The sequence below is a fragment of the Thermobia domestica genome, chromosome 13 (genome assembly GCF_964235325.1).
Source record: "Thermobia domestica chromosome 13, izTheDome1.hap1.1, whole genome shotgun sequence".
In the NCBI taxonomy this organism is placed as follows: domain Eukaryota; kingdom Metazoa; phylum Arthropoda; class Insecta; order Zygentoma; family Lepismatidae; genus Thermobia; species Thermobia domestica.
The window spans coordinates 141,257,100-141,401,278 of record NC_137466.1 but is presented as its reverse complement, the minus strand read 5'-3'; the positions used below and the strand labels follow the sequence as shown (position 1 = coordinate 141,401,278).

Genomic DNA, 144,179 nt, shown 5'->3' with positions numbered 1-144,179 from the left:
ATATAGTACACAAATTTAGATATTTACGCAGAAAGCAAATCACTTCCTATAATTCCTCGAGCTTATTAAACTAAATTCCATAGTCATCAAGTTAAGACTTTACGTAAATTCATATTTGGGATTTTCAGTAGTTTATAGCTCCGAAAGATAATATTTTCCAATCCATGAATACTAGAACTTTCCTCTTTGTTTCATTTGCTATAAGGATTCACTTTGTGAGGTTTTGTGCTGATGTTTCTCGCCAGTCAGTAGACCCAAAAACATCGAACAGCATAGTGAATTAAAGATTTTCAGTAGATTAGAACAAACTTTGAGGATTAATTCTGTTGTAATTCTTAGTGAGAATTTTTTAGATACGCAACTTTAGACCAGCAAACACAAAGTATGGAGCTATTCAGAATGTTCTAAAAAAAATAAACTATTTCATTTATTTGGAAAAGTTTAAGCACTTGGTTTGGTTTCAGAGCGAGAAATTTTCAAACGAAATTATTGCTGATCTTACATTTGTATAATGTAAAAAATATATTTTTATGTTACCTATTACCTATCAGATCTAGAACACAGATTTCACAAATGGTTTTCTTTCCTAAGACAAAACATTTACCTAGGTAGCAAATGGTCTGGTTTCCATTTAAGAAATTTATAAATTTCTGAAATGTCGAATGTTTAATTCAGACACGTTTAGGAACCTAAATTGTAAATTGTGTTGAATAATCAAACAAACAAAAGTAGATTTTCAGTGCAAGGTAAAATCGAAAATTGAGTGTTTTTACTAAATTTACCAGACATCCAGATTTAGTCCGGACATATCTTTCTTTTTGATTCTACATAAGACTTTTTTTTTTAATTGAAAATGTCCCTATTTTTCATAAACAGGCAGTTATTTGGAAGAAGTGCAGATTTCGGGTTTAGACATGAAAATGTTATCAGACATGCATGATATCATGGTATTCGCCTTAAAGAGTTGATTGTATTCCAAATATTTTAGAACATGTCCGAATTACAAACACGCTTGACTTAAGGTATGAAAACGTTATCACACATACATGAAATACATACATATCACTGTACCCATCTAGAAGAGGTGAATCCATTGCTGTCACCACCGAATATGTTACAGACACACACGAGTGCAGAATGTGAGTCTCACTCTTACGAAAATAATGAATTATAATATACGAGATATAATTCATTTTATTATTATGCTGAATTCGCTTCAAGACAAAACCTAGATAGATAGATATAGATGGAGCATTTCCCTTGAAACGCCATTGTAACTTTCACTTTTAAACTAATGGACAAAAAATTATTGAACTTAAAATATTATTTTTCCAAGTAGCACCACATTAGATTAGTACATATTTCAAATATATATGTTAAAGAAAACTTAACAATATCCGAATAACGAATTTTTCTCAGTATAGCTATCGTCTGGACTCTAGAACAATTCTTTCTCGTCTCATTTCGATTCTCGAGAAGCTTCTCCCGTCTTGAACGATTTTCTCTCGTATCATTTTGTATATTTGTTTTTCAAAATGTATGTTCTGATGTATTTCTTAACTTCCATCTAGTATGAGAATCCTTACACATCATAAGAGGTAACGAAGATTGTGATCTAACAACATTAAAACAATATTTATTATACGAGTAGTCCGTTTTGTGTGACGCCTTGAGAATGTTTAAACGTTTACTAGTATTGAAATGCTCTTCATTGTATTCGTATGATCATTATCAAGTCATATTTCTTTCTTATGCTATGCATCATGTAATATACTATGCATCATGTTGTCCACTAGGTTCATAGAATTTTCTAGTCTCGTCTTGAAAACGACACGAGAACTATTGTTTCAGGTCTGGTCTCGAATTTAAAACTGTACTTATTGTCTAATGGTCAACACTAATTATTTTCAGTTATTCAAAAAATGTTTTTCCCCCCAGCTTGGGCCCCTTTCCCACAAGAAACCAAAGCTGATGTCGTCACTAGTCCAACGTATTTTTCAACTTTATTTATGAATGACGTCCATTATCCTAATCCTACGTACGGCCTACCAAATGTGATGCTAGGTTTAATAAGAGGTCGTGGTGGCTCAGTGGTAGAGCGTTCACCTCTGGTGCATCAGGGCCTTGGTTGGATGCCAGCTCACGCCAAGTGAGCTTTGTGGTGGACAAACACCGCGTGGGTTTTCCCGTTCCTTCTACTTTCTTCCTTCCACCATTTAATTCGATTCTCATCATCATTGTCTCCTTTAGTTTAGCCGGCATAAACGTGGGATGTAAAACTTAAAATATATCTTTTTCTGCTAGGTTTAGGAATGAACTAACATACGTGTTGTGACAGGTAACAATGCTACAAGGGGTAAGTGGGAGGCATCACCGGTGACATCGTGTGCCCCAGAGTTGTATTGTCATGTAAGTCAAGTAATATAAATCATTATTTTCAGTAAACATAAAAAAGCTGCCCCTCCCTTTCCCCCGTCCAAGAATTTAAAATTGGAGTTGACACTAGTTATGCACAGCAGAAAGGCAGAACAAAAAGGCGGTAAATTTTATCATCATATGAAACGTTTAGAGAAAATTTGGAATATGGTACTTTTTTTTTAGCTTCAGAAAATACTAATACACTATTCACTTGGACGAATTAAATATGAAAGTCACACAATGCTGGTTGAACTGTACTTTAACGTTCCTTTAGACATCGGGGCTACATGTGACTTGAAAATACAGTTTAATAGGATCTAAACCGTATGGCCTTCGACCGGCAATCAAAACCTATCTCCCACTCTCGATGTGCGTTTGATACCTATAATAGCCAGGAGGGAATATGCAAGAAAGAGGATGAACAAAAAAGGAGACAAATATCGTCCGTGTTAACACCGGAGGCATCTGTTAGTGGAGCAATAGTTTGGATTGAAAACGCATCCAAGGCTGTTTCTTGTTTTGGATTCATATAATATAGTATATAGCTCAAATACTAATACCTTTGTTCAGTATACACATAACTTGTGGAACAACTTCTCCTACAGAATAAAAATTAAAGGAAGAAAAGAGAAGCTTAAAAAACCGGAACTAATATATATGTATGCATTCTTCTACAAAACTCATACTGAAGGTCGAAGAAAACGAAAGGAGTAGCGTGGTGTTGTTTCTTTCTTTTACAGGAATTACCAGAATGTTTATCAGAAATACCATTCACACACATCAAGACCATTCACATCAAGTAAGTTTTTGTGTCTTCTTGAATACATTATCTACTACAGTAAGTATCACTTTTATTTCTCTTTTTCTTTTTTTTATAAGGAAGCATGTAATACATTAACTATACATAATCTAGTTTGTTTTGTTTTACTTATACAAATCGTGTTTGGTTCTAGTCAATCCTATTGAAGAATGCAAAATTTGACTTTAGTTCCTTGTGAAAATGCTGAACAAGTTCTAAACCATCGTTTGATCTTGTGATAATTATGATTATGATGCATACTATACAAATTTCAAAGGTGTTTCAATGTTTGGCACAATCGCCTTTTGGTTACAATTCCCCTATTTCGGCTTGCATTTTTCAGGAGAGTGAACAATAGATATTAAGATAATATTTTATAGTTTCGAACGATTATAAGAATGAAGAATGTGTTTTTGTTTGTAAAAATAATGTAATTCGAGGTTTTAACGGATCTACTCTCCGGCTGAAAAAGTGAGTTTTAGAATTAATAACTCTGTCCGACTCGTTCGTCCGTTCATCTCCGAAATTATTTGTTCCAAGTTTAGATGCCACATTATTCAGAATATTGTTCGGAATTTTTAAATTTGAAGCTTTTACGAATTCGAATTTCTCCTTCGATTGGAGTAACTAAATTCCTGGCCGTAATTGACTAGGTTTGTTACGGTATATTGAAGTGCCTGCGGAAAATGCTATCGTTGTACTATTTGTTCAGGTGTTTTGAGCTCACCTCATGCCCGTTTTGCAAAATGTTTAGTGTTTGAAGATATTTTAACACTTTTGTCTCTCAAAACACTGTCAGAAACTCTGATTGATTATCACAAAGCAAATCATACAATTTTATTTCTCCTCTTGTCTTGATTTGTTGCTCTTCCTTAGTTTTTCCCTTCTTTTAACTATATTTTATTGCACATTTTATAATTGGTCGATTAATGGGAGTTTAGCATCTTGTTTAGCAGCGAGGTTATATGAAACTTGGACCTACAGTTTGTTTCGTGGGATCTGAACAACATGAGCTCCCATTGGGACTCAAACGTGGATCTCTCGTATCGAAGGCGGGTAGGCTAATCATATATTTACGAGGCAGTTCTGTTCAGTTTAATGTTTGTTAGTAATTATGGAATAGTATTCATAGTTTTCTGTATGAAGTTTCAGTGGACAGATGAGACAAGCAGGCTGGGAATTGATACTTTATCTTCACTATTTCAGGATTTGCTTAAGACGATAAAATCACTATTCTGGTTCCTTATGATTATTATTGAGCCTTAAGAAAACGATAACTCCTCTGCTGCAATTCATCCATTTATTTACATCATCATTCTGGTTGTTGCCCCTGAAAACAACATATCCAAAGTCATATTATTTAAAACATATACAAACATTTAAACATCTTTCTTTTTTTATCGATCTTATATAATTATATTTAACATTTTTCTTTTTCTTCTTCGAATGGCATAATCAGTCTAGTACATATATAAAAATACTCTGCGCCCCAAAAATTTACAAGTAGTAAATATACAACGTATACAATGTATCGTTGTATGTTATAGAGCCCGACGGACTTCCCTTTTCATTCATTTAGTTAATAAAAAGAAAAAGAATTCTGGATCGTTTACTTTTTACATATCAATCATTCGAGTTTTCGAATGCATCTCGTATGCTTGAAAATTACAATTCATATAATTATACATACATATATATCATATTTAATTTTATAACAATATTATTATCATATTTGTCATCATATTTATTATAAACTTTATCATCATTTTCATTTATTTATACATTTCAACGACGATAAGGTACATTCGATATTTAATTTGCCAGTTATTTGATTTTAGGTCCTTTTTCGGGTCCATTAACCCTTATCCGGGCAACCGGGGCCTTCCAGGCCCAGTAGCTTCATTTTTCTAAAATTTCTCAATAACCATACATATTTCGAAAACATAAAATACTGAATTCTTCTATCTTTCGTCGAAGTTAAAATCATGAACATATCGAGTTTGTAAAGCTTTTTTTAAATTTGAAAATCTTTTCCCGACGTAACCGGGCAACCGGATCCTAGGAGGCCCCGTATAACTTTAGTGAAATTCCTGTCAAATATTAGATCAAATTGTCACATAATTATATATTGAACACGTGACTATTGTAATCTTTAGTCGGAACAGTATGCGGCAACAGACATTGAATTTTGAGTGTTCTGAACTTAAAATATATACTGGGCCTGACAGGCCCCGGTTGCCCGTTTACGTTACAAAAATGTCTGGACCGGATTTGCTATTCTGCTTGGTCGGCTTACAAAAGCGTGACACGAAGTTTCGCTACTTGACAAAATATATACCGGTACATTCTAGACTAGTCTGAACAGTAAGTGACAATAGGCATTGATTTTGTGTATTCTGCACTTAAAATATATACTGGGCCTCACAGGCCCCGGTTGCCCGTTTACGTTACAAAAATGTCTTGCCCGGATAAGGGTTAAATGCTTGTTACAAAATAATAATTATTTACTTAGGCCTCATGAAGAAGGTTTTGGAAAAGATGAATGTGATATTCATATAGTTGTTCTTTGAACACAACATGATCGAATATAAGATGTAGTGAAACAAAATATAAATGAAGATTGAAATATCGATAATAATCAGGACATAGCATCAGAATTAATGTCTTATTAACATTATAACATGAATAATGTGATTGATATAGCATTTTGGCAATCATATAAAAACACATAAATAGTATAAAACACAAATATTAAGTAATACACATAACATTAAGGCATTTGTAGACATAATTTGAGAAATTACTCTTATAGATATAAACTCAAAGATTAAACAACATAAAGTAAAATACAATAAACCGACTCACATATCCATAAAATATTTTCACTTTTCTCAACGAATTCAATCCATTTCACATCAACACAATCTATCCCAAGTCATGGTGTATCATAGCTTCAGTTAGATTACATTGTATTCCACATTCTTGGGTACTTTCTTGTCGATTATGCATTGTTACAGCACTCGGATTTCTATGTGTGTAATTATTGCCATCTGTAAAATCCTATCAATGTAATTTCTGCCATCTGTACCTCGATTTTGTATAAATAAGCGACGATTGTTGTTCCTGCTTAAATTCCGGTTATTATTTCTAAAATTCCTGTTTACGTTTCCACGATTCGGTTGTGCCTGATTACCGGTAGCTTTGTACTCGTTTGTTCTGCTATTAAAAGTGTTTTCTGGTTGTATACTTAAGTTGCGAACTGGAGCATATTGTATATGATTACGGCCAGAATTGCCTTGACCTCTGTCTTGTTCTCTATTACAGTTTTATACTACAAGTTGACTTTCATAATTCTGGACGAGCATAATCAGATGGTTAAAGTTAATACATTGTGCAGACATTAGCAGCTTTGTACTCTAAAAGGTAATAAAATCAGGATAGAAGCAATAATTCGTGATTCTGGATGACCCGTATTTAACGCTTTTAGTTCGTTAAACGTCGAAACTACAAATTCTGTAATGCTTCTCTGTAACTTGGGATTGAAAGTCTTTGTTCTTAGCAATGCATCTTTATTTGCTATCATAAAGTCATTTTCGTAGTTAGCTAACAATGCATTTTTAAAGTTGGCATAAGTACGAAGATTACTCCTAATGGCCTTGAACCACGTTAGACACGGTGGCAATAATATATGGGGTAGTAGCTTTAAATATTGAGATTCGTCTACGCCCATTACTTCGCACTCATCCTCGAACTTTTCGAGAAATCCCCTCGCTGTTATATCTCCTGGAATACCACTAAATTTCGTAAGTGATTTCACTTCATTAAACCGTAATGATTTACCTGGATCAACCTTTAAATACCTATGATGGGCTCGCTTCTGATGAGATGATCGCCTCACTCTTGTTTCTCCTTCTGTACTATCTTCATTACAACTCGAGGATTGGTTATCTTCAAGAATTGTTCTGGGATGATGTGTAGATTCACAACCGATAGATGTGGGATGTACAGGATTCATGTGCCCACCATTTCGCACTGCACCTTCTTGAATACGCTTTTCTTTAATGAAGTTCAATTCATCCTGCAATCGTTTAATTCGGTTGTCGTGTTCTTCTAAGACAGTCTCGATAGCCTCCACAGAGTCTTGAATCTCAGTGCACCTCTGTACTATCTTGCCCATTTCCTCATCATAATGTTCAAATTTAACCCTGCTGTAGTCGCGCCCATTTTATGACATGAGTAGTCGCTGCGTACTGACATTCCGCAGGTATATTAAAGTTTTTAATTGCATACTAAATAAACGATATTACAATAATCGCAAAGAATATTAACTATTTTATTGAAAAAATATTCACTTTCACGAAAACACTTGTTATAAAACTATTATTATTTCATCACTTGATTTAGTGATTGTATTTATCGCTAGCGTAATTCTGTTTGTTTAATTTTCTTGTAGTAAATCGTTGCTTTAGAATGAGTTACAAAACATGTTTTACGTGATAAAATTTAATTAAAATCACAATTGTTTAGCATTATTGTAACTCAGAGCTTATACAATATAAACGAGATAGTATGCATATTGTTGTATTATGGTGTCATTCGCAAAAATAAAAAAATCATTTTCCGTCAACACTGATTATTTTATGAAGGCCTTTCAATACAAACTACGCATGTTCTAGATACAATTACTTTCAGTAATATTTTCCCAATCACTTAGTTTTCCCACGAGGAGAAATCGAAATCTGGATAGAGACATAGTGAGTCTGAAAATTTCTACGCCCGTACCATCCGTTCGCCACAGGTCATCAGCGTTAAGCCTACTACATTTCAAAACTCCTGCTAAATATATCAGGCCAATGAGGGCCTGAATTTCAGCAACATCTGTTTCTTTTGCATCTCGGTCACTCGTATAGTTTTGTCTTACAAGTGCAATTTTTTGTTTGTATTTTCTACAATAGTGTTCATTATTTCTTCCGGAAAAAAATATTTCCAAATTTGGAGTGATTCTTTCAAATCCTTCGTGGCTTGTTTTACACCAGGTAAATGCGTCACTATGTTCACTGATCTTGTTCTTACGTTTTTCGGGGGTACGTGCACACTCCACTTTGTCTTCTGATCTTTCCCCAGATAAAATGGACTAACTTGCTTGCTATGTGGCACTTCCTCTTCATCAGATATTTCCTGTTCGGTGTCCGTGTCCATGATTTCAGTAGTCAAATTGTCGTCTTCTCTGTCATCTTCATCATCTTCATACACGGTAACATTTCCATCGACTGAGCACTCATCCAACAAACGCTGGATAGGCTTTTTCTCTTCGTCATATTCATATTTATTTCTCACTGAGCTTTCCCACATCTTTCTGGTCACCACTATATTTAGCTAGTTAATGGTCGCTGCGGACTCACGCTCCGCATTAGCTAATATCTCCAACACTAGTGCACGCTTCGAAGTGCAACTCTGTACTGATAAGCAGAAGCCGATTGTTAGGAGGTATGAAAAACAGGAAGGGGGAGGGGTGATTTGCGCGGGAGAAAAATTCAACCATTGTTGACTGCGGACTGAGAGTCCGCAAGCGACCACTGCAGGGTTAACTACAATTTGTTGAATCATTTGTTGCAATTGCTGTTGTAAGCCATCATTACGATATTGCAATTGCTCTAATCGCTCATCAAAATGTTGTCCTGGCTGATTCACCTTTTGATCCAACTTTTCCAATTGCTGGTTCACCCTAGCAAACTGTTCAGCTTGGTCCTGAGCTTGGTCCTTGATTTGTCGGGATAGTTCCTCGCTACACCGATCTTGGTCCTGAGCCTGTTCCTTGATCTGTCGGGATATTTCTTTTAAGAATTCCAACATGTTATCTGAAGAATTTCTTACTTGATTTTCGATCGTTTCACTGTCAGTAGTACTCATAATGTTTTTACATATAATCCGGCCACTTCGTAAAATAGTATAATTAATATCGTGCTCAATACTGATCGCTTTTTACTGTACTTTTAAAACGATACTAATTACTTTTTCACTCCCGGGTATCCGGCACCATATAAGATGATAAAATTACTATTCTGGTTCTTTATATTCTTATTGAGCCTTAAGAAAACGATAACTCCTCTGCTGCAATTCATCCATTTATTTACGTCATCATTCTGGTTGCTCCTGACAACAACATATCCAAAGTCATATTATTTAAAACATATACAAACATTTAAACATCTTTCTTTTTTATCGATCTTATATAATTATATTTAACATATTTCTTTTTCTTCTTCGAATGGCATAATCAGTCTAGTACATATATAAAAATACTCTGCGCCCCAAAAATTTACAAGTAGTAAATATACAACGTATCGTTGTATGCTCAGCTATAGTATGGACTCTGTATCCTTTATCACTACATTATAAACGCATGTGAAATTATGAAAAAGATAAGAAACTCAGGAAAATATTCTTGACTCTCAGCATCATGAACTTACTCTCCTGTTCCTTCTTCTTTGATTTGATTTTGATTTTTAGTTTAGCGTCTCTTTCAGCAACGATACTATATGAGACGTGGACCTACTAATTAACGTGGAATCCTAACTACATGAGGTCCCACCAAGAATCGAACCCGGGTCTTCCACGCCAAAGGCGCGTACGGTAACCGTTTAGCCACGATGAAGCTCTGCCCCTTCTTCTTTACGTTATGTTGAAGTAATTGGTAATTTTCTAATAGGTTGGATCTATTTTCCTGGCGATAAATATTGTTACTTATAATGTGTTCTTAGTCTGGTCAAACTTGTTTCATGAAGGAGTGTAATCATTTTGAGAATTGTGAGGAGTGTTCTCGATTTCCGTTTCATGATTTTTGTCACCCAACTTTCGCTCCAAAATAGGAACAGTTTTTCGGGGATTAAAATAAAAAGCTTCGGTTAAGCTAAGTTCCTTTTGCACTCTTCGTTTCCAGTTTCGCGATTGCAAATAAATTTGAATCACTACTTTAGTGCTTTGTGTGTAATATCCACCACATGAAAACTTGCTATAATAATCCCGTATCTCTCATTACTAATTTATCCCAAGATTTACGGCCAATAAATAGTATTTAAATTCATGACCAACAGTTGATTACTTCAATTACAAAACTAGCATGATAGATTAATGATGGTCAGAGCCACTCTTCATCTTAAGATTGTATATCTTACTGAGATTGCAGTTTGAGTGAAAATAAGGGCTAAAAGATAGTACAAGATTGAGAAGTCAGAAGCGATATAAGGTTAGGAATAGTTGCTTGACATAAGGAAGGTTTGGAAATCCCCAGTATCTAATGTTCTTTTATTTGACTACTGTTTACCGTAAGACGCATCGTAAACAATATATGGACAAAACTATCGTGAGTATTTTCTTACTTTTGTCATGACAGGATATCTCTTTTTAAAAAAAAAAAAAAATACATTGAATTATTCCTTGAGTCGCGTAAATACCATTCCTTACTGTGTTATTGTCCTGCAACACTTAAACTGACGTCAACGTGAACAAAAACAAATGCAACAAAAACTTATTTTGTTATGCTGTTTCTTCCCAGGACTCATTAATGTGTTGAGCCTCAAATAAAAAGAGTATAAAAGATATTAACTTGCACGCAAGTTACCAAAAGCTTTTCATTTACTTGAGACTCTGGTACATTATATGGTTGTACGTCCCTTTCAGTGATGTGTGTGTGTCTTTTCTGTGGTTCCTGGACGTAGACTCTGCGGTCTGTGCTAGAATTTTGCATTAGTTATCATATATGTATTGCAGGGTAAGATATTATTATTATTATTATTATTATTATTATTATTATTATTATTATCCCAAGTTCGATTCTTGGCTATAGTTTATGTGCAAAACCATAATCTCCTTTAGACAGAGGAGACGGATAATTAACATAAGTGAATGATTATGTAAATAATTGGTGAAGTCGCAGTATGAGAAGAATTGGATAAGACGGATAAAACCCATAGATACAACATTGACCACCAGAAACTTCCATGGCCTGGAATTGATCCAAAGACTCACACCACAAGAGGTGAGAGTTGTACCGCTGCTACCTATGCTAATTTTGAATCGTGTTACGACATAAACATTTTCATGAAAATCGCATATAATAGCTATTTCAAAGTTGGTATATAAGAATAATGTTTATTTTCTTCACCCGGATCCCTAAGGAATTCGGCACTAGGCCCTGTCGGAAATATTTATTTAATGATCCTTTTAAAGACTTCTAGACACTTACATATTCCTAGCTGAAGTGAAGGATTAATGTGGTAAAGAGAGCTCAATTTTTGGCGAGATGAAATCTCACGAATAAAAATGTTGTAGGCATGATCCACTTTACGATTAATGATGATCTTACGCTCTAAAAAATAACGGTCGATTTTACGGAACGTTTCCGATAGTAGTGCCCGAAGGGACTTCTCTGTGTATTTCAGTGAAATATCGTTTTATTTGTTTATTTATTACTTTTAAATTGAGAGTTCCCAAATCTACACAAAAAGCAAGTATACACTCCGTTTAAAAGTACAATTTTACTCATGCATACAAGAGAAGCATTGACATCATTGCTAAAGAACACACCATAACATCAACCTTTATTTATTTATTTATTTATTTTTTAAAAAGTGGATCAAATCTTCTAATACCTGTGTATAGGGAGAAAGCACCTGTAAGCGATAGCGTCAATACCCTAGGACTCCTTGACAGACCATATTAATAGAGTATGCAAGAAAGCTTACGGCTCCCTCCATTCTCTTCAGCGTTTAAAAAACCTTCTTCCGGAATCCATTAAATCGTCCCTGGTTCAGTCATTGGTAATCTCTCATTTAGATTATTGTGATGCAGCATATGTTGATTTAACCGAAGATCTGGCAAAACGTTTACAGCGCATTCAGAATGCCTGCGTTCGATTCATATTTAATAAAAAGCGCTTCGACCACATCTCCCATTGTTATCAGCAACTAGGATGGTGCAATCTAAGCACCCGCCGCCGCATTCATTCTCTAACACTTTTATATAAAATAATTAATTTTAAAAAGCCTACTTATCTATCTTCTAAATTTAAATTTCTCGGCGATACTCACCCACTAAATACCCGGCCTAAAGGAAATACAACACTCGCCGTTCAAACGCACAAATCTAATTTCTTTTCCAAATCTTTCACACTATTTGCCGCCAAAGCTTGGAATGACACCCCTGAAAGCATCAGAAAATTTGGTTCAGTGTTGACTTTTAAACGTCGGCTTAAAGAATATCTTTCTAATGAAGGTCTTCAGTAAGTTTAAAAAAAAAAAAGAAAAAAAGTTGTTACACACGAAACTATTCCTGGCGTTACCATGCAGTCGTTCGTTTTTTATTCTTTCTATTTCTTCTTGTTTTCTTTTCTATTCCCTTCTGATACATGTGTATAAACGTATACATTATACACAATCACTTAAGTAGTTGCATCATTTTATCTATAGATAGTGAATCATAGGAATGTATTTTATGTTATATATAATCAAGATTGATATCTTTGTTTCTCCTTGTATAGTTTAACATGTCTTTAGCATTGTCTCTTGTTTGTTTTAATGTTTATTTTATACGTAATAAGTTTCATTTTCATTTTTCATGTTTTATTTTCTGTATTGTTCTGTATGTCGGTAACTCTTTAACGTGCCTAACTGTATATCATTTTTATTCTCGTCATAAAAAAAAAATGAGATCCGACTGTAAAAGAAAAGTGTAAATGGTTGAGTAATCCGGCAGCTAGGAAAGTCCTGTTGGGAGTTTGAGAGCCAGAAGGTTTGTTTGTTTTACCGAGTTCTACTATCTTTAGTGTTTTAAAAAAAATTGGTCACATGTTCTGAATCGTGGTCATTATTGCGCAATGGCCGCCATCTTGAATATTCCTTTCGTATTCACTACATTTTTCTTAAATACATCTAGCTCAAGCTATAATTGTCGCAAAGTTATCAGTTATACCTCGTTCGATTTGCAATAGTATAGGCTTTTAGGTGACGTTATTCACTTGTCAGTAATACACACAAGAGGGAAGTAAAGGAGAGAAATTTTCAAAATTTCCCTCAAAATTTTCCCTTTTACCGATTTTTTGCTATTCTTATATGGCAACGCTGGGTTCTAGGCGAGAAAGAAAAATTATATACATTTCCTGTAACGTGATAAATATATGCTGAAAGTTTTGTCTTGATTGGTTCACTAGCAGAGAAGTAATAAAATATTTTGTATTTTATGATTTTGGTCGCTCTAACAATCTTTGGATTTAATGGAAGTACTTTTGTCACATAGAAAGACCTCCAGCTGAGACTGTAATTGCCGCAGAGATACAAATAATATCAAGATCTACTTTTAATGATATAGGCCTTTAGGTGGCTTCCCAGAAGTGCGTATGGGAAGGATCAAAAAATGTGGAAAATACGATTAAAAGTTTCTATTTTTCTCTGTAGCACGGTAAATACAAGAGGAAATTTCTTGGTGCGTAGGTTGGCAGCACTGTTCGAGTCTAGACTATGACCAAAAGTCGAGGTTAACGTCTAAGCCGTCAATAAAGCGAAGATTAATGATTTAAAGGTAAGTGATTTCAGATTTTCTTCCTTATAAATTACTGGTTGTTACTCTTAATCTATAGAATAAGTCACGGCCAAAGCAATGGAAAAAGTTCCTTTACGAATTAGTACCCTCATTCTGTAAATCATCAAGTACTCAACGTAGACGTGATACCTTATTTCAGATAAACTATTTCTTAATACACAATGGCTTAAAAAAAACACCGTTACATGTCGCTAATACTCAAGCAATACACCATTTAAGTAGATCCAAAATTCTCATCACCATGTTGAACCATCAAGGGCTATGCTGCAGTTATGATGATCTACTACGTTAAGATCAAATGCTAGCAAACAGGACTATTATTAGGGCTAAAGGACACCGTGTTCCCATACCTCCATCAATAAAACCCAACATTCCTGTTCGAGGTGCTATGGACAATTTTGACAGAGAAGAAGCTACATTTTCAGGAATGCATTGAACACACGACACAGTACTTGTCTTGTTTCAAGACCATCATCTGAGTGATAAACTTAACGTCTCGTTAGAAGAACCTGATAGTCCAGAGAGATACCTGGGAACGTTTGGCATTGATATCACTTCACGGACTCTCACTAAAGATATAGATGCCCAAAAGCTATTATACTACACAAAGCCAAAAACAAGGTGCAGTATCCTCAGTACTTTCGTTCCTCGCAGTGGCCTAATTACAGCAAATGAAATAAAACAGCCAGGCAGGTGGTTTCTTTTAAGTTTCTCATATGGTTTCTTTCAAGATTTCTTAAAAAATCCAAAGTACCTCAATTAGATTTCCCTCAGGAAGTTAAGATTCCCTCTAGAAACTCTTTTATGAGTGCACTGTCTGAACATCCATCTCACAGGATCATTACGGGATATACTCCAACACTACCCTATCCTGCAACTCGGTATGACTCTATTTATACAACAATGTGTAATTTCCAAGATATCTTGCACCAGTTAAATGTCGAAGAGAGTTCACTGTGGTGTGGCGAAGGCGTATATAATATAGCTAAAGAAATTCAGCTTCTTCAACCCGAAAAGTTTTCCACCATATTTCTTAGCCTCGGAGGATTTCATCTTCAGAAAGTCGTGCTTGCATGTATTGGTCTATACCTCAAGAGCAGTGGAGCTTTGGAAATTCTTGTTCAGACTGAAACCATGGGTCCACACACTGCTAAAAGCGCTTTAAAAGGAAACCACTATAGCAGGGGAGTTAGAGCAATAGGAATGCTTTGTGAAATAATGAAAACACTGGAGTGGAAGGCGTTCATGGAACAGGTTAACATAACTAAATGCTCCGAATTGTTCTCAATAGTAAAACGCATACATTTATCAGTGTATGAAGAACAAAGTTTAACTAAAGAAGCTAAATGTGCTATCGAAAACCTAAGTGATATCAGAATGGACTTTGAGGAATTTAGAGAAAGTGGAGCACAAAAAGTGATATGTTTGCTTATTGGGAACAGTTTGTCTCCACACTTGCTCCTCTTATCCGAGACAATTCAAGCAGACAGAGAAAATAACTGGGACTTGCATGTGTGCAGCCAAGAGAGTGTTTGCCACTCTTCTTCTCATTTGACAGAACAAATTATGCATGATGGTGTACTCTATATTACCACGATTGGTTAAAACTAGAACAAGAACATCCTCTGATCTATAATGAGTTTAAGAACGGTCATTCCACAGTTCAACATCGTAACAATAGATTTAGCAGCGTTGCATTGGCTCAAGCACTAGAGCAACACTACAATAAGCCAGCTAAGGGATCTGGAGGCATAATCGGAGTAACCAGACGAAAAGAAGCCGTGACAAAACATGATCTTATCAAACATTAGAAAGAAAATATAACATACTTTTTGAGGTGGTTTTGTGGCCTTAATGAAGATGATGAATATGCTCTTCATCATGAGTTTTCGAAGTCTTTAACAATTCAAGAGCAGCAAAATACTTCAGAGATGATAACTCTTGTACTTAAGAAAGGAAATCCCTTTTCGAAAGTTGATAGTTGTGGAATTTCTAACATTATAAGTGGAACAAAAATTGGTCAAGTAATAGCTAAGTACTTACTCTCTATACAAGGAAAAGGAGATACTAGCTACAAAAACTTCGTTCAAGAAAGGTTTATTGACAAATCCAAAGGTATTCTAGATCCCATACATAAACAATTTCCAAAGATAAAGAAACACATATCTGCAACCGAGACGGCACTCCAAGAAACAAATAATGCTATTCGGTTCATAGAAGTAGCATGTTCAAGAAATTTCGATATTGAGACAGTACTAAAATACGAGCTTACATCTACATCGTATTATCTAACAGATGATGAGTTCTTAAAGAAAGCAGATAAAGTACAACTCAGCAAAGAACTTGAAAAACACTTTTTTAAATAAGAATTATGTAGTTAGTCATCTACCAACGCAGGAAACGAGAGCGGCAATGGTGATTGACTTTATGGTGTACGCTCGAAAAGTCTATGTCAAACGACTTATGTGTAACACGTTTGGAGACTACTTTGACTATTTGTGGAAAATATTTTTAAAACTCTCCGAAGGTTGTTTGCGCACTGACATAGTGTTTGACTTGTATCAAGATAAAAGTATCAAAAACTGGGAGCGACTGAGGTGACAAAAAAATGTTGATCCTATTGATGTGATTCCTAGTAACCCAAATGCACCCCTTCCTGTCAACATGGATACTTTTTGGGCTTCAAGCCAGAACAAAGCATGTTTGCGAGAACTCTTCATTGAGTGGATTGTCGATCAAGGAAATCCTAAAAAATCTTTGTATTTGGGAGGAGGTCACAAACATAACCCAAAGCTATGCCTGAAATTAACCGAAGAATCTGTTAGTTTGGTACCAGATCTTTACTCTGAATGTGAGGAAGCTGATAATAGAATCATGAAACACATCCAACACATGGTCGAAACTGATTCCATTGAAAGAGTTATGATTGCCTCAGTAGATACAGATGTTATGACTTCGGCACTATATCATTTCAAAAAGAGTTATAAAAAATGTGGCCTGAAAGAACTGTGGGTTGTCAAAGACACACGACCATCTATGAGGTACATACCACTTCACAAAATGACGGAGAACATGGACGACACACTTTTATATGTTCTTCCTGCTGTTCACAGTTTAACTGGTTGCGATACCACAAGTAAGGTTGGGAGAAAACTTATGGCACTTAAAACAGCAATGACATCAGGAACCCTGTTGAACAATTTTGGGGTTGCTCCCTTGAATGAAGGAATGATACAAAATGCCGAGCTTTTTATAGCAAAAGTACTTGGTTAATTAAAAACAAACTGTGGTATGGTACGATTTTAACAATACCACAAAGCAAAAGCTATCAACTTTTCTCAACTATGTCCACCATCATCAACGATAGTCTTTCATATACAGCGTGCATATCTTCAGTGCTACATATGGATGACTGTGCTGGATGAAGCCCAACCACTGAATCCATTAGAGTATGGTTACATAGAAGGAGCAGGATATCTTAAGCCAATAATAACGACTGGATATTTCAGACCTCCTGAATTTGTCTCTCCTTGTATGTGCAAGACATGTGCAAAAGTTAATGTTTGTCCTTGCAGAGTGAAACAAATGCCGTGTTGTCCATTCTATAAATGTAAAGTGAAGAATATGTGTGTAAATGTGGGATGAAAGTGTCAGTTTATCAGACATTTGTGGACTATTTCTTAATTACGAAACATGAAATGTTATGATTTTTAAAAAATCTATGCCTTCACTTGTGAATTAAATATTGGGTATTAATGTTTAGTGAATTTCTAGTAGTTCCACTTCTATCTTTTAGTGTTTCCACATCATTAAAGGAAAATATTTCGTGTGAATTTTATATTTATTTCCCTTATAATTCCTTGTCATAAGTTATAATGGCATATATGTAAGATTAATCCGCACCATTTATTACTCTAATCAAACAAATTATAAAACGAAATATTATTTGTACCTCTGCGGCAATTACAGTCTCAGCTGGAGGTCTTTCCATATGACAAAAGTACTTTCATTAAATCCAAAGATTGTAGAGCGACCAAAATCATAAAATACAAAATATTTTATTACTCCTCTGCTAGTGAACCAATCAAGACAAAACTTTCAGCATGTATTTATCACATTACAGGAAATGTATGTAATTTTTCTTTCTCGCCTAGAACCCAGCGTTGCCATATAAGAATAGCAAAAAATCGGTAAAAGGGAAAATTTTGAGGGAAATTTTCAAAATTTCCCTCATTTACTTCCCTCTTGTGTGTATTACTGACAAGTAAATAACGTCATCTAAAAGCCTATACTATTGCAAATCGAACGAGGTATAACTGATAACTTTGCGATAATTACAGCTTGAGCTAGATGTATTTAAGAAAAATGTAGTGAATACGAAAGGAATATTCAAGATGGCGGCCATTGCGCAATAATGACCACGATTCAGAACATGTGACCAATTTTTTTTAAAACACTAAAGATAGTAGAACTCGGTAAAACAAACAAACCTTCTGGCTCTCAAACTCCCAACAGGACTCTCTTAGCTGCTAGACTATGAGTGGAAGAAAAGGTTATGCCTTAACTCCGCCATTTTAAATAATAAATAAATAAATAAATAAATAAATAAATTCTTAGGCTTGTCTTTATCTGGGAGATCCTTTAATGCAGCGTTTCCCAACCGGTGTGCCGCGAGGAATCGAAACAAAATTATTAATTTTATAGCAATCAAAATGCAAAAGGTAGGGGAAAATGTATATTTGTATTTCACATTACTATGAACCTCTACTATGAATCTACAATTTTAAGTTTTATACCAGGTTACTGTTCTGTACATTTCTAATGTTGAAAAAATAGTTATCATTGTTATGGCCATTATTGCTTCTTTATTATTGCAGACTATTTCGTAACTTGAAAATTATAAATATCATTCAATCCTTTCGACAAATTACCTACATTTGTGTTTTAAAAGTAAAAGAAATTTGTTCGTTCGTTATTTAGTGATCTTCCTTCTTAGTAAAAGGTTGGATACAGTTTTTAAAAAGAAAGCGTATTTTTAAAAACCTGAGTCCAATATTTTATTGCAATTATTTTCTATTTTTAAATTAGAATGTAAAATAAGCATAATGATTTACCACGGGGAAAAACTAATGATAGAGCTTTCTTCTCTGTAAGAAGAAGATCAATAATCACAGAAAAATACCACTGTGTTTTATATTTACAAATAATATCTATAAGTGTGCCGCGAGAATCCAAGTAACACCCGTAGTGTGCCGCAAGTTGAAAAAGGTTGGGAAACGCTGCTTTAATGTAACGCGGATTCTCTCTCCGATTCTATCTATTTATTAAGTGTAAGTGGTGAGTATAGTTATATAGTTTTACTAGAGAGATAAGCTGAATTAATTTTGTTTCTGCATAGTTTTTCACTTAAAGTTGATTTTACTAATAAAACTTTAAGAGAAATGAAAGGGAAACCGCATACAACAAGAGTAAATTACTACGAGTTTCAAGATGATTCTGACTTAGAGATGTACTGGATACAAGCTTGAGAAGGAGTTATTTGTGCCCAATAATTACGTTATTAATAACCATTCATTATCCAAACTAGATTAGTATTGTAATGACTTGCTCATAGGCCCGACTGCCTTGCTATTAAATGATTACTGTTGTCACTTTCTGTTTCAGAGATCTGGATCGATTACAGTATCCTATGTTGTTTGGATTCGAAGCTAAGCAATAATTTAATTTGCTTTACAGCTTTGATGATTAAAAAATGCAGTACAATACATTAACTTGCAATACAACATTAGAAAGAAAAAATGAATAAAGTTTATTCCAAGCTTTGTGACCTTGTATTGGAAAACGTCGTGTTATTGTGTTTTCCCTAGTTTCTCATGTTTATTTACATTTTGTTTCTTTCCCACCACTATTTACTTGCGTACAATGCACTTTTGAAGTAATATTAAGATAATATTTTACTGATATAGGTTGTTCTTTGTACACTAGTTTATTAATACATTTTGTCAATTAAATATTATCAAACACTAGAATCGAGCTACAAAAGTAATATAGACTCTTTATGCCAAATTATACGTGGATGTTAATGCACACAGTATTCATATATATATATATATATATATATATATATATATATATATATATATATATATATATATATATATATATATATATATATATATATATATATGTGTGTGTGTGTGTGTGTGTGTGTGTCTGTGCGTGTGTTGTCTATGACAGCATAACTGGAACCCCTGGAGAACTTTAAAAAAAAAACTTGGTACACATATTACTTACAGGCTGGAAAATAATACTGTGGGGGTAAGACCCCTGGCCCACCTTGGAGGAGAGCAGGACAAGTGACATATAAACCGATACACACGCATACTAGGCTAAAGCCTAACTGAAATGCCCGTTCTTCGCACGGAAAGGATAGGTTTATGGAAAATATTTGTAGACTGACTATAAAATCCGTGCTAAGTGCCAAAATGAAAATCTCTAGTTAAAAAAAACAGATCTTACTTCAAATTGGTGGAACCTATACCAACGCTCTTTCCTCTGGCGATTATTTGAACCACTTCCACAGCGAATACTAGATAGTCCGTTGTTCACTGAACAGTGTTAGACACATAGGCTACATCTTGACACTAAACCGGCATTTCCATTTTTGACACTTAGCACAGATTTTATTTTCAGTCTACATTTAAATCCCTTTTCCTGTTAGGATACGTATTTTAGTGAAAGTGGAAGGATAAAAATACGGGAAGTGGCGACATTTTAAGATAAACGAAAACGACCGATCTCCTGATATCGTTAAAAGTACAAATTCAACTGGCTCGGGAATTTACAGGGACAGTGTTGAAGACGTTGTTCGTACATCTCTTTTTCTCTCTCTCTCCATATATATATACAGTGGCGTATTTAGGGGGGTGGCTTCCGGGCTTAAGCCCCCCACGAAATCTTACTTAGTATAGTAAAGTAAATGAAATATCTTGCACAATTTTCACATTTCCAGGCAAAGCCCCCCCCCGAAAGTTCGCAAAGCCCCTCCCGAAACAAAATCGTAAATACGCCACTGGCATATATATATATATATATATATATATATATATATATATATATATATATATATATTAACGTTGGAGTAAGATAATTCAAGTAGGAAGGAGATGACATGTAATAATAACCCAGAACGTCCGATATTACTGTGCAATCCATGCTTTTTTCGGAGTTACTGAAATATATAGTGATGCTTCCAGTGCATTTTAGTCCATTTCGAGCCCCATTGCCAGTGGGGGGGGGGGAGATAACAAGAAAATGACCATTATTAGTATGAAATCAATAGTTTTCAGGATCGAAAGTTGTTTCAGTCTTGATGCCTTTTCTATCCAAGTTCTCTCTCCATTCGGATGAGGCTCCCTAGCGCCCCAAGGGAATCTGATCGTAGTAGTGTCGAATCCATATTTTTTGGGGGTCGCTGACACGAATAGTGACACTCTCGATTCCCATTAGCACCCCTGAGGAAAATGGTGACATAAAAATAATCAAAAACGATCGATGAGTATCGAATCCATATTTTTCGGGGTTCCTAAGTTAGTTGGTGACAGTTCCGATGGGCTTTAAGTCCAGATTCAGAGTTCAGTGGCAGTAATTAAGACTACTTGACACACGTAAGGAAGTGTTGGTAGTATGACATGAAAAAATAATTAAAAATGACCTATAATAGTATCCATTCCATAGTTTTCGGAGGTCCTGAGGTAAATAGTGGTATTCCAAATGCCATTCAAGTCCATATATATATCAGCAACTATTAAATGCTAGAATGCAGAAAACACGCTAGTTCCGTATAAGGACTGTGCCCTTTTTCTCGGGGAAAGAGGGACTGAAAATTTTTGGTGTAGAAATTCTGAGTAGTCTAAGTAAAAAGGAAAGTAATTGGGAAGCTATTTCTAACGTACAATTAACAGATAACTTTTCGGAAACAGAATACATTCTTACTTTTTCCATTAATTTTGGTACTAGGGAAAACGAAACAAAACAAAATAGAAACATACGTTGGTGAAATGGATGCCCGGTAAGGGACTAGGCATCAGAAAATGAAGTGATTAGGAGACGTAACCATCAATATAAAATTTATTGCAGCTGATTACTTAAATGTATGTTTCCGTGAAGACTTTTATTGGAAATCTCTTTAGTAAAAATTGCCTTCACTTACTTTCTTCCAAGGGAGTTTATTTCGGCAGAAAGAATTTCCTAGTTTGAAGAAAATAATTGTAGGTTTATTACCTTATTTGTAAAAAGTGCCTCCTGGTCATTCCGTAAAACAAGATTCGAGAGAAAGTGAGACTTATCACAAAATATATAAAAAGTTATTCTGTGCATACTCTTTTAGAAGTTGTCGTTTATGAAGTCCAATTAAATGTTACTTTGTGCATTATGCTGAAAATAAGTTTAGATTTTAGATTTAAGGTCTTTTGAATGTCGTTTCTCAGCTTACATTATTTCTGTTTCTTGCAGATCAGTGCGAAAATCAGAAACTAAAATGTTACTAACAACTACGATAGTTATTCTTCTGTTTATTCTGTTCATTTGGGGTGTAAAGAAAAATGATTATTTCAGAAAACGAGGAATGCCATATATTCAACCAATCCCATTGTTCGGAAACGCACTAAACATTGCATTTTTAAGACTCAGTGTTGCTGAATTCTTTGCTGATATGTACACAAAGCTTCGTGATAAAGGATTTGGTGGAGTGTTTCTTGGACCTAATCCAGCATTATTGATCTGCGACCCGTATTTAATCAAAGACATTTTGGAAAGAGACTTTGAGTATTTTACAGATCGAGCGTTTCAACCAGACATGGAAGTGGATCCTATTCCAGCTAAGTTATTATTCTTCCTAAATGGTAATAAATACATCAGTCTGGCTAAAAGGCTAAGACCGGTGGCAGGTTTAAGCAGATTAAAGAAATTGTTTGTGCCAGTACATTACGCTGCAAGTGAACTGTCAAAATCCTTACATAAATATGCCAAACAGGAACAAGCACTGGACATTTTTCAAGTATTGAATGTGTTTTCTTTAGAACTAACGTTGCTAGTTGGTGCTGGGATACAGGTAGATACTGGTTCTGATACAATTATTAAAAATTTTAAAAAGATTGTGGAACCATCATTACGTCGAATTGTTGGATTCTTCATTGCAGCGGAGTTTCCATGGCTAGTTCGCTATATTCGTATTCCAATTGTGGAAGATGATGTTATAAATTTTGCTAGGAAGACTGTAACGGAAATTTACTACGCGAGGAAACGAAGCAACATAGTGAAAAATGATATTATGGAGTTCGTTATAGATGGGAAGGAAAGTACAGATTTGACCAGTAGTGTAAAGTCCGATAAGATGGACATTAGAGATGGAGAAGATGAATTACAAGAAGGTGCTGCTCATGACATGAAGGATGAAGGTATGTTATTTTCAAATTTTCGCATATTGTATGTAGTATGTAGATGTAATTAGATTGTTTTATTATTATTATTATTATTATTATTATTATTATTATTATTATTATTATTATTATTATTATTATTAAATTTAAAGAATTTTGGTTACCAACAACTCTTTTATATATGATGTTTACCCTGTGTTTCCATGAAGCAAATTCATCGGGAGTACCGATACTTCTAATGGATATACAGATAAAGAATTCTTCAGTTAATCATAATATAGTTTTGAAATATTCACAGTTTTCTTTCAATGTCCTTTGCAAATCGTATTGAAAAGTAATGAAAAATACAATCACGGACAGAAACTTTAATTAATGAGTTTAACGTAGTCCTTGACAAATACTAACACTACCGATTTCAATAATAATTGAGAAAATATTAAACCGTACAAACCAAACTCCTTCATGTATATACACGTGACACTGCTACTTCTTTTAATTTACTTATACTTAATTCACACTTATCACTACTTTAGCACCACCTGCGTGGTAGTCATGACATAGACGAATAGTCAGTATGGTTGGGTATTGGTAAATATTTTCAAAAAAGTTCAAAATTTTGCTCATCTAATGTAGTTTAATGTCTATGTTGGCTAATTAACAATCATCCGTCATTTATTCGACGGTTTCCATCTCTCAATTTTAATTCTTTCGTAGGGGTTACGTTGGCAAAATCTCGGCAAAGCGGCCAATTGCAACGTAGGACCAACATTGGTCCTTAGCTAGTCTACTGTTTTCCGCTATTGGGCCTAATATTTATGATTTTAGGGTAGTGTCCTGGACTAAATATCTAGACAAATACAAATACGGTACTACAAATACAATATTATTATAGTACATTGAAATTATAGCATTAACTCCATGTAGCCTAGTAGATAGTAAAACTTTTTTATATACGTGTTCTCTTGGTTCAATTATTGGTGAATGCTCAGAATATTTGGTGCTGACTCAATATATGAAATTATTGTGGGACTTTTCTGTCAAAAAATTAGCGAAGCTTAGTTTTAAGACGAAGGAAAAGGTAGTAAGAGCAGGATTTTCTTTTTAAGAATATAGCATCTAGCTAACATCGTATAGTTACACATCTTCAAACCTCAGAGATATTATTGTGGAATTTGTACTCATTAAACTAAATTGGGATACATGAAAAGCACATTCGCTTGCTATGTTTCTCTCTAACATTGGTCCTGGCTATACATGCAGTAGTCAGTCAGACTATTTAATTACTGTTGCCAAGAGAGTTGTTCCTTGGTGCTGACGTCCCCATTAAATTGAAGCGTAATCAATTAACCATATTTCATTGCACATACGTTAGTAATTAAAGTATTAATACCTGATGTTTGTTTTCAACATTTCGAGAAAAAGTACCAAAACTTCAAAACATTAAAAATTATTTTCTAAATAAGGCAGAATACCAGTGATTACTGCTAATGATGCTGATGCTGTCCACCATTGAAGCGAGCTTTTCTCTCTCTTCAATCTCACTAATTTTAACACCAAACTGTAGGATTTAGTCTCTAGTCTCCAACAAAATACATTATACCGTATATGTTTTTAATAAATTTTTACTGAAAGTATGTTATAGGTGATCGAGGAAAATGCTTTCCCTCATTACTGACTCGTTACAATTTCTAGCAATTGAGGCAATCAGTAATCCTCACATAGTGTGATATAAGTTGCCATAGAACTTTTCTTTATAATTACAGAGGGTTAACTGAATCTCATATTTGACTGACTTCAACTTCAAGCAGGGAGGATTATGTGGAAACCTCAATAAACACATATATTGTGATAAAATCTAATAATTTTTACAAAACACAACATAGAATACGATTTTCTTAATCTCAGAAAGGGAGATAATCGTACTCTATCATTCTCGATTGATTTTAAATCCAAGAAATTCGAATGATTGTAAAGCCTCAAAAGTATGTGTTATATTTATGATAATCTAATATTTTTACGAAAGGTATCTTCGATCATATTTTTTAATCGATGGGTGGAGTAATCGATCTCACATTAGAGGACTAAATTCACGGCAAATTCTTGACTGAATTTAATCTTACGCACTGGGGATTACGAAAAAGGGCCGAAGACAATTTACATAATATGAAATCAAAATCGAATGAGTTTTCCGAAAGTTATAGTGTTACTATAACAAAAATCGGGAAAACTCATTATATTAATCCTTAAAATAATTTTACCTTTTTGCAGGATGCACAATTGGATAGTCTCAAAGAAAATGTTCAACATATTACCACAAATCCACATTTTTGAAGAAAATGTCTTTTAACACTAGAGATAAAATAACCTTTTCGTTCTTGGCACATTTTAACCTCATAATTGTGGGGATAATCAGAATGCTGTAGGAAAACCATGTATTAAATTTAATAATAATCAAGCAATTTTTACTTGGTTTATATTTGTAAATTGTTTTGCATATATATGTACAAACTCACAACATGGGATTGGTTTTACCCCATTTACACCTTACTTAAACCATAAAGAACAGAGGTATTTCTGTAAGTTAAGGGAAAGCACATACCAAGAGTATTATTAAAATAAGGTGTGTTTTACGAGAGTTGTCGTGGAATAGATGGACGGATATGCCGTAGCCCAAGTACTAATCGAATCAAATGATTAGAAGCTTTACTACTTGCTTCAATTAGGATATAATGTCAAGGAGATGAATGGAATGTTACAATTAATTTTATCCTATTAGATAGAGATCAGTCATAATCTCAAATTTTTCTAACTTGGTTTCAGACTCACAACTGAAAGAATAACCTACTATACAAGATTTTAAGGATGAATATTTCAAAGAAGCTACATAATGTAAAATATATTATTTTTGCTTCAAGTAACACAAAAGATAATTCTTCTACATTGACTATGTTTTTATTGCTTATAATAAGCATAACACTCGATATGCATTATGTTCAGGAACATTCCAATTCTGACTTAAATAGATATGATATAATTACCTTTCGATTTTAAAAATATGCACATTTCTGTCAATCACTTACATGAATTCAATGTGTGTGGAGTAGACGGATTAAGTGGAGTGACGGTGCTTCTTCTTTCAACCGCCAAGAACTTTTAATCTGTATACGAAATGTGGTATCGGAGGTTCTTTTGTTTCAGATAATGCGAATTTGTGTTTTATTTAATGAAGGCAGTATGACAGTTGCAAGAGTAAGGAAAATGTGACAGACTAGTAAAATCAGGACACACTGACTTGTTATTTTCCATAATAGTTTTCATAGTATACATGTAAGTCTAGCCTTTTCGGGAGAGGTGGATTTCGAGAAAATCACTTAAGGGCGATTTTGTTGAAATACATTTCGGAAGAACTAGCAACCTTGCTCAGGGATTTCCATCATATAGAGAGTAATTCAATTTATGTGTCAATTATGATATACACGAGATATATAACGAGATTTTCGTTATATTTTATATCACCCAGTTCGAAGATTAAAATAAATAACACACTACCATTGGCACATTTAGTTTTTATATATATTTTTGCAAGAACCATCTCTTATCACACATTAAAATTATATACAGTACAACTTACTTTTATTCTCAAATCTCCATGAAAAACTTTCTGTTGTCTTAGCAACACGAAACTATATCTATCATTATATAAATATCTATCTATCTCAACATATATTCTACATTTTTCTTCTTCTTCTTCTTCTTCTTCTTCACAACAGATTGTGCACTTTTAAGCACCGTTGCCTAAAGTATCTACAATTAAAAATGGAAGTAATTCACAGATATCAGATATGCAATATTGTTGTAAATGGAAGTACAGCTAAAATTGGATTGTAACTTAGTATGCTAGTAAGTAGTCATCATTTGTCTGCACATATAAGGAAATGAAAATAAAACTGTACACTCCCATTCACCGATGTTTGTATTCTTCCCCGCTAATGGAAGTACACAATCGCAATTTAATTGTTTACGCTTCAATATTCCCATTCTTTAGGCATCAAAAACTAATATTTACCATAAATTTCTGAATTCAAGACGAGGATTTTAAGTGCAATTTCATGACCAAAATATGGGGTCGCCTTGCTTGTGCGACACAAGATGCGTTTTTTATGGAACAGGATTTCAAAACTTTCACCAAGCTCTAACTTTGACCCCTTCTTTGCCTACGGCTTTAGCCTTGAATGTTCGTAGATTCAGTTGATCGACAATTCCAATCCGATCTGTACCTGATTTAATTTTTAGTGCAGTTTTATAGTTAAGTTTCGAAAATATACCCAGTATATATAGTAAATGCAAAACGGGAAGTCTTCTTGCGTTCGGGGTCGTCTTGGATTTAGAACCCGATAATTAGGAGAATCATTTCTGTCACTGACACGTACTAAGGGATCAACAACCTACTTTTAATAATAATTTGGTGCATGTAGACTCAGTATATTACAAGTATTATGTGAGTAAAGGAGCATTTAGGAAAAACAAACAACAAATAATGTATTTTGCCAGATAAATAAATAACATTTTTCCATCGAAATAAAAAAAAAAACTGTCAGCTGCTAATGGATACAAACGACATACTTCTTAACGCCACATAAGCTAGGTTTCTTCAGTTTTCTCGAAAGTTATAAATGAGTTTTTACACTTATACATATAATTTTGTTCATCTTAATGAGATATATTGATTCGTATATGTCTCTTCGTTGCTAATTTTTTTAGTTAAATGCTAATAAAGTTTTCCTAGAAATTCACAATTATAAAGGATTACTAATTACAAATGATTAACTTAGATAATGCGAGCAATTATTTCGGAGTGCAGGAATATTCCATTGTATTTGCAGATTGCAGGAGACTGTTACAGGGCGGTATGCAATTTGTAGAAACTATATTGAGTACTGAAATGTAAGTTTGCACATAGGTTAAAGACAGTGTATAGTATGTAATCTTCAGTTTCCCTAGAAAATATTGCTTGCTTGGGAAGTTAATAAAAGTAATGAATATGAGGCAACAATAAATCCTACTACTCGTATATACATTTGTTAAACCTAGCCACTGTAATTTATCTGATTGTAGCAGGCACATTCCAGCAAAGAGTATTCATATAATGTGGAAAAATAAAAAGTAGACATTGTTGAAATTTCAACTTGCTCAAAAAGAATATATGATTCACAAAAGTACTCAATTAGGGTAATCTAAAATGCAGGGAACATCGAATTTAACTTTTGAATATTAAGTTAAAATGTCTCGGGGACGTGGAGAGAAAATAAGACATTATTCGCTAAATTCAGTTTATCCAGGTTAGATCCAATGAGTTTCTATCTGTTAATATTCTATAACGGTGAATATCCTGGTATTTGAAACGACCCCTACATATGCATTAATAATGAATTTACTTGATTTAATTTTAGATCTACTTAAAAGAAACAAATATCTATTCTAATAAGAAAGAAATAATATAAATATGGTTCAAATGGTAAAACAAAAGTTAGAGCAGATGTGCTAGTTTTCCTAGTTTTAAAATAAAAGTGAGAAATATCGACTATCAAAATTTGAAAATCATATCAATGTGTCTAAAACCATTAATCATTGCTTTTCAGAAATTGTCGTTTCTTCCAATCTTTAGATATGATATTATAATGGTTCCATAGATAAATAATAATTCTTACAAGTTGGTCAGTTTATTTTATTTTCTAAGTTTTATTCAATTATGTTTATTTTCTTTTTATTTCATTCTACTCAGTTTGATTTTAAAAGCTAAAATCTTAAAGTTCATGCAATAAATGGTAGAAACTACACTAGATAGGTAGTAATGTCTTCAATAGAATATGTAGAATAAATACGATTTTTCTAATGATTTTTGTAATATATTTGTGTAACACTATATATACACTGATATAATGATTTCAGATCTTCTTGATGATGATCTAATAGCCTTGATTATAACCTTCTTGATTGGAAGCGGGGAAACAAATGCGAGAGCATCATCATTTACCTGTTATGAGTTAGCCATCAATCCAGAGATCCAGCGGAAACTTCATGAAGAAATAGACACATTCCTAGAAAAACACAAAGGAGAGCTCACCTACGAAAATCTCCATGAATTGGAATATTTAGACAGGGTAGTGTCAGGTAAGATACATATATATGACTAGGGTTAGTGTTAGTGAGCCTTTAGTTTAAGCACCTTATTTTTTATCTTTGTAGGAGACAACACCGGTTGCGTGGATTTTCTCGCGGTTCTCCTGTTTTGTCACACTGTTCATTCCACCATTTCGTTCATTAGTATTCCTTGTCTCCTTTAGCACTGGAGCATAATCATGGGACGTATGTCTGTTTTGAGAGATATTAGCTTTGCTAATATCTTTTCATACGTGTTGGTTATTAACTCTTCCAAATATCACTGAGCCAATGATAATAAGGCTTAACACTTGTAGCCTAAGAATTGGAACTTTACTGTTTACTTGGCTCAAATTTGAAAATCTTAATAATATTCAATTTCATGAACTATAAGGATTTGTTTTGTAAATTTGCAAGTTCTTAAGCTGGAAAACTAGTGTTAAACCTTATACGGTGTGATCAACTGCTGGTTAGAGTATGAACATTATAACCAGTAGTGCAGGGGTTAAGAAGCAGTAACGATCTTGGGATTTTCTAAGTAGTGCTAGACTGGTTCCTACACCGCAACAACCACGCAGTTAGTATTGAAATGTTAATAATCAAGTAATCGTACCAAAAGTTCAGAATTAATTTTCAAGCTAGACGAACAAAAGCAAGTGAAATGAAATGAAATTTCTGTGTCTACTTACCATACTTATGTACATTAGATTAAATGTAACGGATGATTGATGAAGGAGAGTAATAATGAAAATAACTGATGGAATGATAGAAGAAAACAGAAGAATCTCGGAAGAAGTCATGGTCTTTATAGTGTCCCTCACGAACTCACTTGGCGAAACAGGGACCTCGAGCACCAGACGTGAACTCTCTATGATTTTCTTTCTTTCTTTTTCTTTTTCTTTTCTTGTTTTTTTTTGTTTTTTTGTTTTTTTTTTTAGAAAATTAGGCCGATTAACAGCGATCTCGGTAACTGTATCTCCTAATTATCACATTCTCGTTAATTTAACTTTTTTACTATCAACCTTAATGATAGGGACATAAACACACAGAAATATTGAGGACAATTAAAATTCTGACCACGCTCTTCAGAGATACTCGAATCTCCAATGGTTTGTGCCTCACTTTCTAGATATGAAAGAGTATATTTTATACTTTACAAAAGTTCATCGCGAGTAGACTTTTGTATATTTACCTATACATAGTTGTACTCTTCCTTTGAATTTGAAATTTCGTAATTCTAAGTTCCGTAACAACATAAATAACTACAGCGAAGCTTATTTATGTAGTGAAGATTATGACACAAGAAACAGAGCTCCACGAACTGAAGTACAAATGTGTTGAAAATTTATAAATATACGTTATTCAAATTTTGCATCTTATGAGTTATGGCTACTGATGTATAGTTTATTTTTTTAATGTAACTAAAGTCATCAATCTTAAATTTACTCCTCCTAAGACGTCTAACAATAGTTACTATTTTATCCAGTGTCTAATTTGAATTAATTATGCAATGACATAGATGTATCTAGTGATATTTTGTTGGGTACCTATGAGAATTAAGTCACCCTGGCAGAGGAGCTGCCTGTGTATTCTAAGTGTGCTTAATATTCTTCCTGAGGTAGTGTGAGATTGGAGTGGTAGGATCATGGCATTATTTGTTATGGTTATGTATTCGTATGTAAGCTATATGAGGAACCTTGTAAGGGCAAAGTTATTCAATGTTGTTAGTTTATGACCTTTATTATGTTAATTGCAGTGTAAAAGTGTGTAAGTAGGTGACTTTTGGGAGTTTTGGTATGCTGAATTGTTAAAGTTCTTCTTTTGTATATCTTTGGTTGAGAGAGGTGTGTTGTGTAAAAGTATAGAAAGTTGTGTTGGAAAGATTGTTTTGAAAAACTTCTGCATCACTTGTATAAGAGTGTATTGATTGTAGTAAAAGCAGCAGCTACAGAATAAGTGCATATCTATATAGTAATTTTATTCTTAGAGCAGTTAAAACATACCTGTACCAAATATCCATGCCCATAATTACTCATTTATCGATATAGTAACTTCTTATGAAATCGTTTAATTGAATCCGTATCAATGTCAGTTTGCTTTATGAACTTAGTATAACATTAATTTGCTTGAACGTTACTTGATCTGCAAGTGACAATATTTATGTATTTTGTATTTCTGTATTGGATAATGAAATGTCAACAGAAGGTTTAAATCTTAGAAGAAGTATTAATTTAAAACCTGCAATTTTTGGCGTGGGAGACCCGGGTTCGATTCCCGGCAGGAGTTCATGTGGTTCAGATTCCACATTAAGCTGTAAGTCCATGTCTCATATAGCCTCGCTGTTGAAACAGAAAGTAAACCAAAAAACAAATCAAATCAAAACCTGCAACTTTTATGAATTTATACTCCGAATTGATCATTTACTTCATTTTTTTCAGCAGCCTGTCATGGGCATACCAACATTTAGTACATCACCATTATTTTATAGTAACTTCTAGAACAAATTTAATTATTTTCAATAAATAGGCTTAAGAGTAATAGAGCATCCTTGTCTCATATTAGTCCCTGTAGAAAACCTTGAATTCCGCTTGCTGAAATATCTTCCAGACATGATGTAAATTGTTTTACTGAATAGAATCTGTGTATGTAATTCCCTTTATCACCCTTCAAATGAAATATTTGAATACAAGAATGTAAAATCAATTTCTGATTCTCGCAGTTTTGAACTATCTTCAATTTGCTTTATTGCTTTATTTGTTGTTGTAATGACTTTCTGCGGCTGATTGACGGTCTTCTTGTTCCTTATCGTCATGATCGGTTGACAGTATATATGTTTAAGTGTTTTGGAACTGTTTAGTGACGCTGTTAGTAACCCTGTAATAAAGACGGTATTTTTTTCCTTCTGATTGTGCTTGAAATGTGAGGTTCTCTGCAGAAGCTTAGCTACATGTTATGCCTCCCAGAAGAAAATACCTAAGGACCCATCATTTTCCTTGGTAGAATGCAAGATAAGATGTTATAACGAGACTTCAGTATATTTGTGAGTAATGTGTTAGATGCATGCAACCACTATCATGTGAATGAAAATGAATGATAAGGAAGTAGTACAGTCCATATCAAATCTAATCACCGAAGTCTAAAAGTTAGAATAGCAAAAGTTATTTCTTATTTCATATGAACCATGTAAATTTTACTGAAGGAACGATAACCAGCTCAAACAGCTCAAAGTAGTGGTGGCTGCAATATACAGTTATATTTTCGTTTGATGAGATGGTCTTGGGAATTATCATTTATTGTCAATGTAGGGTGTATGGAAGAAAGATTGTTTGGTAGTAGGCTGTGTGAAATGTTGAGTAGTTTTATGTTCATGTTTGTAAAATTGCTAATTCGAATATTGTTACGATTAGTTCGCATATATTTTTCCTACATGGATAAAAGAAATTATAGCTTGATTTTGAGAGAGAGAATAACATGTGGTCATATAATAATAAGAATCTGATTATACTTTTGTAAATGTAGACTTAATTTTACAAAACGATGATCAGGTCCATTCTATTCTACGGTATTTATTATTCTTTACCAGAAACTTTCACAATGTATCAAAAATATGTAAGATAGATGCATTTCAGATCGTATGTTTGTTTCCAAAATTATATTTTTTTCATCATTTTTCATTACTTTTTTTTAAATTACTCGAAAAATTTTAAATAACTTTACGGAAAAGAACATCAGAAACTATCCATACTATTCAACACATGAAAAATAACACATCTTCAACGGAGTCTTCATTAAACCTCCAACTAGATGTGCTGCATATAGTGGCAATATTTAGACTTACTTGACACAAATTTCAGAAGTCATCACACAACTGTTTTAAATGTGATGTATGTAGGTAAAACATTAGAAGTAACCATCTATTAAAAATTTATCATTTGTGGTAATCCATATAAAGGTTTGTGTTTTGTAATGTGGGTGTTTAAATAAAAATAGAGTAATAATAATGTATCATGACTGGTTAGGGCTACTAAACGCCATCCCCAATTAATAATAGTGAGAGAGTAAATCAGCATATATATATATATATTGTGTATTTAAACAGGTATAAGTAACTAATTTTTAATAAATGCAGTAACATGTAATTGCGGTTTAAATAATGGCATCCAGCTCTCAATCCCATACACGAGATACTGTAACATTCACAAATATCTAACATTCTAATTTCGTAAGGTTGAATAACAAGTTGCGCAAATATAAATTTAAATAGTTATTATTTTCGAAGATAATTATAGAACACTACAACAAAGTACAAGAAAATTTACAATCTAATTAATTGAACTGAGTAATCGACTACCCTATGAGCTTTAAGCTGTATTCTTTTTAATTTAAGAATAATTAATTTTAACAATTCTAGTACTGCTTTATATCTCTGGAAATTATATACTATCATAATATCTAAATTTTAGACAAAAGCTGGAAAATGAATGGACCCTAATCACACTAAAACATGCAGCATACATTTGACCAGTTAAATTAAATTGCGACCTATTTTGACAGTATAAACAGATTTAATTACAGTTTAATAATCAAAATCATAGAACAGACTCACCAAATTTCGATGACATATAACACTGAGTACATTTCTCGATATCACAATAATTTTATCCAACTGATGATCAAGATGATCCAACATTATTAAAGATACTTTAACATTTACAACACTTGGTCACGAAGGATTCGACTAGTTCCAATTTTTCCTGAAATCTGAGGCAATTCGTATGAACAGAATTTCACGCAGAAGCTTTTACTTTCAGTCGTAAGATGGCACTGTTACTAACTTTTCAGTGTTATCAAATCATGTTCCACTCAAACATTTAATATATGATTTTTTAAAAATTATTTAAAATCCAACAGCTTACTAATATAGTTTTGTTCATCTCAGTAACACCTATCGATTGATATCTGTCTTATACTTAGATTTTATTTTCCGTCTATACGCTAATAGTATTTTCGATGTTATTAGCTCAACTATTTAGACAACGTTTATTTCTGCAACATATGTATTATATCTCTTTTTATTTATTTACTTGTCTAGTAACAATATTATTTTTGATAAGTGTGTTGCTATTATCTGATACCTTAATAATTTATTTGTTCAATTATTTGTTCAATAGTGTTGCCACTTGGTGTTTATTATTTTCTTTTTCTTTTTCTATTTGTTCAATTAGTTAAAATATAATATTTCGTCTACATATGCATACTATCTACGTTTTATTTATTTATATCTTTAAGTGCTTAAGTGCTTGTCTTCGCTATATGCATTATCACTTTTTATTTACAAGTAGCACGTACATCACTGTTACGAATATGTGTGCCAGCATTAGGAGTATACAAACAATAATACCCGTAATCTGCTGCTTAAAAATGTATTTTATGACATACAGAGTAAACAATCTAATAAACGATCTGTTCCAGTAGAATCATAACTTTCAAAATGATTATTGGTAGCAATGACAAACTTTTAAGTGCCATTAAAAATTGTTTTCTTCGAAAAAGAATTCACGACAATTTATTCTGAAGCATCTTATTTTGTTGAGCTCAATATACTCCATAGATTGATAATTTATATGTATTATCTTTGAGCAACACAATAGTTAAAGAAAAGAAAAGAAAATTTAAGAGTTAATATTTAATGATTTTGCTCTATTTCTCATTAACCATACAGTATATTGTCATCTTACAAGTGTCATCACAAAAAGCCTTAATATGAGAATATACTTCAGTATCGGCTTCGTCTTAATTGGTAATGTGATTGTAAATTATCGGTTTCATCTTAATTGATAAAGTGGTTGTGAATTACTGGCTTCATTTTAATTGCTAAAGTGGTTGTGAATTATCAGCTTCATCTTAATTGGTAAAGTGGGGTGTGAATCACTGGCTTTAGTGTCGGCTTCATCTTAATTGGTAAATTGGTTATGAATTATCGACTTCATCTTAATTGGTAAAATGGTTATGAATTATTGTCTTCATCTTAATTGATAAAGTGGCTGTGAATCATTGGCTTCATCTTAATTTGTAGAGTGGTGCTTAATTATTGGCTTCATATTAATTGGTAAAATGGTTGTGAATTATCGGCTTCACCCCTATCGGCTCTATCTTAATTGGTAAAGTGGTTGTAAATGATTGGATTAATCTTAACTGGTAAATTGGTAAAGTAGTTGCGAATTGTCAACTTTAATATTGGCTTCTACTTAGTTCGTAAAGGGGTTGTCAATTATCGGCTTCATTTTAATTGGTAAAATGGTTGTGAGTTATCGGTTTCTTCTTTATTGGTAACGTAGTGCATCATTATTTTTTTTTAGGTTTACAAAGTATACCTCGTCTTTCTCGACACAACACACGAAGATTTATGAGCATTTTGTTATGCTCGATTAGATTTATTGATTGATATATATGTCTTACCTTTCTACATTTTTCAATTAAAAGCTAATAATATTGTAGAATTTACTTCTTAAATTATTAGTGAATATTATTTTCTCTGTGAGTGTATTAACTGCGTTTTATTTATTTATTTATTTATTTATTTATTTATTCGTATTTTCATAATGTTACTCCCATCACAGAAGTGTTACCTGAGTTTTATTTATTTATTTATTTTTATTAGTTATTTAAATAATATTTATTCCTGTCAGTTATTACTTTAATGATTTAAACAAATTTTGTCCATTTTTCAGAGGGATTGAGGAAACACACACCATTTCCAGTGACAAATCGTGCTTGTGTTAAGGACTACAAAATCTCAGGAACAAAATTCATAATCGAAAAAGGAATGCATGTTTATATTCCTATTAGGGGACTACATTATGATCCTCAATACTACCCAGATCCAGAGAAATTTGATCCTGAAAGATTTACTGAAGAAAATAAACGAAAGAGGCCTCCACGTTCATATCTTCCATTTGGTGCTGGGCCTAGAGTGTGTAGCGGTAAGTCTTAAACATATTCAGCTCTAAGAATTTCGTTATCAAAAATATGTTTTACGTACACTTTTTCCTAGCTAAAAAGATTTTCAACTAGTAATGTACACTTTTGTTTACAAAACATTGGCCACCCACCTCTGTTTTCACAAGGTCTTATTATTACAATAACCGACGCAAAATCAAAACATACTACACAATCCATCTGCGCATAACTTGACGAAAACTGTTATATTTTGACTTGGAATACTAAGTTTTAAAGAATGAATATTTTTTCTGGCTTCAAATAAAAAGCTTAATAGAAAGATATTTTATTTCAGCTTGAAACAAAAGTTTGAAAGAAAAGTATTTTATTTTGACTTGAAATAAACTGTTTAAACAAAAGTGTTTTATTTTGAATTCAAATTTTAATTTTATAGGAAAAACATATTATTTTAGCTGGAAATAAAAGAAATAATAAAGAGAAAAGTATTTTATTTTGGGTAGAAATAAATATTTTCAAGAAAATAATATTTTGTTTTGGCTTGAAATAAGAAACGTTTAAGGTAAAAGTACGTCATTTTGGATTTAAATAAAACTTTCAATGGAAAAATATTTTATTATGCCTTTTTTATGATTTTATTAATATGATTATGACTTTATGACTTTATTATTATGATGGCCATTATTATTATGGATTTTTTCCGATTTTATTATTATGATTTTATTATTACAAAGAATTTTCAAGAAAAATATTTTATTTTGAATGAAAATGAAAAGTGTGAGGAAAAAGTATTTTATTTGGCTTGAAATAAGAATTTTCAAGGAAATATTATTTTATTCTGAATTTAAATAAAAAAAATTGGAGGAAAAGTTTTTTTTTTTTAATTTTGGATTAAAATAAAAGTTTTAAATAAAAATACTTTATTTTGGCTTGAAATAAAAGAAATAAAAGACAAACATTTTATTTTGGTTTGAAATAGAAAAAACTAAATAAGTAGCCACTTAAAATTTCCAGTACTTTGATATTTTTCAGATTATTGATAACATTACATGGATCTCTAAATAGAGATGTGTGGCCAGTATTTTTGATAACTGGTTCCGTATACACGCAGAAACATAGATGTAATACAAGAAGATTTGAATTTATTATTAACAAACTATGATAGACTTCTGGAACTTGTTGAGACGCTCAATTTATATCAAAATGGTTCATTGCTATTCCTCATAATTTTTAGTTCCTGATATCAACATTGAACTTGGAAGTTGTAAATTTTTACCACTTCTGATTTAAACAGAAATAGAAGAACTGAGATAGAATCTATTCTTTTAATCCTAGATTCATATAAAGGGTGGATCATTTTTCTTAAAGCAACCTTATGTATTAAAATAAACACTGATATTTTGTACCATGCAATTTTGAACCATGGATATTGCTTGAAATATTCATTAATACCATCAGACTAACAAAGTGACAATCCAACAAAAAGGTGTATTTTTCAAATGGCATTACGTCTGGTGATTATACATTTCAATTTAGGTAATAAACGGAAACATGCAATACCACAATTATTAGTTAGTGATGGAAACTTAGAACGCTTCAGTGTTACACGATGCAAGAAAACGAAGAAATTTTGGTAGTCCCCACAATAGTACCAACACAAGTGAGACAAACTGGGCAATAGACTTCTATAGTACCTCAATGTCGAATACTGTGATCATGGTATGAGGCATTTTAAGTAAATAGGAACATAGTTACAAAAGGATATAAAATTGTACTGTTATCAAAAGACTTTATTTCAAAAAAGTACTTAAATAAATATTACATCCGATCATATGCATGATTTTTGAAATATTTTAGTCTTTCAAAAGCCATCTATATGATCGGATGTAATATTAAAAATTAATTTAAAATTCCTCATGCCTTTTACAGTAATTTGATATCTTAAAACAGTTTTGGGGAAATTATTAACATGAGTAAAGTTTGCAACATTGTTTGAAAGCACATGATTAAGAGAACTTTTGTAATTATAACTAATAAAAACTGTCGCCAAAATGTCAAAGGAACAAACAAAGGATATAATCATTTTAATAAATTTCCCACAAATACGTCATTTCGAGAAGCATACCAATCTCCAGAGCCGTAGCTAAGGGGGGGGGGGGCAGCGGGGCGTCCGCCCCGGGCGCTGATAACAAGGGGGCGCCGAACGAGCAAGAAGAAAGAAAAAGTGGTGTTGGACATGAGTAAAAGATGAGTCGCTCCCAGAAAGTATTGGCGCCCTATTAGATCAGTATTGCTGTCGGTTATCAATGAAATATGTAGATTTCTGAAAAAATTTTCTTGCTTGCTTCGCTCGCAATCCAAAAGTCACAATAAGTTTTTACTTGTTACTTAAAGGGTTATTATAGATGATTTCTTAATGACATGTGGTATACAAGGTGCCGAGTAATGACTTATAGTGTACGGAGGAGCATTTTCAAAATCACAAACGAGCAAAGTCGTGTTCGGCGTTTAGACAGTGATGAGTTTGCTTAGTTCAAACCGTTTTTCTACCCAATCGGATTGATCACGATGCACAGTGGGGCCAAAGCACTGAATTCTCGGTAAAAATTAGGAATTCGCAATATGAAGCAGAAAGTTGAAAGAAAACCAATTAGTTCGGTATGTGCAGTGGTTACAATCATGTATTCAATATGTAGAAGAAAGATTTGGAGATAAAATAAATTTCAATCAAACAACAACAAACAATACAGTTTTGTAGGTGGCACGCACCAAGATGCACTATATGAACATGTCTTTGAAAGTGTAAAAGAAGATCCGTGGACAGAAATGTTTATGTTATTTCGACATTATTTAATCAAAAACATAGTTTTACATCACAAAAGAAAATATTCCTTATAATCGCGCCTAAATTATATAACAGATTATATGATTGGCATAAACACACGCGTGGGCAATATGCTTTGATTTGGCAATTTACGATTAGCTTACCTTCTTACGCATGAAAGGAAAAAGTGTAATTATTCATTTTACAACTGAAGAGTAATAAAATTGAAGAAAAGTTCTTGCTTCTCAAAATTATTTCAAAGTTGTGGAGGATTCGTTATTGCAATGAAGATGCAAGGACGCTTCAATACATAGAAATTATCTCATCACAAGTTCCCGTTATGAATATATTATCGGATATATTAAACATATTATGATTTACACGCATCGATAATCTGTTCAGGTTGTTTCATATATTGCATTGTGCATTATGTTAGCTCATTTCATGGCTTGATTGGAATACTCTGAGCTGGAACAAGTGGAGGCTCATTACAGTTGATCCCAATGTCATTTCTGTGCACGCTTCACGAAAAAACACAATACAGAATTGGTCTACTAAATTTTTAATATGGTTCTACCTTATGGTCCGTAGGTTGTTTAGCCGCCATTAATCAAATAGCTGCCATTAACCAATTTGTTTAGCGTTTCAAAATGTCGCCACCATTAATCAAATATGTTTATCTAGAGTTTAGTTCTGCTGGTGAATGCCAGAAAAGTATGATGGAGTCTAGGGTCTAGGGTCTTGGCTTCCTCTTTGCATACAATAAGAACAATGTTTCCGCTACAACATATTAAAAAATCACAGATGTCGTATTTTCTACTAAAATGCCATTCTATCGTTTGACCATTGTTTATATGCTTTCAGTACCACAGCATTTTCCAAATATGATATTAAATAGGGGATTATCATAGGGATATGATAATGATATTAGCGTCATTCCAAATATGATTATTGATTACACATCACATCAACATTCTAAATATACAAAACGATACATACATGTCGCTCGTGTCACCATGTTTACCAGCCACTGAATATCTACACACAATGTAGGAATAGTCGCATTCAAAGTCAATTTCCTATCTTTTGTCACTAAGCAGCGCCTCTCCGGCTTCGGCGGATAACCAAATTTAGACGTCTCATGAGTTCATTGTAAACTGCTATCACTTCTTTTCCTGCACCTATGTTATGTATACACTATTAAGGTTTTATTATAACAAATTATATCGAGTCAATCTTTTACTTCATTTTTCGAGATTTTGCCTGGTTTGGTCTCACTGTGCGACGGTGAGAATGAAGGTATGAAAGTGAGAAGAGTGAAGAGACACATTCAAGCTGCTGTTTGCGCGGGAATATTAAAAATGAAGGTAAACAAAGGAAATAGTAACATTTTCGAACTTCAAGCAGTTGTAGAATAGGGGCTTAAGGGATCAGAACTTAGTCCAACGAAGTTCGACTTTTTCAGACACTACTCACTACCAATGATTTATTTGTAAATTCCATTGACATATCAAATTCTTCCAATTTGAAGGAATTTATTGGATTCATTTTTTATCAACTTTTTTTTTGTATCGCCAGCATATTATTTTGTGCATACGTGTCTAGTTGTGTAATATTTTTATCTATCTACATACATACAAAACTTAAGTACACATTCTTTATATATGTATGTATTAGTATATTTTAATATGTTAATTAATAATAAGTACCTTAAATTCGGAACTTTCATTCATTAAGAAATTAAGTAATTACTATAATTTCATACATTTGTAGTAACCAAAATATATTTTAGATCTTAAGTACAAACATCGAACATATTCTTCCCCTCCATCGATAAATATTTAGAAATTCGCAAAGAAGGCTCCTTCTGAATTTCCACTAGATTTCACATATTTTTTACCGTAAAAAGATCGAAATTAAAATGCTATTGATGTGGTCACATACAGAATAAAATTAAAAAGTTTACAATTATTACTGAAAATTAATGCTGTCACTCATTTCGAACAATTTAAAAGCACATAGTTCCTAATGTATTGAAATTTCATTTCTTATCGATAATATAAAACGTTGTAAATAGTAGTAAATTTCCTTCCATGTGGATTTGTATACAACCAAAGGTAGTTTTGTCAAGTTTAACAAAAAGTCCAAAATAAGACTCTTGAAAACAGCTCTTATTTGAAAAAGCATACATAATGATCGTTTTTGGTTATTGCAATGGTCTTTCCAAGAAGATTAATAAAAAATCAGCGTAGCACAACAACCAAAGCTGCTTTTCTTATAATATATATATATTGGTAAGACGAGTGCAGGGGGCGCCGAATTCTACTTCACCCCGGGCGCCGAAATCTCTAGCTACGGCTCTGCCAATCTCTACTGGGCTTTAAACTATACATTCATTTTACGAATTTAAAACTATTCTACCGATTTATTGCATCTTAAAATGTGTATTATTTCAATTTGATAACTTTAAAGTGTGACGATGTAAAATGATATTCTTTCTATCTAATTATTTCAAAGCAGGACAAAAACATTACCATATTTAGATTTGAAGGTTAATATTTGTATGTTTAGCCACCCAATAACTTTCTTGTATATAATTGGTATAGTCTAGATGTGGTTTAGTTGCTACAAACACTCTAATTTTGTTTATGGATGCATGACAAGAGTAATATTTAATTTGTTCGTTGGAATCGAACCTATTTTGTTATATTCTCTTTAATGATGCAACAGGCCGAATGATTGCGCGAAACTACTAGTTAATTAAAATACTGAACTAAGTATGCATTCATTACAATGTAACTTAAATTGTAAATCGAAAACAAATTCGTTAACAGGAGTAGCTGAAATTGCATTTGTACATTTGAAAACAGTCTTAGTCTCACATAGCTGTTTTATAGTGCCCTCTGAGAACATACTTTCTTCATCATGTTATTCTACACTCCAACTGTGAATGTGACTTTTATAATAATGTGTAGTAAGAATATGGAATGTAATACTTTATCTTATTTTATAATGCAGGAAAATCTGTTTGATATTAAAATATTACTAATTAAACACTTTGAAAAAACCTTTATTTGAGCATATGTTCAATTCATAAAAATTAAAATTCGCATGTTGCGGTTGTAGGAAACGATTGGCTGCAAGCTTAAAAATGTAAGGGAAGAGGTTATTGGAAGCTAGGAGGAAGTAATGTGTAATTTAGCATATGATATTTTCAATTATTGTGGAAAATTTAGGAAGGCTAAGAGAAAACCGGGAATGTGGGTCTCAGCTCTCCTGGTTTATTGGTGTGAGGAAGCGACTGTAAATATATAGTCATATGTGTCAAGGTTTACCTCTTTGTGTAGAGGATATTGAAGAAGTCGCCGGATTTCATAGCACATCTTCAGAACAACACATCGAACTAAAATAGTCGAGACAGGAGCGAGACATTAACAGATAGAAGCAAGTTGCTAGAGTGGCTTCGTGCTCACCACTCTTTTTCAAGAAAGCTTCAACTTAAGCTGTATCCAGCAGAATTATTGGTGATAACTGCGTAAAATGCGATCAAGCTAACGAAATTGGACTTGCTTCTCTCAAGAATAATGTTGGTAAGCTCTTCAACGAAGTTCATTTCGGGCGGAAGAATATGATCATCTCGTTTACTACAACGAACAAGGTTGTCCAAATAAACACCGAAGATATTATTCAAATCAGCTTTTTCACAGAATTTTGTGCATTTTGCGCAGTAAAAAAGATCTGCAAAACTTTTTGCCTTATGAATTGGCAGCACAACCACCATCACTGTTTGACTATACCTCGATGAGAAAGGGCAATAAATCATTTCTCCTTCAAATTGTGAATACAATGTCTAGCGATTTTTCTATCTCGTGCAATGGAACGTATACAATAGACGGTGGTTATTTGTTGCATAGAGTTATTTGGCAGCGCCCAGCAACTTACAGAAATATATGCACGCAAATATGACATACATTATGGAGTATGACGAAAGTTGCTGCATAGTGTTTGATGGCTATGAAGGAGGACCCAGCATAAAAGATGTGACCCACTCACGAAGAACGAAGTTACGTACTTTTGTTGAGATGAATCTCAAAAATGATGTTGAGATTTCAAGATGTCTCAAGAGAATTTCCTCTCAAATCACATCAACAAAGCAAGCCTCATAAATATTTTAAAGCACCATCTGACAGACGCTGGGTGCCATAAGTATCAAGCAGTTGCTGACGCAGATACACTTATTGTAGCAAATACCATGGAAGTAGTTGTTACAGGTCCATTTGTACTTATTGGAGAAGATACAGATCTCCTTGTATTGTTAATTGCGCATGTGACAGATTAAGTATTTATGGTAATGCCCGGAAGGACTGGGAAAGAAGATAGCATTGCAACATTCGACAGATACAGATTCAAGTAGGTCCTATGAAAGAGTAAATGCTTTTCCTTCATGCATTCACCGGGTGTGATTTTACGTCTGTTCCTTTCAGAAAAGGGAAAAAGAGGGTTTACAATCTGTTTTCAACAGATAAGGAGCTTCATGATCAAATGGATGTCTTCAATTCTTCATCTTCCCCAGATGCGATTAGTGTTACGGGTGAAAAATTCTTCCTAGCTATGTATGCGGTAAAGAAAGAAACAAACTTTTTTACAGCAATATATCATATTTATTTGGAGACTGTTGTCAAGGAGAGAATCGATGTGGACTTCAACCTTGCAGTGCTTCCTCCGACCTCAGGTGCAGCACATCAGTATTCCTTGTGTGTTTATTTACAAGTACAACAGTGGAGATATGTTGATCTGCCTCCTACAGAATGGGATTGGAAAGTGCAAAACAACAAACTTATACCAGTTACAATACTTGAACCTGCTGTTCCTGAAAGCATTCTGAAGCTAGTTATGTACAACTGTAAAATTTCATATGATAGAAATTGTGAGTGTAAAAGTAACAGCTTGGACTGGCCATCTATGTACGGTTAGTGTCAGGGTTATGGTTGTAATAACAGCCAAATGGCGATTGAAGAATGTGAGTATGACGAGACAAACATAATAAATTCAACACGTGCTAATGAAAATGGCATTGAGATTAGCAACGAGTTAAGCTCTCCACCAGCACAATGTAAGGGTCCGAACTTAATGTGAAACAACAGGTGGTGTATGTACTGTAATCTTCTATATATTTAAAGTATTATCTTGTCTACGCTACTTTACATTATCATCATTTTTAGGCTGTTTTTTTATTATTAAACACCTTTTTCATTCACTTAACTGTAAGTGTTAATATAAGGATTTTAATCTTCAATAGTATTTCGTACGCTATTCATAACGGTAGTTTAAATATTTAAATAGTGCAAAACCTTGTTTCAAAAATTTATTGAAACCTCATATGATAGAATTCAAAATAGCTGTCATAGCAGGTACGTAATTTCCCTATCCACTCTAACCAAGTAGCTGGTAAAAGAAATCTACAATACTTCTGACCATTTGCTATGAAACTGTAAATACAATAAGACTTTATGCTCATCCAGCACACGTTGCGGATCGCATGCTCAACAACTTAAATTCATGTAGCTCCCTTACTTTTTACGATAGAGAAATAAAGCCGGTGTCGTTTTAAAGCTAATAAAATGACATACAATATTATACAAAAACATGTATTAATAGTCCATAGTCAGGGTGATATTTACATGCAATCTTCAAAACAAATATTCAGGAAAGTGAATTTTTGCTGTTTATGTGGAAATATTTCAAAGGAAACCTTCGATTTAACTACTGTAGTTTATTCTGCAAATTTTTCAATCAGTTCTCAATTTGTCAGAAAAATAAACATTTTGGCTTTATTACGTGAAAAGTTATACGCGTTCAAAGATTTCACTATGAATTTTGACGGCAGCCATATTGACGACCTCATAGCTCCTAAACCCGTCACAGGATTCTAGGGAACTTTTGTCAGAAGTACAACATAACTAGTGATACATATTACAGCAAGTTTCGTTTTGTTATTTTAAATATCTGGGTTAAAGCCTAACTTGATTTGACTTATATTAATGAAGTCAGGAAACATTAAAGAAATCTTGTTACAAATCAACAGTATCCCTCTTATGAGAATCTATACATTTCTCTGTTTTTAAGGGAATTTTACGTAGATATTTAAAACCGAAACAAGTTCAAAGTTTAACAGATAAACTAACGTTTGCAGGATTAAGATTAAATGCATTTTATTCCTTACTTTTCTTAAGGTTTGTTATTTGTATTCCAAGCCACCACAGCGAGGTGACCTCCAAGACTTCGGACACACACACATAACACGCGATAATGCACATTCCATATTCAACAGAAATATTTATCAACTCTTTCGACATTGCTATTTATAATGCGCTAATTCCAAATTATTTTATGCGTTACTTCATTAGTAGAATTTCTGCATTGAGATGTCTAATATCTGCCGCGTTACTCGTATTAAGTAATTTCTTATTTTAAATGACATTATTTCGTTTGTGTTTGTTAACTTTCCGATTAATGGTAAAAGAAATGAAACTAAGGGAAGAAAATTTACTTAATCTAGTAATCTAAATGTAAACAAGAAATAAAACATTAGATAGTTTCCTTCCCTTAGTTTGAAACGATAAAATAATTTTGTCCGATGTGAGTTCCCTCAAGAGCCGCCACTAGCAGCATTGAAATTTCCATACAAACATGTGTGTGTGTGTGTGTGTGTGTGTACATGAAATCCTTTGAAAAAAACATCCAATCATATCACTAATAAAAAGTGCTCATGCTTGGATAAATTTCTAATTTTACTTTTTATTCTAATTTGACGACATTGAATAATAATAATAAAAAAACTCGTATTTCTAAACTTATCCGTCCATCGTGTCACGAAACAAATTATCTCAAATCTGGAGACTTTGAAACACCTCATATGTCAATAGTAAAGGTGGGCACGCTTGAATACGCGTATAATTACACTTTTCGTACTATTTTAATACTTTTTTTTTTTTAAAAAAAGAGAAAGTGTCTGTGTATGATTAAGTAATGATACTACTTATTTAATGGATTAAAACCTTCTCCATGATGAATAAAGCAACAATGTATACAGCAATTTTGAGGTAATTTTTTGCGTAACCCCATGGATTTATATTTTGAAAATATTCTTCTTCCATTGGATTTAGGATCGTGAAACTAGACTAAAAAGTGAATTTAAAAACACCCAAAAGTAGGCACTTTTTACTAAAGATGGCCATTTCCGAAAAAAAAAAAGTTTTCTTGTTCCATCATATTTTCCGTTTTCCATTTTTCTGGAAAATTTTCCGTCTTTCGTTTTCAGGAAAAATATTTTCCGTTTTACATTTTTTAATTAACATGTAGCCATTCCTACTGTTTACTAATGATATTATCAGATATTCGTTATTTCATATGTAAAACAAGAATCAAGAGTAAAGATTTACAGGTAGTACTGACTTTTAATACTGAGTGGCGCTGACTACACTACCTGCTTACATTCTGTTCATGAATACGGTCGATAGATGTCACCTACTGTATATTTAGTACTATTTCTTTTGCCAGCAAGATTGTCGTGCCGTTTTCACTTTCCAGCAACGAAAGGGGAGGAAAAAAGAGTATGGTAATCGTGAAAAAAGTTGAATTCGAGATTTTAACGAATTTGGTCCATGGCCCATAGATACCGAAAACATGACTTTTCGACGTTTGTTCGTCCGTTCTCGTGTTCGTCCTGATCTACATCACTTAGAGGTCATACCGTTAAATGTATCTAAGCCAAAATTTAAACTTAAAGGTTTTTATATGATCTTACAGGGTTTATTTTTCGAATTTTGTTCCTACCCCTAAAAATAAAGGAGTTTACTTAAGGGTAAAAATTTAAAAAAATAAATGCTATTTTCTCGAAAACGGCTCTAACGGGTTTATTCATATTTCATAACACAATTTTCCATAAAGAACACCATCATTTCTCTAGGAAAAATAGGGGTTATGGTGGCACAATGGCAGAGCGGTTTCCTCTGGAGCGTGGGATCCCTGATTCGATACCCGCCCAAGGAAGTTTGTGGTGGACAACATCGTGTCCGTGAGTTTCCTGGTGGTACTCCTGTTTCCTCCCACTTTCTCATTTTACCTATTCTCCCATCATCGTTCACTTCCGTTAATCGTTATCGCTCTTAGCCTAAAGGACATAACTGTCAGACGATAAATTGAAATATTTCATTTCATTTATTTTTCTCTGGGGAAAATCGAGGAGTAGTAGTTTATTCTTACAATCAGTTTTCTTTCGTTGATTTTTTTTCTGAAACAGCCTTATAATTTTGTTGGTATTTCACAAGAAAATATTCCATTAATAACTGCGGTACAATATGATTTAGTTTAAGGTGCTAGTATGGGACAGTTTAGCTCGGTAGCCCGTACCTTTTTTTAGTTCCAAACTAGCATATGCTGTGCAAAAGTGTCGAAAGTCTTATACAACGATTTTGTTCCGCCTGTCCGACTGTCAACTAGGATAGCCAGAAAATTTCGGATCCGGTCTATCCAAAATGCCTATTACCGGATCCAATGAAAATCACTGAGAGTCGGGTTCCGGTAAAAAAAGGACTGCATGTCGCAAAAAGCGTCCAAACTCCAAAGAAGAAATACAAATTTGAAAATGTATCTGTTTAACTGGCAGTGCTTTTCTTTCGCTAAAATTCACATTGCAAGGTAAAGGATACAGAATAAAACCCTGTTCAAAACAATATTGGGAGCTAATCATAGATATTGACCATGGTTTCTGATAACCACTGGTGTTGGAGTGAAGTGCTCTGTCGTATTTCGTATAAGAAGAGAGATACATAATAATGAGGCCGTTTATGGCATTTATATTTAATCATTTTTTTCTCCCAGAAACTGCCACACAGCTTTCTTTATCTTCTTCTATCATCTTTTCTTTTCGCACTGTACCCAGCTGTTTGCCACCCACACATGTCCTATCTCATGTATTGTCAGCTCAATGTTTAAGCGCTAGCAAAAAAAAAAAAAAAAAAAAAAAACTCATCTCCAGAGGAATAATGGTTGGTCAACGCAACACAAGCATGCAGGATATTAGTATTGAATTCAGACATTCTTGTGAGGGTGCACCAAGAAAGGTTAAGGGATTTGAGCGCACAAAGTGTGCACTCACGAAAATAAATATGAATAAAATTGTAATTTTTCTCAGAAGGAAAAATCGAACAAAGCCAAGCCAGTACTATCAAATTTATTATGTGAGTGTAAAAGAAACCATCTATTCGACTTTAGATCATTGTCACACGAACAATCGACAAATGCTTAATTAGACCACTTTCACTATTAACATTTCCAAGAATTGCTTTTGCTAATCACTTTTACGTAAATTACATAAGAATTTATCTGGCCCAGAAACAAAGAACATATGGTTATCGGACCCGATGGGCTTTCCTCGCTTCACCTTTCTGCATGGGCGTAACCCTTCTAGGATGTAGTTCCACTAAGGCTGGGATGTAGGCAGGGGGTGGAACGTTGGGGTGCGGCCCCTTATTTCCGAAATTCTGACTTTTCTGCAAATGTAGTCTAATTTTAGTAGTAATTTTACACATTTTAATATAATTTATCCTCATATTGAATTTGAACCCCCCCCAAAAGCATTAAACCCCTCACCAAATAAATTTTTGCATACCTGCCTGTGCTGAGGTACTTAAAGGCATGGAATCCATGGGCAACTGCCTCTGACAAAGTAACGTTTCTTTTATTCAGTTGGTGTATTACAACATCGAATATTCGGTAGTAAATGTTTTAGTATCACATAACTTCGCGATACACAGAACTTTTTCCATTGACAAACTAGTTTCAGAATGAAGATAACCTATACAAGGAAGTTTACGTTTATTCATTTGTCAAGAAACAACGAGTTTTTCCCCCTAGAAACGTTTGAATAGATTTGAACGTGTTTAGGATCATGTACTTTCATTACTACACTACATATTTTTTTCTGGAAATTTAGTCGGTCGTAAACAAAACTAACAAGGTTTTGCCTCCTCTTGGAGGTGCCTGAATTCAACACTGCAGGAGATAGAGCAGGAAGCCAGAACTTGTGCATGTATCGGGAAAATGTTGCAATCGTAAGTTAAAAGAGAGATCGATAGCATAATGTTGAAAATTCAGATGTGATTCTCAGTTGACACAGAAAATCCGGCTGTTTAAATTCAACCCACATAATCAGGTATTTTTCTGTATCTTAAATTTAATACAGTATTCTATACTGTAAGTGATTTATTTTTCCACGACAGCTCTGGTATTAACTATAAATATGTCATCTGAACTGCAGAAACCGAAAGTCAGACTTTTTCTATTTTGTTATTTGATTATAAAAGATTCTTATGCACAGAATGCTACTTTGTGTAATCGTATTATTTGTGGGTTCGCGTATAAACAAAACTAGTATACATTTTAAACGTTAGATGATGAACATTTCCTAATTATCGGTTTTGGTTAACTTTCACCAGTATCGAAAACTGTAGGTAAAATTAAATTCATTTAACATGTTTCTGGTTACAGTATGATACATGAACAAAGTACATTTCGAAAGGTGATTCTACTTGCAAAAATAAGATTAAAACATTCTTTGGTATTTTCTCCACACAAGGTTGGTTTACAATATCCCATTGGAGAGTTTTCCACGAGACTTTTAACACCCTGTACCTTTAAAACCTCAAAAGATAGAAGCACATAAGCACAAAATTTTGAAGACTGAATGCTTTGGAAAGTAATAACAAATCAAAAAGTACTTCACATACTTACTCTGTTCGTGTGTCCAACCTGGAGACATAAAATCCCAAAAACTACTTGGTGGACCACCTTCGGCCAGAATGTAAGAGGGTCAGAACATAGACATCGAGTTTGTTGATGGAGTAGATTCATTATGTTGATCTCAAGATATGCACAATAAAAAATCAGTCTTCCATATTTTCTTGTGGGAGTTATTAAAGATATCAATCTTGCTTGAGAATAGCAGGTTAGTATAATTCTCAGAATACAAAATACTAGCCTCTCCGTGCGAAAATGAAACTAAATGACTTTCAACTAAAACTCCTTCCTGTTGTAGAAATAAAAGGAAATCGTTTAGATTTATATCGCACGGCTAAAGGAGACGGTGATGATGAGGTTGAATGAAATGGTGGAATGGAGACAGAAGGAGGAAACAAGATAACTCCGAGGATACACACGCACACAGTATTTGTCCACCACAAAGCCTACTTAGTGCGATGGGATCGAACGAGGGACCCTACGCACCAGAGATAAACGCTCTACTACTACACAGCGTCCTCGCTTGACTTGATGTACTTGTTTATTATTACTATTTTCATCTTTACTAGCATTGAAACAATTTTCGTCGGCGCGTTTTAAGATCTTGAGTTGATCACTGAAAATTATATATTTTTCAGTTTTTTTTTAATTGTATCAATAAATTAGAGAGCGTAGAAATATCGCTAAAGGACATTTGTAGTTTCTAGGTTTACTCTAATGTTTTCCGTACAACTTGTCTCAGTAGAATCAGATTTTCGCATTCCATTATCGTAATCTAATAAACAGATGTTATTGATGTACACTCATATTTCGTAGATGTTTGTGCTATTCAAATCAAATTCTAATATTTACTGGCGTCAAGAGGTTTCTGTGAATGAAATTATACTTTTATGCTGTTCTATCTTAAGAAGAAATCTTGCAAATGTCTCTAATTTAATTAGACATTCCATCTAATGATAATTACAGCACGTTCAATAAACATGAGTTAAGTTGTCTTTTAAGAATAGATTTTTAGTTAAATGCTTCTCTGGGTAGAGAAGTATAGACTCGCAAACCTTGCATCTGTGCAAAAAAGTGTAATGTGATTGTGGTACTACTGATAGTTATGGGTAAGAGCGTTGTTCGTAGTTCCATCTCTGATATTAAAACTGTCTTTGTTAATTTTTTGAATAACTTATCATTGATTTTGGTTTGTTTCTAATTTCAGCTGTTAAATATTCTATGATGGTGTTAAAAATTACGTTGGTGCATATTCTGAGTCGATATGAGATCTATGCGTGCAGTGAGACTCCTGTAAATCTTCATTTGGACCCGAAAGTGCTCTTTGTCCATCCAAAGGAAAAGCTTGTGGTGAAGATACGTGAAAGACATCCTGCTACAAATCTAAAATAAAATATTTTTTCTATTTATATCAATTTCGTTTTAATTCGCTTACTATTTACACTTCCTGAAACTATTTGTATCAGTGTTTGCTGGAAGTTCCTGGTATCAAATACACAATGATAATAATAATTGTGACCCACAGGGAGATTAACCTGAGAATAAAAACAACGCGTTAAATGTATGCATACTCAACCTTAATTTTGCTAGTACGACCTACCTTGACATCTGAGTCCTTTATTCTCCCAGCACTGCTTCCATAGATAGTTGCTCTAATAAGTTTCCTTCGTGTCACTTGGTTGTTTGTGGCATCTCGTCTCCTGAAAGCTATAGTTTCCTCAAAACTTAGTACATCGATTTTACGCATGGTTAGTATTTGCAGAAAAAAAAATATTATACGCAAAGTATATGTATGTTTAGCATATACATAGGGCCTGTTATTACAAACTGATGCAACATATATATGCATGTAGTTATAATCGTTGGCTTCAATAAATAGTCTTTCTTTTCTTGAGGATAACTCATGATTATTTGTGAGAAAGAACAGAAAATCAGTATGCTTGATTAAATAGAAATCTTAGCGTAGTTGCAGCTGAATTAATTAGTAAGAGAAGGGCTTTTGATAGAAAATTTCTTTCAATTCAAATTCTAATAGAAAAACAGCAAGTAAAAATATTCATTGTTGTCCAGGACATACTAGAAAAAAATCATTCCGTTCTCGCAAGAATGTTCTAATTTATTTTTCATAAATGGTCTTGATGAGTTAATGAGCAGAAGGAATAAAGAAATTGACCGAAAAAAAATACAATGTTTACGCCATTTATATTCACTTGTTCGTTTGAACGCCAACGAAGGAAATAATAAATCCTATATCAAGAGTGAATTACATAATAAATTTAGAACAAGAAACTCATGGTAGGCCTAATATGGCAAGAGAGTCTACGTTCTATGCCAACAGTGGGCAAAGAGCTGAAAAAGTACAATAAACAAGTTGTGAAGGGTCTCTGAGGAACAAGAACCAGTGCCGTCGACTGGATAAGAATTAGGGTGGGCCGAAAAAATTCGAAAGTGTTTCTTCAAGTCGTAATACCGAGGGAAAGTTGCCAATTGGGGAGACTAAAAAGAAATAAAGTCAGTTTATATCCTCCTGTCGCGCATATGCTCTAAAATTGGCCGATATGTTGAAAAATTCACATTTTTTCGTTTATTAGAGTTTATCTTTGGTGCTTTAAGTTCTTGGTTCCATCTCCGGGCAAGTAAATTTGTGGTGGACAATATTGGGTCCGAGGGATTTCTCGTTTCCTCTCACTTTTTTATTCCATCATTCTTCCATCATCACTCACTTGCTTTAATCATACGTATCCCTTAGCCTAAAGGACATAATCGTAGAATGTTAAATTGAAAGACTTCAGACTTTATTTTATTTTTATTCAGATTGATATAATCTTTCGATTGATAATTGTCTTATATTTAGACAACATTACTATAAAATTTAATTGTAAATTATAATTTTGGGGGCCAGTGACGACGCCAATTTCACTTACTCAAGGCAGTAAGGACCTCAGAAACTTTATACACCTAATCCATTAAACAGCTTTTTTCTTCAACAGTTATCGTGGAAAAATATTTTTAAATCGTTGGTAGAGGTAAATTTAGTCATCATTCTTTGCTAACTTAAAAACCAAATAGATTCTCCTCATCCTTAATTATGTATTGGGGATGATTAGGAAGCCGGACAATATGCACATAATTGGATATAAACTTAATATTTTTCTTACGAAAGCCTTCGTGAAACACACTTTCCAAAGCAAGAAAGTAATTCACCCCTCATTAATGGTAGCAATTTCACTCAATATTAGCTGATTTTAAGCCCAAGTAGTGGAGATCATTGAAAAGTTTCAAAGAAAATATGCACAATATTCTAGCACAATATTCTGTGAAAGTCACCGCGGAAGTAAAAAGAAAAATACATGTGAAGTCAAATTCATGTGAAGAAAAGCGCTACACCTGAACTGTACACATTTAAAAAGAAATAAAATAAATTATGAGATTTTTGACAAATGCTGCTTTCCATCATACAAGGAGTCTGTAGTCCCCAAAGCAGAATAGCATAAACGTCATTGTTTGATCGAAAAGTCTCGAACCAAGATGGAAGACTTATTTGTTCAAATAACTTCTCACATTCAACAAACTACGTTTTCCATTTTTGGATCAAAGGATCCAATATCTTTCGGTCAAAAATTTTCTTGTAAGCCTTATATCTGTAGAACAACATATACTGTAGCAAAACCCAAACCATCACTTAATTCAGTATGATGTGCTTATTCCGTAAAAAATACGAAAACTCAATTTAGGGGTAGTTCAAAAATTTTCTGTGGCCCCTTATCCAAACACTAATTATTGGCCAAGATCGCAATCTTTAGATGCATTTTTATCATTCCTAAAATTCTTGACCAAGATTGGAATCTTTTGACCAATTATTTGGAACATTCCTAAAATTCTTGTTGGATATTCTTTAAGTAAAAGTAGCTCAGGCTAAAAGTTTCTTTTTTCTTCTGCCAGAAGAACTTAATTAATGTTTATTTTGACTTGACTTCAGTGATTCAATGTTCGTGCAGTTTGAATCATTGGAAAATTTCAAAGGAAATGTGCTCCGTATTGATAAATAAAAAATATATATAATTTTTTCATAGAACATGCATATATAAGCAGAAAGGGACGTATTCAACTTTTGATCGCCAAAGTACTTCCTTTCTTAACACTTATACCATGGAATCATATTAACCATTATTATCACAGCATGATTTACTGAATATAAATTCGAAAATTAGTCTTCATATGACTAATGAGGCATTTCGAATCTCTGTCGCCTTAAGATTAGGTGCAGATATTTGTGAGCCACATCGCTGTCCAGCTTGCGGGGATCAAGTTAACCAACGTGCCCTGCATGGCCTGTCATGCATGAAGAGCATGGGTAGACACGCTAGACACTCCTCTGTGAATGATATCATTTTACGAGCCCTTACCACAGCTGGAATTCCTTCAATACGTGAACCTTCAGGATGTTGTCGTTCAGATGGTAAACGACCTGATGGCATGACATTAGTTCCTTGGTTGAAAGGCAAATCACTAGTTTGGGACTTTACGTGTTCAGATACATTTGCCCATTCAAGTCTCCCTTTAGCTGTTATGAATGCTGGGGCTGTTGCTAGTCGTAGAGAAGTAGAAAGGCAAAGGAAATATAACAGCCTCCTTGATAAATTTATTTTTGCTCCAATTGCCATCGAGACTAGTGGTGCTTGGGGATCTGCAAGCCTTGATTTTATTAGAGAAGTAGGCAGACGCATTTCTATCGTTACTGAAGATATTCGTTCAACATCTTTCTTAATACAACGCATATCAATTGCTATCCAACGTGGCAACGTGTCGTCGGTTCTTGGCACCTTACCACATGGAAAAGAACATTTGTACAACTGGACGACGTGCTATGCAAGTAGGGTGTGGTGTCATTGGATGGCGTGGAAAGGCAGGCAGTGGCACTGGATGTGATGTCGTTGATAGATAGTTTTCTACCCCTTCCTTTGGTTCGACTATCGAAATATGTTTCCTGTTGACTTAGTTATTTTTTCTTAATTGTTTCATAAATTTATTTAATAAATGTGCCATTTTTAAAAATTAAATAATAATAATAATAATAATAATAATAATAATAATAATAATAATAATAATAATAATAATAATAATAATAATAATAATAGAAGCTTAAAAAATTCGAAAATTAACTGTAATAATCGCAGTCATTCTTTTAGCTTTTTAATTTCGAACGACGATAGGAGAAAACAAATTATAGTGATCAGGAAGCAAAAAATCGAATTTGTTTAACAGATTTACACTTTCGTAGTTAAATTTAACTTATTAATTTAAAATTTAAATTGTTAATAGATTTAAATCATTTTTAATTTTGTTTATTAATTTAAAATTATTTAAATTTAATAAATTTAAATAATATATATATTTAAAATAAATTTGTAATTTAATTTGTAAATATCTACGGATCTTCACATTTCGTGACTCTTTCATACCGAAAAAATGATTCTTCCATCTGTTCACTCGTTTATCTACTCGTCTGTTCGTCTGTTCCTCTATTAGTCCTAATGTGCACTCACCTAGAGGCTATATCGTTAAACGTATCTGCACCATGATTTAAACGTAGTCTTTTTAGATTCTACAGAGAGATTATTTGAATTTTCTTTCTACGTCCAAAACTATGGATAGTTTTCTGCGGGAAACAAATCTTGAAAACGGCTCTAATGATTTTGATATTTCATTAACAACTCTGTAATATATTACAATATATTTTGGGGGGTAAATCTGTCAGGGGTAGTTTGCACTTGGAAGTCAGTTTTTTTTCTGACATTTCACCCAAAAAGTGTCAGACAATTTTATTAATGTTTCATTTGTTTTATTAACAATTCCACAACATGATACAACATGATAGAAATCATTTTTTATTAAAAAACTCCTGAAGGAGTAGTTTACTTCTGGGACTGAGACTTTCTCAATAAACGATTCAGGCAATTGTGTTCATATTTCATAAACAAAAGTTTTATTAACAAACATAATATACCCGACCAAGTAAGTTTCTAGTGGACAACATCATGTTTATGAGTTTTCTCGTGGTACTTCCGTTTCCTCACACATTCTCATTCCACCAATTCTTCTATCATCATTCACTTGTCTCCTCTTAGCCTAAAGGTCATGATCGTGGAACGTTAAACTGAAAGATTTCATTTATTTTTTAACAAACCCAATATGATATATTTTTTTTCATTTAAGAATCCAGAAGGGGTAGTTCATTCATGGGTATGAGGTTTTTTTTTTACAAAAATGACTTGGATAATCTTGTTTATATTTAACGAAAAACGTTTCACTAATAAGACTGCAATATGGTATAATTAATATTCTTCTAAAAATTCATAAAGGCAAGTTTACTCAGGACGAGTTCCTCTTGGACGTGTGTGTGTGTGTGTGTGTGTGTGTGTAGGTGTGTGTGTGATTGTTTGTGTTTAAATGGCTTAAGCAATTTGTTTATATGCTTTTGAGGGTAAGTATTCTTCGAAAAAAATGTCGGTGCCTCAGTTGCAGAACGTTTACCTCTGGTGCATGCGGTTCCGGGTTCGAAACCAGCTCGCGCCAAATGAACTTTCTGGTGGACAAACAACATGTGCGTAGGTTTTCTCGGGATTCTCCCGTTTCCTCCCACTTTCTTTATTCCACTATTCCGTTCATTTCTCATCATATTTACTATCTGCTTTAGCCAAGCCTTCATAACCATGTGACGTAAAACTGAAAAATTTTATTTCATTCCATATTCTTCTATGAAAACTTTTCTGACTGTTTTAATATGTTTATATTTTGTTAATAAATGTTTCCGCTATAACTACAGTATAATATGATTCATTTTAAAAAGTGAGAGTGAGAAAGGTCAAGACCTTTTATCATAAAGTGTTCCCAATTTTGAGCAAGAAGTAGGTAATATAAAAACGTAACTTTTGGCCTCTATTTGAAATCAAGAAGCAATTGAACTTCGTAAAGAACATTCAACTTAATAGGATATGTAACGAGTCCAATAATATAACTTTGTAACTAAAAGATGTAATAGGCATCTCCACTCTCAAAGTTGGAGAAATAGCCGCTAGATGGCCAACTGCAACTACTATAGAGATGTACTCCTTGTTTATGTATAGCAGTTGCTAAATTCTTTAATTTTAGTGGTATGTCGTGGCTAAAATTTCGACCAAACTTTTTGCGATGTTTTTGCAAACACCCTGTACATCCACGACAAGTTCTCCCCTACATACAGTACGCGAACTTGTTTAAATCAATTGTTATGTGAGTATCTCCCAGACTTATTCTCAAACTTCTTCATTTAGGAATCCAGTGGAATAACTTTATTTCTTAAACCTCTTGTGAAGACGATAGATATTCAGAGATGTCTGCCTTACTTCCGTTGCAGACACCCTCCTCAATTCTTACGACCAACTAAGAGATGATAAGATTCTTTTCTCTCTCTTTTCCCCTTTTGAAATAACTTCTCTGTTTTACGGTGAATCATCAGTCTGACATTAACGTTACCAAACCCTCTTAGAATCTTACTCCTGGTATTAATCCAGATTCTATATTTTGCGCTGACTTCATACTTTCGCAGCTGCTAAACTGACCTTTGAACCGAGCACTTGTGGAGACTTGTCACCCCTTTTCTTGTATAATGTTGTGTAATCTTAACTGGTTTTAGTTGGAACCCATGTCTGTATTTTTTTCTCTTTTTACTGAAATGTTACCCTTGTGAAGGTGTGTGCATTTTGGAAACTTCATAGTCATCAGAATGTCGCGCGCCTATCATAAGTAGTATGATATCACCTTTAGCCAATCAGAGTTCACCAAGTGGTCCAAACCATTACATCATCCACATCCAATCAGCTTCTAAAGAAATTTTTCTAATTATTGCACAATCTGGTGTAAGATTGACACACCCAAACTCGATACACATAAAACCTTGGGAATGAGCTCTCTTGAAGTTCATTACTTCCTAACGACACGATGAGCACGTAGCCGTGTTCCCTCCCATTGTGGGAGGCAGTCCTCTGCACTTCTTGCAGTTACCTTAAGATACTTTAGTGATACTGTGATCGTCTCTCCTGGACTTAGTGTTGTATAGTGAAGTACGAAAGACTCAAAAGTGCTGTGTCAATAATAAGGCGGGATGACCGTTACCACGCCCGCCTATATAAACGGAATTCACATTGTGTTTAAGCTGAGTAAGTATCTTTTTACTAGCTCACCCAGAGAGCTGTTGTACACTTACTCACTATCTAAATTCTTCTGTAGACTAAAATATTTGCTTCACACCTACTTTCATGGAATTGTTTTCTGATGTCTCCTCTTGTAAGATGCCACGCCTAGATATACAAATCATGGATCTGTAGGGACCTGTAATTTAATCTTGATTAGTGATTTACCTGTGACCCTTCAAATGTCTCACCTTATGGTCTGTAAAGAAACTGAACTCTTTGATAATAAATCACCCGCAACACATTCGTAATATTTTCATATTATTATTACTATAATAGACCGATAGAAAATCCCAACCTCTCCTTAAATCTAGAGAGACGCCTCCACTCAGACCGCACACTGCGATTTAAGTGGTAAGTCACCTTACGGCGGATCGTCGCGAGAGTGAATCTACAAGTAGTCTAGATCGTAGTCCTGTTGGCTCCTGAGGACTCTCGTCCCCCTTCGAGGGACTGCAATTGGGCCAGGTACGTCAAGATCCTGTCTCGACTGAGACGCCTGTTGCTGATCTCTCCTCTGCATCCACCTACAGGTAAGAACTAACTCTTTCAGCCAATCCGCTCGGGCTATCAATTATCGCTCCTAGTTTTCTGACTTCAAGAGATTACCGTAGTGAGTGAGCTAATTACGTCACCTGTGACTAATTTGTGTAATTCGATTTGCAGTAGTGTTGTGTGTCGCCAGTGGATAGTGTAAGAGGGCTTTGGTAAGAAAGTGCCTCTTAGTGTAAATCATGTTTTCGTTATTCTCTTGTTTAGCTCGACATACCGTCTTCCTATCCCTGCGATTTCTCAATATGGTATTTGTACTGTAATATTTCATTTGACCAAGGGGAGTCGCTTCCTCAATTAGCTTAATACTTAATACATAAATGAATATTCTTTAAGCCCTAGTATGTTAGTTAATTGAGTTAAAATTATCATTGGTTCTAATTGTTTGGTCGTTCAACTATTCTCTAGCTGCAATTGCCTATTTGCTTGAACCCTCTCAACTTTAACGAGGCGCACTCTTACTTTATTAGTTTGTCCGTCCCTCTTGATGTAATCATGGGTATCGGGGTGTGTTTGAACTCCCCTCTTTTGATGTACAAAACCTGGATGTGTTTCTTATCGCCACTACCGCCAAGTAAACTTTGTGGTGGACAAACACCGTGTGCGTGGGTTTTCTCGGGGCTCTCCCATTTCCTCCCACTTTCTTCATTCCACCATTTCATTCATTCCTCATCATCACCGTCTCCTTTAGCCTCACTGGCATAACCGTGGGACGTAAAACTTCAAGATTCCATTTCATTTTTTCTTATCGCCACTAGTGTGGCCCCACCTTAAGTATAGATATTTATTAGGTATTTAACTAACTATACATGTGTATAATTTGACAACACGGCGGACAATTAAATTCTAAATATCCTTTGTAATCTTGTAATATAACCTCTGTCGGATTAATGATTCATTGCGCCACTCTCAGATTTAACGACCGCTCTTTTGCTGAGGCCGTAGCCTCAGACCTTAGTATCATAAATCACACCGCTCCGTGTTCAGACCACTGCTATCGGTGTGATCCAGAGAACAAATATTTATTCGTATTGATTGTGTTTATTCCTTTGGTACTGCCTCAGGAACCTCGTAATATTTTATGAGATTGAGGAAGCGACTATTCGACGAGCTTTTGCCTTTTACGCAAGGATAGGGGTAGCCTTATTAAGATCAGAACGTTATCCGAAAAGTCCTACCGGTGGTTTCGCTTGAACTCGACCCCTACGGGTTCTTCGACGCTACAGGTATTTGTTTTGTAACTTAGTATGAAACTTGTGGTTTCCTAAAAGCGGATCAGCTGATTAGTTGTATAGTTGAAGTTATACTACTATACTTTAATATTATAAATATTAATATATAATTATTATTGAGTTTAATTATATATTAAGTACTATTATTGCTACTATATGTGGAATTTGTTAAATGCCGATATGTGAAAATTACGTTTCGGCTATACAAAATTAATTAACCTAACCATTTTCTCTAACATGAAGATTTGGTTTTGTCAAGGAATATTATAAAAAAATGAGTGACTCTGCATAGTGAGTGATAAATGTTAATTTGTGTATATTGCATTGGCTATATTTCCTTAGTACTTTTTGTGTCTATTTGGTCACGCAAGTATTTGTGTCTATCATGGTATATGGACAGCCATTATATCAAAGTATATAGTTTATGGAATATGAGTTATTTTATTAATTCTATTATTAGCTGCTTTGAACCTAATTTAGAAGTTATATTCTTAATACTTTTGAAATATTTCTTCTGTTGGTACATGTTGAGTACCATAATTCTAAAAGCCTTAAACTTAGATGTTTCACCTATATATATTTCCTCTCTCAAATAACTTTTAAGAAAATAAGAGCATTTGTTAAATACCAAGTATATGAAAATTGCTGTCTTAAATAGAGACTTGCATTGTAAGCCACCGTAATCATTTGTGGTTGTTTCTGTAGTATATATTTTCGTTCAAACAAATAAAATGTAGTTTTTAATTTACCATCCCACAGCTAAGCCCGTTGCACTGAAGGATAGAAATGGTTAGAAAGTAAAGAACTTGAACAATTATGAAAATAATTGAGTGAAGTGCAACAATTCCTAGAAAGTCTACAAAACCTATATTATCCAACACAAAGTCACTTTGTCTGGATCAAAGTAAGGGTCCCTCGCAACAGAAGTCTGGGGTTTGACACTGAGATACCATGTCTCTTTTTAATTTTATTTGTAGCATTATTCTTTCACAGCTCTATGTGACTGTTTTTTCAAGATTATTACCTACTAAAATGCATACTTTTCCCCCTTGTATTTCTAGCCGTTCCTTCCAGACGATTAATGTGATACGATTCAAAATACCAAATAGTAACCCAATGTACCTGTCTCTCATGAAAAGTAAAAGTGTTTTATTACTAATATATTGTGTAAAATTAGTATTTTTTTTTATAAACGTATGTACAATAATATAGGAGTTCGTCGAAGTACTACGTGCAATCGTTTAGTAGGCCTGAAATTTAATATCAATTTCAAAGTTTAATTTTGGGAGTCTAAATACTCTGTGCATACATGATTTTGAAAGGAGATTTTATTGATTTAGAGTCTAAAATCAAATGAGTGTAGGTATATATTTTAGAGTTTTAAAATAGAAACGTATTTAAATGCATATACTATATTTTATTTTCTAAATTAATCAAATCTTACATTGTACTCATTAACCACAAAGAGGAAATATTATATTAGGAGCGGCTCTATAACGTAGTTACAAAATCATGTGCATTTTCTGTTAATACAAAAAAATAACAAAAGAATTATGGATATTTATTCCTGTAGGTCCTATACGAATGAGGAATTATTAAACGAAGGTTGTTATTTTAATATGGAGTTTGCAACACTGATTAATGTCCTTGAGAAATTTCGGTAGATATCGTAAGTCACTACAGGTTGAAGTTATCGTCTCTGCACATTTTCTGGTTGGCTCTTTCTCGTACATACTTGTTTTACAGAACAGCTCTTTAAACATCTACCCTTACGTACAACATACAAAGTGTGATGTTTGTATATCACACTTTTACCTTGACTGAAAACTTCTAATTTTTACTTCCTGGTGGCGGTTAGAAGAGAAAGATGTAGGGTGGAGTCTCTCTACTATGTACTAGTTCTGTCCGCTGCACGATGGATGTGAGAGTAAAAATCAAAATATAGTTTCAAGGATGAGAGGACTCTAGTAGTACATTTTCGAACCATTGCTGGCGACGCTATTATGCAAATTATCATAAAAGAAATATAAAATACTTCCAATTTCGCTTTACAATTTCAGACTTTACTAACACTTGATATACTTTTACTTAACGTTTATTGTAAGTATTCTTTAACTACGTTTTAAATTGATTTATCTCTGAAATGTTACTGTAAAAGCAATCATGCGAACGTACAGACAAACATGCGTTACACTTGTAATTTAAATAAATAATTGTTCTCATAAAATACCAATAAGTACAGAATACCCAATTGTCAAGTCATGTGGATTAGGTCTAAGGCAGAGAAAATTCAGTAAACTCAATTTCCTCTAGACTTGCAAAATTTCACACAAATTTTGGAGCATTTTCGTGGATATATGATTAGCAATCTTGACTTTAGCATGAAATATCTAGGTTAGATTCCCTGTAGAAGCACATGTTATTCAGATTCCACTTTAAAGTATTGATGCTGAAATGGTCGAATGCATTATTAATTGCTTTAGAAACAATTGAAATTGAATGAATACTTAGATTTGAAAGCATCATGAAAGTGTTATCGTGCCCTAGTTACCTCTTCATCATTAGTTAGTTTTTAATATCAGTTTCTAACTACACTTAATAAATATGTATGTTAATAGGCATGCAACCAATTAATTTTTATAGAGGGTGTCCCATATAAACCTAGTACGACTGACGCACGAAAATCAAGTAACACTTTAACAGCAACCTCCTTACAGGTTTGCAGAGGTTTCTCGTAATATCCGTGCGAATTCTGTCTATAGTTTCAGGGGTCCGCACTGCCAGTCGCTTATTCCTCTGCACATTCTGAACGGATCCTACAGCCCTCCATTTCTTGTACAGGTCTGCTGCTGTCGTGCTGATCTTGAGAAATTTCCTACGAGGATACTTTGCTTGAAACATTTCTTTACATTCCTTGATGGAGCCTATCTTTATGTAAAATTCCAAAATATCAATTCGCTGTTCTAATGTAAACTGTCCCATTTCTGTTACAAATGTTCTTTGTTACCAGAAACATTGATTCAACACATAACACATTGCAACAACTTAACAATACGAAATTCTCACAACAACTGACGCACGAACACACTGCTGCGCTCAAGTTTCAATGGAATGCAGTGTAGCCAACTTTCGAGACAATGTTGTCACCCCACAAGCAATTTAACTATAAAAAATAGAGATGATTAGCTGGTATGTGAGGTTTTATGTGGGACACCCTGTAGAATCGAATGAGAAAGTGAAATTCAAGAAGTAGTTCGAACAGTGTAGGTAACAACTGTTTTTCAATTCTTGAATACCTTTAACTGTTTGGATTGAGTAAATTGTGTAAAATTAAGTTCAATAATTCTGTATGTGTAATCGTAATTTCGATATTATTTTTACAGTAATATTTGTATATCCTTTAAGAACTTAAAAATGTCATTCTAAGTGGAAAAGAACAGTGAAACTCCAAAGGCGGGGATTCGATTTACAGAGGTCGAAGTGAAAAGTCGGTTTCACTGTCATTACTGATGTGTCTTCCGTCTTGTAGAACTTTGGAGCCGCCAATGTAGTGTATTGATAATAAGAAATTAAATGTTGTTCATTTATGATTCTATCAGTTGAAAATGTACTCAGGACCTCGTATAGCATAGATGCGTACATTAGATAATCAATAATAAAGAAAGAAGCCAAATAGACAAAAAGCAACTGCAAACCATTATTATCCTAATGGCACATAGTAGTCAAACTATAAATCTTATATAACATAAGTCATTATCTAGCAGTAAAAATATTTTAAAATCATCGCATATAATATCAGTCATTAGAAATATCGCTGAACGAAAAATGTAAAGCTATCATTTTCCAGATATAAAAAACTGTAGAACTCAGGAAATTGCTTTTTCAATCTAGTGTTTAATATGCAGTTTCTTTTCGATTGCATAACACAGAAAGAAAACTAAAATGGTAAAGAGACAAGACTTTGACTTAAAGCAGTAGCACTCTCTCAACTAATTCATTATATTTTAGCAAAATAAGAGTTCAAATTATCCAATGTTATAGATGATTTTTTTTAATGGTTGAACTTTTAATTCTGACAATGGAGTACGAGGTTAAAAATGATTCACCTTTTGACAATAAACAAAAGTCATATTTTACAGTACATTGTAAACCCCAAAATCAAGAAGTTATGGTTATAATTTTAAATTATTTCAAATTGTTTTTATTTCATTCTAAGGCGAGGTCATGTACCCTACCCGAAAACAAATGGTTGACAGTTAAAAAAAAATGATTGGCCGTAAGGGTACGAAAGATGTCAAAGAACTAGTAACAAAACAGTCTCGCCAATATTTTGACTAAGGGTGACAAAGACTAAGTGTCAGCCAAGGGCAAGTCTAAATTTGATTAGTACTATCAGATTTGGATCTAGAAAAAAAGAGCTATATTCATAAAAACAAATTATCGAAGATCAAATAAAGAACAAGTTTAAATAAAGAACAATGTTCTGAGAGAAAAGTCTCAGTTTTCAGAAGTTTCAATTTGTTAAACGTCAACCATACTTTACATTTAAAACGAAACACTCATGCATAAAAAAGAGTTATGTCAAAACCAAATACATGCCTGTAATTCCGGTCCTTAGAGAAGAATATATTGTTCAAATGGGCAGCCAAAAATGTAAACCGCAACAAAAGAGTCAAAAGCAAATTTAAATGTAGGAATGAAAAGGTATACCCTAATTTCCTGTGAATAATAATAAAATAATTTATGCATTTATTGTTTAATGAGCAGCAAACAGCATTTACAGCTACAGGTGAGCCTGGGAAGGTATATGATACATGCAATACATATTCATTACACTGGGTGGTATGGTGGCTCAGTGATAGACCGCTTACCTCTGATACATGGGGCCCCTGGTTCGATACCCGTCTGAGTAAATTTTGTGGTGTACAACATCATGTCTATGGGTTTTCTCGCAGTACATCCGTTTCCTCCCACTTTCTCATTTTATCATCATTCACTTGCTTTAATCATTGTCTCCCTTAGACTAAAGGATATAATCGTAAGATGTTAAACTGAAAGATTTCTTTTTTCAATATATTCAGTACATGTAATCAAACTAATGCAATAATGACATAGAATATATCTGGTGATAGGTAAATTATATATACTTCACACAATAAACTTCATAAATGATATTATACAGAAATAATAAAAAAAAAACGGGTTACGAGAAAAGTAATTCATGTAATTAAACAAAACTTATATTAGCTAAGACCAAAAAAGAGCATATATTAATTGATCATGCAACTAAAAAATTACCAAATCTGAAACCTAGAGGAAAAAGAAAAAACGAAGGAGAAAAAAGGAGAAAGAGACAGTTAGAATCCATAAATGAAGAGCATACAAGAAAACTCTCAAACACACTGCTCTAAAATAAATAGTTAACACTAAAGATTCTTTAATAACTAAGAAAGTTCTGAACGAACATTAACAAATTTCGTTTGGAAAATATTTAAAATAGAATGAAATTTATTTCCAGTTCCAATAGTTTTAGAAATATATGATTTTGCAATAGATGTTTTAGAGATGGAATTAAAAAAAAATCTAGTATTACAGTGAGGAATTTTTATGGAAACAAAACCATAAATAAGGAAGTAATGCTCTACCATCTTGTGTACCAATTACAATCTTGCACCGTCATGCATGTGTTAACGTTTTGTTCATTGTTTATTTAATTTTAAAATTTCTTTGTTTGGTTCCTATTATATTCTTTATTAGCTATGGAAGATGGCGTTATTCTCAATCTATAACATGTGACTGTGTAAAGAGAACTTGGAATTTGGTTCGAATCAATTTTACTCAACAGAAAATACAGAATAAAACTATGCTTTTGACTTCTTCGTTATAAGATAAAAGTTATGGAATCGTTATGAACTTCAAAAGTAAGTTTTGAAACAAACTATTCGACGATTTAGCAAGTAGAATAATAATCCAACAAATTTAGAAATATTTTATTTATAAGTGCAAGCTAAATATAAATTTTATTTATTAAGTTTCTTGATTGGGATGATTTAGATTTTATTGCAGAAATGCCTATAATATATTAATTGTATTATATCTGAATATTCATATTATTGCATATGATTATACAATTCATATTACTCGTATACCATGAATTGTATATGAATAGTACAATTAATATGAAATTTTAAATTGTAACCTTAGGGGCTCTGCCCCTTTTCTTCAAAATGCTAGGGACAATGCTATTCTGATAAAATTTATACAAATTTTATAAATTCTATAATGTAGTCAAAATAATCAGTTATCAAATTAAATTCTGGAAATAATTCAATCATCACTATTTGTAAGTAAACGACATACGATCATGCTCGTAAAAGTCCGCAATTTGTATCTTGTTTACTTGCTTATGCACAAATATACTTATAATGTATATCATTAATCATGTAATGTATATCATTGAGATTGCCATCACGGAAATATTAAACAATGCGTGCATATTATTATGAACACTTTACTAATATCTAAATATATAAATGCTACTAGAAATTCAGCATTGAAATACGACGTTTTGTACCTAAGAGGAAAATAATAGCTGATCAGTACAGTAATACTGGTAACAAGCCATCGCATTTTTGTGAGGGATATTATGTAATTGAACAGTAAATATCCATGGATATAAAGTAAGTTAATAATATGAACGTGAACGAAATACAATATCATTGAAGTTAGAGTCGGTGTTAGGTGCGCGTGGGGTCAAATGCCAATAATAATCCAGCGGAACTAGTAGCGGAATCGCCGAGCGCCAACATGTTACTTCTCATAAACCAATCGTTAGTTCTACGTAAGTGCTGCCTAGTACTACAAGCACAATGTTAATGCTCCTATCTACGGAAAGTTCTTAACAAATTAAAATGATGATTCTGGTTTGACGTCAATGACACAGTCGCCACTTTTACAAATGAGATTGGCGGAAAATAAAAAAGGTACGAATCGATCGTGTTAGGTTAGTGCTGGTTAATGCTGCAAGCATAAAATTAGTGCTTTTACGTACAGAAAGTTATTAACAAATTAAAGTGGTGATTCTTTCTTAACGTCAAGAGAAAATCACATACGTTTCACGGAAAACGAAAAGGATAGCAATCGTTGGTGAGATTAGTGCAGGTTAAGCTATAAGCACAACGTCAGTCCTCCTAACCAACGAAACTTCTTAGCAAATTAAAGTGATGATTCTGGATTCGTGTCAAGCCAAAATCATCCCTTACAAATATGCAATGCGGAAAACGAAAAGGGTGTAAATTATCAACGCTACATTAGAACTGATTACTGCTACAAACACAACGTTAGTGTCCCTGCTTTTAGAGAAGTATAAAATATTAAAATGGTATTCTAACAAGTTATCAAGGCAAATGCACTACTAATAAAAATAAACTTCTCGAAAACCAAAAAGTATCAATTATTACTGATCCGTCAGTGCTGGAAGCACAACGTTAGTGTTTCTACGTACGAAAAGTAATTAACAGATTAAACTGTAATCCTAGCATCATGTCAAGTTAAAATCATCGCTTCAATAAATAAAGTTTGTGGGAACGAAAAGAATGCGCTTCATTAAAGCCGATTAATGCTACAAACACAACGTTATTACTTTCACGACGAAAAGTACAAATCAAAGTAGCAACTCTGGTTTGACACCAAGCGAAAATCATTACTTTTAAAATAAGCTATGAGGTAAGCAAAAAAGGTGTTAATCGTTAGTGTTGGTTAGTGCTTCAATTACGAACTCACAAACACATTAATTAATTTATTAATAATTTTCCATTCCTAGAAGCACGAACATTGTGTTTGTAGCATTAACAATTGACACTTTCTTCGTTTTTTTCGACAAAGCCTATTTGTAAAAGTGGGAATTTTGGCTTGACGTCCAGCCAGAATCACCACATTAATTTGCTATTAATTTTCCGTACTTAGGAATCAAAATTGTACTTCAAGCACTAACAAGCACTATCGATTGGTATAATTTTTTATTATGATTTTCAAATGTGGCGATTTTGTCGTGATAAACGTATCCAATAGGCGTGTAACTTTTGAACTATATTTATATTTTGTTTATATAGTAGCTATTATGTACCAGATAGTAATAGTAATAATAATCCTAATAGTAATAATAATAATAATTCTACTTATAATAACAGCAGGTGTCAGTTTGTGTGTAATTCTAATTCTTGACAGTAGATGTGTCACTGCTTGCACTACCTGCCTGACGTCAAAAATTGTCGTTAATGTGCTGGAAGTTTAAAACTATGGTCACGACTTCATTACAACTTAGAAGCTGCAATGTTTCAGTTTAATTAATACAAAATATGATATCTTCTAGTGCACAGCGGACCGATGGCTTGAGCTCAACAAACAATAATAACGGAATGCTGTCAACATGGTATGAAGCTTGCATTTAAACGATATGTGACAAATCAGGAACGTGAAGATTTTGATTCATCAAATATATCATTCTTCATGGATCTGACACATAACATGTAAAGTATTTATGTATGAACCTTGGCGAAATAAACATACCTTCATGGAAACTAAAGTGCTCATAACTTTGATGAGGAATTCCCAGAAAGAATGAGCAATTGAAGTGTAATATTTTACATTAACATGTTAATACAAGGAAAAAAAACTGTTTTATATATCTTTAAAGGAAGTAAATTAAAATATATTTGTAAAGCTTTTTCAAACTTCTATATAAGTTTATTTGTTTTGTCAGATTCTATTTTGATATATTCTTTTGGGTATGAGCATCGTTAAGCTAAAGCGCCAATCTATTACTCCGTGTGTATTCTTATTTCTCTCGAAGGAGTGCTATAACAGTTTCATTTTGTTTACTTCTTTTTTCAGTTTAACATTGTTATTTAACGTATGCATATAGATAACTTCCTTAACGTATTTAAGTAATATTATTGTGTTTAAAGTATCTTGAACGTAGCCTTTCTTGTATGCATGCACTAAAAGAGTAGGCGTACTACAAAGTGTTTAAGAAACGGAGTAGTAGCTTTAAAAGGAAAGGTATCAATTATTATTTTTTAACATTATTGTACATATTTATTAGTTTACTTTTTAGGCTATAAATGCAAAATTTAAAAAATCAATGTTTCAGTTATGTATTTAATGCAAAAAAAAAATTACAAAAGAGAAAGTGAAATTTACATGTACAGTAGATTCCCAACTATACACACAGTAGACTCTACTATAGAGAGAATGTTACTATAGAGAGATTATGGAAGTATCCTGGGTTTAGAAGCTGCTACTGAAATTTCAAAAAAAAAAAAAAAAGTCTGATTTCATGTTTAAATGAAATGGAATTTTCGACGTTGGCAAAATCCAAAACATCAAAGAGCAGGCTCGGTCTGGCCAGGGCAGGAGAGCAGGGATTCTATCAGGGCCCCTCTCTAAATATATATTGTAGTTTGTTCCGTTCCCAGAGTTCAGTGGCTCCCAGAATTGAATGTAGTCTTGGGGTTGGAATGACACTAATAGTATTATAAAGTCTTGTTTCTGGTCCTTTGTGGTCTAGTAAGAATACATTTCAACGATATGAAGAATGAAGCCCCAGCATCATATTGTCTAGATGTATATTCGAACTCCATGAATGCCGAAATGAAACTGATTATAAAGTCGTGCTGAGGCCCCTCTGTTAGTCGTCTGGGAAGCTATTGGATTGATCCAAGATAATAAATAAATAAATAAATAAACAGACCAGGTTCCCACCCTGGGGCCCCATTACCTCATGTAAATGAAGCTGGCATCTTTATGAAGAAAAGCCACCCCCCACGGTAATAGCGTTATAAGACTGTTAAACTTGCGCTACTACTACTACTACTACTACTACTACTACTACTACTAATAATAATAATAATAATAATAATAATAATAATAATAATAATAATAATAATAATAATAATAATAATAATAATAATAATAATAATAATAATAATAATAATAATAATAATAATAATAATAATAATAAGGGAAGATGTGGCCCTATAAGTGAGACTCCTGCCGGGGCCCTATACCCCGCAGTCCGTGACTGCCAAAGAGAGAAGGACTCAATGCCAACGAAAGAAATTAGCCTTATATTGTCAACGATTCATCCACAAATCATCTCATGTGTGCAATTAAGCAGGCTTAAGAATTACATTGAAGGTATGAGTATAACAGTTGTAATAATCAAATACATTCGTACCAGTTTGTGCGTCACTCTAATTCCCCGTAACAAATTTCCATATTAGATCACGCTAATTAATGCCATTATCCGCGCTATCGCTTGCCTCCCTAATGCTAATAGACGTCGCTAGCAGTGCTGTAAATTGGGTAGGAAATTTGTCGAAATAAAACCAGTGTTTTTTAATAATGAAATGAACATATAAACCACACTCAAATTATCAGAAGCCAACTATGAATATTTAAATCTTTGTGTTCAGATTCAATTACTGTAATTCGTCATTCAAAACATTTTTAAAGGAACCTTCGTCATTACCATATGTGATATACTTTGTAACACAATATGGTATCAAGACAAACATTATTATGCGACTTTTGTATATGAACTTGCATAATCCTGCGTTTCGCACAAAAGCTGTGTAATTAACAAAAAAATACTTGTTTTGTTAGGATTATTTTCATGAAACAATATTTGTGCTTTATAAATGTTCCATAATGAAAAATCCACAAAAAGGTTGTAAAAGATAAAATGTAGTAGTGTTGTAATAAAGTGAAATTATAAAATATTGGTAGTAATAATGGTAAACAAAGAAAAACCAAAAATACAGCATAGAAAATGTAACAAAATAATAATAATAATAAACGTAAAATGAAATGAACAATCATAAAATAATTTATTAAAATATTGTGCTATATCATTCCGAAGATACATACGCTTTATGTCAAAAAAGAAACGTATCATACTTCTTTCGACAACATAGGAAAAAATACTTTAAACTAACATGAAACAATGCCTAAAGCTTTTTTAAATGTTGAGTGAAAATCGCAAATAATCGTAATTACGTAAGTTACAATTTCAGGAACAGTGAATTATTATATCAAACGCTAATTATGCTATATTTTTCAGGTTGATAATGAAAAAAAATGAAAGAAAGAGGCAACAGGGAGCCATCTTACAAGGAACCCTAGGTATCTATCAGAGCCCGATTTTCACGAAACTTTGCATACAGAGAGAGTACCTCGGGAAACTCACACAGCCAAAACTGTAGCTGCAGAGTCTAAGGCGTTGGGACACTAGAGCCCGAGAAAGATCAAAAGTGGGACATCAGTACATTAAGGACATGGTTAGAAAATGCAGTTTTTCTTTAAAACTAACTATTGTAGCAACACGAAATGAGCATACATGGATACGAGATTGTCGATATGATCTGTTAAAAGTTATAAAAAGAATATCCGCCATCTTGAAAGAGGCCATGTTGAAACTGGTGTGATTGGTATTAATGAGAAGAGGGTCATCCGATGCATTAATTTTAACGTAAATAGTCACAAAAACCTGTTGGTGAAGTCTGTTGTTGGATTACAATATTCTTGTGCTTCTGGTCTGTTGGTGAAGTCTGTTGTGGTATTACATTATTCCTGTGCTTTAGGTACAAGATGAGCAAAGTGTATCTTATGACACTCAAGCAGATGCAGATTATGGAGTGCTATGATGGGATCAGTGGAACTAGAAAACCGATAGAAATATAATTTTAGCACTACATCATTTATGTCACAGTCACCATGTAATTGGTGTGGATGTGGTGATATGACGGGTTCAATCTTCATAATAATGTCATGGTTGACATTAACTTGTAACTTTTTATTAGACTTGACTTAATTCGAACAGAAACCAGAACGTCATATCAGTCCTCCTATAGCGCTCCACACCCTGCATCTGCTCTAGTGTCGTGAGATACACTTTGCTTATCTTGTACCTAAACCAGAAGCACAGGAATAATGTAATCCCACAACAGACTTCACCAACAGGTTTTTGTGACTATTTACGTTAAAATTAATGCACTGGATGACCCTCTTCTCATTTACACCAATCACACCAGTTTCAACATGGCCTCTTTCAAGATGGCGGATATTCTTTTTATAACTTTTAACAGATCATATTGACCATCTCGTATACATGTATGCTCATTTCGTGTCGCTACAATGATTAGTTTTAAAGAAAAACGTGCATTTTCTCCCCGTGACCTTAATGTACTGACGTTCCACTTTTGATCTTTCTCGGGCCCTAGTGTCCCAACATCTTGGACTCTGCAGCTACAATTTTGTTTGTGTGAGTTTCCCTAGGTACTCTCTCTATACACAAAGTTTCGTGAAAATCGGGCTCTGATAGATACCTAGGGTTCCTTGTTAGAGAAAATCTCAATTTTTCATCTTCCAGTCATACCTCTCGTGTTTTATGGAGGGAGAACATTCGAACCCCCCTCCACAACATTGTTTTAAAATTTTGTCTCAAACAAATGGTCTCTAGTATCCTATATATAAAAACAAATGGACAATATCCAGAATTTACATACTACGCATGTACATAGGAGTGCAAATCTGATCCAGTTGCCGATAACAGAAATCAGTGAAGAACTTTCATGAATGCGGCGTTGAAACTCCGGATTCCTTAAGAAATAGAGTTACTATGTTAGTTAGTTTACATCTTTTCCTTTTCAGCTTTCAAAGACAATTAGGATATATTGTAGTTGAGGCATAACATTTTATTCCCTTATTGCATCTAATTAATGGAAATGTATTTCTGCTTATGTATACAGTTTATTATGTATACAGGATTTTCATAAAGTCTGGACGGATTTAATTCGCTTATAATTTACATAAAAATGCTCATATTGAAATCAAATAAAGTGCAAACGGTAGCGGAAGGATTAAATTTTTACCTGTAATCTGCACCAGCGCAGTTCATTCACCGCCACACCTCCAACTGGGCGCCATTTACGTCCACACATTTGCGTAGGCGGCGCTGGAATCTACTCACAGCGTTCCGCCGTGTTTGATCCGAAATGCCAGCCACAGACTCCCTGATTTTGTGTTTTAAGTTCTCCAAATCACTTGGCTTCTTTGCATAAACTTCCGTTTTCACGTGACCCCAAAGCCAGAAGTCGCAGCAGGTAAGGTCGGGTGATCTTGGAATTTGGTAAGAAACTGACCCTTGCCCTCCGTCTCCCTCTCTCAACGTGTTCAGAGTTGCCGCTTATCTAACAGTGTTGCCAACTAAAAATTTAATCCTTCCGCTACCGTTTGCACTTTATTTGATTTCATTATGAGCATTTTTATGAAAATTATAAGCAAATTAAATCCGTCCAGACTTTATGAAAACCCTGTACAGTTTATGTATAAACAGTTTCTTTGTGTAACGGGACATTTCATGTGAAATCAACCAATGAAATGACAAAATCTGACCTGACGATCTTAGATTTTTGTAAAAATTGGTGCACAGCTTTATTACAGTGGGAGCTGAAAAAATCCCAAATATTACCTCTCTCCTCCTGAAAGTGTTGCCATACAGAGTGTGCAAAAATGTCAAAAAGGGCATTTTTTCAGTTACTGTCATTATTAAAAATTGTCATAAATTGTTTAATATGTGCACTAGAGACATGAAACAAACACCATTGGAAAGCTTAAAGATTGCTCTACAAGTTGTACTATATTAGAAGAACCTGTAAAATAATAAAATAACACCTAAAAAATCAAATTAAAATTTGAGTTTTTAATTTCGCACAGAAATGTCCCTGCTAATTTGTTCAAAATTGTCCAGATTGTAGTCTCATATGTGTACTAAAATACCACAAAGTTATATTTTGCGCACTCAATGGGATCTGATTCAAAATTCAACATAAACCAAACATTGCACGATATTGACCATGTGAATATCTGGGTTCAGGTCAATAACCATTTTCCTGTACTATTTACCTGCAGCATCAAAGGAATTTATATTCAATTTCATTTGTTTCTTGAAGTTTTCATTTAAATTTACACAATTATCCACGTTTTGAGTTATTTAGAGAGGTATTACGTTTCCGGGCAGTACTCAATACACGTCATTATTCTTGTTAGTCAGTATGGATTTTTCTAAATTTATATTGGCTACATTGATACAAGTTATTATCATTCCTTTGTTTCAGGATTGCTGTTACAGAACTTATTATGAAAGGGGGGGATATATTTCCCTTCCTTTCACAATATTTGTATCAAATATGTTTTGAAACTCAGCGGCACTGTTCACAAAAACTTCACACACTTTCAGCACAAACAATTAGTCAATAAATTATTTCCTCTATTTCCATTATGCACTTCCACATGTCTGTGACAGCAATTCTGAAAGAAAGGGATGCAAATAACTTGTATCAATGTAGCCAATATAAATTTAGAAACATCCATACTGACTAACAAGAATAATGACCTGTATTGAGTACTGCCGGAAACGTAATACCTCTCTAAATAACTCAAAAGGTGGATAATTGTGTAAATTCAAATGAATACTTCAAGAAACAAATGAAATTGAATATAAATCTCTTTGATGCTGCAGGTAAATAACTACAGGAAAATGGTTATCGATCTGAACCCAGATATTCACATAGTCAATATCGTGCAATGTTTGGTTTATGTTGAATCTTGAATCGGATCCCATTGAGTGCCCAAAATATAACTTTGTGGTATTTTAGTACACATATGAGACTACAATCTGGACAATTTTGAACAAATTCTCAGGGATATTTCTTCAAAATTCAAATTTGAATTTGAATTTTTAAAGTGTTAGTTTTTTTATTTTACAGGTTTCTCAATATAGTAAAACTTGTAGAGCAATCTTTATGCTTTCCAATGATGCTTGTTTCATGTCTGTAGTGCATATATTAACGATTTTATGACAATTTTTAATAATCACTCTAACTGAAAAAATGCCCTTTCCTGACATTTTGAACACCTTGTATGAGGACACTTTCAGGAAGAGAGAGGTAATATTTGGAATTTTTCATCTCTGACAACAATAAAGCTGTGCACCAATTTTTACAACAATCTGAGATGGTCAAGTCTGATGACTTGGTGATTTGACATGGAGTGTCCCTAACACATTGTTTGATTTTCTGTCATAAGCCCAGAAATAGATTCAAAATGTAGCCAAAACGGTTGCTGCTGTATTTCAATGTCCAGATCAAACGCATTATTTTAGTTGCGAGAAAATTTTGCATATAATTAGGAAATTTCTTGACTTCCTAATCTGAAATATCGTTTACGAACAGCTTTCCAAAGAATTATCGAAATAACTACGAAAAAAATTCTAGTCAGCTCGATTCCTGGCGGGAGCTCATGTTGTTCACAGACCACGGTAAGCTGTAGGGCCACGTCGCATATATCCTGGCTGCTCAACAGGATGCTAAACCCCAACTCCATTAACAGCAATTCTAGTCACTATTACTTTTGAATAAATTATTAATAAAATATAGAAAATAATAATATTAAAATATTAAATGTTTCAAATGATACCACTGTCTATAAGTCTTGCCTAGCATACGAGCTTACGTTGAAATACACCCATGCTTACTGTATACTGATAGAAATTATTGCTTAATTCCAGCATATACACACACTCTGCTACCAAACAGATGAGACTATCTAGAGAGAAAGAATACTGGAATTAAAACAAAAATACGACATGGCTATAATTGCTCCATCTTGGACAAAGTGGCCGGCCTCTTGTTTTGATCAAAATCATTTTCCAAATTTTGTGTTCTGCTTAAAGTGAAGCAGGGATGCTGTATCGAGCAGAAGTCTCCTCGAAAGGACGTGGAGTTAATTTTTCTTTGTTTAAATTCACTAAAGCAAATATTCGGACTTAAAATATTCTGATTTTTCCATCGCCCCTTCAGAATAATTTGATTCCGATAATTTTCTCTACTTAAGTTAGTTTGTTAATTTCTATTTACAAAAGGCAATAATTTGAAATGAGTGTGATTAAATATCAGTAGTGGAATCTAACAAGTCGGAGAAGAGATTAATTGATTATAACTTTTGTCTCTAAATTTTATTTTGATTTCTCTTGATTTTTGTTTTATTTTAGTCAATAAATTTTATCTCAAGGTATATGTTCCTTCCCTTGAGTACGTTCCTCACAGCATTCTCTTCCAAGTTGTAATCTGTAGACAGCTTATAGACCCAAGCTAAGAATATGAGATACGGACTTCTCTTTCAAACTAAAACTAGATCAAACAACCATTAAGAGGAAACTTAGATATAGTTCTTCTCTGTGTTCTCATACTATGGCAACATTTTACAGAGATTTTTTTTTTTAATGGTTGCACCTTGGTTCACATGTGTAAAGGTATAATGGAAACGTTCTGCTGGTTTCGTTTTGCGTGGAAAAACGGAATCAGTTTCTAATCTTTATGACTGTCCTAATACACTACGCATTTTCAAATTTTCAGTATCAGTTAAAGATGGATTCTTCCCTGACAGATGATCATGAGTTTCAAATTCATTATTTTGTATTTGTGCTTTTGAAATTCTATTTTTTGTTTGCGCTCATTGGTAGTAATTTCGATATTGCTGATTAAGATACTTGCAACCGTACATGTTAGCTTTCAATTTTGACAGTGATTGTTCACTCTTATCACTCTAAATCATATCCCACATTCTGTTTTTCATCATACCAAATAGACTAGCGTTCCCAAACTGGAAAGGATGCTCCAACTGAGAAATGAAAAAGCCATGAAAGAAGCACAGGTACTGAAAACAAAACAAATTGTGAAATTATAATTAAATTGCAAAGGTTTTTTAAAACATCTAAATTTTGTATTGAACAAAATTCATGGTCAAACTGATATTTTGTTTTTCTATTTCAATATTGTCCATCTGGAGGAGGAAAAATTAAATGTAATGTTCAATTAAATGAAATAACAATAGTTGTAATCTAACATTTAAGATATTTAGGAATAATTGGATTGAAAGTTGAAAATGTCTCAGTCGTTTGGTAATTTATATAAACATTTTTACATTATTTAGAAAATACAAAATAACGGAATTTTTCGCTTTTTCGGTCCCAGTTTGAATTTTTTTCAAGAACAATCATTCGCAATTGCTTGTTCTTCATGTCGCACTTTCATACGACCCTGTTCAACAATCCACTGCCTCAATACTGTCTGAGTACTCCAATCTGTGTGTTAGATGTGTGCTGAGTTTGTGACGTTACACGCGTGACTTTAGTCCATTCCTGAAGTAATTTTCCCACCAAGAATTAAAATTGAAAATTTCATTCACCAACATAATATATAATGGTAGAAGTCAAAGTTCAAGAGTTCGAACAGCGTGGAAGTGTATCTGATATATAAGTTATCTTAACGATATGCAACATATTTTGGAAAAACTGTATCGTGTGGCATAGTGGTTAACACGTGTGGTTAGTGTGCTGTAATCGATTATTTGATTCCTGTGTAGGTACAAGTGATTCCGACTCATATTTTTCGATTCTAAAAAAAAAAAAAAAAAAAAAAAAAACATTCTTTACGGGGTTATAAAGTACTCTTAATTAGATAGGATGAGCAATATTATTGCTAATTTCTTGTTACGTGTTGTTACTTTATGTTTTTAGAAAGTAAATTGTAAAAGGAAGACTGCAGTTGTAATTCTCTTCCTTGTAGATACATAATTTCCTTGTATCACAAAAAGAGCGTTCTATGTATAGGTGAAAAAAATACTGAAGAACTATTAATGAGTTTGAAAGTTAGGCAAGCTATAGATATAAATATTATTTTTTTTCAATATGTTCTCAGATGTTCATTTAATCTTTATAGCTTTTAACAGTTATCTTGTGAATCATATCTACTGAATGAGAAAAATAAGATGAATTACTGAAGTTGTATATAATAAGAAGTGTCAGCCTACGAAAGAGACCAGCATCACAGACAGGATAACTAGGATCAGGCTTGATGTTCTGCAAGTTAACTGGCAAAACATTTATCATAAATAGCACTCATGTGCTTCTACGGACAGTGTTGAACATCTGTGCTTTATGAGAACGGTAACTGCAAGTATGAAACATTTATTATATGCATGTAACAGTTTATGTTATACAGTCTAGAACACTTCGTCAAAAAGAAAGAATAAATCGTCAAACACAAGGAACTAGCACTTCGGAAAGAGAAACAGATACATAGTGAAACATAATGAACAGGCATTCGTCAAACATTCACTTAATCAAAACTGTGACTGTTTTACGAACTGATCTTTTTTTGACGATGTGACCATTTCGAATTTTGTTGAAGTGTCCGTTCCCTATATTTGACGATGTGTCTGTTTATTTTGATGTGATCACGTGGACCTTTACGCGAAATTACAATTTGACGAAGCGTTTTGTTCTCGTATTACACTACATTTAGTGAACATTGTAACAATATAAATCTAGTATTTCAAAGCTTAAAGGAATAATAGATTCATGTGGATAATGTCGCTATCGTACATACGATATATCATACCGTATTAGAAAAAAAAATAGTTGATACGCCTAACACAGTCATTTAAAGTGGATGCTCTTATTTGTCTTGTTTGCTGCTTGGGATCTCAGTTTTCAGCATAGGTTCTCACTGAGGTTGCAATATCTCGACAAGAAGATAGGTCAACCCAGCCGAGGTTCAGTACTGCGAGCTGTACAGGAAGGGCTATATCATATCAATACATTAAAACCTAATGAATAAAATATGGGACGAAATTATAGTGTACGCAAAGACCTGTCTAGATAGGATATGGAAGGCAGAACTCACAGAAAGTATCACTGAATAAAACGACATTTGAAACCATTTTCAAGTTCTGATAAAGTTTTCAGTGTGTATTAAGACTTCTTCTCACCATTGATTTCTTTTTTCCTAAGTATAACTTTTGCTAAAGACTGACACTTTTGGATTGGATACATATCGAAGACAAAAAGACGAGGTGCCATTAGTATCAAGCTTAGTCAAGCTCTTAATGCGACTCTGCAAAAGGCTCTATATGTTTGGTAAAGATTCATAATTTTAAAGATTCTTCTAATCATATTTGTATGTTTATTTTGAATACTAATTACAGAGTTACTTGCTGAAGGACTTTACAGAAAAAAATTTCAAAAGCCTTCATCTGTTTTCGTGAAGAAAAAATAAATATCGTTTTAGGGGTTCAGCTGAGAAAGAAAGAAAAGCAGTTCGTCTTATGTGCATTTTACTTTGTTTCCAGAAATATAGTTCCCTTTCAACATCCTATACAGACGAGTGGGATGAATCACATGTTGTAACAGAAGACAGCAGAATGTTTTCAAATATCTTGGTTTTACTCTGATTGGATTTTGTCTTGAATGGGATTTTCATAATTTACTTCTTAGTTTTAAGGTAACTGGACAAAGGTATGTCTGGGGATACTCGAAGTGGTAGTGAAACAATTAGCAAATCTCGTGAAGCAAATGGTTAATCATTGTAGCCAGTTTGTAGTTACGATGTTTTCCCTACTGCTATTACATTTTTAATCGTTCTAGATTAAAAATATAAATAATGTATCACACTTGCGTCTTAAAATTACAGTAATTTTCTGTATTGTAGTTCTATGTTCACAACGAAATTAACATGTGTATACTGCAATATTATCCATCCCCTAACTAGAGCAAAAATACACGGGAAATAAGAGCCAGACCTAAAGGAAATTCGTAAGACTATTGGGTCACTTTTTCGGACTTAGTCTCTGGAAGGCAGTCTCACTTTTAGTGACCAGAACTCTACAGTACTGTGTAAATGACGCCTATCTAATAATCTAAGAAAAAATCTGAAAGTAACAAGTTAACTCCATTCAAATATTAAATTTCTAGGTGTCTTAGGGTTGAAATTTAGCTCCATTCTTCTTCTTCTTTTCTTAACGAAACGTTTATATCCTGAGCTTCACCACCTTAATTATGGGGATTTCGTGAGATTCATGCGAAAAAACTTCTGTATTCCAACTTTACGCCCCATACGATATATATATTTCCAAACTTCTTCCTTATCCCTTGCTTTTGTGAATAAAAACTGTGTTAAAATTCCACGTTTCTACCTATAGTAGTGTGACCTACGTGATGATAAGCCCCCTATAACTACTTTATATATATATATATATATATATATATATATATATATATATATATATATATATATATATATATATATATATATAGTTCTGATGGTGTAGATAAATAACAACTACATTATTCCCATGAAGCTTCGACGTGTTTATGGTCATGTTAAACCAAACTCTTAATCATATCTACCTGCGTCCATTTCTGTTCCCTCTTAACATTGAACTACCGAAATTTTAATTTTATCTTCGACGGTACTTATAACTTCAAGCGTAAACTACTGCTCAAGTTTCTTTTTAATCAACTCAAACTGAACTCCAAAAATTTCACTGGTAGGAATCAGTAATTAAATTGTTAAAACATAATGGGCCTTATGCAGAGTCATTTTGACGTGTGGTTAGCATCACACTAAAGGCCTGACTACTGCAGGAAACATATGTTGGTCGAACGTACTCTTTAGTATGGCACTAATCACGCGTCAGAACGACTCTGCATAAGGCCCCGTATGTTATGCGGTAAGTTTATGGTCTACGTTCCTTTAGTTTCTGTAAGTAATATTGTTACATAGTTCTCTTATATTTTTTTTTTCTTTTCCTTTCCCTTTTAATGTGCTTAGCAAAATCTTATATTTTTTTACAGAGCCAACTTTAAACAGAGATAAAGATGTTTCTAACAACTGCAATACTTGCTTTGCTCTTCCTTTTGTTCAAATGGTTAACAAAATACAATGATTACTTCAAGAAACGAGGAATGCCATATATGAAGCCAATCCCGGTGTTTGGAAATGCATTAAAGCTTGCGTTTTTGAGAGTGAGTGTATCTGAATTTTTTGCTGATATGTATACAAAATTCCGGGACAAGGGGTTTGGTGGAGTGTTCCTTGGACCTAACCCTGTATTAGTGATGTGTGACCCTGATCTAATCAAAGACATTTTGGAAAGGGATTTTGAATATTTTGCAGACAGAGCATTTCAACCTGATGAGAAGATAGATCCAGTTCCAGCTAATTTATTATTTTTCTTAAATGGTGATAAATATAAAACCATGGCTAGAAGGCTAAGACCAGTGTCAGCTTTGAACAGACTAAAGCAGTTTTTTGTGTTAGTCAATCAGTTTGCTTATGATCTGTCAAAGTCTTTAAAAAAATATTCGGATGAAGAATTGTCAGCGGATATTTTGGAAATATTTAATGTCTTTACACTAGAAATTACGCTATTAATTAGTGGCGGGATTAAAGTGAATGATGATCTTGACAGATTTATGAAGCAATTTAAAAGAGTTCAGGAATCATCATTGCGTCGAATGATTGGAATGTTCATTACAGCAGAATTCCCTTGGTTAGTTCCTTATATTCCAATTTCAGTAATGCAAAATGATATTATTAATTTTGCTAGACAAACAATAACAGATCTTTATTATGAGAGAAAAAGAACCAATGCTGTGGTAAATGATGTTATAGACTTGGTCATAGACGAGAAAGAAAGCATGAATTATTCCAGCATTACAGGACCTAATGAACTGGGAACCGACGACACGAAATACACATTACAGGAAACAACTGTTATTTCTACCATAACAAACAAAGGTATGTTAATTTTCAAATTTGATTGTATGAGCTTACTTAATTTTACCTTTAGTTTGATGATATTTATAATCTAAGTACAGAATATCTTGAGTATTATTGAGCATTTTAACTTGTAGAAATTAAGCTGTTGTATTTATTCTATCACTCTTCCTTTATCTGTACAAGAACACGGTTTAGTTTTGTACACAACGGCAATTTTATATTCCTACTACCTGAAATGCCCATTCTTCGCACGGGGAGAAAAGTTTATGTAAAATGTTTTTCAATTCCCTTCCGAACCTACATATCTGGGAACATTTGGGAACTTACATTACTACATTTGAATGAAAATGTAGTGATAAAAACACCCCCCCCCAAAAAAAATACTCTACTATTGGTCTAAATATTCAAACATCCTACCCTAATAGAATATGCCTTTATTATAATTGGTATAATAAAGAAAAACAGGTTGATGTGGCTATCTTCCAAAAGTCATTTCAAATCGCTCAGAGGTTTTCCCGACCCCGAAAACTATGAATTCGACACAAATCTCGGTCATTTTCGACATTTTATTATTCACCTCTTTCTCTCACTCTCTGCCTGCTGACATGCTCGTTCATGCTTAAACTTGAGATTAAATGTTATCCCAGTTTTAATCTAATAGCTTGACGAACTCAAACTGGTTTTAACACTAAACTATCTTCGTTGTCAAACGGAACACTAAACCGCAGCTTAATTCAACTTCTCCAATGAATTGGTAGAAATCACCTGCCACTTTTGATTTTAATATTGATTTACATATAGCAAACACGATAAGAAATAGCAGGAAGTTGCATCTTGGTGTGTATTCAGCGTTTCAAGTATAAGTGACATCGCGACGTTCATCTCTTTAGTCAAACCTTAAGTTTTGAAAATTTGAGATTTCTGGATTCAACGCGGAAGATAGAATCTTATCACCAAATCAGGTTCAGTATTGATTCCCATAGAGTGATGATAAAGGTGATAAACTCTCTTTTATTTAGATTCAAGATGCGAAGGATAGATTCAATCTTCGGATATTATTCTTCTACTCAAAATCGGAGCAGTAGAATATTGTAGTCAGTACAAAAGTTCTTTCCGTTTGATGGAATTAGTTTCGTAAATAACTTCAGAATGGAAAGACAATTTGAGTACAGTCTTCAGTAAATTAAAAAGAATGTAATTTTCTGTACGTTCCAGCCTTGAAACTCGGTCCACCATTATTTCCAGAACAAATTTTAGCAAATTGAAACAACTTTTGTCGCTGACTGTACAAATTCCTGTCTCAATATTAATACCTAGGGCTAGGGACGCACAGTATTTCCTCAGTGATAAAGCGCTTACCTCTGAGCGTAGGGTCCTTGGTTCGATCCCCGACCAATTAAGTTTATTCTCAACAACATTGTGTCCGTGGGTTTTCTCGGAGTACCTACTCTCGTTTCCTCCCTCATTATCATTTCACTAATTCTTTCATCATTCACTTGCCTTAATTATACGTCTCCTTTAGTCTAAAGGGCATAAACGTGAGACGTTAAACTGAAATATAATCATTTCATTTCAATATTGATATCTACATTTCCACATAGCACGCGACGTCCCTAGGACGTCTCATTTTGATCCCTATTATTCCATATATTACCCATTGTTATCGGGACAATGAGTATACATCCCATGGACGTCCTGCATTGGACGTCCTTAAGAATTTTCACGTAGGATGTCCACGGGACGTCCCGGATGAGGCAGGAGATCCCAGGGAAATTCCACGTCCGACATGCCTAGGACCACATTATCCTACCCTTTACCACTGGACATCCCTTTGACTTCCCGTTGCGTATAACGTTTTCCGGAATATTAGCGGACATCTGGATATCCCGCGGAGGTCCAATGGATGTCCCGAAAGTAATTTCGGATGATCCTGGGATGTCCCGTTGTCCATTGCGGATCAGTTTCGGACGTCCCGTGAATGTCTGTGTGCTATGTGAGTTGTAATAATTGTAAGAGATAGCGGGAAACTGTTTTTGACATGGATTGAAAGTTTAAAGACCTTATCCAGATATGGTGTCCAATAATTTGGATTAGATACTTCCGGCTTCAGTATTAGAACTTCCTTTATAAGCAATGAGAATAAAAATATGTGAGTTTTCATGTATTTTCCCCATCAAAATAAAATGAGGAATGATTAAAATGAGGATTGCAATATTAGAAAAAAGTATTATGCCAATTCCGTGTTAATTTTCGACGCTTCCCGAGACTGAGTCTTTGCAGATTCTTGATATGCGCCGTTTCAAAATTTAAATAAAAAAAAATGTGGATGGACCAGATACGTTTTGCGTGAGTTGCATCGGTCTCGTTGTAATGTATTGACAAAATCCTCTCCCTGCCCAGCGCATACTGAAAGAATACCACGAAACTTGTATTTCTGCATATAATATCCCCTTTTGTCTAAAAAAAATATTCCCAAATAACTTTTTCTGAAAGCAACTCTGGAAATACAGATTTTTTATTTCTGATTAACTCTTTTTAAAAAGATGGTTGAGTGAGATTTAATTATTATCTATTAAAAGAGATTAAACCAAAACGTCCTCTATTTACTTATTCCTTCTAAAATTAAAATAAACAAGTACTTACCAATATCTTCCCTATCATCTTCAATTGCTTGTTTGTGGACCATTTGCAATATCATATGATTTCTCTCAGCCATTTTGCAGTGCGTCTGCTCGATTCAACAACCGCATAAGACTAAGCACCCGCTGTTTTATTTTTTTTATAGAAGCTACATTGTCGCTTATTGTGGTAATCGATTGTTGCGCTCCAGAGAGAGTGAATTTAACACCTATGTGCTTAAATACACAAATATGATAAGTCAGAAGTAAAAGATATAATTAAATATTTTTGAGAGATATAAGATTTCAAGTCTGACTTAGAATATTATTATTTGACAATAAAAAATATTTTTATATGTTCTTGCAAGGTAGACTATTTCAAGTCTGACTTAGAATATTAGTATCTGAATATTTATATCGGAGGATAAGCTAAGTGCACATAGCATTCTTTACCTCTTACACAAACTGTGACTTGGATTAGTTTACAACTGGCTATTTCCGAAACTAGCTGCTTTTGGATCTAGATCAATTTACCACTGGAAGCATCGTGCTAATGTAAGTAAGAAAAAGATGATAACTCAATTTCGACCAAAAAGTGACTTGGCATAGTCTACTTCTCAGGTCCAGATATAATTTAAATAATTCGGAAGTCTTTTGTAGTTTTACAGCGTGAAACGAAATTCATTTGTTCTGTTAATGTGAAGTTAGAAAAGATTATAGAATAGCGTAATCGTCTTGATTATCTGCTATTTTGCAAGAATATTGAAGATTTTTTACTTTCTTGTGTTTATGTTTCTTTAGAAGGAAAAAGTGCAACATATTATGTAAAAAACCTAGATTCCAATGCATGACCATACTTTCAGTTCAAGCGCTTTCCGCGTAATGTCGCTGTCCTTGCTGCTCCTATATGGTTTTCTTCCGGTAAAAAGCAGTCACTTGTATTTGCCCTTTTAAGGAGTCTGGTTTACAGAAAAAAAAAAAAAAAACAAATAGGTGTGTGTTGAAATAAATATAAAGTACTTGCTATAGACTGCTCTGACATAAATACAGATTGTGTATTAGTCAAGATTGTTATTCATAAAATGACCATATATGTTTGTGTTACATAGACCCACCCAATTCAAGAAAGCAGAGCAATATGAAGAAGAATTTCAAAGTGTTAAGTTAAAAATGTCAGCCAGGTGGCACTATTCTGTGGATTGATGATTTTAACTAACAGATATCACATCAATTATCAATGCTTGTGTAACTTTACGCCATTGTATGATCTAGCATCTTTCAATAATATTATAAACAATCTTGGTGCAAACAAATTTAGTTAACATTCAATAGAGATAGACTATTTTTTCAAGGGGATACATGTGTATAGAATGTACTATTCATGTTGATACGCCCTTGCAACCTTTAAACTAGTAGACAAAAAAAAACTGAAATTTTTCAACATGCAAATTTCATCAGAGGGACATTGTTTGGCATACTCTATAATACCACAAGATTAACAGCGTTGCAAACCCAACATAAAGTTATACTACTTTTTCAAATGGTGTTACCAGGTCCGAGCTGAGATACAAACGAGGGCGGTGGACAAGTCTAATAAAGGGGCATCCATATATATATATGTGTGTGTGTGTGTGTGGCTTTGGCCTAAAAAGGTCAAATGTCAATTTTTCGCAAAAAAGAGATGTTCGTTAAATTTTAACACCTATAAATGGATATTTTCTTGTGCAAGAAAAGCAAATGTTAATATGAATGGTATTTATTCCAAACTATTTCGGGTTGACATTTGCTCTTCTTGTAAAAGAAAATATCCATTTCCAAAAAAGAACACCAGATTTGAAGCTACTATGAATCCAATTTATTTATTTGAAAAAGCAAACAAAACACATCATTCTCTTCAGGAGATGTTCGGGTTTAAATATGAAACACAATATCGAGGATATGACCTCCCTACTAGCCCTACACGCCATCGCTCGGTCCATGAAAATAACCAACGCCCGCTCACTCAATTCCCCATCAACTTCGTCGAGGGCACGTCAGATTTCTTTTTTGTATTCTAACAGATTACGGGATTTTTTTCGGTAAACTCGTGAGTTGACTTACCTCTATAGGAAAAAGTCACAAGGTGTCAAGTTATACGATCGATGTGGGTGTTTTTGGTCCCCTTGTAACGAGATTAGTCTATCTGGGAAATTTTCATGCGGCAGAGCCATTGTGTCTCCTGAAGTGTGTCAAATTGTGCCGTCTTGTTGAAATCATAAATTGTCGATGTTTATTTGATCCAAACGGGACCAAAGGAAAGTCTTGAGCACCGCATGATAACGAACGCCACTCAATAAGACAGTCCTTCCTTGTACATCTTCAAAAAAGTAAGGACCGATTAAGCCCCCACTTCAAATCCCACAGCAAATCACAACTTACTGAGGATTCATGTCTTTTCTGTCAATTTCTTTTGGGTTTTCTGATCTCTATATTCGGTTATTATGCTTGTTTACAAAGTCGTTTAAGTGGAAGTAAGTTTAATCTAAGAAAATGATGCGCTTTGTGAACCTATGGTTCTCTCGCTCCTTTTATAGGATTCATTGCACAAATTGCCGTTGTTTTCCATGATCCACTGGTTTAAGTTCCTGTGTTAACTGAACTCTGTACGGGTTGGCATTTGTTAAACAATAAAATCTAACATCACACTTACACATAATAGCGAAAACTAATTAGTAATGAAGAGATTGCAAACTAATTTGATACTTATTTTCAAACAGTCTACAATAACTGAGGTAGTGTGAATAATAGTAGTAGCAATAGTGCAAATCATGTGAGATGCTATACGAATTAAGAATTCTAGAAATTTAAATGACAGAAATTGAAACAGCAATAAAAAGATTTAAAGGAAAAGGATTGACAAGATATGATGGCACTCCAGATTACATAAAGGGATGTAAAGACCATTTTCTAATTCCACTTCATATTACATTTAATCTTGTCATGTTAACTTGTAAATATTCCAGCAAATAGAAAAATAACAGAAGTGTGTTCAGTTTCTTAATCTAATAATTTTAAAGATATTTAAAATTATAGGGGTGTATATCGATATTGAGTACTTTTGCAAAAGTGTTTGAATCTATTATATTTAAACGGATTGAAAAATCATATGAAATTATTAAATATATATTTCAAATTTAGTCAGACTTTTACCAACGATGTTTCCATAATTATTGTAGATGAAACCTGAGTTGGTGTCATTAAATATCGTTAAATACGGCCATGTTGAATTTCTTTTGAAATATATCCTTTGTTTTCCAAATATATTCCTAATAATTCTCATACTAGCGCCTGAAAGTTTCTAAAAGAAATCTAATGAGTTTTAGTAGGTTTGAGTCTAGTTTCATATCTTATACAATATTGATGTGTTGAATAATTACTGCAAGAAGTTGTGAATGGAATGTACACTTATAATTAAATATTATAACAATTGTACACAATGAGTAAATTTTCCCAATAAAATCACGAAATTAGCTGTATATTTGATCATTATATTAAGACAACCATGTAATTACAATTTCAGAACTACTTGATGATGATCTGATAGCATTGGTTGTTTCCTTCGTGCTCGGAAGTTTCGAAAGTAATGCAAGAGCCTTGGCATTTTCGTGTTTGGAGTTAGCCATAAATCCAGACGTTCAACGAAAACTACATGAAGAAATAGATGCGTTTGTATTGAAACATAAAGGAGAGCTCAAATATGAAAGTATCAATGAATTGCAGTATTTAGACATGGTAGTTTCAGGTAAGGCAAACATATTTTACTAAATGATATTATGTAGTAATGAAATAGCACAATTTCTTTTACATAAGTACACTCGATGTGAATTTTGGGTACTGCCATTGATCAATTAAAAGTTTCTGTAGATCTTGCCGAGTGAGGCCCCCAAAAAAAGTGACCTATATCACAAACAAACTCCGTATGTTCGTTCTATGAAGAAAGAAAAATGAATCTTTAACTTACTCAAAGGAATACAATACTGCGTTAACTGGATGTTAACCATTCTTTAATCTTTCTTTGCTGACGCTCCTGCAGTTCATTGTAGCTTCTTAACTACCTTAACCTGGCTGTATTGTAGTGGCTACCCATTTTCAAGTTCAATCTAGTTCAGCCGAGCTTTCATTTCTCTGGCGCTCTGTGAATATGTAACATGTTAATTTAACACGTTCAACCCTAAACCTGACTAAAAATCGGGATACTTTATTAATGCAAATGGGTGAAGTCCAAGTTTAAAATCTATCCTGTAAAATTCACCACACATTTTCCTCTGGCGTCGTTAATATTTGCTTTATGACAACTCAAAGTTCATTTTTTCTGATATTTCGGCGACTCATAACTCGCAAAGAATGCAGTCTGTAGCATTTATGTATATAGAGAAGACCAACACATATATAAAAGAAAGATCTTCAGATAGTAATTTTGGCGAACAGTGGCCAGACATGTGAGAAACTTGGACTACAATTCAGTGTGAGTGGAGAAACCATTCGACAGCACCTCCATCATCTGTAAAAGCACAATAAGTTAAGTCGATGGGTCCCACATGATTTGACTCCGGGCCATAAGGCAACGCAAGCAGACACCTGAGATTCTTTGCTATCTCGTCTGAGAAGGGAGACATTTTTGGATAGGATGATGACATGTGATGAGAAGCAAGTCCTGTACGAAGCTCTACGGAGCCGTCATCATTGGTTAGCATTCCATGAACCTGTTTCAAAACAGCCAAAACCAGCTCTGCACAAAAAAGAAGGTCCTCCTGTGTATTTGGTGTACTGCTCGCGGGAACTGCTACCAGCTGGTCAGTGTATCAATGTAACTGTGTAATATCAGCAGTTGAGCCATTTTCAAGAAAAACTCAAAACTCTGAAGCCAGCATTTCTGAATCGCAAATGGGTCCTCCTTTTACAGGACAATGCTAAGCCCCAAGACATTATTCTGCGCCTTGGATGGGAAACAGAATTGCATCCGCCATATTCCCCAGGCATTGCACTATCCAATTATGTCCTGTTTAATTCCTTGCACAATTACCTTAGAGGACATCATTTCAAGTTCCTGGTAGAGGTTCAAAATGCACTTGATACTTTCTTCGCTTCACGCCCCACCATATTCTACCGCGATGGAATCCATGGATTTCCAGATCGCTGGCAGAAGGTCGTCAATGCTGATGCGGATTATTTTTGGTCTTCCAAGTACATGTTAGGTGACATATCAATGTTCGAAGGTGGTGGGGGGAAAAGCGACAGAGCTTTCTTGATGTTATATATATATATATATATATATATATATATATATATATATATATATATATATATATATATATATATATTGCTTTCTAAACATATTTAAATTCCCATCGCAATTTACGACGATTTTTGTTAGTTACAGCATTTCGACAGCAATAATAATGAAAATTATCAATTTGTTTTATTGCTTAACATGGACATGTATTTAATTTCACACAAGTACCAATTTCCTAACTCGTATTCTATCCAAATTATGTCCGGTTCGTTTCCCCAGTTTGCAATAGTCACAAACAGAAGATTTCTTTCATCATTTCAGTGAAAAACGAGAATATGTAGCAGAAGATTACTTCTAGGTCAATAGTATGAAGTAACTATACAAAAGAGGCTCTTCGGATGCAATGATGTGGACAAACTCTGGGGGAGATAGCTGAAATTCAGCTCAAATGTAGATTCTATATTCCAAAAGCAAATTGTCCTAAAATGCACAGAACATAGTAAAAAAAGCACGAAATATTAACATTATATTTCAATAGAAAATCAATGAAAATCAAATAATTATCCCAAAAAACCAAAAGACATCGAGCTTAAATATAGAACGGACTACGTAGATTCTATATTCTAAAAGCGTGCGTGGGTTTTATCCCGTTTCCTCCCACTTTCTTCATTCCACCATTTTCATTCATTACTCATCATCACCGTCTCCTTTAGGCTAACCGGCGTAACCGTAGGATGTAAAACTCAAAAATTTCATTTCATTTTTCTATATTCTAAAAGCAAATTGTATTAAAATTGATGGAACTTTGTGAAAAGATCACAAAACATGAATGTTAAATTCAATGGAAAATCAATGCATAAACTATAATAAGGAAATAGTTAAATGAAAGCTTACTGCAAAGACATAATGAAAAGCTGAAAAATGGTGTATAGCACGTAGGGTAAATATGGATTGAGCATTATCAAACGTCAAGTTGTCTGAGTGAAATCAATACTAATGAAACATATGTATCTTCTACAAATTATCCAGGGTGCCAAACGCGGAGGTTATTTGCTTTCGGCCCTAAATATTTCACATCTGGATCCGGAATCTCTAGACTCGATTTAGCACGTAGGATGACCTTTGACCTAATTACGTGATACAGTCTCGTACTTACGGCAAATCAAAGAGGCCCTTTGTCATCGATATACTACGTATCCCGAGCTTGAAACAACTGAAGAACAGAAAAGGGAATTTTGCTAAAGTCCTGTGTTTTTACTAGTTATCTAATTTCCGAAAGGTAAGTTGACACATTGCATTTTCAAAATCCAGTGTGGCACTTTATCTCCATATGCTATAAAATATTTAAGTTAACATGGTTGCTATGTAGCCAATTCTACGGCCATTTTACCGTAATATATGTCTTCTCCGCAGTGAATTGATATGTATTATTGACAATCACAGGCACGCGAAGGGAGACGTTTTCGGGAGACGATTTATCGCAACTATATCATAGTAAAAGGGAACTATTAGGAAAAACTATATTATGCAGTTTCCTCTTTTTATATATATATAAATAAAAATAGTTGACCTCTGTAATACATTATGATCTTAGACGGATCTCATTTTGTGATGCAATGTTTCATTTGTGTAACAAATTGCGTATGATACCGCTTGAAAAACCTCTTAATAACAGACATCAATGTACTCTCTATTTTTATGTAAATCAGAGGTGTCTGCCCGTTATACATATATTGCCCAATTTAGATTAATTACAGCTCGTGGGTAATTGTATGCAGTATACAATGAATACATTAGTTACAAATAACAAGGAAAATTAATATGTAAATACTGTACCCAGTGTTTGAGTTACAGAAGAAATGAGGGATTTAAAAAAAAAGAAACAGAAGTGTCAGGGTGGATGTATTTATACAACCGTGCATTGCAAAACATTATGAACTAGGGTGCAAAAGCTAGTAATAATACAAAATTGCATAAAAACTAGTCTTGAAAACAATGGTAAATATTCTAGGTGTATCCTAGGAAAGGTTCTTAACTGTTTGTCATATGTAATTCCAGAAGTTACTGCTTTTCGATACTGTATGCAACTTTGTCTTTAGGCCAGTGTTTCAGCACACCAACGGCTATATTCTGTAAATAATATATAGCGTACACATGACCACATTTCTGTCCTTTTTGCCAATCCACGTGTAGGAGAATGGTGTGAAGAACCCATATTGGCGATGTCATGTTTGGAAGAATCCTTGGACATCAAAAGAAAAGTCAGACCCACTTACAAATGTCTCATGCAGTGTCATCTCAAAGGTCTGGCGACGATTTCAACAGGGTGAATACGTCTTTCGGAGGTTTTGCGGAACTCACCCAAGGAGTATCACTGACTAAGAAGAACAAGCTAGGCGTAACAAACATAGCACTGCCTCAGATCTATTTAGGTATCCTACAGTTGCTATAGGAAACACAGTTCTAATGTTTACACTTTACAGGCGGTCAGCTGAGAGACATTTGTATGCCAGACGACCTACAAGATGTATTCTATTTATCCAACTACAATTAAATTCCTGTTTGACTTAGTACAAAGAAAATCAAACATGAACCTGTGAGCATCGTGAAAATCGGGGTTAGGTCTTACCAGTATTCATCTGAAGAGAGTCTAGGACACAATCCTTTCTAGATAACATGACTGAACTGGACCTAAAGGAGTGGAGGAATGAAGATGTTATGTGGGATCATCCTGTAGTCTCGCACACTCATGCATATTCTCCCACTGGATACTATTATATGTGTACGTATTAGCATAACATCGTGGACAGGTATGTTCATGTGTTTCGGGTCGCAGTGGTCCCTGATTTTTTTTAATGTTCATTCAATGAATGACAATGCACGTCCCATGGAGTTGGCATTCTGAATAAGTACTACGATACTGAGGTTCGATTGGTCCAGTCAAACACCATACTTAAACATAATAGAACATGCGTGGAACATTCTTGTGCACACACACACGGCTTCAAGATCCATTCCCAAACTCAAGGAGGAACTGAGCCAGGAATGGAAAGCCATACCCGAAACATTTATTGATAACATCATCCTCATCATGCAATCACGCTGAGGCACTTCTAATGTCCCAGTGTGAAATCCTTAATTTCATGGAACATCACATGGGTCCTGATTTTTGCACGTCTGTGCATTTTAGTCCCTGTTGCCCTGTATGTGCCTTTTTTCACTGTTTTCAGTCTGTTACCATCAGCAACTCCACCTGTCATCAATATATGACTGCTTTCGATCTCTTTCCGTGAGACACTTCCTGTTAACTATATTATTATTAATTTTTGCACATGAATGTACAATGCTTATCTGATGATTTTCTTCTGAGCTGCAAGTCATGCCGGTTTAATTGCTTTTTTTTTATTTCTCTTCAGGCTATATTAAAAGTAAAATAACTTAATAAGAACATGGAATGTCATTATAAAGTACCAGTAAAGTAAAGTCTACTGTACTTACCTAACATGTAATCCTGCAGACACTACTTACTAATTGAAATTTGTTTGTAACTACTGGATCAGTTGGACGAATCAACAGAGAATTTATTTTCATATTTAAAATCTGTAATATTTCTGTTAGCTTTTATACATGAAACTATAGATATCGTAGCCTCTCTGTTTGAAAAGAACATATATACAAATGCATCAAACAGCCTAAAAGTTCCAGAGTAAGTGAGGTTCTCAATAAGGAGTGCTGAGATTGCTGCCCTTTGTTTATTTATTTCAGACTAGCTGAAATGTCCGCACTTCGTACGGGTCAGATAAAATATCTATGTAAACAAACTGAAAAACAAAACAAAAAAACTCTTATTTTACTAATGAATTCGACACTAATATCCGTCATTTTGGATTATTTTTACATGTCTCGATATCTTCCCGATGAATTCCGGCCCGCATACAATGGTAGCTCATCGCTAGTGGAAGTGTCACCATTGATCTCAGTGACCGCGAAAACTATAAATTTGACACTAATATCCCTCATTTTTCTACTCCTTTTACATGCTGTGGTAAACGTCCCCGCCCCTGAGGCCTTCTAATTCGAATTTTTTCTTTAAAAAAAACGTTTCATATTGATCTGGAGCCTTAGCCAAAGTACCCATGACCAAAATTTGGTAACTGTCGGTCCACTCGTCTGGTTCCCAGGCAGCACACAGTTCGACAGACAGACAGACACACAATCATACAAACAAACTCTTTATTTTATTTATATTAGATGAAAGAATTTGTGCATCTAATGCATATGGGCCCCGCTTGTCGTCCCTATCCATTTGTTGTAAAACAAGGTTCAAATATAAAATTTTCATTCAGAGTTGTGTTCTTTCATCCTCCTTCCTAGTTGTTCATGCAAAACATGAATCACACAATCTCTCTTTTAAGATTTGTCGCGATCGGCCCAAGAAACTATCTAGTAAGATCAGATATATCCACAGTATAAATTATATGCTACGTGGTACTTTACTTTTGTAAGGTTTTTGCTACACCTGTGTTCGCAAACTGATTCGTCAGAAAAATAAGACAGTATTTCTGTACCCAAACTAATTAATGCCACAAATAAAAGGAAACAATCCTTTCCATGGATTCATCTCAGCTATAGTACCTATATGTAAAGAATTTAACTTACGTTTGAACTGTTTAAAATTTTCTTGCCTGAGTATTTTGAGATACGTTCAATGCGTATGAAGGTTAAGCATATGAGGTATGAAGGTTAGGCATATAATGTATGAAGGATCTGAATAATCATGTCCTCATTACATAAATATATAATTTTACAATACCATTTTCACTTAGCCATATTTCTTTAAGTCTCAAGTGCACAGGCAGTTTTAGTAATTCTACACAACTGAATACAGTTTCATATAAACTGTAATATCTTGCTTATTTTTTATAATCAAATTGTAAGAATCAAAGAGTTTTATACTAACAAGTCATAGAGATGATTGAAAACGCCTTGTGTACATAATGTGTTCTTCATCTGTTTAACATAATATAAATGGGTATTCTTGGGTGACCAAATAGTAATTAACACAATACTGAAAGAAAAAATTAAGTAGCAAGAACTATCTGTTGCATTCATACATTTCTATAATGATAAAATTTTGAAGAAATCGCAGATGCAAGGGATTCCAAACCAGGAGTAGGAGGAATCCATAATTCGTACCTCTTAAGGGTTAATTTAATTTTACTTTTTTCTGATAAAAAATACTTATTTGTATTGTTAGTTTAGATTGAGTAAAAAGTAATCTATTTTAAAATTAGAGCTTCATCGTGATTATCTGGTCAGCGCACAGTCCTTTGACGCGGGAGACACGGGAGAAGATTCAATTCCTGGCAGAAAGCTCATGCGATTCGGACCCTACGTTAAGCTGTAGGAAGGCCTATATGTTTCATATAGTCTCGCTGCCAAAAGGAAAGATGAACACAAAATTCAACCAAATCAATCCATATTCACATTATTTCTTACTTAATCTTTATCAATTACACACAAAATTGTTTTAAAAACACATTTAAAATATTGGTGTTTATCCCGAGTTATCTCGGAAGTTGAAAAACTGTTAATTATTACGAAATATGAGAACTGAAATAATATTTTGACTAAACAAATGAGTCCTTTATGTGTAACTATTAATATATCTCGAACTTCTGAGGAGACGTTATTCATTAAAACACTCCAATTTTCAACGTTGTACAGTGAATAAAGGGTAGATTTTGACACACACAAAGCGAAACAAGAACTTCCGTGTTTCAAATAACTAACGAAACAAGTTTGACAAATATATGTTACCGGCACCAACACTCTTTTATTATAAATGTCTAACACAAGTTATTTCTTTCATCTTCATGCTGTTCTCGTGTGACTTCTATAAACTTTCATGACAATAATTATAATACTAAATATTTCTTTCAGAGAGCCTGAGAAAGCATACTCCAATGGCACTGACCAATCGTGCATGTGTGAAAGACTACAAAATACGTGGAACAAATTTCGTTATTAGAAAGGGAATGCATGTTTATATTCCTATAAGGGGACTGCATTATGATCCTCAATACTATCCAAACCCAGAGAAATTTGATCCTGAAAGGTTTACTGAAGAAAATAAACAAAAGAGACCTCAACGTTCGTATATTCCATTTGGTGCTGGTCCTAGAATATGTACCGGTAAGTACTATAAATCTTATAATCTCATACATATATATACAGTCGCGGATCCAAGGATATGTCTATAGGGGCTACAATTCCCCTTTACGCTCAGGTATACACTGGATAAAATGAGCTTCAATCCTAGTTTGATATAAATTGATAGGATGAATATATATTGATAGGAAAATATATTTCAATCTTCAACTGTACATCTTCCACCTACTGAAATGCTCACCCAAACTTCTGTACTACTTCTAAACTTAATCAATGGTTTAAACATCCAACCTCTACCTATTTGCTGGTTAAATTCTTCGTCGTTAAAATATGCGTTTCCATGCATAAATAAATTCAAATATAAATCTTTAGTTACTCACTAACTGATTGACACTCATGCTATATAGACTGGGGAAAAATAGGTCTAGTTTAGCTAAGATGACTTAAATCTAAGTGAATCCAGATGTCTACGAAGTTGAGGTTACCACCAGACTATGCATGAAATATCTCTCCCCGTCATATCGTTAACTAGCTGAGAAGTCCGTTCTTCGCATAGAGATAATAGTTATTTGGAAAGTGTTTGATCCCTCTTTCTCTCTCTTAGGATACACATTTTAATGAAAATGTTATAATAAAAATCCTTAATTTCACCCATTTACAATCTTACCTTACACGCCGATGGAACCTAAACTTGAACTTACAACGACACTGGGTAATCACTATTCATCTTAATAACTCCGAAAATTATGGTATTGTCATTAATATTGGTCGTTTTCGATTACTTTTACATTCCACTCACTTCCCACCCTTCACTCTCCATGGCAATGGGAGATGAATTTGAAATTAAACGGCATCAGGAATATCACTATTCATTTCTATGAATTCGAGATTAATATAGATCATTTTCGAATATTTTACATATAACCCATTCATCAAACTTTCTCCTTGTTCATGGGTGATGAATGTGAACTTAAACGCATTAAGAATGTCACTCTTTATTTTAGCGACCCCGAAAACTGTTGATTGAATAGTAATATCAGTCGTTCTTGATTAATATTTGTACTTGTCGTCCCCATCTCATCCCGCTCCTCAGCCCATGTTGCTGAGGATTGACTTTGGACTTCAATAGCATCGGAAAAGTCATTATTCATCTTAAGGACCCCAAAACGTTGGATTGCATATTAATATAGATCATTCTTGATTATTTTAAGAAGTGGCAAAATCGATTATTACTGATACTAAGAATTGATAGCTCTATTTGACAGATATTGCTGTTTAATAGTTTTTAAAGGCTTGTTAAATTTAATGATGACTAGCGAAATATCTGACAAGAAATTCATAAAATGATTAATGTTTAATCTTTCAAACCATAATATTTATTAAACTAATGGGTGTCGAGATTGCTTTGTGGTAGAGCGCTCAGCTCTGGCATGTGGGATCCCCGTATCCCAAGTCTTGTCAAGTGGGCTTTATGGTTTGTGTGGATTTTGTAGGAGTTCTTTCGTTTCCTACCACTTTGTTTATTTTATTTCATTCATTATCATATCCAAGGTATACTTTAGACTTAGAGCACCGACAGTTTGAGTTCCTAGTCAAGAAACATTATTTTTCAAACTTGGCAGTTATTACTTTAGAATGCGCATGAACATCCATTACAATCAGTTTATGAGAGAATTTTGCGAGGTAAACTTCGTGCAATGAACATTTCAATTTGAATACAAGAAAAAGACCTATTCTCACTGTGAAATGTACATTTTCAAAGATCTGTTTGTCACCGATGAGTTGAAGAGCACATTCACTTGACTGGATACGCGTACTGAAATCCAATTAGTCACGTCTTTTTTTCTTGAGTTTCAATGATTCAAGGTATAGAGTGAACCAAAAGCCCAATGAAGCATTTTATTCGCAGTATGTGGGGAGAATAGTTCAACTAAGAAGAGATTATATTAGGAATCTTTTTATAATTACTTGAACCCACTTATACAAATCAACCTGAACATAAACCACCATATTAATTTGGAAATAGGCATCCTTGTACATTACCCCGTTGGAATAATATCAATGTCGCACACCTTCAATACCTCGCCCAGTCACTTGCAAACAGAATCCAGGATGCTACAGACAAGAGGCTCTGTTACTCAGTTTAAGCTGTCCCAAATGAGTGATTAACTTTCAGTCTATTTATCATAAATATTTGGTACTTTCTCATAATTTATATAAGAATAGGATTAAAAGTAACTTCACTTTTTGATTAAAAATAGCTTTAATTTTAACTTTAAGGTGCATGAATTTGTTTGGTTAAGTTTAATCATTTTTCTATGGTTTTCAAATACTTGAAAAACAAATTGATTTCAGTTTATTTTGTGTACAATACTTACAATTGATGCGTTCAAACGGTGAAAAGGACAATTCTATATTGTGGCATTTTAACATGTCATGCAAAACCATGTTATACACCAACAAAGGTGTATAATAATCCAGGACACATTCTTTTAGCAGCAATCTTTGTGAGGTTGAGCACACAGGAAGTGATTCCATCTAGGTTAATGGAGACAAATCAGTGACAACATTAAATATTGTTACCAACTGCACATGTATCCAAAGAAGTCAGAATTTGACAAAATATAAGAATAGCAATATAAGGAAAAATTGATTAAATATAAAAAAGTTTATATGTACATTTTACTTAACCTAATAATAAAAAACTACATTCAAATTGATCCAGGAATAACAAGCTGTTAACTAAAGAATGTGTAGCCGGAAGCATATACTTTTGCAGGTGACTGTGGAACAATAAGCTATATATTTAATCTAGAGTCTTGTTTAGTTAAACTATTTACTATTTGGTTTTTCCATTCTTCTTTCAGCTGTCAAATACGCCACAATGGTAATGAAGGTTACTCTGATTCACATTCTTAGTCGACATGAGATTTATGCATGCAACGAGACACCATTGAAAGTTCACTTAGACCCGAAAGTGTTATTAACTCAGCCAAAGGAGAAGCTTTTAGTAAAAATTCGTGAAAGAAAACATGCTCCAATTCTAAAAGCATAGACCAGTGACTAATATTCAATAAATATGACGTAGTGGCACAAATACTGTTAGGCATGAGCCACCAATAAGTATGAGAAAACTACAATAATGAAATATGTTTGTTTTACCCAGGTAAACATGATTTATGAAACAGTAAATTTACGGAACAATTAATAGCAATTAAGCATGTGTATATGTATCAATATATGAACTTGGTTCCAGCAATTAAACATGTGGGGAAATTAGAAAAGTGGGTAACTGGAAGGGGTTTTACGGCATTTGAGATGTGGACAATATAGCTTTCAGGTTGAAAGATGCAACATATTTCATTTTGTGGTTGTTGATTTTGAAATTAAAAAAAATGATCAGATTTTCTATGAGAGAATTCGAAATTTCATTATACTTCATTTAGGAAACATTATTTTAAATACTCCCAGGTATTTGGAAGACAGGATAACACGAAGAGACCAATTAAAGACTTAAATGTGCACAAGAAATACAAAACTCCTCAATGTCTAGTGCTTTGGGTGTCGACAGATCTGAAGAATAAGAGTGATGCATTTTTAGGTTGGATGACAATAGTACAAGTGCGCTAATTGAGGTTCATTTGTCAGTGGCATGTCATGGAAGTATAATTCCAAGCTACGATCTACTTACATTTTGCCATGAGCTGTGGCATCTGTCCACGTTGCAGTTACACTCAGCCAGAAGAAGTATTATGAATAACTCAATACCAGTAATGCACAGATTACAAGTAACTCGTGTCAAAAGTTTTGTCCGGGTCACCAGGTCACAAATCTGTATGGATCATCAGGTCTAGTAATTGATCACGTATCGCGGATCACGGCCTCACGGGTCTGTGGTTGCCCGAATCACGGGTCGCAAACTCCAATCATTGCTCATTACGAGTCAATTGTATTTTGAGGTTCAACTTGCTTCGTTATAGTCCTACATATGACAATTTTTAATGACTTGGGACGTACTGCTTATGGTAATCATGAATCAGATGTTGGATGTAATTTTATCATTTGGATATTTTTTATTTTGTTAATATATACAAATACACAGTACGTGTAAACTTTTACTGCTTCCCAGTCCTTGGAAAAAGAATGTTGGATAATCTCGAACTCAGTTACTCTTTGTAACCATAAAATTATGATCTGGTCTGGAAGAGTAGTAATTATTACATACCTCGGTATTCTCTGTTCGGGAACCTAGTATGTTAAAAAAATATATAAAATCAAAGAATACCTTGAGAGCGATCGGAAAATCTTAAATATGGAGAGGCTAAGATTCTCTTCTCGTGAAATATCTGCAACCATTTAAAAGAAATTCGAATACGTTACCTATATACTGAATATTTGGTGTATAGAAAAAACACAAAACTATATATGAAAATATACATGAACTTTTGCACGCATTAAAACATTTAATATTTTATAACTATTATTCTACCCTTTCGCTGGTATTCTCACACTTCGAATCTCTTAAACACTCTGATATTTACTTCACAAGTGGGAAGGTATTATAAGTGAATGACGTAGGGGGAATCGGTGATTATCTAAGACTACGACGAATTCCACTCCTTGCCGTGATGATTCTACTAGTTTTCCAAACAACTTTAACATAAATGGCTGGACTACAACAGTCGTCTTAACAGCCCGATGGCGATTTCACACCGTACAACTGGTGAACAATGCATGAAAGTGAATCAACTTCTCCGCAATTGAAAACCATTAACTGTCACTTTAGCTCGTTTTCACTATATTATCCGTAGAATATATAGAACGTTGAACATTATTGCCCTATACTCAAATGAAGAACGGCCTAACGAATCTTCTATATCGACGAAAAAACGAATGCTCACTGTCCCTGAGAAATACAAAGTTTCTCAGCGTTGGATTTGGGCGTTATTAGTAAAACTGGAAAATTCTGGTGTTAGTAGTAGCCTCCTCAGAATGTTACTAGTTGACGTATGAAACTCTATATATGATAAATACCCTTAGGCGGATATGCTTAATTCGAATAACGCTGAAAACCACTACGTGCTTTCACCTCTTTGAGAAAATATGTAACAAAGATTTCTAACGGTCCATAGTCTATAGAAATATTTCCAACTAACTTTAATGGAAAATATAAGGAGTTGATAAATGTGTTAGTTTTACGATACACTAACGAAGAGCTCGAAAATTAATAAGAAATTTGCAATTCTGAATGTGTTATCGTTTGTTCGGCTTTCTGTCCAGTTAAACTTTGGAATTCACAATACACATGTGTTCACACGTTTTTATGTGTCTTATCAATAGTACACTGGGGACAATGGTCTGGAAAAGCACTTGGCTAGTCTCATGAATAAAATGTACATTGTTCGTTGCGAAATGGAAAAAAAGAAAACTAATGATTCCAGAATGTTTTATCTTCTACGTTTCTCACACGAAATGAAAAATGTTATGAACATATAAATGCTTGTTAAAATGCATTATATACTCAGTAAAAATTCTGTAACCATCGATAGGTTATAACTGTACTCGGCAAGGAATAATTTGCTACTAGCATACTAAAGCAAAATAAGAACTCTGGCCGAGAATTATTTCAAAGTTCACTGAAACAAAGTTTTGAAAATTTTCACTTTTATCAAGAAAACATATTTGATAACACTATTTCAATGATATGACTAATTTCAATTGCGATACGAAATAACAAAAATATCGGAAAAGATAAAATTATAAACTCTTTCGCACTAATATTTTATCAGATGAAAATTAGCGAAAATCTTGATAAATGATATCACTGGAGAAATATATGAACTAAGTGTACGTTTCTCACCAATTAGTAAATATTGAAGGCATTATTTGTTCCACTTGAAATTTGAAAGTTCATTTGTCTTCTTTAGAGTTTCTTGGTTCCGATTTTCCATGAAAGATTATATTGTAAAGGATTTTTTTTAGAAAGTCTGGTCCCTCGACAAAAGTTCTACATCAATAAGATAATTATAAAATTCTCTTAAAGTGGGGATAAGAGGAATAAATTCACTGTATAAAGTTTATTCAACTCTGTTATTGTTATTTTATTCAACTCTGCGAGAATTCAATTCTTGATTCACTTTTGATATTTTATTTTCATTAAAGCACTATGTGAAATTTTATTCACTAAAATATGTTTATTAGATGGAATATTGCTTATTACTTTCAAATATATATAGAGTGTCTTTCGTTCAGTTACACAGTATTTACTTGAAATTTATTTTAAACTAATACACCTTGAATAAATGACATACATATTGACTTGTATTAGTTTCTTTGCTACAGTTTATGTGTCCTAATTCGATCACTTTTTATTTGTTTATTCAATATCTATTTCGTTTTATTTTTATAAAGATTAAAATATATACGTGTGAATATTAAAACAAAATATGCATAAAACGTTAAAAATTGTAATTAATTGTATGAAATAAATATCTATTGAAATGTAAGTAAAAGAATATAAATATTAAAGTAACGACATCTTTACTCACTCATGCAAATGCATGTTGAATATGTAAAATGATTTTATGCTTGAACATTCGAAATAATTATTTGAAACTGTTATGTGTAAACAGGAATAGCAAATCTGCGTGGGGAAATTAAAAAAAATATATTGTCTTTCCAAAAAATTCCAACTTCTAACCCCCAAAAAATGGATAACTAGAAAATTTTTCAAAAATATTCATCAGGTATGTTTTTATATAAATTCTCTTTTTTCAGTACATGGATGCTAAACATTCCAAGCTTCCAATTATATACATGCAACAATTATTGCATGTATGAAGATCATGTTAGTTATGAGTTATATTTATTATTTTCTATATTTTTCAAATGTCCCATTTATGTAAGTTAATGTAAAAGTTATCAAAAGAAAATATAAATTAGTTGTTATTGAACATATTGCTAAAATATATTTCGAACTGTCAACATTAAATTTATTTTACTAGTAATTATCAGCCATACTATAGTTCTGAAAAAGATGCAATTATATATTAAACATATTTAATGTTATTAAAATATATTTGTAATTTGTATTATCTTGCTCTTCCTAAACGTCTGAAAAAAATATTAATTAGTCCATAGGAATATAATGGTTAAACGCTGTCGTCATAACTTGGTAAATTCAATAATTGGTCAGTAAATGAAGTTTCATATGTTCGTTGTGCTGAAAATATAAACTTCCACTAGCAACATTTATAACTAACATGGCAGTACGTGACAAAATATGCGTTACTTCTTAAATTATACGTCTCATTGACGTAATAGAATACTACTCATGTAGTATCCTAAATGCATGCTCTACCTAGCAGCAACAATTGTTTATTACACAAAACAAATCATTTAAGATTTTTAATCTCCTTGGAGTATATATAAAAATGTCCGACGTATGCCTGTAAGAAAATATGTTAAGAATATCTCTATTTTTTCACATAGCACAATATAGATATTTTCGAAGTTCCCGAGCAAATTGTACAAAAGTACACAAACGGAATGGTCTTCGCAGCATTAAATGCTTTTGTGTATTTGTAAATATGAAATCATTGCTGAAATAAAATTAAACTTTTAAATCTTCAAGATATGAGAATTACAAATGCTAATAACTACTTTGTAGAATTTTAAGATTCCTGTATATAGCAGAAAAAATAATGATATGGATATTAGTTGATAAAATTGAAATGAAGGTCGTAAAATTTAACTGTTTGCGGCTGTTCTATCTTATAGCTTAGCTCACGAATCTCTGCCGCGATTCTAATTCTTCGTTAACGTCAGTCGCGGCAGAGATTCGTGAACTAAGCTCTATCTAAAATAATGTCAGAATGTCGTAATATTACTGACTAAGTTAAAACAAAATGAGTTATAAAATCATAAATGCGTTTAATACTGGCATCATTTTCTGAAATAAATTCTTAATGAACATTAAACGGATTTAGGATTCTAACACATTCGTTACTAGGAAAAGATAAACATTGTACGCGTATTTCTCTCTTCGAATGCTAAAACTAAAGGCTCCTATGCTTTAGTCTCGTTTTACAAAACATTTCCTGTATATTTAAGCAGTAGAATATTAAATACAATATAATATAATAAAAAGAAAAGTGATAAAGTACAAAGATCTCAAAAGCATGTATTGGCTATATGCAGGCACGTAGCCAGGATTTCATAATAGGGGGGGGGGGCGTGACGAAATACTGCGGTTATCACACCAGGAGTTCGATCATTCTAAACTATTTTACTGTAAAGATATATTGGTTCATTTAGCCAAGATGTCATAATAGGGGGGCATGACATGAAATATCTGGTTACACACCAGGCGCTCGATCAATCTGAACTATTTTACTGGCATCATACCCATATTGGTTTGTTAGGACAATAAAATGAGGATATGTTTTAAGGACAATAAAATGAGAAGTAAGTATTTTAATAACGAAATATTAAGTATCTCGAGTAAAAGAATATAAAAAAAGTATTGAAAAAGATATAATTTTCAGAGTTTCTTAAGTTCTTCAGAGAGTCTATCTGATCGAACCGGTTTCTCGATCGTCAATTGCATTCCATAGGATTAGCATGGAGCTAAATGAAATTCGGAATGCTCGGTTAAAATAATATCAATTTTTAACTTTACTCCCTCCTGTTTCTTCCACAGAAAGCTTCTCATAAGAAAGAGTAACCAAACGCTTCCTGTGGCTTTATATTTTTACCGCTGATTCTTCTTTTTCTCGTTTCTTATTATTTCATCCTTCCTTAATTTTTTACATTTCTGGTTCTGAAGGGGGGGGGGGGTCCGGACCCCCCGGACCCTTCCCTTGGCTACGTGCCTGCTATATGGTTGAATTGGTGTAATATTCAAATACTTTAAAATTCACAATAAAATCTAAAAAATCAAAATCACCATTAGCATAATGAAAATTACTACAAAAATATATGGGTAATTGTCTTAAAAGCAAACAAAGTTGTTATTGGTAAATATTTCAATTTACTGTGAGTAAAAATCCTTAAAGCTACATACTCACAACACAGATACTCTCAGCTGCTGGAAATAACATTCTTGACACTACATAACTTCCTAGGACATATAAACATTTTCAGTTTTTGGCACAAAAAATCTTTAAAATTACAAATAACGTTAATAGACAGTACATAAAATTTAAAATATACTATAATGTTATAAAGTGTTAACGTTCATAGATTCACTAGTTCGTTTTCTAAAATGTTTTGCATAGTTACGTAAAATAAATTTTCTGTAAATAAAATGTATCTAGGATTGCAATAATGCGGAAGAAATACATATCTCCCTGAAATAATTTTTGTGCTCTCCATTCGAAATTGAGTTCAATCAGAAAGTACAAACAGATTATCTAAAAAATAAAAGATTGGCAACCAAGAAAAAACATAATCCATCTAAATTTGCAGCAATTCAGCTACATGGATTGTGTCAAGATTTAACATTCTTGCTCACTACAACGACTGAACGTGAATTCTACATAGTCCAAGTTTGTCGAATTTGGTTCCACTCCATGCTGGAATCATAACAACATAGGGACCTCATTATATATACTAGGACCCTATTTAGTCTAAACAAATGAAACAAGAAGCAAGATATGCAGAATAAAAGCAAAGATTTACAAAATGTGTGAGTTACGCATATTCAGCAAACCGTCGTCTCACTCTCAGGGAGAAAGGAAAATGGTCTGCTAGGAAATCTAGGACTTACACAATTCTGAGACTGATTTGCGAATGAACTAGTATACCCGTGTATTCGTAACGTGTCTCATGCGCACATTCATTGATAACACTGTTCAAATTTGGGCCAATATATTACGAAAAGGTACCAAAAAGTTCGTGCAATCACTTAGGAGAAATCCATTCTGGAGAACTCGGAAATGATAATGGTATTAGTCCTTCACTATGTAGTCACCGTGCCTAGCGACACATTTTTGCCGGCGATTCTTCATCTTCCGTTAGTCCATTTTGTAAAATTAGCAGTTTGGCTTTGAAACCACAGTTCAACTTCAGAAATTACGTCAACCGTACTGTCAAAATTGCATCCTTTCAATAGACGCTTCATTTCTGGGAAGAAAAAGAAGTCACTTGGCGCTAGGTCAGATGAGTATGGGGTGGAGGAATATTTCATATCTTAATTTCACTGCCTTCATCAAGGATGCGTGGGCGGAATGAGCTGGTGCATTGTCTGAAAACAGCAGCACCCCTTTTGTGACCAATCCACCACATAACTTACTCAAAAGGTAAGAATAATAGGTTGTTTTTTTTTCCTGTGGGAGATAATATGTTATGACCTCTTCACAGTCCCAGAAAACGGAAAGCAACAACTTGGCGGCACACTTCTGCGCTCGTGTCTATTTAGGGGTGGGACAGGAGGGATGTTTTCATTGTTTGCTGATTTCTTTTGTTTCTGGGTAATGAAGATATACTCAACTTTCATCCATTGTCACTAGTCTGCTCAAAAATTCCTCTTCGTCCACCTCACAGTAATGCAACATTTGTATTCGTATTTCTCTTCTGGAAAGATGTGAGCAATCGTGGCACCCACCGTGCTTACACTTACTAAAGATACATCTTGTTGTGAATGATATTCCAGGCATAACTCATATTTATTGAACACATAACACTTTCAATAGTTATCCTCCTGTCTTTATTTATGATCTTCTCAACTTTCTCTGTCAACGCTACATCATCAGTGAAAGATAATCTTCCAGATATAGAGGTGTCCGCAGTGGTTATGTGTCCAGTTTGAAATTGCCGTTTCCAGTTGGATACTATCTCCGAGGAGAGCTTTCATCACCATAGACTTGTTTCATCTCTTCATAGATCTGCTTTCTTGATTTCTTCTGAATACGGAGCATCGCTCCTTTCTTCATGCGTGTCAATCACAGCAACTTCAGTGATTTACTCGCAAAAAAAAGAAAAGAAAAGAAAAAGAAAGAAAGAAAGAAAAAGAAGGAAAGAAAGATTTGTTCTAACAAGTCCACAATTTGCATGGTTAACACACAAGGACCTAACTATAAAATAATGTAAGTGATTGCACGAACTTTTGACTACCTCCTCGTATATGGTATTATTTACGTTGCAAGGGAAGCATACTGCAACATATATCGAAGACAATACTATTCACATTTATGCTATTAAGAACAGAGTCGAACAGTTTGCGTGGTGATCAGGTTTTGAAACCTCTTCAAGAGGATCTCTCATTTTAAAATTAGTGACGATTTTGATTCTGAAAAGGAAGTAGAAGACGTTCAAGGTATGTTTTATTTGGTTCTTTTATTGTGTTGCAAAAATTCTAAATATGTAACTTTTTTGCTGCATTGGAAAACATGTATGAAAATATAGAGTATCCTCTTAAAGAGTAAGAATTATAATGGATAAGGTATAATTTAAGCGTGGTTTAGACAGTATTTGAAGAGGTTTTAAAATTAAGACAAAAAACACACAATCGAGTGTTTTTTCACAGAAAAGTACCAACAAAATCACAAATCTTTTATTATTTGATAAAGTGTTGATCTTCAAACTTAAAGTATGCATCTCTATATAAGAATCCATGGCCTTGACAATAAAATAATGTACGTACATAATACTTAGTGTGAGGCAAACAACAATGAATATACGTTCAAGATTATTGCCATTCAATTCTTATCGCTTTTTTCAGTTTCTAGTACATCAGATCACTAGCAGTTGTGACTCACAGTGCTTCGTGTTAAGTGATTTTTTTTTTTTTTTTTTTTTTACAAACATTTCGTTGGCACATACTACAAATTTCAGAATGTTTATTGTCATTCATTTTAGGATAGATCTGTTTGGGGTACATCAGATCCGTTTGGGTCAATGAGGACAATATTTATCTGAGATTCTAGGAAAATGTCTTGCATTGACCTCTCACCTTCAAATGTTCTCAAAGCATATTAATTTCACTACACTGCATCAAATGCCTGATCAGAAGCTTTTTATGATCTTTCCACAGGTGGAAAATGCCGTGTTTGTTGGAACATGCTATGCCCAACAATCTATAGAACACTACGACACCCTCTCCCATTACGGAACACTAATATGTTTTGTTCTAAGGTATTAACACCTCCTTTATTGACCCTGCAGCTAAATATTATTCCTGGTTTTATTTCATAGGATCTATTGTGTTTTTATGACGCATAGACGAGTTTTGTTGTCTTTAGAGCCATAACGCTTTTGGTACACAAAGAGACAAGTGTTTACATAAAACCAAATTCTGATGTTTCAGAAAAGTCGACTTCACCAGGGAAAAACACATTTGGAGTTTCCCGTTTGCATCGCACAAATACAAACCTTTAAATCACACTTTTCCAGGTTTGGATGTATTCTAAAAGAACATTTACCCTTAAAGCCTATCATTATTTCGTCAACAATTGTTTCTCCGAGTCAAACATTCTTCTTATGCAGATTTCAATGAAAACATTGAAAATCTTTTATATTGGTGTTAGTGTATCTCCTATTACTTTTCTACCTTCTCTTCTAGTGTCGTGAAATTTTAAGGTGGCTAGGTAAAATAGAAATCTTTCTTTTCTCATGGTAGCATGGGAAACATCTTTTCCAGTGTCATCCGATGCGAAAGAAAATCTGATTCGGTTAGATTTTAAAATTCTGAAAGTGCAAGATCTGTAAAAGCATACAATTCTATTTTAAGACATGGTTTACAAAAGTTACAGTATTGACTTATTGCCTTAATAAGAACTAATTTTAATATTTCTTTATTTGTCCATTCAAAAATTATTTGCACTATATGTTCTATGAATAACAGCTTAAATGAATGGTCGAATGTTTTAGGCTTGTTCATCAAAAGACCAAACCAGGCAGATGCAAGCGTCATCCATTAATAATACTGTATATTCTTTTCCTTAAAATCGCATGTGGTTGTTTCATGTGTCAAGTTGGTCTAACCACGTTTTCCGAATAGAAGAATTTTATAATTTGTAAAACCATAAATTAATGCTAATTTGTGCCCAGTTTTCAGAATTAGTCTGGTCCCGTTGAGAAGTTAGGGACTAGCAAATGTGACTAGCCCAACCCCACACTACCGAAAGCACTTTCTTCGAATTCAAAAGTTTTCGCGCTAGGAATTAGTGCTGATTAGTGTTCGAGTCTCAGAATTAGTGTTGATTACGTCGAGAAGTTAGAGTATAGCAAAAATTATTAGGTAAACTTCAAGCTAACTCTTCACCATTCTTTGAATCAAAAAAGCATCCCGCCAAGAATTTGTACCAAATTATAGCTAATAAGCGTCCAACCACAATTAATGCTGGTTTCGTTAGAAAGTTAGGGTACAACAAAATTGCCTAGTGTAAAATGTTACGATACATGCTGCCAATCTTTTTCTCCGAATCCAAAAATTTTGCACCGGGACTTATTGCCAATAGGTGTCGGATTCCCAGAATTAGTGTTGGTCTCGTTGCTAAGTTGCGCACAGAAAGGGTAGTTGTATTTATTTCACTCTTGCCTAACTGCTTTCTCCAAATTCATAATATGTAGCTCCAGGAATTAGTTTCGAATTAGTGCTAATTAGCGCCCTGTTCCCAAGAATTAATGTTGGTCTCGTCGAGAAGTTGAGGCACAACAATAGTGACTGGGTCAAATTCACACTTGTAAAACCATCATCTCAGCAAACCTGACAAACTAAGGATTCGACGCTAATATCATCATTTTTAACATGTTATTTTTCACACACACACACACACTTTTGATGACGATGGAGTTTAAAGTTAGACTTGAACGACGTCAAGAGTGTTAATATTTATCTCAGAAACCCTGAAAACTATGACCAATATTCGACATTAATATTGGTCATTTTGGACATATTTTTCACACTCATACATGATGATGATTAAAGATGGACTTAAATGTCGTCAAGAATATCAGGGAGTTAGAAAACTATGGCCGGATTCGACATTAATACTGGCCATTTTGGATTTGTTATTTTTTATCTCTACTGTTTGATGACAATAGGAAATAAAGTTGAACTAAACTGAATCCGGAGTACTATTTACCTCAGAAACCCGAAAATTATGGATTCGACACAGACTCAATCCATGCTAAGTGATCGCGAAAAAAGAAAAATTGCTGCTCGACCTTTCCAAAAAAAATCTAATTTATTCAGAAATGTTGAACCGATATAAGAGTACTTCGATAAGGTGTATAAGAGTATTTCAAAACAACAATTAATTATTTTTACAACATATAATGACGACGCAGCGGCTGCCGCCACTTTGCGTTTTCTCGATTTCAGACATTTACGTTGTTTTGAATATCTCAGCATGTATTTGTCCTTGCAAATTGAAAATTGCTGGGCGTCTCTAACTTGTACAGAATTAAAACTTTGATCTCGTAATATTTTTTGCCTAAAACCACTTGAAAGAGTGAAATCAAGGCCTATATTGGACATTGAAGACATGTTTTGAAAGAGGAACCAACTGACGTAGAAGTCTGAATTTGTGTGTGCATGTAGTACGGGCTTATAAGTTTATACACAAAAATTTGCAGACCTGTAGCTGCTCCCAAAGGGATGAAAACAATTTTAAAGTTGAGGAATTATCCCAAATCGGCAAATTTCACTGTTCAATATCTTCAATGGACTTGGATTTTAAAAGGTCTAAAACTTTGGGAATAGTTACTCCTTTAGTATAGCATAACACACACAACAGAGTGTTTTGTGTTTTTGAGCAGAAGAGGATCAAAGTATTAAGGAATGACGTCATACTCTAGAAGGTGTTTTGTTCACAGGTTCAATTGGAAACTCGTTGTTGTAGAGTAAAATAAAGTAATATCAATGGTTAGTCCAGTCAAGGCTCTCAATCTCGTTTCTTTCCTATAGTTGTGACTCACTGTCTTATCACTACCATAGCAGCACTGGTGAAGAATGCCGCTATCAGCAGAATGCGAGAAAAGTCAAAATGCACACTTGGCAAAAAGTCCTTAAGTACCCATTTCTCTTGCTAATTGCTACGCCAATGATATTCAATTCTGTTTATTCTTGTTTTAACTGTCAACTCATTCAAGAGACTGCTGTCCTTTCGTTTGATCTGTATTCCCCAGTCAGTGAACGCTCACTCACTGTAAACACTGACTGGGGAATGTAGATCAAACGAAAGGACAACAGTTAAAACAAGAATAATCATGATTGAAAATCATTGATATAGCTAACAGCAATGAGTATTTATGAACTTTAACTATTTTACGAATTTTACGAATTTTTTTCAGGCCTTTGGGTGCAGCTAAAGGTCTGCAAATTTTTGTGTATAAAATGATGAGCCCGTACTACATGCACACACAAATTCAAACCTCTACGTCAGTAGTTTCCTCAAAAATATTACGAGATAGAAGTTTTAGCTCTGCACAATTTGGAGACGCGCAGCAATTTTCAATTTGCAAGAACAAATACATCAGTATTCAAAACAACGTAAACGCGTGAAATCAGAAAACTCAAAATGGCGGCAGTCGCTGCGTCGCTAGGAGATGTTCTAAAAATAGGAACATATGAATGAATCATTTAACATGAAGAAAAAGATATTTAGTGATTTGAGGCGCCTTCTCATTGCAATTTCCGGTGAGTATCAACAGGTATGGAAGTCTGGCTAGTTTAATAAATAGTTCGTAAAGAGTGGCGTAGTCAGGGAGTGCGCAAGAACCCTGAAAGTAGACTTTAGCACTATCTTTCTGTATGTAGGCCTATGTGTCCATTGAAATTAGTGTTTGAGATAAACGTTTTGAAAACAAGATGAAATCTTTTGAAATATGTTTTACTGATGTTATCCTGCAAAAACTTCAGTGGCGGGTTTTCCGCCTTTTTCAATAAATAGCCTTAGTCCAGTGCAATTATGACAAAAATCGATCAAAGATTTATTTTTAAAAAATTAAACCTGTTAGAATCTGTTATATGTATTGATATTATATCAAAACAGTTCCTAAACTCTAGTTGTTGGTTTTCATAATTTTTGCGGCCAATTATATGAGCAATATGTGACGTTTATCACAAAACACTATAGAAAAATAACGTATTTGATGGTTATGATGGTGTACCTAGCGTAAAGGATATAAAACACTGTCCATGAACAAAGAAACCATGAATACGCTTAATCGTTGAGGATAACATCCACGTTATTCGTTTATGTGAACACGAGTTTTTTTCTAACACAAAGAACAAATCTGAATTGATATTGCTTCTGACGAAATATCTCGAGAAATCTGGTGCATCAATCACCTGGAGATGCAAACACAATAGTTGTGTTAATCGCAACAAATCTTGCAAAATCTGGCTCGTCAGTACTAGTGGGAGAAGATTCAGATATATTGGTTCTGATGATAGTACTCGTATCAGCTGAGACTCACATGTTTACTCGAAGCCACCCCACAAGATATACAGCAGTCCCAAACTTCAGAGAGCATTAGGAGATATGGTGAACTGCATTTTATTTCTGCATGCATTCACTGGTTGTGATACAACTTCTGCTCCACTTCAGGAAAAAATAAAGAACTGCGTCGAGAAATGGATGTTTACAACAACTCAATATCTTCTGCTGGAGGAAAAATGTTCTTAGCGTTGTATAGATGTGCAGAGGTAGAAAATCTGGATTGTACAAGATTCTGCAAGTACAAAAAGATTGTATCCAAACAACGCAACTGTTGCGATGTAGTATGGGCAGGAAGTTACATGAAATTGTACACATGCCGTTACGTAGCTGTTGTTAGGTAAATATTATGTGTAATGTTAAGATGAGATCGAATCGCTAGATTATGAAGAAGTAATTAATGTACGTGTGAGTTGAGATTAATATATTTAGTTAGGAGCCGTGGCGATTGTGTATCCACAAAATAGTTGTTGGATAGATCTTGTGAAAAGTGTATACCATAAACAGGTATAGAAATAAAGTAAGCATTTCTACGAAAAGGTGTTACTGATTTGGGCAGGTCTATAGAATTACAGTAGACACAATTGAGGTGTGTTTATATTCTTTTAGGAAGAATATAGAATTTTACATTGGCGCAGTCGTTCATTGAAGTTACGCTCTGATTAATCATGTCTACCATTCCAAGCTTTCCGATCTTTAATGTGGAAACTGATCGCCTCCAAACTTATTTGGAACGATTTGAGTTTATGTGCATAGCAGCACAAATACCAGATGAACGAAAGGTTGCAACATTATTTACAGTAATGGGAACAGAAGCTTATGATCAACTATGCAACATTTGCTGGCCAGATTCTCCATCAGCAAAATCTTATGAAGATATCAAGATGGTGATGAAAAAATATTATGCTGCAAAAGTAAATATAATTTCGGAGAGATATCAATTTCACATCATGCGACAGAAGCCTTACCAGTCAATTTCATCTTTTGTATTGGATTTAAAAAAAAAACAGTCAACCTTCTGTGAATATACCTGTTGTTTGGACAAAAATTTGAGGGATCAATTTGTTTTGGGGATTGCGGATGAATCAATTCGTAGAAAATTACTCAATACACGTGATCTATCATTCAACAAAGCAACAGAGATAGCATTAGCAATGGAAAGTACCGAACAACAACTTCGGCTTTATAAGACATCTGAAAAAGGTGAATTAAACGCTATCCAATCGTCAAGGGTTCGTCAAAAGAAGGACAGTACATCAACATCACATAGCTCTTCGTCATCTTCTGTTCAGGCTTCACCAAAGTCAAAGAGTAATTGCCGATATTGTTCGATGCAGCATAAAAGAGGTCGTTGTCCGGCATGGGGAAAGATTTGTTTACGTTGTGGACGAAAAAATCATTTTGCTTTGACATGCAAATATGATTCGTTTGTGTCTTCAGAATCAGAACGTCAAACACAAGGTTTAGTTAATTCTGGGTATCAAGAGCGTGCAATCAGTGATCAACATGAAGCCCAAGAATTAAGTAATTTGGCAAACATTCTACGGCTTGATACAATCTGGGTGGAAACTCCAAATGCAGATATGGCAGGAACAGATGCAACTTCGGCTTCGGATGTGTTACCAGCAATGGCAGTCAGTACAAGTATCAGTATGGAACAGCCACAGGTTAACGAACATACATTACGTACTTCTGTAGATTCTGTGACGGACGATGAAAGGGGATTGAAAAACAATTCAACGTCAAATGATGAAATCCAAAAAACAATACATATTGTACAGCGTAAAAGACGCATGAGAAACAAAAGAGCATCATCACACCGGCAACTAAAATCAGCTACTGGTACCGAAACAGAAGAAGCAAATAAAAAAATTGTAGTAGAAAAGAAGTCGACAGATAGCATGGCTAGCAACTCAAATGGTGAAGATCCTTTGCATAAACGGTCAATTGATCGAGATAATTTGTTAGTTGCGGTAGTTGAGAAACTAGAGAAACTAGAGGCACAGATTGATGAGCTGAGGACCTGGTGTAAAGCACCGAGGAAGAAAGACAAGCGAGATTGACAATTGAGACTGTATTCAGGATTAATTGTTGTAATGAAAAAAATACTAATTGTATATAATGTTGTTTTTTTAGTGGCGGCGGTTTTTTTAGGTAACAGGGGGAGAGTGTTGGGATGTAGTATGGGCAGGAAGTTACATGAAATTGTACACATGCCGTTACGTAGCTGTTGTTAGGTAAATATTATGTGTAATGTTAAGATGAAATCGAATCGCTAGATTATGAAGAAGTAATTAATGTACGTGTGAGTTGAGATTAATATATTTAGTTAGGAGCCGTAGCGATTGTGTATCCACAAAATAATTGTTGGATAGATCTTGTGAAAAGTGTATACCATAAACAGGTATAGAAATAAAGTAAGCATTTCTACGAAAAGGTGTTACTGATTTGGGCAGGTCTATAGAATTACAGTAGACACAATTGAGGTGTGTTTATATTCTTTTAGGAAGAATATAGAATTTTACAGCAACGACACTTTCAACTTAGCAGTACTATCTCGAACAGCAACTGTTGCAAATCAGCATAGTATCAATGTGTTCTATCTAGTTCAGCAGTGAAAAACTCAAGAGATGACTCCAACTGAATAGGACTTTAGAATTTGTGGTGATTGCCTTCTTTCTGTGACAACATTTGAACAACCTGTTCCAGAAGATTTATTAAAGTATATATCATGCAACTGCCAGGCGAACTGCGGAAACAACTGTGGGTGCTAAAGAAGAGAGCTAGATTGTAAATCATTTTGTGGACATAGTGCTGGACACGGATGGTAATAGCATTACTTTAATTGAAGGTGCAGATGAAGTGATGATGAAGCTTTCACCAAAACCAACGTGTTTGAGAAGGAAGTTAACGAAAACTGTGGACACTCAACTGCAAAACGCCATCCAGAAAAGTAAGTCTCAAAGTACACTGGTATATTTAGAACTTCTGTTTAAGTTCATTTATCATCGCAAGGCTTTTTACGGTGCTATATACACTGATCAGCAGTTGAATTAGAGACAGCAGGACAGTTGCAGAAACCACCCTGAAGATGCTCCAACAGTGCATGTGAATGAAATGCATCGCAAGGTTATTGCTACCGTGTACTTCCTCTCTCGGTATCCGTGCCAATGCAATGTGTGACAGGCAAGACGAAGGACCTGAGTGGACTTGACCGTGGTCAAATCGTAGGGGCCAGACGACTGGGTGGCTCGAATTCGGAAATGGCTGTGGCATTTGGATATTCAAAGGTAACTGTGTCAAGGGTGTATGGTGCGTACCTGGCTTCCGATAAAGCCGCACCCACACGGGCAAACTTCCGTGGTCAGGGGCGTGTCGACGACAGGGGTAGACGCCGAGTAGTCCGCATTGTAACAGGCGATAGAGGGGCCACAGTATATCAAATCGCGGAGAGGTTCAATGCAAGACAACAACGCCGTATCAGAAGCCACACAATTCGTAACCACCTGCTCGCCATGGGATACAGAAGCCATCAACTCACGTGAGTATCCCTTCTAACAGCACAATACAAGGAACAATGTCTAGCATGGGCAAAGGAACATCGCCTCTGGACCGTGGAAAAGATGGGTAAGGTTGCCTGGACAGTTTCACATTGGTACATGCCGATGAACTGGTAAGGGTAAGTCGCCAACCGCAACAGGAAATGGATCCATCGTGGCAGCAGGGAACTGTGCAGGCCGGTGGTGGCGGTATTTTCATCTGGGGCATATTTACGTGGACTGAAATGGATCCCCTAACATGTGTAACACAGTTCCTCACAGGTAAAAGCTACCGCGATATTCTGGACGACCATACCATGCCATTTGCTCGGCTACTACATCCAGGTGGTGACCCCATTTTGCAGCAGGACAATGCGCCGGTTCACCGCTCTAGGATGACAGGAAACTGGTTTGGTGAGCACTCCTCTGATTTGGGAACACGGTCATCGGACCTCAATCCGATCTAACGCATGTGGGACGCCATGGAACGATGCCTTCGGCTATGGACTCTTTTCCAACTAACCTGCATGCTCTGCGGGAGACTCTGCAGCAGATATGGATTGAGATTCCATAACAACACTTCAGGCGCCTCGTGGAGTCCATACCGTGGCGGATAGACTCCATTATGAAAGCGAAAGATGGTTTTACATGCTATTAAGTAAATGTCTATAAAACAACTCGTGATCAGTGTATATTGTCTTCCTTTTCATAACTACAACACTTTTAAGTTTAGCAATCTAATAGATGCGCAGAAAAATCTAATCACAATTATAAAAGCTAGTACGTACAGTGAAATAGTGAAAATCATGAAACAGGATATGATGGTATTTACTGTAAATCGGATACAAAATTCATCTCAAATAATCCCGGTAAGTATATTTCATTTTTAATAATTAATCCCTTGTTTAAATCACCATTTTTATTTTTTTTTCCTAAATTTATATTTCAAGCATGAATAGATAAAACTTTAAGGTACGTTGAACTTTTGATAACGTCAACACAGAGAAAGTGATCGCTTATTATCTAACCTATAATAGAAGTATAATAAAGAAAGACAATGATACTTTTACGTTTAATGTCTTAGGAGCCACAAGGCAGAAACTACGTGCGGGAAAAATTTCAAGATGGCGTACTGCTTATTTAAAATGGCGGGAAACCAGCAACTAGAGTTTTGGAACAGTTTTAGTATAATATCAATACATATAGAATACACAGAGAAAGTGATCACTTATTATCTAACCTATAATAGAAGTATAATAAAGAAAGACAATGATACTTTTACGTTTAATGTCTTAGGAGCCACAAGGCAGAAACTACGTGCGGGAAAAATTTCAAGATGGCGTACTGCTTATTTAAAATGGCGGGAAACCAGCAACTAGAGTTTTGGAACAGTTTTAGTATAATATCAATACATATAGAATATTCTAACATGTTTAATTTTATTTTAATCTTTAAGTTTGATCGATTTTTGTCGTAATTGCACTGGACTAGGGCTATTTATTCAAAAAGGCGGAAAACCCGCCACTGAAATTTTTGCAGGATAACAACATCAGTAAAACACATTTCAAAAGATTTCATCTTCTTTTCAAAACGTTTATCTCGAACACTAATTTCAATGGACACATAGGCCTACATACAGAAAGATAGTGCGAAAGTCTACTTTCAGAGTTCTTGCGCACTCCCTGACTACGCCACTCTTTACGAACTACTTATTAAACTAGCCAGACTTCCATACCTGTTGATACTTACCGGAAATTGCAATGAGAAGCCGTCTGAAATCACTAAATATCTTTTTCTTCATGTTAAATGATTCATTCATATGTTTCTACAGAAATTGTGCGCGAAAAATTCGATGACGTTTGAAGCTTCATTGTGCATCTCTGACTTTGTATATAGTGACAATATATAAATCGTTTTAAACCTTATAAAATTTCCAACAACTTTTATTCCAGCACTTTTTTCATATTTCTACTCTGTTAAGTTGTATGAGGCAATGAAAAGAATATGTCCCCTAATAAGATCCCATTTTTCACTTTATCCTAAAATTATACAAAAATGGTTAGTCGAAGAAAAGTAATAATAACTTGTTACATTATCTATAATATTAGAAGTATAATAAAGAAAGAATGATCCTTCTTCTTAAATTAGTTTAGAAGTTATGTGGCATAAATTAAGTGCATGAGAGAAATTCAAGATGGCAGAATTTATTCAAAATGGTGGAAAACCCGCAAGTTGATTTTTTTAATTTTCTGGAGGATAATGAGGAAGAAAACACGAACAAATTCCAGAAGGTCCCATCTTTTTATTCTAAATTTCTACCTCAAATCTTATTTTGACTGCACTAATAGTGGTTATAAGATGAGAGACAAAGTAGTTTTCTAAATCTTTGGGTGCATACGAAGAAAACTTTGAAACCTAGTTTCATCCTTATCCTCCTCGGTCCTAATCCCCTACAGGGGACATGGAATAGCTGCTTCATTAAAGAAGTCTGATGGAGTTTGCAAGATTGACTTCCGTCTCTGCATATTGTTGATAGACGTCAGTACGTAATGTGATGTATTTTTCGAGCCAAAATTTTCTACTTCACTTCTCAAGTGTGTTAGAAATATGTTGCAGTCAAAAAGAATTTAATTTCCTCACAAAGAAAAAAAATATTTTTTTGGATAGTCCTATTTCTTGAAGTGTTTACATTTTGTTTTACAGTAAGAAAATAAACAATTTTATCCAGTGCCATGCCGTGGAAAATCAGCGTCAGGGGCGAGAGTACACGACGGTGCCACCCCCCCGTACGTATGAGTCAGCTCGGTAGGCCAGCCACGAAGCGCCACTATGATTGGCGCGAAGCGTAAGAAAACTTTCGAAAACAAACCATAATTTTCCTTAATTTTGAGCACTTTTGATTAATTTTCCTTCCATTTTATATATATCATTTCTTTTTTCCTCTCGAATTTTGCGTACCTTCATCTATCGCCATCTGATACGACCAAACTGTATAGGGTTAATGCAAGGTTAAAAATGTACATTGTGTAAAAACATAACTTCTGAAAAGCTTTGGAAAACACACCACATTTCATTCTTTAGGTTTAAAATAATGCCCAGGAATATGATGTGTTCATCTTTCAACACTTCTACTATTGGCGAATGCTTACACATTAAAAACTACAAATTTTTGTATGATATCTTTAGAGAATGGAATATATTACGAAGGTTTCTTCTCATTTTCTGCGAAAAAAGGAGCTCACCCTGGATTAACTTCTTTTTTGCGTCAGCTTATGATGTGAAGAGTAAACTTGGCTTTTGTGGTTTGTCCAACTGTAGTTGCTATGGGGTTAGGTTGTACCTGCTCTACATAAAGAACAGGTAATGAAAATTTCTCCCCAATATAGGGTAAGTCCGGAAGAGATGGGCCCCCTGTATGGGACGACCCAGGACCATAATTTGTAAACCATCTATCAGAGGGCAGCGTGAATATTGGTGTAATGTCATGGCGGATGTATGCTAGACACCAGGGTGGAAAAAAATCATGATTTTTTTTAAAAAAATCATTTTTGTTGATTCTTTTTATTTAAAACGATTTTTTGATTTAAATCAAATCTTTCTCCTCGTGAATTACAAGTCGCGAACTGAAGAAAAAGCTTAGGAATTAGTATTAAGTGCTAATTACACAGGGCTGCAAATTGAAAAAAAGTTCATGTTGTTTTTTGATTAATAGGTGAACTTAATTTTTTGTTCCTAGCTGATTACGAATAATGAATTCGTTTTTCCCTGTCACGTAAGGTTTTCTTACAAATAAAATGTCAAAATTTGGGCCTTCTTCCGTATTCAATACTGCTTTATTATACCTTATTTCTTATCTTCTATCAGCTTATTATACTAAATTCTTGAACATGTTTTGTTTAATGTGGATGCAGACAGACAAAGAAAAGAATATAAGATTCTCTACACATACAGATTACTACATATATACATATAATATGGAAATATATACATAAATATATACGTTTTAAAATTGAAATCAACACAGTCATATAACATACTTATTTTTCACATCTTTTTAGCACGCTTTCTCTTATAAGCTTTCCTTATTTTCTTCTGAAGTTTCTCTGTGCAATGTGCAACACTAGTCAGCCATCATGCTAACACTCCAAAGTGCCTGATACCTTTTCTCCATATCCCTCATGTCTTGATGGAACCGTTCGCCTTGTTCCTCACTTAATCTCCGAGATTTGGTGGAAAGTAATCAAGATGAGAATGCAAAAAATGCAACTTGAGATTCATGTTGCAACCCAGTTCTTGAAATTTAACTAACATATTCTCAACAACTTCTCTGTAATCAGCACTTTTGTGGTTCCCCAGGAAGTTCACTACCACGCTTTTAAATGCTATCCAAGCATCCCTTTCAGCATTAGTCATTGTTGCCTCGAAGTTTTTATCCTTCATTAACTTCCTATTGTCTGGGCCAAAGAAGAGACCTTCTTTCACTTTGGCACATGAAAGTGAAGGAAATTTGTTGAGTATGAACTTGAAACATTCGCCTTCGTTATCGAGTGCCTTAACAAATTGTTTCATCGACCCTAATTTTATGTGAAGAGTAGGAAGTATAACTTTCTCAGGACTAACTAAATTTTGTTGAATGATGTTTTCTGATCCCGCATTCAGTGTTTTCCGTAATGGCCACTGTTTCCTTCCCCCTTCTTACTATCCCACTCGCAGAGTAACATGGTATTTTTGTATACCCAGCTTGTTGCCCAAGTACAATGCTCAAAATCTTCAAATCTCCACACTTCACCCAACCATGTACCTCGTATTTAATTTTATTAAGAATAAATTGCACGTTGTCATATATTTCTTTTAGTGACAGAATGAGCAATAGGAACAGAGGGGAACTTATTTCCATTATATAACAGAACAAATTTTAAACTTGTTTTATTCCAGTCAATGAATAATCCCCAATCACTAGAAAGGCAAGGGAAATTCAACTTGATCAACAAACCTGACAGATCACAACAAAACACGACAGAACCTTCTTTTGAGATATACTGCACAAATTCTTTTTCCCGATATCTGTACCAGGAAAATGTTCCACAGGCCAGCAAGTTATTTTCATTAAGTCTAGAACCAAGAAGTTCAGCAGATTCTTTAGACAGATTTATGTCTCTAACTAGATCATTGAGCTGGCGTTGAGTGAGTGGTATAGGGTCACGAGATCCGCTAGGGGAATTTTAAACTTCATCTTCTATTTCACTATTTTCCACTGAATCACTGGACGAACTAAGATCACTTACAAACTCAAGACTTGATGGAGGTGTCGGAACAGGCAAGTCTAGGCCGTGCAGCACATGTTTCATTGCAGAGGGAATATTGGGATACACTATCTTTGTCTTGTTTCGAGTATTGTGTCCTACAATTTCACAGGAACAGAAGTTGCAATCGTCGCTTTGGTTTTTGGGTTCTCTCCCCACCATTGGTACTGCGAATGGCATAGATGACCGCTTTCCAGTGCTCCAGTTCCGTAACGATTCCACACAAGATCTACACAGATTGTGTGGAGTCCACGATTTATCTTGATTTCCAAGTTCCATACGGAAGTATGCGAAATATGCCCTTCTTACAAAATCTGTCATTTTCTGTCTCTGTTTGTGTGGAACAAATTCACCACAGATCTAACAAAATAAATCTGGTCTATTCTTACAACTACGAAATGCCATGCCAACACAGTATTCAACAAAATACAAAAGAGAACGAACCTCAGATATTAACATTTCATACTATTGAAGCACATCTAAGATTTGCGATAATTAAATATGAAATTTATTTGAAATGAGATAACAAGATTTTATATAGAAATATTTTAAATATTCATGGAGGTAAAATTTTAGTTAATTTAATTAAATGAAATTTCCTTACATTTAAAACACATTTAGTTTTATTACCGCCTAGATAATTTCACCACGTACTTGTGACATCTAGTGTCAACCAGTTGAATTACGCTTAAACATGCATACCGCAATCAAGATATATAAATCGTGAATTGTGAGAAATTCTTACGTGATATGAGAAAACTAGTGCCAGTTTCGGTTTCAGCATGTTCAAATACATATAAAACACCCAAAATTATAAAAACAACAGAACCTATGCGGCCCTGTGTTATGCAATTTAAGTGAAAGTATTAGGGTTGAATTTTGAATTAATTCCCAATTGTTAACCTATATCAATCCCAAACAATGTTTCTTAACCCTTTTAAATTACGGCTGTTTTTAAACGTAAATTATGGACTTGAAGCGATAAATTTTGAGAGAAAATGGGATTTTTCTGAGTTTTATCAAATTTTGATCTCTTCTGGACTCCATTGTGTTAATGCACATATCTCAAAATCAACTGGGAAATACCAAGGGGTGTACTAAATGTGTATATAAAATTTCAAGCTATCTTGAATAGTATTTTCTAATGGGGGGGGAATATTTAACAATGAGCTAAGAACATCCCTACAATGTCCCAGATAACGCGCATGTAATATAAACATTTCCTCAGACATCCCTATCTATCCTAGGGTCGTGATTTGTACATTATTCTCTTCAGAATAAAATAGATTTTCAATCGTATCATTCAAATGTCTCCATCGTGTATCTGGGGCGGAAAAATTACGACAAAAAGGGATTTTCTGTTAAAAATATCTTCTTTTACTTTTTACACCTCTGGACCAACCCCCAGTTTTAAGGTAGAGATCTGAAACACTGAAAAATATTAAGGGGTGCATTGAATAAATGTGCAAAATTTCAATCTTCTAGGTGCAAAAGTAAGCACGAGAAAAATAATATTCCCCAAATACCCTAGATTCCCGTATAAAACAGGATCTCAGGTAACAGTTTCCTGAAACATCCCAATTTATCGTAGGATCATGATTCGTACATCATTCTCTTCAGAATAGAACAGCCTTTCAAAAGGTACCATTCATATGTCTCCATCTGAATCGCGAAGAAAGCTAATTTGTTAAAAATATACTTTTTTTTTTTACATTTTCCCCTCTGGAACCCCCTGTTTTCACGCAGAGATCTGAAAACATCTGAAAAAGTGCAAAATTTCAGTCTTTTGAATGCAAAATGTAAGCCCGCCAAAAAAAAAAAAAAAAAAAAAGAGTAATAGGCATAACAAAAAAACTTTATAAATTTATGACGTCATCACACACTATGTTTCAACGCAGAAAGGCGTGAAAGCATATGTAGCATGTTCTATAATGCCTCCAGCCTTGAAAAAAGAAAAAAAACGAAGTAAAAGGTTTATTGGTACCTTTTTAATCGAATGATGAAGATTCGATTTTTAATAGAATAAAAATAGGTAATATAATTTAAAAGGTTAAGCATTAAGGAAAAATATAGCAACTTTTATCAAAATGATATTTTTTTTCACAAAATTTACTGATATTAGGTAGGGGCATATTTAAAAAAAAATGGAACTAGCTTCAGGCACGAAATACATAAATTTCGCCTCAAGTTATAAATCTTAAAAAAAAAAAAAAAAAAATCGGAGAGGGAATACGCCCTATTACCTAAATACGCCCTATTATCTAGGAACAAACAAGCTGACGCGCACACGAAAAAATTTTCGTCTTAAATGTCGATGGTGATTTCTCCGTTGGAATAGTTGATTTAAAAACCCAAACCCATTGTTACGAAGAGAAGAAAGCAGGATTGCTCTGTTACCCGTTCAAAACGGGATTTTCCCTAATCATCCATCATGACACTTGTTTTAATACTATGCTGTACATACTATACACTTGAATCTCCCAGGCACGTAGCCATGATTTCGTAATAGAGGGGGGGGGGGGTCCGAGACATGAAATACTGTGATTTCACACCAGAGTTCGGTTATTCTAAGCTATTTTACTGGTAACATATATTGGTTCGTTTAGTCAGGACTTTGTGATGAGGGGGGGGGGGGAGTTTGATATGAAATATTCTGGTTATCATACCAGGAGTTTGATCAATTTAAACTATTTTACTAGCAACATATATTGGTTAAGACTTTAAAGTTAGGACATGTTAGCAAGGGCGCCGATTTCTCTGTAAATTTGGGGAGGTCCATTCAGATGCAGAAGGCATATATGAGGATTTTCAGACAAATTGCATTCAAATTATGCCAATATATTTTATATTCATAAATACAACAAGGGTGCTCACTTGACATTTGGGGGAGCGGGCCCCCTCGGCCCCCTAAGATTGGCGCCCATGCATGTTAGTAATAAACTATGAAGAAATCTCGAATAAAAGAATATTTATAAAAATATTTTTAAAAAATTACAATATCTACGTTCCTTCTTCTGTTCATTCTAATATAACAATTTTCCTTTCGTTATGACCTCAACTATTTTTTAAAAAAAAGTACGTATCCAATAATGTCTTGTAAAATATTTTATATATGCGTTCCTTTCTCTGTTGAATCAAATGTTAACAGGACTTGCTTTCCACATAAGTTTTTTGTTTTATTATTCCGTCAACTACTGTCTGTTCCAAATGACAAGTTAAAGGAGCAGTAGAAAACCGTTTCTGAAATAACATGTTTGATACTACAGGGAAGCGATACTAAAAAATTATTTTTATTTTTAGCTTTATTTTTATCTTTATTTTTAACGCTGATTCTTCCTATTTCTTGTTTATTTTTGTTTTTTATTTCTGGTCTCGAAGTGGGGGAGGTCCGGACCCCCCGGACCCACCCAGGCACGAAATACGTAAATTTCGCCTAAAGTTATAAATCTTCAAAAAAAAAAAAAAAAAAAAAATGGAGAAGGAATAGGACTCCTCTAAATACGCCCTATTATCTAGGAACAAACAAGCTGACGCGCACACGAAAGAATTTTCGTCTTAAATGTCGATGGTGATTTCTACGTTGGAATAGTTAACGACTTAAAAACCCAAACCCATTGTTACGAAGAGAAGAAAGCAGGATTGCTCTGTTACCCGTTCAAAACGGGATTTTCCCTAATCATCCATCATGACACTTGTTATAATATTATGCTGTACATACTATACATTTGAGTCTCCCATAACCGAAATAACAGAACAGAAACGGGATTTTACTTATTTTCACTTTAAATTATTTCATTTCGGAATTTGATTTATATCAACGATTTTTATTAAAAAATCAAGTGATTTAAATCTTGATTTAAATCGTGATTTAAATCAGACTGATTTAAATCAATCCACCCTGCTAGACACTATGTTTTGCTGAAGCAGAAGTCCACACATATTTTCAGTAGACGATATTTTTGATTTGAGGTAGGTCAAAACTTTTTGTTACCACATTACATTAAAAGCATTGTTCATCATTCTTGATGTAGATTTCTTCGGGTTTCTTTTTCTTTTTTTAGCGTATTTCATCATAAAAAATATGTTAATGAAAACAACGAAAATTTCCGCGTTCAAAAACTACAATAATTAAACTACCTTCCTACCTCTTCTTCTAGGGATAGATGAACTAGTGCCATTGTAAGAGAGGTAGACCAAATAGGAAATATGAGAATCCTTGTGACTTGTGTGGCAAAGTTTTCAAATATACAAAACAAGATGCAATGTACGGTACAATGTAATTAATGGCACTCATTTTCTTTCTTAAAACATGAAACTCCTATATTCTTGCCATTTACAAATGTTTCTTTTTTTTAGATTCCATGTTTTAAAAAAGTTAATTTTTAGATTTTCTATATTTCTATCTTAATTTAAACAATATTAGATTATATGAGATCAATATTAGATTTCAGAAACAAACTTGGTAGCTGTTTAGTACTACTTTATTAATATAACGTTTCTAAGGACTAAAGTGTTCCAGATTATTTATTGTTTAGGTTCTGCATATGTCTATCACTCCCACAGTGCATGGTCTATCTGACCAATACTACTATGGAATAGATTTACTAGTTAGACATTTTTTCAAGCTTAAATTTCGGGTAGAAATATATCTGGTTTTCTCGTAAGGCGTTTAGTTATGGTTACAGAAAGTTCCTTTTAGGATTTCCTGCAGTAAAACATGATCTACATGCACAATTCTTCGAGTTACTGGAGGCAAAAAAAAAAAAAAAAAAAAAGTGGCCCGCCTCTACCAGTCTTACCGTACTGTACTCGTATTTTCATATATATATATATATATATATGCGTGTGTGTGTGTGTGTGTGTGTATTCAGAGGAAATATACAAATTTTAAATTTTACGGCGTATCGTTAAAAGAAAGAAATTAATTTATGGAGATTCTGCATGGTCACTATATTTCTTAAGGAAAAGCAGAATGTATTAAAGGTTGCATATATCCAAAATATATTCACTTTATGTTTAGGTGCTATAACAAGGATGATATTAACTCAAATTTAACAAATTTTATCACTAACTAGCAGCGTTCACCCCGCTTCGCTGCGGTCACCCCGGAACGCAATAAACTTTGTTATTTAGATAATTTTTACTTTTTCGCTTTCAAGTGATATGATAAAAACCATAGAAGATTGCAGTAAATGTTAACATTATATCGCCTGTCATTTATGTTAACCCGCCCCGCTTCGCTGCGGTCACCCCGGAACGCAATAAACGTTGTTACTTAGATAATTTTTACTTTTTCGCTTTCAAGTGATATGATAAAAACCATAGTAGATTGCAGTAAATGTTAACATTATATCGCCTGTCATTTATGTTAACCCGCCGAGTGACACGGTCATGCGGGTTGCATATAAATACGTTTATTTTTACCTATGATGAACTAACAAAGGATTTGTACGTTATGGACACTTGAATGGTCAATTATCTCAAGACACTGGTAATTAAAAATTAAAGTGATATGATAAAAACCATCTAGGGTCCAAATCCTAATAACCCCCCAAAAATGAAAGAAATTGGTTCAGCCGTATTAGCGTGATGAGGGAACAAAGGATTTGTACGTTCTCTTTTATATATAAGATATGTTTGAACTTTTACTCTTCAGAAATAACACATCGACTATAATTTACCTTTATGTCTTTGTTTTCAGATTCTAGCAGGTTGTAACAATAGAGGAATGCGTCTAAGATCAAATATTATTCACATCTTCAACTTTCCGCATCTTACTACACGTGAAACCACCCAAATAATAGAGTTTCACTGAAATATTAAAAATTATATTAAATGCCTTAAAATGGAACACCTTCAACGTAAGTTTATGTATGTATGTATCTTTGATAAGAACATTATTTCTGAAATATTGTTTTGATGAGAATTTAGTCTTTTTTTTTTAAAGATTTTAATCTTAGAATTTCTTGTATTCTACTGCTACTACTACTACTACTACATATAATAATAATAATAATAATAATAATAATAATAATAATAATAATAATAATAATAATAATAATAATAATAATAAATCCTTTGTAATTTTTAATTGGTTACGCATAATACTCGTATATTGACACATATTCACATGAAAGTAGAGAACCGACCATAATTTTGATAGGTTTCAAAATTTCATATTATCTTTTTTTTTTAAAAAAAAAAAAAAAAAAGAAATTAGTCCTATATTGTAAACTTTAGGGTAAAAGTAACGATGAGAGGTAATTAATGATAATTAAAAGACCTGTAAAACAGAAACCGGTTGATCTAGAATTTTTTTTAAAAAGATACTTTCACTTGACGGCTTTATAAGTTGATGAATACACAAAAACTAGAAAATCAAGTTAACATCATTTATCTACAAAAAATAATAATAACAACAAGCAAGACTTACGTGGAAATTGAAAGGTGTGAACATGTTCCGAATTATATGTGTTAAGATACTTAAATTGCTGTAGAACTTAGATTGCAAGTTTCTATCAAGATATAAGATTTCTGTTGAACTTCGATTGCAAGTTTCTCAAGTTGATATGAATTAGCGTTACTACATAAAGCTGTTCAATTGTCATTTTCAAAAATTCAACAGAATGTGAGAATTATATATGGGACTTCTATGTAGTTATCGTGAAACACTTCAGACAGAAGCTTAAATTGATTCTTTTCGAGAGCTTCCTCTTGACTAAGCAGTTAGTGTACGTGCCTTTGGCGTGGGAGATCCGGGTTCGATTCCTGGCAGGAGCTCATGTGGTTCGGATTCCACCTTAAGCTGTCTTACGTCTGATATAGCCTCACTGTTGAAAGGGACGCTAAATTAAAAATCAAATCTTTTTTTCGACAAATTAATTAAAATAAATAAGAAAATGCTTATATTTCTTAGTATTAGGAAGATCATGCTTATGGCCCTGGGTTCGATTCCAGGTGGTGAAAGCATATTGAGCACATTAGGATGGTCTGGATTTTACATAAAATGTGTGTTGATGTCACACAGCCTAACATAGTTCTATAACTTATAAAGATATTTCAAATCTAGTGTAAGGCAACAGATCTAATCAGAAAACGCCATTTCTGGCTGAACATGCTGTTAGGAAAAATGCTGCAATCCCATTACGAAAAAAAAAAAACTTAGGAATATTGTCTTCTCTACAACCACCGTAAAATACAAGCTCCTGGAGATACAGCCCACAAAGCGCACATACCAGCCTACATACACATTGATTCTCACACATACACACACCATCTTTCCTTTCTTGCTAGACAATACTCCTGCTAGCTATAAAGATAAGTGTCTTCTCAATTACCATGTTGAACTCCCTTGTGGTTAAACGGTTAGCGTGCGCATCTTTGGCGTAGGAGATCAGAGTTCGATTCCCGGCAGACGCTCATGTGGTTCGGATTCTACGTTAAATTGCAGGCACAAGTCCCGTTAGCCACCGTACTAAACTAAAAATCAAATCAAATCAATTACCTTATTATGTTCGACTAAATTAGAACAAGTGCACCAAACCTACGCACGCTAACCTTTTGGATACACGGGAGCACCATCACTAAATTATAATTCAGTATTGTGCTACGCTTTTCCTCAGTCAAAAATTGCCCCTATGCCACTGCATACAGAGTAGTTGATTTATACAGGACGCTTTTAAATTCCACCTGATTTTGCAATGTCTTAGATTTCTGTTCGTGAATTGCGACAACATAACATAATTTGTAACATTGACGTGTTCATTTAATTCTTTGGAATTAGCAAAATTGTGAAGTGAAGAGTGGCGACAGATGAGAAGAATATAGCCAGCATGAAAGTGGTTGATTCCATGAATGAAAATGTGTTCAGGAGTCTCTAACAATTCATGAAGGGGCCGCAGTGGCTTATTGGTAGAGCGTTCACCTCTGTGCATAGGGTCTCTGGATCGATCCCAGCTCGCGCCGAGTGAACTTTGTGGTGCACACTGTGTACGTAGATTTCCTCGGGGTTCTCCCGTTTCCTCCCACTTTCTTCATCCACCATTTCATTTATTTCTCATCATCACCAACTCCTTTAGCCTAGCCGTCATAACCGTGAGACGTAAAATTCAAAGATTTCATTTCCTAACAATTCATCAGAAGGATGACTGTAGAACTAGAAATTAGTACCACTAAAATGTAAGGATAAACTGATGTTTTTTTTTTAAAAAAAAAAAACAATCCTTATTGCTGACATTTTATATGCTAGGTTACAGCAGCATAGCCACTTGGGGCTGACCCAACTCAAATCCTCTCTTACAAGGGACGTGTGCAAACCTTGACAGCTAAATATTTGTGAAAATTAGTACCCTGACCAACTGTGGATCGATAATCATCGTGGTGATAGTCACTCGTTGCGGAAATGCCTTGTTTTCCCGCTACGTATAATACATATAAAAATCAGTGACTGGGTAAAGCTGTGACTAGTTTTACTTCAAAAATGCCGGAAAAAGGTAGAAAAAATGTATGCAGATAACGTGATACGTACGGGAGGGAGAAACGTGACCAACAACATGGCAGTAGTTTCACACAACAGTGTTGCCATCCCAACACAAATTTATAGTTTCTCAAATAGAACGTATGTCATTTTATGGCATTAAAAGAATTGGCAAGAAACTTGAAATGAAATAAGCAAAATGTGGTTCATCAGTATTGTCAAATAAGGGAGATATGTGACTGCAAATTTCAGAAATTAGGGGCCCGTACAGAGAAACGAACAAATGTACAACACTAAGAAGACTGCAGAAGGAACAATTGTACAGTAGGGAGTAAACTACAGCAACACAACATCCAGTGCTAATGAGCTTGATACAGGATTCATCACCCCCCCCCCAAAAAAAAAGGCAATGTAAGAGTAGTCGTAGAAGGAACTCCCATATGACATAATGTTGAAATATGAACAACAAGTTTTTCTGTAGCGCAGCAGTTCCAATGGTGTTTGTGTGGAATCGATATCTCTGACCGCACCCGAGATCTATAAGACAAACTATTTTGGGTTTGCAACACTGCATAAAATCCTGCATGAATTCCAAACCATAGAAACAACGGCATAGCGCCTGAAAAGAGTACAGAAAAGCTGTGGCACGAAAGGTAACGAATCTGTGACAAGAAAATACGTCAGATTAAGTTCTCAAAGATTAATGACCTGTGATAGGTGTCAGTCGAGTGTATTCGAAACGGATAGCATGTTAGACAACGACGACAACAAAATACACTACATCTAGGTTACCAGTAATATATAGGCGCAAAATATTTAACACAATACACCAATAGATAGACTATAAAAGAGAAAACATAGATAGTATGGCAAAATAACTACATTTCTCGCCCTAGCCGTACACTCGATATGACTCGATCAAGCCCGTTAGTCACTGGATGATGTGCATGCTGTGGTTTACTCCCTACTGTACATTTATTCCTTCTGCAGTCTTGTTGTACATTTGTTCGTTTCTCTGTACTGACCTCATAATTGCTCAAATTTAGAGTCTCATATCACCCTTATTTAGCAACACTGATAAACCACATTTTGCTTTTTTTCTTTCACCCATTGTTTTAATGCCATAAAATGGTATACGTGCTATCTGAAAAACTATAACTTTGTGTTGAGATGGCAACACTGCTTGTGTGACACTACTAGTGTTCTTGGTCACTTGTTCCCCATCCGTAGGTATCAGGTTATCTGCATACATTTTTCATTTTCTGCCTTTTCCCGGCATTTTTGGGGTATAATTCGACACAGCTTGGTATATGTATATATGTATCCGGTAACTGCTTGGTATATGTATTATATGTAGCCGGTAAACAAGGCATTTCCGATGATTAGCGATCCACAATTAGTCAGGGTACCAATTTTCATAAATATCTAGCTGTCACAGTTCCCATACGTCCTTTGTTAGTATAGTAATACCGAAAAATGAGTTTGCTTAAACGCAACATAACATTTTATTTTTTTTTAAAAAAAAAAAAAAAGGTCTACAAGTATTATACAACCACATTCAAAAAAAAACTTGCTTTTTAGAAACTGTATATTTAATACTTAGAGTCCAGTGTTAAATAGTGGGGCTAAAAAGTGGGACTATTATGGAACACCTTTGCTTTTTCAGAACTCTGTAACTTTGAAGTCTATATATATATATATATATATATATATATATATATATATATATATATATATATATATATATATATATATGACAAGTTAGTAAATTTACTATATATTGCATCTATTTCAAATATCAGAAGTATGACAGTTTTTGAGAAAAAAAATATATATAATTTTAAAGCATCCATTTTTCAACGAAAAATCTTTTATTTTTCTTGCAAAACTTTTGTTATATCTACTATATCAAATGCCTAACTAAATATCTAAATATATATATTCTTGTAGAGGATGCCTTGGGCTTTTGAGACTATAGAACTAATGTGTGAAATGATGTATGTTGGAAGGGCAACATGGGTCAAAAGTTAAAAAGCTATTATGAAACACTATGTGGGGTTATCATGAAATATGGTAACAATATGAAAGACTGCATGCTAACTATGATGTTTCAGTGCCACTATGTTGTACAGCAGCCGTGTGCAACAGCCGGCCCGCGGGCCATATGCGGTCCGTCTAACCCTGTCTTCCGGCCCGCTGGTCAGTTATTCAAAACAATAATTATTATAATTTTTCTTTTTTACAAAACCTGTTAAGAATGAACTGGAAATTTCCCATGGACCGTACAGTAACGCCCTGAAGACAAGCACTTGGCCAGCGCAAGTCCTTGGGGGAAATTTCCCTCGGTATAAGGATTGCTAGATGTACCGACAAAGTTCTAAATACATTATTATGCTCCTCTTTAGTGAGTAAATACAGTATTTTGTTTACCTGTATAACAGTTGTTTTCTGTTATTGTGATGTAAATTACGATGAACATGTTCCATCATTTAATACTATACTATTCAATTGTCGTAAAAATTATATACCTACAGTGAGGCCCGCAACGCAATTTAGTGCTGTGATTGGCCCGCCCACTGTTCCAAGTTTCACACCCCTGTTGTAAAGAATCTAAGAATAAACAATAAAGGGCTCATGACTCTTCGAGTAGCGACGAAGAATGTCTTGCTGAAGCTTGCTTGCTTGTCTGACAGCACCTTCTGATGACGACAATTTGGGTGATTCACAATCTAACGATTTCGTCGAAATAGGCTAGGTCGCCGAAATATTACAACATATCGTTATATTGTGACAGTATTAAGAGTCCTACTTCATGATGAATTTGAAGTTATGGGTCTTAAATCAGATGTGAATAAGAAAACTGTTGATTTAAACCTATCAAAACTAACATTTCATTCATTAAAGAGTCGGATATCTTTGCAGTTTGCTTACTCTCGAAATGGTAATTTCTGGTGATAGATATAAATACTGTTTTGAAAAGATTGTTAATGTGTTTGAAGCGTAAAAGCTGGAACTATTTGTAGGTACTCCAATGAAAACATGATAATCTTGGAACTTTTCATCTTATGCAACAGAAGTGTGTGTCTAAGTTTAATGTTCAGTACAAGCAGTGGTGCTATTCTAATTTTTTAACAACCGGTTTTCTCCCCCTCTCTATCTATCTATCTATATATCAGGAAAACTAAGTATGATAACGAAAAGTACCTGAGTTAATTTCAAAGATGTGTGTGTAACGTATATAATAATATTTTTCATGTTTCTAACCTAAGCAGTTTTTGCTGTACATTCAAAAATATGTTTTTTTAGTTTCACAATTACCCCACTTGACCCTATATAATATTTCTGCAAATTACTAGTCACATGCTGTCTACCTTTTTGAGCTGACATGAATAGTAGAAAGAAAAAAAAACAAGTATTTGCTAATTTCATCAGTATTTCAATATTTTTAACTATAGAGAACTGAAAATAATGTACGCATTGACTTCCAACATTGTGTTTCTGTCATCCTCAGACCAGTATGTGTAATGGTTGCTAATATAGGTCGTAATTTAACATAATGCTCCGTGCATAGACACATACGTACGTATATACCTGTATATGTGAAGGGTTCGAAAGGAAAACAAGGTATCTGACAAAATGCACATTCCGAGAAAATAAGACTGTATTTTCGTTTTTAAAAAATACCACAGAAAAGTTAAAATAAAAAAGTATAAGAATTATAGCCTTTATTGTTCCCTTAACTTTTTCTAACCATAATAACACAAGTTGTTGACCTAGAATTTTTTTTTTCTGGAATGCAACGTTACGTATTGAGTTACGTGTGCAAACTAATGTTGTCCAGTCACCATGTTTTACATGCAAGGACACGATGAGTTCAAGATTACAATGTTGAATATTAATGAAAAATGCAAGTGTGCTATGCAAGAATTAAAACATTCACAACATATTATAGTAAGGTCAAAGTATAGTACGTGATGTAACTGAAAGAAAACCAAAGTCACGTATTAGTACCACTATTCGTGCAGACTATTGTAGAAGTTATTGTATATAAACCTAAGGCATGACAGTACATCTCGAATTTCTAAATTATGAACTTGATGAAGTTCATTGTACTTCACAGGAAGTTTCCTGTTGAAATATTGTAAGAAGGAAGTTGGTCGTCCTTGTTTTCTTAATAAAACTGTTTACATTGTAGAAGACGACTAGTGCAAGGCAAGCAAGTTTTCAATTAACAAAATCATTTGTACTATAGATCTTATTCCGAATTGGCCCTCAGGTGTTTCTAGTACGGCTTGTTTCTTTTGTCTTCGCGCATCACACTTAACAGTCTGTTAAGTAAGAGCGTGATCGGGTTAAGTAGAAGAAACATGTATTTAACAGCAAATGAAACCATATACATACATCAGATATGCACAAAGAAAAATGCACGTACAATTAATAACGCATCCAGTCACCCGCAGCGTCGATAATGGCTTCGAGCCTCCGAGACATGCTTGCAACCAAGTTTTCCGCATATTCGCATGGAAGAAACCTCCAAATGCGTCGAATTTGCGTTGACAGCTGGGTTAAAGTGAAGACCAGTTTGCCTTGAAGGTTCAGCTTGATGTATGACTAGACATTTTCAATGAGATTAGCGTCAGTCGACTGTGAAGGCCAACTCAGTACCTGCACACCTTTCTCCGCTGCAGAGTTTGCTGCGGTGCTTAGGATCATTGTTCTCCTGCAATATCCAATCTTCATTTTTGTCGATGAACCAACGTTTGGTAGTCGATAGCAAACATTTGATAGATTTGTAACATCTTCCGTGCATTTAAAGTGCCGGCAAACACGTGCAACGTGCCGAAACCCAATTTTGCTACTTGTGGAGTTGCTTTCCCTTTCGACCCACGTTCTTGAAAGTCATCCACGTTCTTCATCACTTTTTAGTGATTTGCCCACTTCAGCACGAACGACTTGGACTTCCTCATATATTTCTGGGTGGGTCCCTCTGGGGTAGCTACAGAGAAACACGGCCTCAAAACGCGACTCGTAAGCTGCAATCATTGCTGCTGTTGTCTTTCTCAGTCACAAATTCACACTTTACTAGTGCTTTCTGGACACTGCATGGAGGATTCCCTCTATTGTGTTGTAAAAGAACTACGGCGATATCTGTTACCAGCTGTGCGTAATGCCGCCCATGCTCTTACTTAACAGACTTTCTCTAAGAAGTCTTCTGTTTCCATATGGTGCAAATAGAATGGTTTCTTCTTTTAACACAACTTCAGAATCGGCAACCACTCATCAGGATTATGCATATTTTGAGAGAATTGTCTAACATGTCTCCTAACAACCACAAAGTTCCTTTCAGAGAGTATCATGGCAGGCGCGCACCCAGAAATTTTTGTTGGGGGGGGGGGAGTTACAATACTACAAGCCACTACGTCTAAGCAGTATTGAATATTTGTTATTCTGCATCTTGTAAGTAATTGTAAAATACTTCCACCTATATTTTCAGGGGAAAAAATGATAGAAGTAGATTGTCCGTATAAGAGAAAGAGTATAGATGAAGTGTAAAATCAAATGTTCATGCTACATCAGTTATTTCATTGTTAAACAAGTATAGTTGTATTAAGAAAGTATACAATGTACTTTGAGTTAGAAAGTTTTATGAGTCTGGATCCGGTGAACCCCCTCCCGTGCTTCGCTCCTGTAACCATGGTGTGCCAACTTTGGGTAATACTGTATATTTTCAATTGTTTTTATTTTGTGACTTGCAAGTAAATGAAGTCCAACACATATAGAATAGCCAGGTTTTTATTTTGCCCCACATAGTTGTCAAATATTAGCGCATTTTATTAATGTTGAAAGTGTACACATTCAGTGGCGGACCTAGGCCGGAGCCGGCGGGTCTAGTCCTCCCAGTTTTTGATGTGACAAAAATAACTTAAGCTATTATTTATATATTTTTGAAAGTTTGGGTTCTGGCTGGCCTTCCCACTTTTTACCTTCCGCCACTCCCAATGTAATGTGACTTCTCACTTACCCTGTGCACTTAATTAAATGACTTAGAAGAAAATATATTAACTAGTCTAACAATGTTAATACATTTTTCATATTTTAAACTCTTCTTTTAAACACAGACTCTCTCTTCCTTGCCTTTCGAAGGTCAAAGAATTTTGGTTACTTGTGCTGCTCTCTCTAGGCCATGGCCAGCGAGCTAGTTCTTCTAGAGCAATTATCCATTCCCAAGTTCATTGCTGCCTCCTTATCGAAGACAGACCGAGTTAGCAGAAATAACGAAGCTTGTTAGAAGCATGATGGAGTTACCAGAACCTTAAAATTGTATCAGTGTCCAATAAATGTATTGGGCCTTATGCAGAGTCGTTATGACGCGTGATTCGTGCCATACTAAAGAGTTCGATTAACATACGATTCCTGCAGTAGTTAGGCCTTTAGTATAACGCTAATCATACGTCAAAACGATTCTGCATAAGGTGGATTGCCTTTTTCATTTTGCTTTTTCTTTATTTTTTTTGCGTTCAACAGATAAGTTCAGTAACTTAAAGTAGAAGTTTATGGATATGTAGTATAAAGGTAACGAAGAAAGTTCTGTCGCTTTCTATGAAGGTTTGTCTTCAATTGGCCCTCGCACCGTGAGTTGAAAGCAAATGGAGATAAAGCGAAGGTCAGTTGTTCCTGTGGGTGGCAGTTCAGTTACACCGTGAACTTGCCTAAGGACAGAGTGGACATGTGGAAGATATGCTAGGCCTTTGGTGCGGGTGTCGTGAATATGCGGACAATACATCGGTGGTTTAAGAAGTTTAAGCACAGTGACGAAACACTCGAAGACGTACTAAGTGCCGGAAGACCAACACATGTACAAGATGAAGATCTTCAGGCAGCAATTGAGGAGAACAGTGGTCAGACGTGAGAGGAACTGGGACTACAATTCAGTGTGAGTGGAGAAATCATTCGACTGCACCTCCATCAACTTGGGAAGCACTACAAATTGGGTTGATGAGTCCCACATGATTTGACTCAGGGTCAGAAGGCAACGCGAGCAGACACTTGTGTTTCTTTGCTCTCTCGTCTGAGTGAGGAACCATTTGTGGACAGGGTGTAACATGTGATGGGAAGTGGGTCCTGTATGAAGCTCCACGGCGCAGTCATAATTGATAACATAACATGAACCGGTTCCAAAAGAGCCGAAACCAGCACTGCAGCAGAAGAAGATCCTTCTGTGTGTTTGGTGGACTGCTCGCAGCGTCGTGTATCGTGAACTGCTACCAGCTGGTCAGAGCATCAATGCAACTGTGTACTGTCAACAGTTGAGCCGTGTTCAAGGAAAAACTCAAAACTCTGGAGCCAGCACTTCTGAATCACGAAAAGGGTCCTCCTGTTACAGGAAACGCTAAGGCCTACGTGGCTAGAATGACCCGGGACACCATTCTACACTTTGGATGGGAAACAGTATTGCATCCGCCATATTCCCCGGACATTTCGCCGTCCGATTATCACCTGTTTCATTTCTTCGACAATTACCTTAGTGGTGGCCAGTACAAATCCCTAGTAGAGGTGAAAATGCACTTGATACTTTCTTCGCTTCACGGCCCACTAAGTTCTACCACGATGGAATCCATGGCCTTCCAGAACGTTAGTAGAAGGTCGTCGATGCTGGTGGGGCCTCTTTTGATCTTCCAGGTACGTGTTAGGTGACATATCGATATTCGAAGGTGATGGGCGGAAAAGAGATAGAACTTTCTTGCTTACCTTTATAATAATGAGGAAAATATATATATACCGCAAGGTAAGGCAGTACTTGAATCCTAGCGTAACGTATCATGCGAAGTAAAACTTAACACATGAATTTTGTTCTACATTCCCTTAAGTAGTGTAATTATTCACTTGAACAATACCCCCCTCGAGAATATATGTTTACCATATATCCTTGTGAATATATTTGGTGCCGGTGAAATACAGTTCGATTCCCAGTAAGAACTTAACGACATCTGGTTCGATTTCCACGTTATGCTGAAGATTCTCGATTAAACTCGAAACTAACAATTTTCTTTTTCTGGATGTGGAAATATTATTCTCAGCATTGACATGCAGATGGAAATGTAGTTCTTTATTGTGGGTTGAACATTTTCACCAGTGTCTTTTCTTAATTGTACTTTTCATCCGTAATTTAAGGTACGAGTTTTAAAGTCGTAAGAAGTTTCTGTTTTTTAATTAGGCTACATCAATGGCTAGTTAGTTGGATTGGATCTTTTAGCACCGAATCTTTATGAAATGTTGACCTACAATTTTAACATGTGTTCCAAACAATATGAGATCTCGCACGCAATCGAAGCCAGGTCCTCACCCTTAAGACTAGTGCGGAACTATATAGCCGCGAGAGCGCTCTTTAAACGACCGAGAAGACCATCATAAAACTAAGCATGGACCGACAAAATGTGTATAAAAACTTGAGATATTTTACATACTGTTCAGTGAAATGTGAACTTGATATAGACAGGGCAATACTTAAACAACCGAGTTAGTTTCTGCAAAGACATGTGTAGTTGGCTGAAACTTGGGTAATAAAAATTGAAGCAGTCTCTAGTCTATCATCTTTTGATATAAAAGAAAAAATCTTGGTCATCTAATACTCTTTTAAAGATATTGCCAAGAACAATCACTATTCTCTTGCTTTTTTAAAACTTAACACACATCTACTAGTATAAATCATTAAACCTTTCACATATTTGCATTCAATTAAAAACTAAGAACTGGTATTCCTTAATTTGATTTGATTTGTGAGTTTAGCGTCCCGTTGACCAGCGAAGCTATAAGAGACGTGAACCTATAGTTTAACGTGGGATCCAAACCACATGAAACCCAGCCGGGAATCGAACCGGGGTCTCCCACGCCAAAGGCGCGTATGCTAACCGCTTAACCACGAGGAAGCTCGTTATACCTTCGTGATATAATAAAAGTATAGTACGATATACTTGAAAACCGTATATAAAACTACAGAATGTTCATATGATTATAGTTGCCAGGCAACACTTAAAATACAAGTAAGGACAGCAATTGTTTATTTATCATTTTGAGAAACGAGTCAGCTGTTCTCGAGGGCATTTCAGTTCGATGGCTATGCATCTTCTTCTTCTTGTTCACCTCAACCATAATTTGGTGAGCAATATGGAACGTTTAAAACTTTTCTCTCGCTTGGGAGAGCTATTTTATACTTTGATAAGGCCTCTTCTTCGTAACTGCATCTAGATATTCTATCCTTGGTCTTCCTTTTCCTGGTTTTTCTTCTGCCTTTCCCTCTATCAACACAGTGATCCAATCGGAGTGCCGAATAAGAGCCAAGCATGCTGTTTCTTCTTTTTCCTATTTATCTTCATGATCTGTCGTCCTTCTTAGATTCCTTCAGTACGTCTTCATTCCTTTTCCTTTCGGTCCATGATGTGCGCAGCATTCTGCGCCAACACCACATTCAAATGCTTTCAGCTTGGATATTTCAGTTTTTCTCAATGTCCACGTCTCTGATCCGTACAGCGCCACGCTCCATACCAGCGTCTTAATAAATTGTTTCTGACAGCGACACATTTCTTGATATTAGTAGTCCTATTTTCCCATTGAATGCTTGTTTAGCCTATGCTATTCTGGAACTTACGCCTTATTCACTTCTTTCGTCCGAGAATATTAAACTTCCTAAGCTATTATAATTGCTCCAGAAATAACTGAACAGCCAAGATGGGTTTGACGACACGATGCCAGGAATTATTATTATCCGAACGGTGTATGTCATAGGTAGCATTTCAATATAAGAAATTGATTATAAAAGTACAGAAACAAAAACAATTGAATTATGGGTTATGTTGGGTGCTCTTCTGTGGTTTCGGCGCGGTTAAAATTGTGAAGATATGCGTGTACGGATAGGACGAGAGAACGAAGTCACAATCGACTCCGTGCATACATCCGACCTCGTCAAGGCCTGACAATCGTGAAGACCCAGAGAAGATCGCCAGATGCGTAGCAAAATCATTCGAATATTGATTGTGTTCTTCGATTGCCGTGGCAATACGCGTCATAGGTACAATAATGAAGAACGTACATGTTAGAGGTCTGCACGGGGTTGGGCCGAGCCCACGGGTTTGAGCGGGCCGGATTCAGGCCTACAAAGCATATACGAGCCGGGCTCGGGCAGTAAATTTTTTAATATACAACAATATTTCTCGTTCCTTTTCGGGCCTATCTTTGTAAATATACTGTATGACGATTTTTATTGGACGTTCGGACCGTTCTTCCTGGAGAACTTTTAAAGCACAACTAGAAAATTTATCTTCTAATTACTTACTGTAAATAAAAATACAATTTTGAGTAAATTATGAAGTTCCTGTAATTTGGGCTTATTTCGGGCTCATTTGATTATCACACGAGGTCGGATCTAAATGCTTAAACATATTTCGGACTCGGATCGGGAGTCACATTATAAATTCATGGGCCGGTCCGGAACCGGGCTAAAAATTCTGGCCCGTGCAGACCCCTTGTACACGTACAAATGACCAAATCGTCTTTATCCGTTAATATGTTAACGGATTGATTCTATTGACAAACTCGACCAAGCTAATTGCTCCAGTTATCAATTGCAAAAAGTAAGAAACAGAATTAAAAGATTCGCATCTGTTCCAAAGGTTATATGCCACTGAGTACTAACAACTCGGTCCTTTCTTCAGTTCGAAACTTCGCACAGCACATTTCACAGCATTTCACTCATAACATATCCTAAATCTATTCACAACTTCAAAACTGTTGCAGGTTTTGAAAAAATAACCTTACCGTTGGGTTTCTCTTCGAACGAGGATGTTGTTTAATGTGTCACATGACCATGTTGACATTTAAAATAAACAAGTTGATTCCAAGATGGCGGCCAACAAGATGGTGAACGACAACCTTAAACACGTCATAATGTTCCCCATCTCCAACATTGACTGCAATTGTCTTCGGATCAACATTATTTACAGTTTCTCGAATATTTAGCCCAGTCCAGATTTTGTATTTCACTTGACAAAATATAATCTTTCAATTACTTCGGACATTTGGACATTTTCCAATATGGCGAACGAAGAAGAAGTGAGATTTTAGTATGTCATTTAAATAATCCTTACCAACACATATGTCAAATTTTAACTTGTTAACAATTATTTCCTAAGTTCAATAACATTTTTAATGTTTGACCGCAGTTTTCGGCACTTTAGAATTTAGAGTTAAATATTTCTAAAAGTATGCACTTCATGAAAAATTGCTTCTCTATAAAAAATATTGTGTTAGCTATGTTCTATAAAACAACACTAAGCTTATGTCTTTATGTTCAACGGTAGCGAAGATATTTCTATTTTTATCTCGATATTGTTCATTTACACTTCCAGCGGTCATTTTCCAATATGGCGGCGAAGGTGACGTGGGATTTCAGGAGACTTTTAGTATGTTGTTTAGAACATCATTCCCAACATTTGTACCAATTTTCAGCTTGTTACTAATTTGTTCTTTCTTCATTAAAATTTGAGCTTCATTTACTGCACTATTAGGCATCTGTGATGTGAATGAGGAATTCCTTTGGAAATGCTAAGCGTCTGCTCTCGATGAATTCTTTTCCTTTAACTTTCAGAAAATTGACTTAAACTATTGATTTTGCAAAACTCAATGCTAGCTTCTCACTTTAGGTAGTGTATATTTACAAGGAAGGGGGGGAAGTGCATGTACACCTTTGGACCGTGCACCCCATATATATATATATATATATATATATATATATATATATATATATATATATATATATATATATATATATATATATATATATATATATATGTATGTGTGTGTGTGTGTGTGTGTGTGTGTTTGTGTGTGTGTGTAGCAAGTCTACGCTTCTTCTAAATGGCAGTTTATTACTCTTATTATGTTTTTCTGCTCTCCTGCTGTAGACTTTTAATTTGTTATTTAATATTCTTTAGTTCTATTTTCACATGGAAAAAATTAAATTTGCAGCCATCTGCATTCTTTAGTTGCTTTAGTGATTCTATGTTAAGTAGTTTTACGTATTCAGCGCACAACAACTTAAAGTATGTATACGACTGGTTCCAATTAGTTTGATTCGGTTCAGCATATCCTTTAGATTTTCTAGGAACATTGCAAAAAAACTAAACTTCAAGTAAAACCAGTACTTATAGGAAACCTGTCACGTGACTGACGTCACTTGTAAACAACGAAATTAGTTCGCATCTTAGCTGCACATACAGGTAAATGAAGCGAATAATACTATACTGGTATTTTCTTGATGCAAATGAGGAAAATCCAGAAGAAATATTCGTTCAAAATAGCTGAGAAAAAGTTGTTATATCTTTTCTACCAAGTGTACCCACTAGGAATAGAACCCACGTTGCATGAGGTCATTCAATAATTTTTCCTTCCAGTAGTTCCCAAATAATATATCAATGCGAAATAAACACTGAAACTACGTACTTTCATCTGGAATCGAATCAGTGACCAAATCTACGAAGACATGAGTGCGAAATAATTTGGCTGCACTGCTCACAATAAATTATTTAAATTGTCTAGTGAAATCTTTTCTGAAATTAGTCATAAATTTAATAGGAGTTATATAATTTATTTTAAGTAAAGTGACAAAAAAAAAACAAAAAAAACGAATGCTTGAATAGAATTGCAAGAAAATTGGGGCAGAATGCAGGTCATCAAGTAAAATTGATAGTACACGTAACAATATAAACACAATATTAACAAAAAAATTGTGGACGAAAAAGAATATGAAAGTGAAATGAAGACATTCTTTTAGCAGCATTAATATTTTTTCTTTTCTTTTTTTTTTTCTATTTGATCTAAATGAGCAACATATCCTCAAATCGTGATTGGACATAATTCATATTCTATAATTAAGAAGGCTGTTCTCTACATATTTTGCTAACGGGTTTCAATGTTATAAAAGACTTTCGACAGGATTGGTATTTTGTGTAAATAAAAGCAAATAGCTGCTGCCTAATCCACTACAAGCAATTATAGTCCCCTGAAGACATAACAATTCAACTTTACTAGAGGAGCAAATTGTTAACGCATTCCTGGAAAATAGCATTTCTCTTTACCATCTAATTACGCACCAGTGGAGCTATTGATTCAAACCTTAAAAAAAAATTGAAACGTTATAAATAATCAACTTTTTGTATGGATTAAAAATAAGATATTGCAGCGTTATACGAAATTAACTGTCTGTTTTAAAAGTATACAGTCGTTTGGATTCTTTTTTTCTTTCTTTGCATAAAAATTTTTATTAATGATTCTACTTATGAAGAATGTTGTTATTCTACTAATAGCGAGAGAGTTTTTTTTTTAAATCCTTACTCGAAATTTTTTATATATGTTTTTGTAAATATAATTTCTAAAAATGTGCTTTTATATTACACTGAAGCATTAAAATTAAAGAATGTTAGAGTTCCCATTAGCATCAATTAACGTCAGAAGAGGAATAAGACACTTCATCAAAATATACTTATTACTTTCTTCATTATTGGATCATTCAGAATTAAAAAGAAGAAGCGATAGAAGAAAAAAATTAAACAAAAATATCTTACTTTCATTTATGGTTGGAAAACACGTAGCAAACACATTCTCAAGTGGGTCAATCGTAAAGAAATTAATAATCCTTTTTATAAAAGGAAAATGTTTCAATCCGGGAGTAATGCTTCTTCCTAATAATTAACGTTCACCACTCCGCTACTTGCTCTACCTCCTTGCATCTCTAACGTCAGTAGATGGCACTGACGTGGTATTAATTTCAGAATTATTTATTATTAACGAAAAAAGGTCGTAACCATATTTAAATGTGAACATTAATAGTTGTGCAACCGTAAGTTAGTTGATGACGAGTTTTAAAAAAGTCAGTTTAATGTCCAACCAATATGACTTAAGCTAAGGGAGACGGATGATTCAAGTAAATGAATGGTAATGGAAAAATCGATGGAATGAGAATGTAGAAGGGAACGGGAGTACCCGAGGAAATCCATGGATACGATGTCCACCTTAAGGTTACTTGAGTGAGGATTGAACCATGGACTCCGCTCTCCAGAGATAAACGCTCTGCCACTGAGCCACCGTTAAAGAAACACACATTCTAATTAGGGTCAATTTTAAACTATAGTATACAGCAGGCCAAAAGCTTGGGGAGAACAACTAGTAATTTAATTAAAAAGGTAAACAGTATCTGAACAAAGTATTTGACTCTGTCGTTAGCATACGAAATATCGTTGCTTAAATATAAACCCGTGGCCCAAAAGTAAGTATACAGTACCGTACTGCATTTTATATCATTTCTTATTGCTGTCCACCAGGTAGACTTAGTTTCTTCATTATTTGTTATTAATGTGTTTTTCCTTACATCTTAAGCTCGGAACAGCCAAAGCTAATAAACCCATAAAAGTAGAATGTTACACTTGATCAATACGGAGGTGTATACCTACTTTTGGGCCACCCTATAGAGCTTGAAATGCGGAAGACTGTCATGTTTCAGATAGAGGATTACAGATATATTTATAATAAATTACATAATACCATCTATATCATTATAATTTAAACTAACCTTGTAAAATACCATATCTTCAGCATAGTTGAGGATACCGACAA

At 34.2% G+C, this 144,179-nt stretch overlaps 3 protein-coding genes across 7 annotated transcripts; all 3 read left to right on the top strand.

Moving 5' to 3' along the window:
- The first annotated feature begins 3,051 nt into the window (after nucleotides 1-3,051).
- Nucleotides 3,052-51,404, top strand: LOC145668599 (cytochrome P450 6j1-like). Of its 5 annotated transcripts, none has more exons than XM_081736627.1 (5): nucleotides 3,052-3,217; nucleotides 22,430-23,271; nucleotides 29,203-29,424; nucleotides 36,144-36,395; nucleotides 51,201-51,404. In XM_081736627.1, the coding sequence occupies exons 2-5, from the start codon at nucleotides 22,440-22,442 to the stop codon at nucleotides 51,383-51,385; spliced, it is 1,491 nt and encodes a 496-aa protein (XP_081592753.1). In that variant the 5' UTR covers nucleotides 3,052-3,217; nucleotides 22,430-22,439; the 3' UTR covers nucleotides 51,386-51,404. The 5 variants fall into 5 exon arrangements, with proteins under 5 accessions (XP_081592753.1, XP_081592752.1, XP_081592750.1 ...); XM_081736626.1 differs by having other exon boundaries at nucleotides 3,052-3,256; XM_081736624.1 differs by having other exon boundaries at nucleotides 3,058-3,217; nucleotides 22,328-23,271.
- A 29,383-nt stretch (nucleotides 51,405-80,787) lies between these two features.
- LOC145667787 (cytochrome P450 6j1-like) lies at nucleotides 80,788-98,807 on the top strand. Its single transcript, XM_081735225.1, has 4 exons — nucleotides 80,788-81,709; nucleotides 87,869-88,090; nucleotides 95,525-95,776; nucleotides 98,620-98,807. Exons 1-4 carry the CDS (start codon nucleotides 80,788-80,790, stop codon nucleotides 98,805-98,807), a joined length of 1,584 nt encoding a protein of 527 aa, XP_081591351.1.
- Nucleotides 98,808-115,367: 16,560 nt separating this feature from the next.
- On the top strand, nucleotides 115,368-115,742 carry LOC145667786 (uncharacterized). The gene has a single exon (XM_081735224.1). It carries the CDS (start codon nucleotides 115,368-115,370, stop codon nucleotides 115,740-115,742), a length of 375 nt encoding a protein of 124 aa, XP_081591350.1.
- The last annotated feature ends 28,437 nt before the right edge of the window (nucleotides 115,743-144,179 follow it).

Bases quoted from the DNA above. Each gene is read 5' to 3' on its own strand.
- LOC145668599 (XM_081736624.1), top strand. From the start codon at position 22,353: ATGTTACTAACAACTACGATAGTTATTCTTCTGTTTATTCTGTTCATT. The intron at 23,272-29,202 runs GTATGTTATTTT...TAATGATTTCAG, and splicing joins TCATGACATGAAGGATGAAG to ATCTTCTTGATGATGATCTA. The intron at 36,396-51,200 runs GTAAGTCTTAAA...TTCTAATTTCAG, and splicing joins TGGGCCTAGAGTGTGTAGCG to CTGTTAAATATTCTATGATG.
- LOC145667787 (XM_081735225.1), top strand. From the start codon at position 80,788: ATGTTTCTAACAACTGCAATACTTGCTTTGCTCTTCCTTTTGTTCAAA. The intron at 81,710-87,868 runs GTATGTTAATTT...TTACAATTTCAG, and splicing joins TTCTACCATAACAAACAAAG to AACTACTTGATGATGATCTG. The intron at 95,777-98,619 runs GTAAGTACTATA...TTCTTCTTTCAG, and splicing joins TGGTCCTAGAATATGTACCG to CTGTCAAATACGCCACAATG.
- LOC145667786 (XM_081735224.1), top strand. From the start codon at position 115,368: ATGCAATGTGTGACAGGCAAGACGAAGGACCTGAGTGGACTTGACCGT.